We start from the raw sequence: 139,475 nt of genomic DNA, 5'->3' as shown, positions 1-139,475 counted from the left end.
CTCTTTATCTGTGGGTAGTCACATAGTAACGGAAATTTGAATAATAAATGTGTTTGTTTATTTAGTTGAAAGAGTAAATGTAGTTTGAGAATAAAACTGTGGGCAGAGAGTAGTCTGAATTGGGTTCTGGAGGTGTACTCCAACTCACACATTGCACTCATATGCCAGCCATGAGTGTTTCCAAGCCAGTGAGGTCACATCCACCAGTAGTGCTAGAGAGCTGCACTGGCTGGTTTCTCCTGTAAAGACAACTCACAATGGCTCATATTCTCTGTGCACTCACTCACCCAGATCAGGTGATACCCTGCTAGGGAAGTGATTGGCTCTTGTCTCAGACCTTCCCCAAGGTGATTGGTTGAGTGACGAGCACCCTGCATGTGACCTCTATGATGAGCTTCCACCCACAGAAACAGAGACAGGGTTGATGTTGTTATATAGTGCCACAGCAGCCTCGACCTCATCTATTACGGTTTTACAACTACTTTGAAAAGTACCCTTGAAAAAAATCATGGGCAAAGTATATATTTTACATATGATATTTTTTGTTAATGAACAATCACACCTAGGTACAGTTGTCTGTGGTTGTGAAGTGAAATTCTGGGAATATGCAAATCAGGACAGCTGATCAGTCATTATAGGGATAGTTCTGGATTTGGCAATGAGGCTCTTTATCTGTGGGTAGTCACATAGTAACGGAAATTTGAATAATAAATGTGTTTGTTTATTTAGTTGAAAGAGTAAATGTAGTTTGAGAATAAAACTGTGGGCAGAGAGTAGTCTGAATTGGGTTCTGGAGGTGTACTCCAACTCACACATTGCACTCATATGCCAGCCATGAGTGTTTCCAAGCCAGTGAGGTCACATCCACCAGTAGTGCTGGAGAGCTGCACTGGCTGGTTTCTCCTGTAAAGACAACTCACAATGGCTCATATTCTCTGTGCACTCACTCACCCAGATCAGGTGATACCCTGCTAGGGAAGTGATTGGCTCTTGTCTCAGACCTTCCCCAAGGTGATTGGTTGAGTGACGAGCACCCTGCATGTGACCTCTATGATGAGCTTCCACCCACAGAAACAGAGACAGGGTTGATGTTGTTATATAGTGCCACAGCAGCCTCGACCTCATCTATTACGGTTTTACAACTACTTTGAAAAGTACCCTTGAAAAAAATCATGGGCAAAGTATATATTTTACATATGATATTTTTTGTTAATGAACAATCACACCTAGGTACAGTTGTCTGTGGTTGTGAAGTGAAATTCTGGGAATATGCAAATCAGGACAGCTGATCAGTCATTATAGGGATAGTTCTGGATTTGGCAATGAGGCTCTTTATCTGTGGGTAGTCACATAGTAACGGAAATTTGAATAATAAATGTGTTTGTTTATTTAGTTGAAAGAGTAAATGTAGTTTGAGAATAAAACTGTGGGCAGAGAGTAGTCTGAATTGGGTTCTGGAGGTGTACTCCAACTCACACATTGCACTCATATGCCAGCCATGAGTGTTTCCAAGCCAGTGAGGTCACATCCACCAGTAGTGCTGGAGAGCTGCACTGGCTGGTTTCTCCTGTAAAGACAACTCACAATGGCTCATATTCTCTGTGCACTCACTCACCCAGATCAGGTGATACCCTGCTAGGGAAGTGATTGGCTCTTGTCTCAGACCTTCCCCAAGGTGATTGGTTGAGTGACGAGCACCCTGCATGTGACCTCTATGATGAGCTTCCACCCACAGAAACAGAGACAGGGTTGATGTTGTTATATAGTGCCACAGCAGCCTCGACCTCATCTATTACGGTTTTACAACTACTTTGAATAGTACCCTTGAAAAAAATCATGGGCAAAGTATATATTTTACATATGATATTTTTTGTTAATGAACAATCACACCTAGGTACAGTTGTCTGTGGTTGTGAAGTGAAATTCTGGGAATATGCAAATCAGGACAGCTGATCAGTCATTATAGGGATAGTTCTGGATTTGGCAATGAGGCTCTTTATCTGTGGGTAGTCACATAGTAACGGAAATTTGAATAATAAATGTGTTTGTTTATTTAGTTGAAAGAGTAAATGTAGTTTGAGAATAAAACTGTGGGCAGAGAGTAGTCTGAATTGGGTTCTGGAGGTGTACTCCAACTCACACATTGCACTCATATGCCAGCCATGAGTGTTTCCAAGCCAGTGAGGTCACATCCACCAGTAGTGCTAGAGAGCTGCACTGGCTGGTTTCTCCTGTAAAGACAACTCACAATGGCTCATATTCTCTGTGCACTCACTCACCCAGATCAGGTGATACCCTGCTAGGGAAGTGATTGGCTCTTGTCTCAGACCTTCCCCAAGGTGATTGGTTGAGTGACGAGCACCCTGCATGTGACCTCTATGATGAGCTTCCACCCACAGAAACAGAGACAGGGTTGATGTTGTTATATAGTGCCACAGCAGCCTCGACCTCATCTATTACGGTTTTACAACTACTTTGAAAAGTACCCTTGAAAAAAATCATGGGCAAAGTATATATTTTACATATGATATTTTTTGTTAATGAACAATCACACCTAGGTACAGTTGTCTGTGGTTGTGAAGTGAAATTCTGGGAATATGCAAATCAGGACAGCTGATCAGTCATTATAGGGATAGTTCTGGATTTGGCAATGAGGCTCTTTATCTGTGGGTAGTCACATAGTAACGGAAATTTGAATAATAAATGTGTTTGTTTATTTAGTTGAAAGAGTAAATGTAGTTTGAGAATAAAACTGTGGGCAGAGAGTAGTCTGAATTGGGTTCTGGAGGTGTACTCCAACTCACACATTGCACTCATATGCCAGCCATGAGTGTTTCCAAGCCAGTGAGGTCACATCCACCAGTAGTGCTAGAGAGCTGTACTGGCTGGTTTCTTCTGTAAAGACAACTCACAATGGCTCATATTCTCTGTGCACTCACTCACCCAGATCAGGTGATACCCTGCTAGGGAAGTGATTGGCTCTTGTCTCAGACCTTCCCCAAGGTGATTGGTTGAGTGACGAGCACCCTGCATGTGACCTCTATGATGAGCTTCCACCCACAGAAACAGAGACAGGGTTGATGTTGTTATATAGTGCCACAGCAGCCTCGACCTCATCTATTACGGTTTTACAACTACTTTGAAAAGTACCCTTGAAAAAAATCATGGGCAAAGTATATATTTTACATATGATATTTTTTGTTAATGAACAATCACACCTAGGTACAGTTGTCTGTGGTTGTGAAGTGAAATTCTGGGAATATGCAAATCAGGACAGCTGATCAGTCATTATAGGGATAGTTCTGGATTTGGCAATGAGGCTCTTTATCTGTGGGTAGTCACATAGTAACGGAAATTTGAATAATAAATGTGTTTGTTTATTTAGTTGAAAGAGTAAATGTAGTTTGAGAATAAAACTGTGGGCAGAGAGTAGTCTGAATTGGGTTCTGGAGGTGTACTCCAACTCACACATTGCACTCATATGCCAGCCATGAGTGTTTCCAAGCCAGTGAGGTCACATCCACCAGTAGTGCTAGAGAGCTGTACTGGCTGGTTTCTTCTGTAAAGACAACTCACAATGGCTCATATTCTCTGTGCACTCACTCACCCAGATCAGGTGATACCCTGCTAGGGAAGTGATTGGCTCTTGTCTCAGACCTTCCCCAAGGTGATTGGTTGAGTGACGAGCACCCTGCATGTGACCTCTATGATGAGCTTCCACCCACAGAAACAGAGACAGGGTTGATGTTGTTATATAGTGCCACAGCAGCCTCGACCTCATCTATTACGGTTTTACAACTACTTTGAAAAGTACCCTTGAAAAAAATCATGGGCAAAGTATATATTTTACATATGATATTTTTTGTTAATGAACAATCACACCTAGGTACAGTTGTCTGTGGTTGTGAAGTGAAATTCTGGGAATATGCAAATCAGGACAGCTGATCAGTCATTATAGGGATAGTTCTGGATTTGGCAATGAGGCTCTTTATCTGTGGGTAGTCACATAGTAACGGAAATTTGAATAATAAATGTGTTTGTTTATTTAGTTGAAAGAGTAAATGTAGTTTGAGAATAAAACTGTGGGCAGAGAGTAGTCTGAATTGGGTTCTGGAGGTGTACTCCAACTCACACATTGCACTCATATGCCAGCCATGAGTGTTTCCAAGCCAGTGAGGTCACATCCACCAGTAGTGCTAGAGAGCTGTACTGGCTGGTTTCTTCCTGTAAAGACAACTCACAATGGCTCATATTCTCTGTGCACTCACTCACCCAGATCAGGTGATACCCTGCTAGGGAAGTGATTGGCTCTTGTCTCAGACCTTCCCCAAGGTGATTGGTTGAGTGACGAGCACCCTGCATGTGACCTCTATGATGAGCTTCCACCCACAGAAACAGAGACAGGGTTGATGTTGTTATATAGTGCCACAGCAGCCTCGACCTCATCTATTACGGTTTTACAACTACTTTGAAAGTACCCTTGAAAAAAATCATGGGCAAAGTATATATTTTACATATGATATTTTTTGTTAATGAACAATCACACCTAGGTACAGTTGTCTGTGGTTGTGAAGTGAAATTCTGGGAATATGCAAATCAGGACAGCTGATCAGTCATTATAGGGATAGTTCTGGATTTGGCAATGAGGCTCTTTATCTGTGGGTAGTCACATAGTAACGGAAATTTGAATAATAAATGTGTTTGTTTATTTAGTTGAAAGAGTAAATGTAGTTTGAGAATAAAACTGTGGGCAGAGAGTAGTCTGAATTGGGTTCTGGAGGTGTACTCCAACTCACACATTGCACTCATATGCCAGCCATGAGTGTTTCCAAGCCAGTGAGGTCACATCCACCAGTAGTGCTGGAGAGCTGCACTGGCTGGTTTCTCCTGTAAAGACAACTCACAATGGCTCATATTCTCTGTGCACTCACTCACCCAGATCAGGTGATACCCTGCTAGGGAAGTGATTGGCTCTTGTCTCAGACCTTCCCCAAGGTGATTGGTTGAGTGACGAGCACCCTGCATGTGACCTCTATGATGAGCTTCCACCCACAGAAACAGAGACAGGGTTGATGTTGTTATATAGTGCCACAGCAGCCTCGACCTCATCTATTACGGTTTTACAACTACTTTGAAAAGTACCCTTGAAAAAAATCATGGGCAAAGTATATATTTTACATATGATATTTTTTGTTAATGAACAATCACACCTAGGTACAGTTGTCTGTGGTTGTGAAGTGAAATTCTGGGAATATGCAAATCAGGACAGCTGATCAGTCATTATAGGGATAGTTCTGGATTTGGCAATGAGGCTCTTTATCTGTGGGTAGTCACATAGTAACGGAAATTTGAATAATAAATGTGTTTGTTTATTTAGTTGAAAGAGTAAATGTAGTTTGAGAATAAAACTGTGGGCAGAGAGTAGTCTGAATTGGGTTCTGGAGGTGTACTCCAACTCACACATTGCACTCATATGCCAGCCATGAGTGTTTCCAAGCCAGTGAGGTCACATCCACCAGTAGTGCTAGAGAGCTGCACTGGCTGGTTTCTTCTGTAAAGACAACTCACAATGGCTCATATTCTCTGTGCACTCACTCACCCAGATCAGGTGATACCCTGCTAGGGAAGTGATTGGCTCTTGTCTCAGACCTTCCCCAAGGTGATTGGTTGAGTGACGAGCACCCTGCATGTGACCTCTATGATGAGCTTCCACCCACAGAAACAGAGACAGGGTTGATGTTGTTATATAGTGCCACAGCAGCCTCGACCTCATCTATTACGGTTTTACAACTACTTTGAAAAGTACCCTTGAAAAAAATCATGGGCAAAGTATATATTTTACATATGATATTTTTTGTTAATGAACAATCACACCTAGGTACAGTTGTCTGTGGTTGTGAAGTGAAATTCTGGGAATATGCAAATCAGGACAGCTGATCAGTCATTATAGGGATAGTTCTGGATTTGGCAATGAGGCTCTTTATCTGTGGGTAGTCACATAGTAACGGAAATTTGAATAATAAATGTGTTTGTTTATTTAGTTGAAAGAGTAAATGTAGTTTGAGAATAAAACTGTGGGCAGAGAGTAGTCTGAATTGGGTTCTGGAGGTGTACTCCAACTCACACATTGCACTCATATGCCAGCCATGAGTGTTTCCAAGCCAGTGAGGTCACATCCACCAGTAGTGCTAGAGAGCTGTACTGGCTGGTTTCTTCTGTAAAGACAACTCACAATGGCTCATATTCTCTGTGCACTCACTCACCCAGATCAGGTGATACCCTGCTAGGGAAGTGATTGGCTCTTGTCTCAGACCTTCCCCAAGGTGATTGGTTGAGTGACGAGCACCCTGCATGTGACCTCTATGATGAGCTTCCACCCACAGAAACAGAGACAGGGTTGATGTTGTTATATAGTGCCACAGCAGCCTCGACCTCATCTATTACGGTTTTACAACTACTTTGAAAAGTACCCTTGAAAAAAATCATGGGCAAAGTATATATTTTACATATGATATTTTTTGTTAATGAACAATCACACCTAGGTACAGTTGTCTGTGGTTGTGAAGTGAAATTCTGGGAATATGCAAATCAGGACAGCTGATCAGTCATTATAGGGATAGTTCTGGATTTGGCAATGAGGCTCTTTATCTGTGGGTAGTCACATAGTAACGGAAATTTGAATAATAAATGTGTTTGTTTATTTAGTTGAAAGAGTAAATGTAGTTTGAGAATAAAACTGTGGGCAGAGAGTAGTCTGAATTGGGTTCTGGAGGTGTACTCCAACTCACACATTGCACTCATATGCCAGCCATGAGTGTTTCCAAGCCAGTGAGGTCACATCCACCAGTAGTGCTGGAGAGCTGCACTGGCTGGTTTCTCCTGTAAAGACAACTCACAATGGCTCATATTCTCTGTGCACTCACTCACCCAGATCAGGTGATACCCTGCTAGGGAAGTGATTGGCTCTTGTCTCAGACCTTCCCCAAGGTGATTGGTTGAGTGACGAGCACCCTGCATGTGACCTCTATGATGAGCTTCCACCCACAGAAACAGAGACAGGGTTGATGTTGTTATATAGTGCCACAGCAGCCTCGACCTCATCTATTACGGTTTTACAACTACTTTGAAAAGTACCCTTGAAAAAAATCATGGGCAAAGTATATATTTTACATATGATATTTTTTGTTAATGAACAATCACACCTAGGTACAGTTGTCTGTGGTTGTGAAGTGAAATTCTGGGAATATGCAAATCAGGACAGCTGATCAGTCATTATAGGGATAGTTCTGGATTTGGCAATGAGGCTCTTTATCTGTGGGTAGTCACATAGTAACGGAAATTTGAATAATAAATGTGTTTGTTTATTTAGTTGAAAGAGTAAATGTAGTTTGAGAATAAAACTGTGGGCAGAGAGTAGTCTGAATTGGGTTCTGGAGGTGTACTCCAACTCACACATTGCACTCATATGCCAGCCATGAGTGTTTCCAAGCCAGTGAGGTCACATCCACCAGTAGTGCTGGAGAGCTGCACTGGCTGGTTTCTCCTGTAAAGACAACTCACAATGGCTCATATTCTCTGTGCACTCACTCACCCAGATCAGGTGATACCCTGCTAGGGAAGTGATTGGCTCTTGTCTCAGACCTTCCCCAAGGTGATTGGTTGAGTGACGAGCACCCTGCATGTGACCTCTATGATGAGCTTCCACCCACAGAAACAGAGACAGGGTTGATGTTGTTATATAGTGCCACAGCAGCCTCGACCTCATCTATTACGGTTTTACAACTACTTTGAAAAGTACCCTTGAAAAAAATCATGGGCAAAGTATATATTTTACATATGATATTTTTTGTTAATGAACAATCACACCTAGGTACAGTTGTCTGTGGTTGTGAAGTGAAATTCTGGGAATATGCAAATCAGGACAGCTGATCAGTCATTATAGGGATAGTTCTGGATTTGGCAATGAGGCTCTTTATCTGTGGGTAGTCACATAGTAACGGAAATTTGAATAATAAATGTGTTTGTTTATTTAGTTGAAAGAGTAAATGTAGTTTGAGAATAAAACTGTGGGCAGAGAGTAGTCTGAATTGGGTTCTGGAGGTGTACTCCAACTCACACATTGCACTCATATGCCAGCCATGAGTGTTTCCAAGCCAGTGAGGTCACATCCACCAGTAGTGCTAGAGAGCTGTACTGGCTGGTTTCTTCTGTAAAGACAACTCACAATGGCTCATATTCTCTGTGCACTCACTCACCCAGATCAGGTGATACCCTGCTAGGGAAGTGATTGGCTCTTGTCTCAGACCTTCCCTAAGGTGATTGGTTGAGTGACGAGCACCCTGCATGTGACCTCTATGATGAGCTTCCACCCACAGAAACAGAGACAGGGTTGATGTTGTTATATAGTGCCACAGCAGCCTCGACCTCATCTATTACGGTTTTACAACTACTTTGAAAAGTACCCTTGAAAAAAATCATGGGCAAAGTATATATTTTACATATGATATTTTTTGTTAATGAACAATCACACCTAGGTACAGTTGTCTGTGGTTGTGAAGTGAAATTCTGGGAATATGCAAATCAGGACAGCTGATCAGTCATTATAGGGATAGTTCTGGATTTGGCAATGAGGACTCTTTATCTGTGGGTAGTCACATAGTAACGGAAATTTGAATAATAAATGTGTTTGTTTATTTAGTTGAAAGAGTAAATGTAGTTTGAGAATAAAACTGTGGGCAGAGAGTAGTCTGAATTGGGTTCTGGAGGTGTACTCCAACTCACACATTGCACTCATATGCCAGCCATGAGTGTTTCCAAGCCAGTGAGGTCACATCCACCAGTAGTGCTGGAGAGCTGCACTGGCTGGTTTCTCCTGTAAAGACAACTCACAATGGCTCATATTCTCTGTGCACTCACTCACCCAGATCAGGTGATACCCTGCTAGGGAAGTGATTGGCTCTTGTCTCAGACCTTCCCCAAGGGTGATTGGTTGAGTGACGAGCACCCTGCATGTGACCTCTATGATGAGCTTCCACCCACAGAAACAGAGACAGGGTTGATGTTGTTATATAGTGCCACAGCAGCCTCGACCTCATCTATTACGGTTTTACAACTACTTTGAATAGTACCCTTGAAAAAAATCATGGGCAAAGTATATATTTTACATATGATATTTTTTGTTAATGAACAATCGCACCTAGGTACAGTTGTCTGTGGTTGTGAAGTGAAATTCTGGGAATATGCAAATCAGGACAGCTAAGATCAGTCATTAAAGGGATAGTTCTGGATTTGGCAATGAGGCTCTTTATCTGTGGGTAGTCACATAGTAACGGAAATTTGAATAATAAATGTGTTTGTTTATTTAGTTGAAAGAGTAAATGTAGTTTGAGAATAAAACTGTGGCCAGAGAGTAGTCTGAATTGGGTTCTGGAGGTGTACTCCAACTCACACATTGCACTCATATGCCAGCCATGAGTGTTTCCAAGCCAGTGAGGTCACATCCACCAGTAGTGCTAGAGAGCTGCACTGGCTGGTTTCTCCTGTAAAGATAACTCACAATGGCTCATATTCTCTGTGTACTCACTCACCCAGATCAGGTGATACCCTGCTAGGGAAGTGATTGGCTCTTGTCTCAGACCTTCCCCAAGGTGATTGGTTGAGTGACGAGCATCCTGCATGTGACCTCTATGATGAGCTTCCACCCACAGAAACAGAGACAGGGTTGATGTTGTTATATAGTGCCACAGCAGCCTCGACCTCATCTATTACGGTTTTACAACTACTTTGAAAAGTACCCTTGAAAAAAATCATGGGCAAAGTATATATTTTACATATGATATTTTTTGTTAATGAACAATCACACCTAGGTACAGTTGTCTGTGGTTGTGAAGTGACATTCTGGGAATATGCAAATCAGGACAGCTGATCAGTCATTATAGGGATAGTTCTGGATTTGGCAATGAGGATCTTTATCTGTGGGTAGTCACATAGTAACGGAAATTTGAATAATAAATGTGTTTGTTTATTTAGTTGAAAGAGTAAATGTAGTTTGAGAATAAAACTGTGGGCAGAGAGTAGTCTGAATTGGGTTCTGGAGGTGTACTCCAACTCACACATTGCACTCATATGCCAGCCATCAGTGTTTCCAAGCCAGTGAGGTCACATCCACCAGTAGTGCTGGAGAGCTGCACTGGCTGGTTTCTCCTGTAAAGACAACTCACAATGGCTCATATTCTCTGTGCACTCACTCACCCAGATCAGGTGATACCCTGCTAGGGAAGTGATTGGCTCTTGTCTCAGACCTTCCCCAAGGTGATTGGTTGAGTGACGAGCACCCTGCATGTGACCTCTATGATGAGCTTCCACCCACAGAAACAGAGACAGGGTTGATGTTGTTATATAGTGCCACAGCAGCCTCGACCTCATCTATTACGGTTTTACAACTACTTTGAAAAGTACCCTTGAAAAAAATCATGGGCAAAGTATATATTTTACATATGATATTTTTTGTTAATGAACAATCACACCTAGGTACAGTTGTCTGTGGTTGTGAAGTGAAATTCTGGGAATATGCAAATCAGGACAGCTGATCAGTCATTATAGGGATAGTTCTGGATTTGGCAATGAGGCTCTTTATCTGTGGGTAGTCACATAGTAACGGAAATTTGAATAATAAACGTGTTTGTTTATTTAGTTGAAAGAGTAAATGTAGTTTGAGAATAAAACTGTGGGCAGAGAGTAGTCTGAATTGGGTTCTGGAGGTGTACTCCAACTCACACATTGCACTCATATGCCAGCCATGAGTGTTTCCAAGCCAGTGAGGTCACATCCACCAGTAGTGCTAGAGAGCTGTACTGGCTGGTTTCTTCTGTAAAGACAACTCACAATGGCTCATATTCTCTGTGCACTCACTCACCCAGATCAGGTGATACCCTGCTAGGGAAGTGATTGGCTCTTGTCTCAGACCTTCCCTAAGGTGATTGGTTGAGTGACGAGCACCCTGCATGTGACCTCTATGATGAGCTTCCACCCACAGAAACAGAGACAGGGTTGATGTTGTTATATAATGCCACAGCAGCCTCGACCTCATCTATTACGGTTTTACAACTACTTTGAAAAGTACCCTTGAAAAAAATCATGGGCAAAGTATATATTTTACATATTATATTTTTTGTTAATGAACAATCACACCTAGGTACAGTTGTCTGTGGTTGTGAAGTGAAATTCTGGAAATATGCAAATCAGGACAGCTGATCAGTCATTATAGGGATAGTTCTGGATTTGGCAATGAGGCTCTTTATCTGTGGGTAGTCACATAGTAACGGAAATTTGAATAATAAATGTGTTTGTTTATTTAGTTGAAAGAGTAAATGTAGTTTGAGAATAAAACTGTGGGCAGAGAGTAGTCTGAATTGGGTTCTGGAGGTGTACTCCAACATTGCACTCATATGCCAGCCATGAGTGTTTCCAAGCCGGTGAGGTCACATCCACCAGTAGTGCTGGAGAGCTGCACTGGCTGGTTTCTCCTGTAAAGACAACTCACAATGGCTCATATTCTCTGTGCACTCACTCACCCAGATCAGGTGATACCCTGCTAGGGAAGTGATTGGCTCTTGTCTCAGACCTTCCCCAGGGTGATTGGTTGAGTGACGAGCACCCTGCATGTGACCTCTATGATGAGCTTCCACCCACAGAAACAGAGACAGGGTTGATGTTGTTATATAGTGCCACAGCAGCCTCGACCTCATCTATTACGGTTTTACAACTACTTTGAATAGTACCCTTGAAAAAAATCATGGGCAAAGTATATATTTTACATATGATATTTTTTGTTAATGAACAATCGCACCTAGGTACAGTTGTCTGTGGTTGTGAAGTGAAATTCTGGGAATATGCAAATCAGGACAGCTAAGATCAGTCATTAAAGGGATAGTTCTGGATTTGGCAATGAGGCTCTTTATCTGTGGGTAGTCACATAGTAACGGAAATTTGAATAATAAATGTGTTTGTTTATTTAGTTGAAAGAGTAAATGTAGTTTGAGAATAAAACTGTGGGCAGAGAGTAGTCTGAATTGGGTTCTGGAGGTGTACTCCAACTCACACATTGCACTCATATGCCAGCCATGAGTGTTTCCAAGCCAGTGAGGTCACATCCACCAGTAGTGCTGGAGAGCTGCACTGGCTGGTTTCTCCTGTAAAGACAACTCACAATGGCTCATATTCTCTGTGCACTCACTCACCCAGATCAGGTGATACCCTGCTAGGGAAGTGATTGGCTCTTGTCTCAGACCTTCCCCAGGGTGATTGGTTGAGTGACGAGCACCCTGCATGTGACCTCTATGATGAGCTTCCACCCACAGAAACAGAGACAGGGTTGATGTTGTTATATAGTGCCACAGCAGCCTCGACCTCATCTATTACGGTTTTACAACTACTTTGAATAGTACCCTTGAAAAAAATCATGGGCAAAGTATATATTTTACATATGATATTTTTTGTTAATGAACAATCGCACCTAGGTACAGTTGTCTGTGGTTGTGAAGTGAAATTCTGGGAATATGCAAATCAGGACAGCTAAGATCAGTCATTAAAGGGATAGTTCTGGATTTGGCAATGAGGCTCTTTATCTGTGGGTAGTCACATAGTAACGGAAATTTGAATAATAAATGTGTCTGTTTATTTAGTTGAAAGAGTAAATGTAGTTTGAGAATAAAACTGTGGCCAGAGAGTAGTCTGAATTGGGTTCTGGAGGTGTACTCCAACTCACACATTGCACTCATATGCCAGCCATGAGTGTTTCCAAGCCAGTGAGGTCACATCCACCAGTAGTGCTAGAGAGCTGCACTGGCTGGTTTCTCCTGTAAAGATAACTCACAATGGCTCATATTCTCTGTGTACTCACTCACCCAGATCAGGTGATACCCTGCTAGGGAAGTGATTGGCTCTTGTCTCAGACCTTCCCCAAGGTGATTGGTTGAGTGACGAGCATCCTGCATGTGACCTCTATGATGAGCTTCCACCCACAGAAACAGAGACAGGGTTGATGTTGTTATATAGTGCCACAGCAGCCTCGACCTCATCTATTACGGTTTTACAACTACTTTGAAAAGTACCCTTGAAAAAAATCATAGGCAAAGTATATATTTTACATATGATATTTTTTGTTAATGAACAATCACACCTAGGTACAGTTGTCTGTGGTTGTGAAGTGAAATTCTGGGAATATGCAAATCAGGACAGCTGATCAGTCATTATAGGGATAGTTCTGGATTTGGCAATGAGGCTCTTTATCTGTGGGTAGTCACATAGTAACGGAAATTTGAATAATAAATGTGTTTGTTTATTTAGTTGAAAGAGTAAATGTAGTTTGAGAATAAAACTGTGGGCAGAGAGTAGTCTGAATTGGGTTCTGGAGGTGTACTCCAACTCACACATTGCACTCATATGCCAGCCATGAGTGTTTCCAAGCCAGTGAGGTCACATCCACCAGTAGTGCTAGAGAGCTGCACTGGCTGGTTTCTCCTGTAAAGACAACTCACAATGGCTCATATTCTCTGTGCACTCACTCACCCAGATCAGGTGATACCCTGCTAGGGAAGTGATTGGCTCTTGTCTCAGACCTTCCCCAAGGTGATTGGTTGAGTGACGAGCACCCTGCATGTGACCTCTATGACGAGCTTCCACCCACAGAAACAGAGACAGGGTTGATGTTGTTATATAGTGCCACAGCAGCCTTGACCTCATCTATTACGGTTTTACAACTACTTTGAATAGTACCCTTGAAAAAAATCATGGGCAAAGTATATATTTTACATATGATATTTTTTGTTAATGAACAATCACACCTAGGTACAGTTGTCTGTGGTTGTGAAGTGAAATTCTGGGAATATGCAAATCAGGACAGCTGATCAGTCATTATAGGGATAGTTCTGGATTTGGCAATGAGGCTCTTTATCTGTGGGTAGTCACATAGTAACGGAAATTGGAATAATAAATGTGTTTGTTTATTTGAAAGAGTAAATGTAGTTTGAGAATAAAACTGGGGGCAGAGAGTAGTCTGAATTGGGTTCTGGAGGTGTACTCCAACTCACACATTGCACTCATATGCCAGCCATGAGTGTTGCCAAGCCAGTGAGGTCACATCCACCAGTAGTGCTGGAGAGCTGTACTGGCTGGGTTCTTCTGTAAAGACAACTCACAATGGCTCATATTCTCTGAGCACTCACTCACCCCGATCAGGTGATACCCTGCTAGGGCAGTGATTGGCTCTCGTCTCAGACCTTCCCCAAGGTGATTGGTTGAGTGATGAGCACCCTGCATGTGACCTCTATGATGAGCTTCCACCCACAGAAACAGAGACAGGGTTGATGTTGTTATATAGTGCCACAGCAGCCTCGACCTCATCTATTACGGTTTTACAAAAACTTTGAAAGGTACACATGAAAAATAATCATGGGCATAGTATATATTTTACATATGATCATTTTTGTTCATCAACAATCCCACCTAGGTACAGTTGTCTGTGGTTGTGATGTGAAATTCCGGGAATATGCAAATCAGGACAGCTAAGATCAGTCATTAAAGGGATAGTTCTGGATTTGGCAATGAGGCTCTTTATCTGTGGGTAGTCGCATAGTAATGGAAGTTTGTTTATTTAGTTGAAAGAGTAAATGTGAGAGTCTGAATTGGGTTCTGGAGGTGTACTCCAACTCACACATTGCACTCATATGCCAGCCATGAGTGTTTCCAAACCAGTGAGGTCACATCCACCAGTAGTGTTGGAGAGCTACAGTGGCTGGTTTCTCCTGTGAATAGAGCTCACAATGGCCAATATTCTCTGTGCACTCATTCACCAAGAGATGGTGATGCCCTGCTTGTGCAGTCATTGGCTCCTGTCTCAGACCTTCCCCAAGATGATTGGTTAAGTGACTAGCACTCTGCATGTGACCTCTATGATGAGCTTCCCCAAGCAATTTTATGAATTTGGCTTTCACTAGCCCAGATACAGTGAGGGTAAAAAGTATTTGATCCCCTGCTGATTTTGTACGTTTGCCCACTGACAAAGAAATGGTCAGTCTATAATGTTAATGGCAGGTTTATTTGAACAGTGAGAGACAGAATAACAACAAAAATTTCCAGAAAAACGCACGTCAAAAATGTTTTAAATTGATTCGCATTTTAATGAGGGAAATAAGTATTTGACCCCTCTGCAAAACATGACTTAGTACTTGGTGGCAAAAGCCTTGTTGGCAATCACAGAGGTCAGGCGTTTCTTCTAGTTGGCCACCAGGTTTGCACACATCTCAGGAGGGTTTTTGTCCCACTCCTCTTTGCAGATCGTCTCCAAGTCATTAAGGTTTCGAGGCTGACTTTTGGCAACTCAAACCTTCAGCTCCCTCCTCAGATTTTCTATGGGATTAAGGTCTCGAGACTGGCTAGGCCACTCCAGGACCTTAATGTGCTTCTTCTTGAGCCACTCCTTTGTTGCCTTGGCTGTGTGTTTTGGGTCATTGTCATGCTGGAATACCCATCCACAACCTATTTTCAATGCCCTGGCTAAGGGAAGGAGGTTCTCACCCAAGATTTGACGGTCCATGGCCCCGCCCATCATCCCTTTGATGCGGTGAAGTTGTGCTGTCCCCTTAGCAGAAAAACACCCCCAAAGCATAATGTTTCCACCTCCATGTTTGACAGTGGGGATGGTGTTCTTGGGGTCATAGGCAGCATTCCTCCTCCTCCAAACATGGCGAGTTGATGCCAAAGAGCTCCATTTTAGTCTCATCTGACCACAACACTTTCACCCAGTTGTCCTCTGAATCATTCAGATGTTCATTGGCAAACTTCAGATGGGCATGTACTGAATATGTGCTTTCTTGAGCAGGGGGACCTTGCGAGCGCTGCAGCATTTCAATCCTTCACGGCGTAGTGTGTTACCAATTGTTTTCTTGGTGACTATCGTCCCAGCTGCCTTGAGATCATTGACAAGATCCTACTGTGTAGTTCTGGGCTAATTCCTCACCATTCTCTCATCAGGAGAGCTCTTTGGTCTTGGCCCTGGTGGAGAGTTTGGAATCTGATTGATTGATTGCTTCTGTGGACAGGTAACAAACGGAGATTAGGAGCACTCCCTTTAAGAGTGTGCTCCTAATCTCAGCTCGTTACCTGTATAAAATACACCTGGGAGCCAGAACTCTTTCTGATTGAGAGGGGGTCAAATACTTATTTCCCTCATTAAAATGCTAATCAATTTATACACTTTTTTTTTGTACGTTTTTTTTGTGTTTTTGTTTTTGTTGTTATTCTGTCTCTCACTATTCAAATAAACCTACCATTAAAATTATAGACTGATCATTTCTTTGTCAGTGGGCAAACGTACAAAATCAGCAGGGGATCAAATACTTTTTTCCCTCACTGTAGGTTCCAAATCTTCCAACCTCATAACTAGCCACCAAGAAGCCATGTCAGGCAATCAATCAAGTTAGAGTAGCTAGCTTGTCTAATTATCTTAGCTTGCATGTCTAGTGACAAGGTTGGTAGACTTTAGAAATGTAAGCAGTTATTAAAAGTAAAAAATAAGACTCACATTTCTTTCAATCTTTTATTGATGCAGAAAAGCATACTTAGTTTGTTAAAAACAAAACTACCAGTCAGGAGGACGCAGACAGCTCAGTAGGTATGCTTAGATAAACAAAAGGAAAAATAATACAGTGTCAAAATGATGTCGCCAACAATCTGCATCCCACTGCTGGCTTGCTTCTGAAGCTAAGCATAGTTGGTCCTGGATGGGAGACCAGATGCTGATGGAAGCAGTGTTGGAGCATCAGTAGGAGACACCCTTTCATCTGGTCCAAGAAAATATCCCAATGCCCCAGGGGGTAGGGTGCTGTCTTTCAGATGGGATGTTAAATGGGTGTCCTGACTCTCTGTGGTCACTAAAGATCCCTTGGCACTAATTGTAAGAGTAGAGCTGTTAACCCCTGTGTCCTGGCTAAATTCCCAATCTGCCCCTCATACCATCATGGTCCCCATAATCATCCCCAGTTTACAATTGTCTCATTTATCCATCCTCCTCTCCCCTGTAAGGCTGTTGCTTTAAATGAGAATGTGTTCTCAGTCAACTTACCTGGTAAAAAAAGGGTTAAATATAGAGTGCCTTTGGAAAGTATTCAGACCCCTTTTCTTTAAATAAATAAAATAAAATAAATAAATAAATAAAATAAAATAAATTAACACAAAAACCCATAATGACAAAGCGAAAAAAGGTTTAAAGAAATGTTTGCAAATGTATTAAACATAAAACACATTAATACCTTATTTACATATAAGTATTCAGACATTTTGATATGAGACTCGAAATAGAGCTCAGGTGCATCCTGTTTCCATTGATCATCCTTGAGATGTTTCTACAACTTGATTGGAGTCCACCTGTGGTCAATTCAATTGATTAGACATGATTTGGAAAGGCACACACCTGTCTATATAAGGTCCCACAGTTGACAGTGCATGCCAGAGCAAAAACCAAGCCATGAGGTCGAAGGAATTGTCCGTAGAGTGCCGAGACAAGGTTATGTCAAGGCACAGATGTGAGGAAGGGTGCCAAAAATGTCTTCAGCATTGATGGTTCCCAAGAACACCAGGGCCTCCATCATTCTTAAATGAAGCAGGTATATTTCACTGGTCATCCCCAAAGCCAACACTTACTTTGGCCGCCTTTCCTTCCAGTTCTCTGCTGCCAATGACTGAAACAAATTGCAAAAATCACTGAAGCTGGAGTCTTATCTCCCTCTCTAACTTTAAGCATCAGCTGTCAGAGCATCTTACCGATCACTGTACCTGTACACAGTCAATCTGTAAATAGCACAAATACTTATCCTCATGGTCTTTTGCACCCCAGTATCTCTACTTGCACATCATCATCATCTGCACATCTATCACTCCAGTGTTAATGCTAAATTGTAATTATTTCACCTCTATGGCATATTTATTGCCTTACCTCCCAACTCTTCTACATTTACACACACTGTACATAGATTTTTCTATTGTGTTATTAACTGTACGTTTGTTTATGTGTAACTCTGTGTTGTTGGTTTCGTTGCACTGCTTTGCTTTATCTTGGCCAGGTTGCAGTTGTAAATGAGAACTTGTTCTCAACTGGTCTACCTGATTAAATAAAGGTGATATATATATATATATATATATATATATATATTTAATTAAAACATTTTAAATGGAAGATGTTTGGAACCACCAAGACTCTTCCTATAGCTGGTCACCCGGCCAAACTGAGCAATCGGGGGAGAAGAGCTTTGTTCAGGGAGGTGACCAAGAACCTGATGGTCACTCTGACAGAGCTCTAGAGTTCCTCTGTTGAGATGGGAGAACCTTCCAGAAGGACAACCATCTCTGCAGCACTCCATCAACCAGGCCTTTATGGTAGCGGCCAGACAGAAGCCACTCCTCAGTAAAAGGCACATGACAGCCTGCTCTGAGTTTGCCAAAAGGCACCTAAAGACTCTCAGACCATGAGAAACTGGTCTCCCTGGTCTGATGAAACTAAGATTGAACTTTTTGGCCTGAATGCCAAGCGTCACATCTGAAGGAAACCTGGCACCATCCCTACGGGGAAGCATGGTGGTGGCAGCATCATGCTGTGAGGATGTTTTTCAGCAGCAGGGACTGGGAGACTAGTCAGGATCGAGGCAAAGATGAACGGACCAAATACAGAGAGATCCTTCATGAAAACCTGCTCCAGAGCGCTCAGGACCTCAGACTGGGGCTAAGGTTCACCTTCCAACAAGGACACTTAACACAGCCAAGAAAACGCAGGAGTGGCTTCTGGATAAGTCTTTGAATGTCCTTGAGTGGCCAAGCCAGAGCTCGGACTTGAAACCGATTGAACATCCCTAGAGAGACCTGAAAATAGCTGTGCAGCAACGCTCCCCATCCAACCTGACAGAGTTTGAGAGGATCTTCAGAGAAGACTGGGAGAAACTCCTCAAATACAGGTGTGCCAAGCTTGTAGCATCATACCCAAGAAGACTCAAGGCTTAATCACTGCCAAAGGTGCTTCAACAAAGTAAAGGTTCTGAATATCTAATTAAATGTGCTATTTCAGTTAGTTTTGTTTAATAAATGTGCAAAAAAAAATCTAAAAACCTGTTTTTGCTTTGTCATTGTGCAGTATTGTGTGTAGATTGATGTGGGGGGAAAAAAAAATACATTTTTAAATATGGCTGTAATGTATCAAAATGTGGGAAAAGTAAAGGGGTCTGAATACTTTCCGAATGCACAGTGTCTATCATCACTTTTCATGTTTGCCATTAATATTAGATGAGTAACATTTCCTGTAAATTGTTATTTGCTAGCCTGTATCTGATCCTTCATATCAATCAGTGTGTATATTTTTATAGTCGATGCCCTGAACGTCATTTTGATGATGACTCGGGCCAATTTCAAAACTTGTATATGGGTTTCTCCGTGCAGGTTTTTCACTTACTTCAAGGGTGTTGCAGTAAGTGATACCTGCCTGGTGAACGTTTATCCCATTGGTGAAGATTACTATGCCATCACAGAAACCAATTACATCACTAAAGTCAACACTGACACACTGGAGACACTGAAGAAGGTAAAAATTGAGATTCCATCCCCCTGTATTACATTATTCCCAATATATTAGGAACCACAGTGTTTGCATATATTCTTTGTTCTAATTCAACTGACTCAAAAAACAGAAGTGTTACCGACTGGTCCACTGATTATAGACAGAAATTGCACTTCTCAATAAGTTATAACACATGAATAATGTATAACATGATTCTGAATAACACTATGACTTCACTTCCCCTCAGGGGGACTGCGTCAACATCAATGGAGTGAAAGCCCACTTGCACGGAACAGTGTTCAACAAAGGAAGCTGCATGGGAAAAGGAGCGTCACTGACCTACAATGTTATCAGAAAGGTTGGGCTTGTATCCCAAGAAAATAAAAAGTGCACAATATTTATTCAATACTTCACAATACTTCATGCACATGTTCCACCTCTTAGTCGATGTTTGAATTAAGCTACAACATGTAAGCAACTTGTCCTTGATATCTTAACATGTTCTGGATAGGAGAACCTGTAACGGGAAGGCAAGCTGAAGGCTTGTGCCCTGCTTGCATCTTGTGTCCTTTCCTCAGACCCCATTGAAAAGTCTATGGCTGTGGTGCAATTCCCCAGTGCCAAGAGGTTCACGCCCTCCTATGTGCACAGGTGGGTCATAATAACATGTCCATCATGTTTATAGTCAAACTTGAGGTCCCCGAAACAGCATAAAGTCTAACATCAACACGCCTCCTGTGTTACAGACTGCAGTGGCAGTTTGTGTAATTGGACTAAGTCATATGTCGTATGGTTTCCATATCACCCTTAGTTTTGGCATGTCGTAGAACTACATTGTCTTTGTGACCCCGGTGAAAATCAACCTTACGTTCCTGAGTGCCTGGAGCATCCGAGGCTCCAACTACATGTATTGCTTTGAGTCCAATGAGGTTTTTGGTGTCAGGAATTAAACACTCAATATACTTTGGTTTAAATGTGACACATTTATATACAGGAACATACAGTAACAGCATACTGTACCTAATCTTGGCACTGAGAACCAAATCATGCATGTGTGTCTCAAGAGACTTCAGCATACCCCACCTGCTTTTCACAGACGTTGTTCCACATCGCCAGAAAGGACATTGGAGGAGGACAAGGAGAGTATGTTGACCATAAATTCAGGGCTGCTCCTATCAACCTGTTTCATCATGTCAACACTTACGAGGAACAAGGCTTTATCGTGGCTGACGTGTGTACATGGAAAGGGTATTGGAACAATGTCTCTCATAAGCAATGGCAATGTCGGTACACTGGCAAATGTAAATGTGTATATAAAAAGTGATGACGTCATAACTGACTAGATTATTTATGGACTGAGGGATTTCAGGGGTGGCATACATTTGAAGTGAGTTGCCTTTCATGGAACCCAAACCGGCTGCACGTGTGCGCCATCGCGCATAAATGTGTTTTGTCCCCCCACACCAAACATCATCACGACACGCATGTTAAAATATCAAAACAAACTCTGAACCAATTATATTAATTTGGTGACAGGTCGAAAAGCATTAAACATTTATGGCAATTTAGCTAGCTAGCTAGCTTGCACTTGCTAGCTAATTGGTCCTATTTAGCTAGCTTTCTGTTGCTAGATAATTTGTCCTGGGATATAAACATTGAGTTGTTATTTTACCTGAAATGCACATGGTCCTCTACTCCACCAATTAATCCACACATAAAACGGTCAACCGAATCGTTTCTAGTCATCTCTCCTCCTTCTAGGGTTTTACTTTTCTTGAATTTATATTGCGATTGGCAACTTTCATAAATTAGGTGCATTACCGGCACTGACCTCGTTTGTCTTTCAGTCACCCGCATGGGTATAACCAATGAGGAGATGGCACATTTGTATTTGCTTCTATGAACGAATGAGGAGATGGGAGAGGCAGGACTTGCAGCGCAATCTGCGTCAGAAATAGAACTGACTTCTATTTTAGTCCTTGGCAACGCAGACGCTCGTTGGTGCGCACGAGCAGTGTCGGTGCAACAATTGTATAACATTTATGTTACACGCGAGCAGTGTAGTCAGCCTGATAGCAATGTCCTTTTTCAGAAGAATTGATTAATGATTCCTACCCCATGGTCTTTAAACACTGTCTGTTCAAAGGATTATAAAACTCATTCTTTATTTTGTTTCCTGGTAGGTTTGAGTTGTTTACAACTACCTTTGGCTGGCCAACCTGCGTTCCAACTGGGAGGAGGTGAAAAAGGCCATGATGACTCCTCAACCTCAGAAATCCTGAAATGGAAGCTGAAATCCGCGAAAGGTGAAACAGCGCCACTGTTCGCCCCAAGCACGTTATTGTTTTTGTTCTGGTTTTGAAACGGAGGACATGAGCATCCAGCTTCGTGAAGAAAGAAAAATCTTAGTACATACTATGTTCTATTGCGCTTGCAATGATGTCCGAGGGGGGATGCATTTGCTTGAAGTAACGTCTTTGTTGTTGTAATATCGCAAACGCCACGGATTCCAGCTTTAGAAAAAAATTAATGTTTCATTTACATATTTGTGTCAATTTTTTTTTTTACATTCAAGTGCGTATGTGCATAGCCTGTATTTTCCCTTCTTTTGGATAGCAACATATACTGATTATATGTTCCAGGAGGAGCAGGGATAGAACCTGATCTGCCTGCCGTACACCACGGCAACATCGGTGATGTGTTCTGACGGGACCATCTGGCTGGAGCCTGAAGCGCTGTTCTCTGGGCCTCGCCAAGCCTTTGAGTTCCCTCAAATCAACTATTAGAAGCACGGTGAGAAGAACTACACATATGCCTACGCCTCAACCACTTCAGGGTTGAGTCTTCTTGTTTGCCACAAATCTGTCTTCAAAATCTTTTAACTCTGAGCAGTAAATAGCAGGGGCCATAGCATGTTACCTGAGTGACCATGAGTTTCTGTCTATTTGTGGTTGTACATCATCAAACTGAATGTGAATACCAAAACATGTATGTTAGACCTTGATGAGTCTCTGTCCACTTGCGGCTGTAGATTATCAAGTTGAACGTGAAGACCAAGGAGACCTAGGTGTGGCAGGAGCCGGACTCCTATTAGGAGCCGGAGTCCATTTATGCAAACCCCCGATGGCGTGGATGAGGATTATGGTATGAACTGTACTGTTACTGTTTTATACGGTAACAGTTACAGGTATGGTGCAGGGCAAACACATACCCAGTATCTTGTTTGTGTTAGTGTTAGGAAGAGAGTTTAAGAGACTTTAGCTATTTATCCAGGGACAAGGTATTTTCAATTTAGTAGAAAAATGTTCTAAGCAAAATTTGTTCAAAAGTGGGGTTAATGTAAAATTTGGTGGGCGCTGTATTTTCAAACCTGGACTCAGGGGTAGACATAGTAAATGTAAATCTGTCTACCTCCATTTAGTATGATATGTTGTGTATTAATTTGTGGATGTCCATCATCCATCTCGTACAATATGCTATGAATTACAATTCGTATGATTTGTTAATAATTTCAATTTGTTGTGGCTAACGTTACCTAGGCTAGGGGTTAAGGTTTAGGTTAAAGGGTTAAGTAACCTTCTGTCTTATGTAACCATACCAAACATAACATATCATACTAATTTGAGATTCCCCGATATAAAATGTAATATGTTACGTCTAGTCTATGAGTCCAGGCTGTTTTTTAACAACCAGTGTGGTTTTCCAATGACTCACAGGTGTCCAGTTGACCATTGTGGTGGCCACCGGGGCCCAGAGGCCAGGGTACATGCTGATCCTCAACGCCAAGGACATGTCGGAGATCGCCAGGGCAGAGGTGAAGTGCTCTATGCCGGTCACCTTCCACGGAATGTACAAGCCATAACCTGGCAACAATACTCTGGGCACAAAGACTAGTAGTCACCACTCCAAGCTATTCAAACTAACTAAGCATCAACTGTCACTCAACAATAGAACAAACAAATAAACAATGACAAACTATAGGTTACAAATAACTCGCAAAAAAAGCCACGTACCTGATCATCTTACATCATGATTTAAAGTCATTTAACTTTGTGAAACCTATGATTTAGTATGGTTGAGCACAAAATGGAACCTGCAGGTATCAGGGCATCAGTAGGCTTCTTACAATTATTTCTCAGGGAGCCCACAGACAGCATACAAGATCAGCTTGTAGTTTTTGAGTACTTCAGGGTTGCAATATTAAAAAATAGAATCAACACACTGGCCTTTCTATTGTATGCCAGTTATTTTGTGAAAGTTGCATGGTGTAACTAATAATTGGACTATTTTATATTGTATTAAAAAAAACTCATCCCCTATATATACACATGTAGTGTAGGTACATATATCAAAGCGCTAGTCCCAAAAGGCAACGATAAAGTCGCTCAATAAAGCTCCTTCGTGAAAATAAGATTTGAATACATTCTGAGACCTTGCACCCAAAACCTTTCTAATGCTGATTGGAACTACTAGTGAAAGGGCAACAAAGACTAGCTGTTGCCATAGAAAATCTGATTAGGTGTATTGTATGCATGCAGTCGTTTTGGATAAAAGTGTCTGCTTAATGGCATATATTATCATGATTGTATTAAGTTTCAAGGAAAAGTACAAACATGTTAGCATGTTGCAACAAGAGTCATTATTTTGACAGAGCCCATGTTTTATTTAATGTTGCCTAATGTAATCTTGCCTACGTATCATGACATTAGCCCCGCTAGTCTAATCTTTCACAGGTGACTGCATTGAAACATTGCTAAATTAAACTGATCACACCGATTAACTGGGTCAAACACCTAATCTGAGGAACAAACAGGCATGTTGCCAATCCCTTTTGTAAAAGCACAGATCATGGCCATAAAAGCCTGGCTTTGTACAAAACTGTCTGGCCATGTCTCAACAGGCAGCCTAATTCAGATTTTTTCTCTTCTCATTAAATTGGTTTTCATACCAATCAGATCAGCTCTGAAAAACATCTTATGTGATTGGTCAAAAGACCAATTAGCGTAAAAAAAAATCTGAATAGGGCTGCCTATGGCAAGAGACTTTCAGAAACCATGGCCATGATAATAACAGCTAAAAAACAACAAAGGAGCAAAATATACTGTATGTACTGTGTTGATAGAGCTAGCTTTAAAGGGGAAATGTAACACTGTACTACCATCTGGTGTAACAAAAATATACTACAGTCTCAGAACACTAATAATTCAGGGATTACCCAGGTGTGTGCTTTCCCGTTTATTTTATACAGATTCAATATGGGGGCTGTTTGGCCTTCCAAAAATCAAGATTACATTTATTTTCAGATTCCTGAACAAAAAATAGAAGCAAAAGATGTAAAAAAACATGTACTTTTCCCACATTGTTACATTACAGCCTCATTCTAAAATGGATTCAATTGTTTTCCCCCCATCATCAATCTACACACAATACTCCACAATAACAAAAGCAAAAACTGTTTCTTACATTTTGGCAAATGTATTCAAAATAAAAAACGCATCACATTTACATAAGTATTCAGACCCTTTACTCAGTACTTTGTTGAAGCACCTTTGGCAGCGATTACAGCCTCCAGTCTTCTTGGGTATGATGCTGCAAGCTTGGAACGCCTGTATTTGGGGAGTTTCCCCCATTCTTCTCTACAGATCCTCTCAAGCTCTGTCAGGTTGGATGGGGAGCATCGCTCAGTCTGAGGTCCTGAGCGAGTCGGAGCAGGTTTTCATGAAGGATCACTGCACTTTGCTCCGTTCATCTTTCGCTCGATCCTGACAGGTCTCCCAGTCCCTGTAGTTTCCTGCAGCAGTGATGCTTGGCATTCAGGCCAAATAGTTAAATCTAGGTTTCATCAGACCAGAGAATATTGTTTTTCACGGTCTGAGAGTCTTTAGGTGTTTTTTGGCAAACTCCAAGCGGGCTGTCATGTGCCTTTTACTGAGAGGTGGCTTCCATCAGGCCACTCTAACCTAAAGAACTGATTGGAGGAGTGCTGCAGAGATGCATGTCCTTCTGGAAGTTTCTCCCATCTCCACAGAGAAACTCTGGAGCTTTGGCAGTGACCATCGGCTTCTTGGTCACCTCCCTGACCAAGGCCCTTCTCCCCTGATTGATCAGTTGGGCCGGGTGGCCAGCTGAAGGAAGAGTCTTGGTGGTTCCAAACTTCCTCTATTTAACACTGATGGAGGCCACTGTGTTCTTGGTACCCTTCCACACATCTGTGCCTTGACACAATCCCACAAACCTCATGGCTTGGTTTATGCTCTGACATGCACTGTCAACTGTGGGACATTATATAGTCAGGTGTGGGCCTTTCCAAATCATGTCCAATCAATTGAATTCAGCACAGGTGGACTCCAATCAAGTTGTAGAAACATCTCAAGGATGTCAATGGAAACAGGATGCACCTGAGCTCAACTTCGAGTCTCACAGCAAAGGATCTGAATACTTATTTACAGTTTAAGTTTACATACACTTAGGTTGGAGTCATTAAAACAAATTTTTCAACCACTCCACAAATTTGTTAACACACTATAGTTTTGGCAAGTCGGTTAGGACATCTACTTTGTGCATGACACAAGTCATTTTTCCAACAATTGTTCACAGACAGATTATTTCACTTGCAATTCACTGTATCACAATTCCTGTGGGTCAGAAGTTTACATACACTAAGTTGACTTGTGTTTAAATAGTTGGAAAATTCCAGAAAATGATGCCATGGCTTTAAAAGCTTCTGATAGGCTAATTGACATCATTTGAGTCAATTGGAGGTGTACCTGTGGATGTATTTCAAGGCCTACCTTCAAACTCAGTGCCTCTTTGATTGACATCATGGAAAAATAAAAATAAATCAGCCAAGACCTCCGAAAATAAATTGTAGAACTTCACTAGTCTGGTTGATCCTCGGGAGCAATTTCCAAACACCTGAAGGTACCACGTTCATCTGTACAAACAATAGTACGCAAGTATAAACACCATGGGACCACGCAGCCGTCATACCACTCAGGAAGGAGATGCATTCTGTCTCCTGGAGATGAACGTACTTTGGTGCGAAAAGTCCAAATCAATCCCAGAACAACAGCAAAGGACCTTGTGAAGATGCTGGAGGAAACAGGTACAAAAGTATCTATATCCACAGTAAAACGAGTCCTGTATCGACATAACCTGAAATGCCGCTCATTAAAAAAGCCGGACTACGGTTTGCAACTGCACGTGGGGACAAATATCGTACTGTTTGGAGAAATATCCTCTGGTCTGATAAAACAAAAATATAACTGTTTGGCCATAATGACCATTGTTATGTTTGGAGGAAAAAGGGGGAGGCTTGCAAGCCAAAGAACACCATCTCAACTGTGAAGCACAGGGGTGACAGCATCATGTTGTCGGGATGCTTTGCTGCAGGAGGGACTGGCGCACTTCACAAAATAGATGGCTTCACGAGGTAGGAAAATTATGTGGATATATTGAAGCAACATCTCAAGACATCAGTTAATGCTTGGTTGCAAATGGGTCTTCCAAATGGACAATGACCCCAAGCATACTTCCAAAGTTGTGGCAAAATGGCTTAAGGACAACAAAGTCATCACAAAGGACTGACCTCAATCCAATAGAACATTTGTGGGCAGAACTGAAAAAGCAGTTACACCAGCTCTGTCGGGAGGAATGGGCCAAAATTCACCCAACTTATTGTGGGAAGCTTGTGGAAGGCTATCCGAAACGTTTGACCCAAGTTAAACCATTTATAGGCAATGCTACCAAAAACGAATTGAGTGTATGTAAACTGCTGACCCAATGGGAATGTGATGAAAGAAATCAAAGGTGATATAAATCATTCTCTCTCCTATTATTGACATTTCACATTCTTAAAATAAAGTGGTGATCAAACTAACCTAAGACAGGGAATTTTTACTAGGATTAAATGTCAGGAATTGTGAAAAACTGAGTTTAAATGTATTTGGCTAAGGTGTATGTAAACTTCCAACTTCAACTGTAAATAAGGTTTTTGTTTATATATATATAAATATATATATACATTTGCAAAATGTCTAACTCTATAATGACAAAGAGAAAACAGGTTATTGTGTGTAGATTGATGGGCGATTTTTCAAATGTAATCCATTGTAGAATAATGTGGAAAAAGTCAAGTGGTCTGAATACTTTCCAAATGCACTGTAAATCTTCTCCCTCTTGCACTTTATATCTCTGGGACAGAGTTTTGCCGATGCATAGTCAAAACCAGTGTAAACTCTAATGGCCAAAACTTTTATCTCCTACAAACACAATGACAAACAATACATCTAAAGGTAGGAGATATACAAACATCCAGTGGTGTAAAGTACTACTTAAGTAGTTTTTTGGGGGTATCTGTACTTTAATATTTATATTAAATTTGAATACTTTTACTTTGCTACATTCCTAAAGATAATCATGTTTTTTTTACTCCATACATTTTACATGACACCCAAAAGTACTCGTTACATTTTGAATGCTTAGCAGGACTGGAAAATGGTCCAATGCGCGCACTTATCAAGAGAACATCCCTGGTCATCCCTACTGCCTCTGATCTGGCAGACTCAATAAGCACAAATGCTTTGTTTGTAAATTATGTCTGAGTGTGCCCTTGTCTATCCGTAAATTAAAAAAACTAGAAAATGGTGCCGTCTGGGTTGCTTAATATAAGGAATTTGAAATGATTTATACTTTACTTTTGATACTTAAGTATATTTTAGCAATTACATTTACTTTTGGTACTTAAGTATATTTAAAACCAAATACTTTGACTTTTACTCAAGTAGTATTTTACTAGGTTACTTTTACTTGAGTCATTTTCTATTAAGATATCTTTATTTTTACTCAAGTATGAATTTGGGTACTTTTTCCACCAGTGCAAACATAAATACAGAAAAGGGTATCATTATAATATAAACTAAACATTTAACGGAAATAATTCACCACAGCAGCAGTTACAAACATATATATATATATAAAGCGACAAACAAAAAAGGAAATCATAGTGTATGTAAAAACAGCCAGAACGTATTTTTGCACAATGATGTATTGACTGTGGGAGAAGACTGAAAATACAGATAAGTAAGCTAAGTACTTAAGGGAAGAAATTCCACTATTCTTAATGTCTCCCCTCCTCCCAGTCACTTTCACACAAAAACACACACTAGGATCAAGACAAGCAGAACAAAGCAGAGACTCACTCTACTGAATCACACAATTCATGAATATATATTCAGCTATTGAGCTTTTCTTTAATGTGATAAGTGACCAATGGTAGCATTGATACCATTATCAATATCAATCCTAACTTCTGTGCTGCAAAAATAATAAATAATATTGAAAAGTGCAAGGTTATAGATATATATTAACATAATGCTTCCGTTAATGTCCTATAAGTAAAGTGCAAATCTCGGGATCAGATTTAATGTGTGTGCAAGCATTCCTAACTTCTAGACTGATCCTCCACCACATGCACAAACGAGCCCTTTACATTGGCTGACAGCTATGTTAATCCTCTAAAAGTAAAACATATGAACCTTACACAGGGTGACTGACATACAGCTCATACACTTCTTTAGGCCATTCGGAATGGCAGTGGAGCTATTTCAAATGGTAAATCTGAATGGCAAAACAAAAGCCAATGCATGTAGTACATAGTCTAATAAAGGATGGACTTTGGGTGATTTCTGCACTGTGTATGTGCATACTATAGTTCATTTGTTGTAAGCCTAAAGAATACTATGCTCTGTAACTTATTTTACTTTGCAACTGTAACACTAAAACAGGGTAAGCTTCAGTCCATAGAGAGATACCGATTATTACACCACCATGCCAGCTTTCCAGGGGCTTTTTTACCCTTACTAAGCCATATTCAGAGTGCAGGATTTGGAGACTTTAGAAGACAGATGAGTCATGTCATGGTGTTGCCAGCTGTGGCTTTTAGAGGAATCTGATAGGATACCTCCTGGTGGCCAAATTCAGACGACAGAGAATTATCCAATCCCATTTCCAGCTACTAATCATGGTGAACAAAATGCTGGGATGGGATACCACCGAGACCTGCTCAAGTGGAACTGATGTGAGCCATCACTACGGTAACAGCCCCCTCCTCCTCACCATAACATCACCAACCCAGGCCTACTGTATTCAACAGCTGGCTCAGGAACCCAGTCCACCACAGACACACAAACATATTTTGCATTCTTGTCCTCCTATGTCCTCCATGACTCAGCCTGTTCAGTTCAGAGCCAGTTCCAGGTGATGGGCGGATGGGTCAAAGTTGTTAATCACTAGTGTTCGCATAGTCTCTCTCTCTCTATGTCATCACCGACCAAGACACCATGCTACTCGTTAGCCCAAAGTTAAAAGCGGAGGGGAGGAGGGCAGCGTGTGTATGTATTTGTTGGGGCTGGTGGAGGTGGCGCTGTAAGAAGTCTGTGATGGTTGTAGTGTGTGTGTGTGTGTAGGGGTGCGGCTTTGCGGAGCTCATCATAATGGGGTAGGGTTGTCTTAGGGGTCAGTTGGTCTCGTAGGTGGAAAGCAGGGCAGCATCCACAGGCTCCATGCAGGACGGGCAGGTGAAGGACCTCATCAGCCAGTCATCTATACAGTCCATGTGGTAAATGTGCATACAGGGCAGGAACCGGATGGGGTCCCCGTACACAAAGTCCATCATACATATCACACACCTAGAAAATGGGTTATATACAATTATGAATAGTAGTTTTGATTAGAGTCTGTCGTATATTTTTCCTGAGCACATTACCTGACCAGGAAAAACCATGGGCACTAGTTATGTTAAACACACAGTTACATGTTACAGCTAGGGCAGACGTTTTACCTAGTAAGGTCACATGATCAGTGATCTTTATCAATAACATCAAAGAATAAAAAGAGTGGTATGCAGATGCTCACTCTCTGATTTTTTTCTCGGAGCCGTCCCGGCCTCCGTCATAGACGCCCCGGGGAAGATGCTGGATGAGGCCGATACGCTGGGCGATACGGACCTGCTCCTCCTCAGTCAGCTGGGTGGCCAGGCGGGCCTGGCTGGGGGTGGGGTGGTACACCGGCATGTGAGCCTGCTCCTGGAGAAAAGACACACATACAGAGGAGAATCAATACACAGGCCAACTCAACTGGACTAATTGCACAACCCAGTGTTTTATCAATCACTGTATGCGTGAGGTGGGATGGGCCCCCCTCCTAGCTCGGTTTCACCCTGCCTATAAGAGTGGCTGGGGTTATATTGGTTTCAATTGATAAAGTTGATGCCAGATGACACCTAGTTGTAATAGTAGAATGCACAGGGTGCAATTTTGAAACTGTTAGTCATGTTAGTCATTGCATACCTTAGAGAGCTATTTCTAACTTGTCAGAAATTTCATGTCAGCTAAAGTTTTTCATGTAGGCTTTTTAAGCCCATAGATACTGTTGTACTGTTATCCACCCTGCCGTGGATAAAGCAGTTAACAAAAACTGCCCATTCTGGACATTCTTGGCAAGCCTGTTAAGAACACTTTTGTGAGATTGAAAAGCATTTGGGCAACAAAAGTGCTGCGTGTGTGTTTTTTCCTTTGTGTAACTGGGTTTGTTAAACTATTGTAATATGAAAACTCAGACCCATAATCAGTTGCAATACCTAGCTATGAAAATAATCATTTTAATGCACTATGGACTCCCGTGTGGTGCAGTAGTCTAAGGCAATGCATAGTCAAAGGCAATGCATAGTCTAAGGTGTCACCACAGTCCCTGGTTCGAATCCAGCCTGTATCACATCTGGCCGTGACTGGGAGTCCCATAGGGCTGAGCACAATTGGCCCTTGTCCAGGTTTGTCCGGGTTAGGCCGCCATTGTAAATACGAATTCGTTCTTAACTGACTTGCCTTGTTAAATAAAGGTAAAATATATATTTCTAAATATTCAAAACCTATTATTTCCCCTGGTCTTTAATTATTTTATTCGGGCTAATCTGAAGTCAAATTTGACAGCAACTTTAAACTATGACGTTACCGAGCTAGATGAATGAGTCATAAATGGTCTGGAAGAGTACAAAAGAAATGACATCAACCAGCTAGCTAAATAATCAGAAAATGTTTTGACCAGATTCCCAAGATGTTCAATGCATTTGCCCCCTACCCTGGGTTTTGCATGATTCTGTCAATTATCATAACCCTACTTCACACCAGTAACTGGCTAACGTTTGCTAGCTAAATAACGAATAAAACTGTCTAGCTAAGTTAATATCAAGTCTGACCTGGTAAGGCGGAGGTGGCTCCAAATCCGCGTCTGCGTCCCCATAACTTCCTCTGTCAGACTCGTGAAGCAAAGATATATCGTCCGACGTCGGCGATTTGAGACAATTGCCCATGTCCTCTTCTCAGCCCCTCGTTGTTTAGCTAGCTATAGAAGCTAGCTTGTAAACTTACTATTGTTAGTTTACAACCACATGTATCCTCCACTCGTTACAGAAGTAACGGTATTACACATTAACTACTGTTTAACAACCCATTAAAATATAATATGTCTGTTCATACGAATACTATATCGAGCCCCAGCAGCTTTCCAAGCTATTCAACATCATCAGACCATCACAGTCAAAACAAAGAGCTAGATAATAACAGTAGCTAACGTTAGCTACTTCGGCTAGCTAGCTAATGTTAGCGACATGTTATTCCTAAATGAATATCACTCATTCCTCGGTCTACGATTTGAAATGTAAAACGTTCACTTAAAAAGCAACTACCATAACAACATCAAGCGATAGAAAATGAATACTTTGTACAAATATCGACCAATGACTTCGCGAAAAAATTAACAAATAACTGTCTGGCTAGCAATATTATCAGAGATCCTGGACATAATGACAAGATGCTTGTGACTCCGTCCTAACAATGCGATTCGCTGTCCATAGAGCGGAACAGTGGGATGTCAAGCTCCCGCCCATTCCTCTCTGGATTGGAGGATACATCTCGTTATTTGAATATACTTTCAATATTCGATAAGGGTGTTGACGTCAACCGCCTGGAGTGAGATGCTATTCTAGCCTCATGAATATGCATAGACGCCTTGAATTTCAACAGGGACAATTCAATGAATTGTGTTTTTTCTCAATTTACCAGAATGTCACATGCATCACACTTATTATCAGTATGCTCATAACAACCTAAGCATTACTTAACCTATATTAGATCAAATAAGCCTCAGGTATCAAAAAAACAATTCATTTTTTTCTTGACTAAATTCCACACTCTCTCAAAAACTCCTCACTTGCTTAATAATTAAAGATGCACAATGCAGAAATCGCTCCGCCATTTCTTCAATGAAAAATGTCTAATAGTTCACCTAATTTCAGTTTATGTAACAAAACAATTAAGTATAGTGTAGTGTAGAGTATAGGGTAGAGAATCATTAAGTGCTGATGGTGCCGACAGAGAGGGCTGCCTCGCTTCTAGTCAATAGGAAACTTTGCAGTATTATTTCTTACATTGCTAGCCCAGAAAATCTATATTAGATTTGGGATTATATACACTCTATCGGCAGGATAGTGTTATTTCATACAGTCAGGAAGAACTATTGCTACTATTTTTTTCAGTTTTTTTTTCGCGTTGTTCGTAACTTGTTTGGTACATAATGTTGCTGCTACTGTCTCTTATGACCGAAAAGAGCTTCTGGACATCAGAACTGCAATTACTCACCTCAGAATAGGCAAAGAATTTTTCTTCAATGATTCGGCGCGGCAGGGAGATACTACAGACAACTGACCAAGCCCAGATCACCGGCATTCACTGGAGAAGGAAACTGAGATTTTGCGGAAAAAGATCAAGTACATTAGAGTGTCTAGTTTGAGAAACAGACGCCTCACAAGTCCTCAACTGGCAGCTTCATTAAATAGTACTCGCAAAGCACCAGTCTCAATGTCAACAGTGAAGAGGCAACTCTAGTATGCTGGCCTTCTAGGCAGAGTTACAAAGAAAAAGCCATATCTCAGACTGGCCAATAAAAATAAAAGATTTAGATGGGCAAAAGAACACAGACACTGGACAGAGGAACTCTACTAGAAGGCCAGCATCACGGAGTCGCCTCTTCACTGTTGACGTTGAGACGGGTGTTTTTTGGGTACTATTTCATGAAGCTGCCAGTTGAGGACTTGTGAGGCGTCTGTTTCTCAAACTAGACACTCAAATGTACTTGTCGTCTTGCTCAGTTGTGCACCGGGGCTCCTCTTTCTATTCTGGTTAGAAACAGTTTGAGCTGTTCTGTGAAGGGAGTAATACACAGTGTTGTACGAGATTTTCAGTTTCTTGGCAATTTCTCGTATGGAATAACCTTCATTTCTCAGAACAAGAATAGACTGACGAGTTTCAGAAGAAAGGTTTTTGTTTCTGGCCATTTTGAGCCTGTAATCGAACCCACAAATGCTGATGCTCCAGATTCTCAACTAGTCTAAAGGCGGCCAGTTTTATTGCTTCTTGCATATTGCATAACAGTTTTCAGCTGTGCTAACATAATTGCAAAAGGGTTTTCTAATGATCAATTAGCCTTTTAAAATTATAAACTTGGATTAGCTAATACAACATGCCATTGGAACACAGGAGTGATGGTTGCTGATAATGGGCCTCCGTACCTATGTAGATATTCCATTTTTTTTTAAATCGTCCAGTTCCAGCTACAATAGTCATTTACAACATTAACCATGTCTACACTGTATTTCTGATCAATTTGATGTTATTTTAATGGACAAAAAATGTGCTTTAATTTAAAAAACAAGGACATAAGTGATCCCAAACTTTTGAACGGTAGTGTATATTTACTGAACAAAATTATTAACACAACATGGTATATCAAGAATCTGATTAAACAGCATGATCATTACACAGGTGCAACTTGTGGTGGAGACAACAAAAGGCCATTCTAAAATGTGCGGTTTTGTCACACATCACAATGACACAGATGTCTCAGGTTGAGGGAGTGTGCAATTGGCATGCTGACTGCAGGAATGTCCATCAGAGCTGTTGCCAGAGAATTGAATGCTCATTTCTCTACCATAAGCCACCTCCAACATTGTTTTAGAGAATCTCGTGGTGCCCCAGATCCTAATGAGTTAACTGTTACATTATTAATTTAATCAGGTAACAATTTAACATAGTTAGTTAATTAGATAAATAACAGTCTTCAGATTAATGTTAAAGTCAAGATAGCAGAGCAGCACTTCATCGAGGACATACAGTATCTCTCCCCATCTTAGCAACCAATGCATCAATATGTTTGACAACTTCAGTTTCAATCTATGTTACACCAAGCAGTTTAGTCTCCTCAACTTTCTCAATTGCCTCATTATATTAATTACAAGATTTAGATGAGGTTCAGGGTTTAGCGAGTGATTTGTCCAAATTACGATGCTTTTAGTTTTTTATATATTATGGACCAGCTTATTATTAGCCACCTATTCTAAAACTGACTGCAGCTCTTTTTTAAGGGTTGCAATGATATCCCTTGCTGTGGTAGCTGACATGTGTAATGTTGAGTCATCAGCGTACATAGACACACAGGCTTTACTCAAGGCTAAAGGTAGGTCATTAGTAAAAATAGAAAACAATAAAGGACCAAGACAGCTGCCTTGATGTATACCACACTGGTTTACGTTAGAGAGGCTCCCATTAAAGAAAAACGATATGTGTTAAGTTAGATAAGGAATCTCTGAATCCACAATATGGCAGATGATGTCAAGCCTCTGACCATTGGTCTAGTCTACCTCAGATATGGAGACAAGCAGCCACATATTGCATGTGCAATTGAGGACACTTCTATTGCAATTGAGAACACTTTTATTAATATATACAGCTATTATACACATATAAACCAAACAACTATTTTGCATTCCAGGACAATTCTCCATGTTTTTTGGTTAACTGAGTTTCACAGAATCATTACCCTTTTTCAGGCAAATAAAACAAATACAAATACCTTAAATTAACATTCCAGAGATATCCTATTCCATCCTTCAAGCGTGTTGTGAGCAGAAAGGGATATTGTCTCTTACAATCCTACAGAAAATATGATAGAAATGTACTGTACATTATTAGTAAACCATTCTAAATAACGGGTGAAAACAGGTGTGGAAAACATCCTTCTACATCTGTCGTCTGTAATGGTTCTTACATTATTGACATAAAGAATAAAGAAGATATCCAGTTGCAGTGAGTTCTTTGACACATACCGATGATGTTGCAAGCTAATGTAGAAAGAGGAGAATGTGGACGGCTACATTGATGAACAACAGAACACTCAAGTTCATGATTGCTTCTGTGCCAGTTATTGATTCTGGAAGATGACAAAGAATGAATCCGTCAAATGGTAGAATATTGTAACAACTAGGTACAGTACGTTGACAAGACGAAAGTTGGTCCAAGACAGGCAAATGGTCTGCTGGTTTTCCTAGTGACTTAATAAAGGTTCATTGATGAATTGAAGCCATGTTCTGGGCGTAATTCGAGTCATTTGGTTCTCTAGAGTCCAGTTCATAGCAAAGCACTGTCTTTTCAAATCACACTGGATATTTAGGCATTCCTTTCTGAAAAACAGTTGATCACATTTCATAACATTGTTGGCTGCTTTCAATTGTCCTGCAAGTCGGTAAAAAAAATGTAAATAAATCATACAGATTCCCAACAGAAGAGTGTGCCATTCACTTTCTGTTTGTATACAGTGGATAACTGTCCTATTGATCATTGTTTTATTCCTTTGACATGTTACAACAGGAATGACATAGTTTACGTATGAATAGATAATTACTAAAGAAGTGTGTTCCCTCTGTAGACAGTAAATGGATAGGAAATCTAATGGTGGAGGGCGCAGAAGGTTAAAAAACTCTCTACTACATTTCAAAACACATTGCTTTGATCAATTATTGTTTGTGTGTATTTTTTTGTTTACAGACATGACATTTTATTAACTTAATGATAAGTCAACAGTTAACCTTCTCTATGGCCATGTAACCTACTCAGACAATCAAGTGGTATTGGTGGCATTACAATTCTATGACAAAAATCACAGGTATTTACAAAAACCATGGTTTTCAAAGATATTGTTTCTCCTTATATATTTGCACATATTCACACACCCCACATACACTGTTAAGATAAACACAAAATCAATGTCAGAGAAACACCTTCAGAAATGACAATACCTATTGACAGACAACGTAATTCTATCCTTTCAATTTATTTCATCTCTTTTCTGTACATCCAAGGCTAATTGAGGTTTATTATTAGTCACTTTCTTTTGTTAAGTCAGAATATAAATAAACCACAGTCAAATATTTTGGGGTAGATATTTATTGTACATTTTCTGTGTGACTTTAAAAGGGATCCTACTTGCAGGAAGTGAAAAAATGGATGTTCTTAATTTTTTTCCTCCCCTCACATTTGATCAAACATACTGCAATCACACAGGTATGCAGTATTAATGCAAGAGAGCGACAAATGTCCCTCTTTCTTTTATATTGTAGTACATCTTATACACTAGCACCTTCCTCACCTCTCATCCACCACCACTTCCTCCTCCTCCTAGCAGCGGCCGTCCTCCTCTGTGTCGCTGAGTGGCTCACAGCCTGCAACAGAGACGGTCTGAGCCAGGCGTTTCCGGAAGTGTCCATTGGGGATCTGCCAGCCGCTCCTGGAGCCCCGTCGGGCCGAGCTGAAGCTAGAGCTGGAGCTGGAGCTGGAGCTGACCGTGTTAGCGCGTCCCAGGCTAGTGGCCACCGCCGCCTCGAAGGTCAGTGTCTCCATGAACCTGGAGGGGTCCGGACTGTGCTCGTCCTCCTGCAGGGTGAGATAGGGCTCCGACGGGTAGCGACGCAGAGGGGAGCCCTGCTGGTGGTGGTGGCGACGACCCCTTGGCCCGGTCTGTTCCTCTCCACCTGCCTCTCTGGAGGCCTCCCCCCACCTCTGGGTCTCTGGGCTGCCCCTGTCGTCATCATCGTCCCCGGAGGGAGGGTGAGTGCGACACACCAGAGGGGAGTAGGAGATGTGGGGATGGGAGCGAGTTGGGGTCTGGGACAGGGGGCGGCGACTAGGGGTACTAGATTCAGAGGTGGGGATGGGGCTGTCGGAGCTGTTACCCTGGACACAGGAGTCAAAACACCTTTATTACAGACATCTGATTGCCTTTTTTAAAAGTGTCTATTGTGTATCCAATGTGGGTATGTGTTTGGGGTCTACTTCGTGTCAACCAGAGTTTACACCAGTGGTGTATGGCCCTTTAATGTTTGCCCTTGGTAAGGCATCCAGTGTGTGTGTGTGTGTCCTACCTGTTTGTCCAGGGTGTGTGTGCGCTCTAGGCTAGGGGAGCATGAGGGCTGTAGACTCCTCTCCTCAGAGTTACAGCGGGATGTGTCTGGGGAGAGGAGGTGGCGGCGCTCTTTGGACCTCCCGCGCTCCTTCTCTGTGTCCAACTGCCTCTTTCTTTCTGACCGGGAGACTGGAGGAGGAAGACCATGGAAATGAGCACAGAGAGGGAAAGCAAGATAAGAATATGTAGATATTTTTGTAACACTGTAGATCATTAAAAAGTATGTTGACAGGTAGATCATTGACGCACTTAGGATAAAAGAAAAGGAAAAGCGGCACTTGAAAATAGGATAAAGACATAAGAAAGGAAAGGGGAAAAACGAGGAAGAGAACTTGACATATAAACACATGCAAACAATAACCACACAGTAACATCCCTCATCATGCCAGTGGGAGAGATAAGAGGAGAGGTCACACGAGTGGACATTGGAGAGCGGAGACTGACCGGCAGCCTTGTAGCTCTTGTGGCGTGGTCTGTACAGTCTATCAGGACTCTTCTTCTCCTCCTGCCACAGGCCATTCACCCTCTGGTCAGCCACAGTGGACGAGGACCGCTTAATGGAGCCACTGGCCATCTCCGTCTGCACGCACACAGAGGGAGACACAGCTAAGTACCCGCATGGACCATAAAATAGGTTTTGTTATTTTCAAAGAAATCCATCCATCTGTCGATCCATGCAGCATCCTCTGTTTTTATCCATCTCCATGCTCAATATTCCAGGAAATGAACAGGTCAACTAGGATGCTTGAACCTTTTTCATTTTACTCTTCAACTCATTGTTTAGCGGAAGACAGAGAAAAAACATACCAGTAACCCAGGATCAATCAAACACCATTCTGAAACGCTAGCATTCCTTTGAAACATCCATGTTGATTATCCCTCTCCAGAAACCCAGCAGCAAACAGAAGATACATGAACCCATTTTTCTCTCCAAACGGAACAACCAGTGTAGTCTGGTCCTCGTCCTCTGTCAAACAAACATGCATGTCCCACTCTGGGGCCCCCTTGCTGCCCGGGGCCCTTCTGGCCCCTGGAGGAGTCAGTGTGGTCAGAGGGCAGTACCTGTGGCTCTACAGCCAGACGGGGCATAGAGGAGGCCCGTACACACAGCCCCTTGCCAAACGAGAGCTGCAGTGAGTCAGGAATCAACCCACTGAACTCCCCAAGACTCACCTATATGAGACCAGAGACAGAGAGAGGGGCGAGGGGAGAGATAGAGTACAGTACAGATCAGGCTGGTCAATTTAATACCGGTACTAACTGCCTTTTGGGGTTCCAGCCAAGGAGGGTTTCGGCCAATGTTACATCGTAATAATTTGCGAGTGCCTTTCTGCAATTGGGAGAGAACTTAAGCCATTCCATCATCACCAACCAATCAGAAGCCATTCCAGCCAAAGAGCCACAGATTAACAACCAATGACAACAAGGAGACTGACCCCAGAAGGATTGGGCAAAACATGAGTAGGAGAAAGAGTAAGAGGGCGTAAGGAGACGGCGACATAAGCACATCGCTACGACAATAAATGAGAAGAGAGAGGACAGAACAACTATCGGGCTGTTGTTACACATACACTCATGCAAGTACAGATCTGGATGCACCAAACATACTGAGCCAGACAAGTTCACCTGCTTTAAAGCCAGTCATGTTACTCCCCAGTGAAAATATACATAGAAGATGGCAAACACTAACAGATTCCTATAGGGCAAAAAGTACACTGCAGACCAGTTCAACCAAACAGCATAGAAACAGTACAGTGGGCACTGAGAATGACAACATCTCTTTTCAAACCTCCACTAACCGGACTACAACTTGGCAAGGACAGAAACATCTTGAAACATCAATGCTGTGCTCTGCAATGCACTACTAGTATCTTCATTCAACCATTACTAGGGATAGTTGTTTTTTCTAAATGTTTTTCTTTAACCGGTATTTCCAGCATTATCCACTAGGTTTGCTGCAGGTAGAAAATCCTAGGAAATCTTTTTAATTGACACAAGTTGTCTCCAATCAATCAATATCTGGTTGTGTGTGAGTGTTTGGTGTGGGGGATCGCCTAAGCCAGGGGAGGCGTAGCTCTTTGAATCTTAATTAACAGCATTTTATTTGGCAGGAAATACTATTTGAAGATCAAATATTCTACACCTCAATTTGCTCAAGCTGATCCTCTCCAACAGACTCAGAAGTGTAGCTAAAAATTGGTAAATTAGGTGCTGTTTAAGGGGCGAGTCAATTAAACCAACCATGGAAGTGTGTTGTAGCAAATTCGTGGGGTAGCCCCGACTAGGACTCGAACCCAGGTCCAGCAACTGTCAAGCCAACACCGTACCCAGAATTATGAATTTCTTGACGTTTTTACAAGGAAAAGTAATTTTATTCATGGTTATTTCTATTGTTTTTAACATGTACTTTTGAACAAATTTAAATTTAAATGTAATATGGCCAGTGTCGGAAATTACATTTGAAGTCGGAAGTTTATATACACTTAGATTGGAGTCATTAAAACTCGTTTTTCAACCACTCCACAAATTTCTTGTTAACAAACTATAGTTTTAGCAAGTCGGTTAGGACATCTACTTTGTGCATGCCACAAGTAATTTTTCCAACAATTGTTTACAGACAGATTATTTCACTTGACCCACAGTGGGTCAGAAGCTTACATATACTAAGTTGACTGAAAATTCCAGAAAATTCTGTCATGGCTTTAGAAGCCTCTGATAGGCTAATTGACATAATTTGAGTCAATCGGAGGTGTACCTGTGGATGTATTTCAAGGCCTATCTTCAAACTCAGTGCCTCTTTGTTTGACATCATGAAAAAATCAAAAGAAATCAGCCAAGACCGCAGAAAAAAATTGTAGACCTCCGCAAGTCTGGTTCATCCTTCAGAGACATTTCCAAATGCCTGAAGGTACCACACCATGGGACCATGCAGCCGTCATACCACTCAGGAAGGAGACGCGTTCTGTCTCCTAGAGATGAACGCACTTTGGTGCGAAAAGTGCAAATCAATCCCAGAACAACAGCAAAGGACCTTGTGAAGATGCTGGAGGAAACAGGTACAAAAGTATCTATATCCACAGTAAAAGCGAGTCCTATATCGACAAAAAGGGGAAGGCTTGCAAACCGAAGAACACCAACCCAATCATGAAGCACGGGGGCTGGCACCATCATGTTGTGGGGGAGCTTTGCTGCAGGAGGGACTGGTGCACGTCACAAAATAGATGGCATCACGAGGTAGGAAAATTATGTGGATATATTGAAGCAACATCTCAAGACATCAGTCAGGAAGTTAAAGCTTGGTCACAAATGAGTCTTCCAAATGGACAATGTGTAATGCCGGGAGAGTGATGGGTGTGGAGTCAGACGCAGAGAGCAGAAGGTAGACGGGAAAAAACGCTTCAATGTCCTCAAGCACAGTAACAGGTACAAACATGGGTGAAGCCCAAAACACAGGCGCAACAAACCCAAAACCACTGTTACCAAAATACCGGACAGCGAAAACCCAAAAGTACACAAACACCACTAACGTAAAATAACCACAAGCCCGCACAAACACCAGCGGGCTAAACTAACTTAAATAACACCCATCCCAAAACCCCAACAAGGAACAGGTGAAAACAATTAGACAAAAACAAACGAAAAGAAAAAAGGGATCGGTGGCAGCTAATAGACCGGCGACGACGACCGCCGAGCGCCACCCGGACAGGAAGGGGAGCCACCTTCGGTGGTATTCGTGACACAATGACCACAAGCATACTTCCAAAGTTGTGGCAAAATGGCTAAAGGACAACAAAGTCAAGGTATTGGAGTGGCCATCACAAAGCCCTGACTTCAATCCAATAGAAAATTAGTGGGCAGAACTGAAAAAGCGTGTGCGAGCAAGGAGGCCTACAAACCTGACTCAGTTACAACAGCTCTGTCAGGAGGAATGGGCCACAATTCACCCAACTTATTGTGGGAAGCATGTGGAAGGCTACCTGAAACGTTTCACCCAAGTAAACCAAATTAAAGGCAATGCTACCAAATATGAATTGAGTGTATGTAAACTTCTGACCCACTGGGAATGTGATGAAAGAAATAAAAGCTGAAATAAATAATTCTCTCTCCTATTATTCTGACATTTCACATTCTTCAAATAAAGTGGTGATCCTAACTGACCTAAGACAGGGAATTTTTACTAGGATTCAATGTCAGGAATTGTGAAAAACTGAGTTTAAATGTTTTTGGCTAAGATGTATGTAAACTTCTGACTTCAACTGTATAGCAGAAACTTTTCTAAATTACAGGTGAACATAGCAGTGAAAGTAGCAAATTAATTATAAGCTAAATTATTATTGAATTATTATGGTGGCTCGAACTACACAGGTTGACTACTTTTTGAAGTGATGCGTTTGTTTGACAATCAGATGAAAACATCTTCACACAATACGCGTAATATGCGAAACTGAGCCTGCACAGTAAACAGGATAAGATGTTTACACAGTATCCCGTTTTAGATCAGAATATCCCAGGCATCTTCTCCAGGTTTCTCATAACCAGGATATAGGCTTTTTCTAGTTATTGGATAGGATGTTTATATGAGTCAACTCAAAAACAGAATGCTTGAGTATCCCGAATAATAATGGGGTATTGGTGTGCGTGTAAATGTGGTCATTGACTCTCCCCTTAAATTGCCTCTGGGGCTGCGTTTAAGCAGCCCACTATTTGTAGAGCAGTGACTCTATACCTCACTCAAGTCGATCTCTCCAATGGACTCGGAAGTTGTAGCTAAAGATGGCTCAATTAGGCTGCATTTACACAGGTAGCCCAATTATGATATTTTTTCACTAATTGGTATTTTGACCAATCAGATCAGCTCTGAAAAAGATCTGATGTTATTGGTAAAAAAAAAAGATCAGAATTGTGCTGCCTGTATAAACATAGCCTAATTGACCAACTTTTTGCTACAACTGCCAAGTCCATTGGAGAGGATCGGCTTGAGCAAAGTGAGGTGTAGAATCACTGATCAACAAATAGCATTCCCTGCAAGATAATAGGGGGAAAAAACACAGAAACCAACTAAAACAACTGGCCCTAACCCTTTCTACTAGATGTGTCATTGATTCATTGTTGTCTATGTTTGGGTTGATAATGAGCTTCACCACAGGAGGTTAGGTTTTCGTTGTGCAGTATTTCATATTCTGCCCATAGCTACTATATCATTGTGATTTTCCTTTTTCCTTTTGGCTCCTAGCAAAGGGCCTTATAGAGCTATCATTGTACGCTTACTAAATTATATAAAGGCTCCTTTGTTGGTGTACTATGTGTTGGTGTCTGTGCTAGTTTAGTGTGATATACAGTACTCCTGTGATAGGTTTCTACAGTACGTAGTCTTTGGTACTTCTCCTTACCCTGGAGTGTTGACTGCTGGTGTCCTGGTCAGAGGTCATGGCGAACAGGTCCTGGGAGAGAGGACTCAACGCCACCAGGCCTCCTCTGGTCCTACAGATGGAGGCAAGCCCCACAGGAAATACTGTCAAATACTTACTAAAGGCACAACGCACGCACGCACGCACACACACACACACACACACACACACACACACACACACACACACACACACACACACACACACACACACACACACACACACACACACACACACACACACACACACACACACACACACACACACACACACACACACACACACACACACAGCGTGGATTGACTCACAGGGCGGAGCCGGCACTGAGGGACATGCAGGGCAGGGGATGGGCATTGTACAGAATGTCTTCAGAGAGAGTCGAGGCATCCAGCCTCTTGAACGGCATCAGGCTGGCCTTCTGTAGAGGAGACCACACCAAGCAATGTATCACTGCAGGCACTGGGTCGTGTCAACAGATCAGATGTCATGATAATCTTATACAAAAGAGAAGTGAGTTTTATACAGTATATATGATGTTAATATAGTGTGTAAATCTGACCTGTGCTTCCAGCTGTGCTCTCAGCTTCTTGGCTTTGTTCTGTTTGAAGTAGTCCATGATCATCATGGAGGCATATATCTTACCTACTGTCATGTCGGAATCTGTAAGACACAAACACAGTTAGATTGCTAGTCATTGAGTGACTGACTGCCTACCAGCTCTACCTCTCCAAATCTTTCTAACGTGGGTCTGACCTTTGTTGATGGGCACCAGTACATCCAGGGTCTTCTGAGGGAGGTACGGCCATATCACACTGATCTCCTTCTGTAGCTCAGTGTCCAGAGCTACTCGGTCCTCCCCACCTGGAGCACAATAAAATAGATATTTATTCATCCATTATACACAGGCAGTGGAAATGGTTGATTTTGCTACATTTCCTGATTCAACTACTCAACCAATCATCAAGCCATTTCTAAGTTGAATCAGGAGTGTTACCAGTAATGGGCTGGACCAAAAGCCTGCATCCCTAGGATGTGTGGATCTCCAGGCTTAAGATGGAAGTCTAAACTGGATAAACGCATGCAGATGCAGTGATGCATGGTGGTTTCAAACTCAACTCATTCCCTGACCTCGTGCGATCTTGATCTCCAGAGCGGTGCGGATGAGAGACATCAAGGTGGAGGTGAAGTGGACTGACATGTCCTCATCCACTGGCATGTTCATCAACACCAGCCTCTGTGGAGAGAGAGAGAGGGAGGGAGAGGGAGAGTAAAACAACAGTAAAACAACAAATTAAAAAGAAGAAAATAAGTGTTTCTCCCATACCTTGTAGGCCATACCTCTGGGGCATTTCTTCCCCAGACCAAGGGGTGGAGACATATGGGTCAACATCTCATACATGGCAGTGTAGTGTATACGCCCACTACGGAAGAAACAGAGAAGATGAGGAAGGAGAGAGAGTGAGTTGAGGAAAAAAGGAATTGGTAGAGTCATTCATTACGAGTTTGTGTAAATTTGAAACAGAACAAGTTGGCAAATCTTGCACAGGAATAAATGCAGTTTAGGCCTATTTAGTCTGTAGTGAATCAATACACTGCCCTCTGCTGGGCAAAGTTGAGACATGGTGGGTTTCTTATCTCTCACCATGCTGCGCGGTCGTACTCTCCCCAGACACGGACAAACTCATCCAGGTGATGAGGCCCCAGGATGGAAGAGTCTCTGGTCAGGTACTCAAAGTTATCCATGATCACAGCCACAAACAGATTCAGCATCTACACAGTCACACAAGAGGAGAGGACGTGTGAAGGACGGCATGTGTGTATGTACAAATATACAGTATGTGCTATACTGATGTGCACATGTGCATGCATGCATACAATAAAAATAACACAATCAAAATGTACTTTGTGTATCAGTAAGATGGACAGAAAGATAGAGAGAGAGAGAGAGAGAGAGAGAGAGAGAGAGAGAGAGAGAGAGAGGAGAAAAAGTGTATTTCTGGAGAGTCCTCACCAGGAAGGAGCTGAAGAAGATGAAGGAGACAAAGTAGCAGTAGGCGAAGTCAGTACCACAGCCTCCCTCGTGGTCAGGGGACATGGTCATGGGGGCCATGGAGGAGTCTGGCTCACACTCCTGCCCCCCCAGACACGATAGCATGATCTCCTGCCATGACTCCCCGGTCGCACTCCTGTCAATCAATGAGTTAATCAATGAGTCAATGAATTAATCAAGCAAGCAATTATTTGATCAACCAGTTAGTCTATTAATATATATTAATTCATCATCAGTCAGCATAATCATCTACTTATAGTTTAGAATATCTTAGTTCAGCTTCCGAGTCCTTCTCAATGCGCCCACCTGAAGAGAAGCATCAGCGCACCGGAGAAGGTCTTGAAGTTGTTGTGCTGGTTTATGTGGTTTTCGTCGTTCAGTTTGATGTTTCCAAACACCTTGTGTGGATCAGGTGAGAAAAAAACATGATACTACTTCCCTTTGAGCATGGTTCCCCAACTGGCGGCCCCCCATGTTTTCTGAGCAAGAAATAAATACATGCATTGTTTTTGGGGGGGGGACATAAAAGACTGTAAAAACACTAACAAATCAGCTCCAACTGATTTTAATTTTGTAAATCTGTTCCAAAGTATTCCCACGTATAATAGAGAGATATAAGGGATGGTATACAAATGTAAACATGGTTTGAAACGATCAGGGGCGCAACTTTCTTTTTAGAAGTGAGGGGTACTGCTCAGAGGCAGTACCCCTCATGATGAGGGGTACTTAGGACAATACTGATGTATTGTCCTAAAGCACACCGTTGCCTCGTTTTGAATCACATTCCAATGATAAAACTTGGGGGGGACAAAAATGCAATTTCAGAACGCGTGGGGGATATGTCACCAGTGAAAGTTGCGCCCCTGGAAACAATTATGTTTTAGTCAAATATTATATCTGTTTGGGCTTCTTGGTAACTATTGGTGTATGTTCCAGCTCCCTGATCATCCACTGCTGAATCTAGTTGATGATCCATGCCTTTGAGGCTGAAGTTACCATTGTAAAGCATATAAGCGTTTGGATGCTTTACCTGCATCCCAATGATGGCATAGATGAAGAACAGCATTGCGATGAGCAGACACACATAAGGAAGGGCCTAGAGAGAAGAAGAGATACAAAGAGATAAATTATTATTTGGTTTTCCCAATAGCATACACTCTGGCAGCCTACTGCAGGTCAGTGGTCACCAACCAGACTGGTCGATCTTCAAGGCATTCCTAGTCGATCACCAAACACTTCTGTAGAAAAGCCAATGATTAAGGCTTAGCGCTCCTTTTTTGTGTGTGTTGCGCTGTTGACGGCAGATGCACTTGATTTAGAAGCCCTGTGCATTGGGTAGACAAAGTATTCCCTTTTTAACCATTCCATTTGTCTGAAAATACAAACTGCGGGAGATCTGTGGCTAAATCAAGTGCGCCTACTGAGGTTTCATAACTTTTAAAACCATGACCGGAGAGAGACTGTCAAATACAGCAAAGAGCTGCTGTTTTTATGAGTGAGTTCATGTATACGTTTTATCCAGCACTGTCAACACTCTTTTATTCAACACTATTACAAAACATAAAACAGGCTTCTCTCTACTTCCACTCGGGCTGCAGCTGCAATGAATGAGTAGCCAAGTGTATCGCTAACGTTGCACTTTTATTGTTAGCAGCAGCTCATCGTGTCTATTTTAAAATCGAGGAGTATTTCACTTTCTCTGGTCATAGGAACAACATGAATTTGTGCCTGAGGCAGATGCGGTGCAACTGAACTAAATGACTACCGAGCCAATGCCTGTTCACCCTGCTATCATCCAGAAGGTATGGTCAGTACAGGTGCATCACTTCTGTCGTCATGAAATGCTTTAAGAGACTAGCCAAGGATCATATCACCTCTAGCTAACCTGTCACCCTAGACTCAGTTCAATTTGCTTACCGCCCTAATAGATCCACAGACGATGAAATCGCCATCACTGCACACTGGCGTATCCCATCTGGACAAGAGGAATACCAATGTAAGAATGCTGTTCATTGACTATAGCTCAGCATTCAACGCCATAGTACCTTCCAAGCTCATCATTAAGCTCGAGTCCCTGGGTCTGAACCCCGCCATGTGCAACTGGGTCCTAGACTTCCTGACGAGCCGCCCCCCCAGGTGGTGAAGGTAGGAAACAACACCTCCACTTCTCTGATCGTCAACACAGGGGCCCCACAAGGGTGTGTGCTCAGCCCCCTCCTGTACTCCCTGTTCACCCATGACTGCGTGGCCAAGCACGCCTCCAACTCAATCATCAAGTTTGCAAACGACACAACAGTAGTAGTCTTAATTACCAACAAGGATGAGACAGCCTACAGGGAGGAGGTGAGGGCTCTGGGAGTGTGGTGCCAGGAAAATAACATCTCACTCAATGTCAACAAAACAAAGGAGATGATCGTGGACTTCTGGAAACAGCAGAGGGAGCACCCCCATATCCACATTGAAGGGACCGCAAAAGAGAAGATGCAAAGCTTCCAGTTCCTCTGCATACAGATCACTAACAAACTGAAATGGCCCACCCACACAGACAGTGTGGTGAAGAAGGTGCAACAGCGCTTCTTCAACCTCAGGAGGCTGAAGAAATGTGGCAACTAAAACCCTCACAAACTTTTACAGATGCACAATTGAGAGCATCCTGTTGGGCTGTATCACCGCCTGGTACGGCAACTGCACCACCCGCAACCGCAGGGTTCTCCAGAGGGTGGTGCGGTCTGCCCAACACATCACCGGGGGCAAACTACCTTCCCTCCAGTACACCTACGGCACCCGATGTCACAGGAAGGCCAAAAAGATCATCAAGGACAACAACCACCCGAGCCAATGCCTGTTCACCCTGCTATCATCCAGAAGGTATGGTCAGTACAGGTGCATCAAAGCTAGGACCGAGAGACTGAAAAACAACTTCTATCTCAAGGCCATCAAACTGTTCAATAGCCATCACTAGCACATTAGAGGCTGCTACCTATATAAATAGACTTGAAATTAAATCACTGGCCACTTTAATAAATGGAACACTAGTTGTAGAAAAGGCCCATGGAGTTGGTGGAATAATCCTTTAATTCATTGCCACTTGCTCAGCTGGACCAGGGGACTTTAATTAGGTCAGGTGGAATGTACGACAGATCTCAACTCATTAAAAGGAGGAAATCGCCATCGCCCGACCTCGCTGTTTTCTCTTCCTTAACTCTGTCTAATTCAGACATTCTGTGCGTCCGTGAATCCACGTAAGTCCACCGACTCTCGACCATTCATCTGAACTATCTGTTGCGATCGGGAGAGCGGGCCATCAGTTATTATTTATAGTTATTACCGCGGAACGTGGCTTGGAGCGCACGCTTCAAACCTATTGCGTAATGTAAATAGACAACAATCACAGCCCTACAGATCATCACAGGCCAATTATGCCATCGATATCTGGTTAATATGTAATGAAATTAAATGTACATATAAAATGTCGTGGAAATTCAGTACTGAGAGAGACTTGGTCTTGGTCATTTCTTCATCTTTATTTAATATCGATTAATTATTGCAATAATCAGACCGTCAGCCCACCAGTCTTGACTGACTCTTAGGCTGAGAGTCTAGCCTTTACAGACGACGCACAGTTTTTATGTAGCTGATACCAAGATTGCTTAGTCAGTCACTTCTAACCTTCCCATAAGACACCTTGGTTATCTACACAGGATGGTCTTTTACTTAGTTTCCCAGATGCATGAAGATGAGACTATGAGGCATTGTGCTTAACTCTTCCAGGCTCTCTCCATCTCGAGTCACACACACACCACATCTTGTCTATAGAATGCTAGCTTTTAGGTTTTTATCACCAACACAAATCAATTGTCAGCTTTAAGCTATCTCTAGTAGAACCCATGTCCTCACCACCCAGACTGGCTGCAGGGTGCTAGAGTGGAGACCATAAAATACAGCATTAGCAGGACAGAAGTACCTCACTGTTCGTTAAGTAAGTAATTGTTACATAGCCAACAAATAAGGTGAATACATCATTTTTCCCTCACAGAAGTCCAACTTGAAAAGTGAAATATGAAACGTCATTATTGTGTGCTGAACTGATCAATTCTGATATCAAACTGATGGAGATTATTTATTGAATAACCAATCACTGATTTAATTATTTGTATTATTATTCTCCTGATTATGATGAATAGTTATGAGCCTAAATGACTCAATGATGATTCCTATTGACTTCCTATTGAACTGAATTGCTGAATTACATAAATACGTTAATAATGAGAAGGATTGTTAGGATTTGACCTTTGTGATAATGAATTTCATACATGTTATTCTGTTTCATTTGTTATGCAGCACAGACAGACTACCCAGTAAATATACCACTTTATGGTTAAAGGAATTCTTGCCTCAGTCTCATCCATTCCTCTGTCACCTGTTCACTTTCACTGTCAGTCATCCTACCTGTCCAGCTTCCCACACAGATTCCAATAATCTTTCACTAGTCATTTTAATAATGTTTACATATCTTACATTACTCATCTCATATGTATATACTGTATTCTATACTATTCTACTGTATCTTAGTCTACGTCACTCTGACATTGCTCGTTCATATATTTATATATTCTTAATTCCATTCCTTTACTTAGATTTGTGTGTATAGGTATATGTTGTGAAATTGTTAGATATTACTTGTTAGATAATACTGCACTGTCGGAGCTAGAAACACAAGCATTTCCCTACACCCACAATAACATCTGCTAGACATGTGTATGTGACCAATAAAATTGGATTTGAACTGGAGTTTCACCATCAGGTGGAAGACTGGCCCTCTCTCTGGTCAGTCTCACCGGAGGACAGGAAGAAGAGAGCAGAGATGGTGAGAGGCAGACCCTCTGCTGCTCTCTCCCTCCTGCTGAGACTAATGCCATGTTAAAATAAACTGGGGACTTGGAAATCTCCGACTTCCGATTTCAGTGCGTTCAAGACAACTGTGAACTCGGTGAAAAAGATCAGACTGGGGAAAATCGCTTTGAATGGTCCTCCAACTCGGAAACTGTGGCATCTTTTTAGAGCGCAGACTTTCTGACCGGAAGTTCACTGACGTCATGATTTGACCGAGTTCCCAGTTATCTTGAAAGCACCATGACCATCAGATGCAGGTACCAGTCCAGTAAAATAAAAATGTCAATTATTAGCAAATTATTTCAATTTATGCTCAGCTGTGCCTCGCAAGTGCTACACTAACTGATCTATCTTGTTATCCAAGCTTGAGTTTTCAAATATAATATGGTCTGAGAAGAACAATATTGGCAGGTCAGGAATATCTCCAATATGCTGTGATAATGTATTAGACCTACTGCACAAACCTCATTCATACAGAACTGTTTTTATTGGTTTAATGTTACATTTAATAAGTCAAGTTGAAAAAAAAAATTGTGAGCGGTAGTTCTCGGCTTGCTATTTGACTGCGAAAGTGATCTTAACTCAGAAAAGGTTGGTGGTTCATCATAGTGTACTGGGACTAGGGACATACAAAGAAAAGACTGAACACCATGTATATGAACAAAGTTGGATATTTATTAATTGGACATGAGAGATGGTAAAAGTAGGGGAGAACATGGCTGACCTTAAAGGATTGTACGAAGGTCCAGAGCAGTATCCGTATGGTGTAGCCCTGCCTCAACAGCTTGATCAGCCTGGCAGCCCGGAACAGCTTCAGGAAACTCATATTGAACGTGTTTATTGACTGAGATAGACAGACCATAGGAAATATAGAGAGGTGGAGACGACAAGGAATATACAGAAAGGAGAAGGGTCCGGGGAGAGAGAAGGTGTTAGAGAAATGACAAAGACATAGGCAGATAGAAGTCACTCAAGTGAACGAAGTGAGTATACTTTAATAGCCTAGTTTTTACTGAGAGAAAAAAAGCTTTACAGTACTACCACCTTGGGAATCAGAATTGTTATAAAGTAAAGGGTAGCCTCTTGAAACTAGGGGGCACTATTTTTATTTTTTGAAAAATAACGTTCCCAAAGTAAACCGCCTATTTCTCAGGAATTGACAGCCTAGGATAGAAAACACTCTAAAGTTTCTAAAACTGTTAAAATATTGTCTGTGAGTATAACAGAACTGATATTGCAGGCGAAATCCTGAGAAAAATCAAATCAGGAAGTGACTCTTATTTTGAAACCCCTGTCTTTCTATGCATCCCTATTGCCCATTGAAAGGGATATCAACCAGATTCCTTTTTCTGTGGCTTCCCTAAGCTGTCTACAGCCTTTAGTTTCAGGGCTTTATTTTGAAGAATGAGCATAAACGACTACATTGCGTTAGTGGCCAGCTGAGGGCTCTCAGAGTGATTCTTGCGTAAAAGACAGAGGTAGTCATTTTTCCTCTCAGTCCTACTGAAAAGCCAATTGTCCCGGTTGATATATTATCAAATAGATATTTGAAAAACACCTTGAGGATTGATTATAAAAAACGTTTGCCATGTTTCTGTCGATATTATGGACATAATTTAGATTTTTTTTTGCCGTTGTCCTGACCGCTATTTCCGGTGGATTTCTCAACATAATGTGGCAAACAAAGGGGGTATTTTGGGTATAAAAATAATCTTTATGAAACAAAAGGAACATTTGCTGTCTAACTGGGAGTCTCATCAGTGAAAACATCCGAAGATCATCAAAGGTAAACGGTTAATTTGATTGCTTTTCTGATTTTCGTGACCAAGCTTCCTGCTTGCTAGCTGGACATAATGCTATGCTAGGCTATCGATAAACTTACACAAACGCTTGTCTTGCTTTGGCTGTAAAGCATAATTTCAAAATCTGAGATGACAGGGTGGTTAACAAAAGGCTAAGCTGTGTTTCACTATATTTCACTTGTGATTTCATGAATATGAATATTTTAGAGAAATATTATTTTGACCGTTGCGCTATGCTAATTAGCGTAGTTGATGACAATTCTCCCGGATGGGTAGTTCCAAGAGGTTTAAGGAGCTAGAGTGAAATATTACCTGTAAGTCCACAATGATCTCAGTGATGCTGCCGAGCACAGTGATGAAATCAAAAATGTTCCAAGTGTCTCGAAAATAGTTCTGTCAGGGGACAAATGAACACCATTGTAAAATGGCAAGGCTTCTTTCTTGAATGGAAAGGATTATGTCTGTACATGCCACCACGTCATTGGATCAGTTAATTACATTTTGCCAACAGTTGACTAAAGTTCTACTGTCTTGCTCACCACAAAACCAAAGGCCATGATCTTGAGGATACACTCCAGGGAGAAGAGAACGGTGAAGGCTGTGTTCAGGTGCTTCAATACTGTATCATACGCTGCTGGAGCGGAGTTGTACTGCAGATTAACAGGACACAGTCAGGGTAATAGCGGGATGTATCAAACAGTGAGCAGGTTGGCATTTATTGAGATGTTTCATGTACTGGAGGCAGCTCTGCAGAATAGTTACTAGCCAAGTCATAAAATCTGAGTTTAAACATAACCCTAACCTTAACCACACTGCTAACCCTAATACCCAACTCTAACCTTAAATTAAATTTTAACCTATTTGTATAGGTTTTTACTGGAAACCTCTCAGTTCTGCCTACAGGGTACAACTCGTGACAATAAATGTCAACCTCTGCAGAGCGATGGCAAAGAAGAGGGTAACATATTTAATACAAAGAGTCTGAGATGTGTAATATTAAACTGTTATCAGACAAACAGGGGCACACTGGGCTTTCTCCTATGGATTTGAGTCTTTGAGAGTGAAACTAGTTTCAATCAAAGGCCTGCACATATGTCATGTTTATAAGCTCTGTTAAAAAGATATAGGTTCCATACCTTCATCATGAGCACCACAGTGTTGAGGGCAATCATGACCAGCACTGTGTACTCAAATGACGGTGACACCACAAAGTGCCACAGCCGGTACTGGAAAGTCTGTCTGTTCTGAGGCATATAGCAGGTCAGGGGCTTGGCACTGATGGTAAAGTCAATGCATGCCCTCTGATGGAGAGATAACAAAAAAGAAGAGGGGAACAAATCAGGAATTAATCTGTTACGAGTATTGTGATCAATATAAAGTGTATATCTGATCAAGATGCCAAGATGTTTGCAAATTTACAAGAAAAAAGAAAAAACCTGAAATATCACATTTACATAAGTATTCAGACCCTTTACTTAGTACTCTTTTTAAGCATCTTTGGCAGTGATTACAGCCTCGAGTCTTCTTGGGTATGATGCTAAAAGCTTGGAATGCCTGGTTTTGGGGAGTTTTTCCTATTCTTCTCTGCAGATCCTCTCAAGCTCTGTCAGGTTGGATGGGGAGAATCGCTGCACAGCTATTTTCAGGTCTCACCAGAGATGTCCGATCAGGTTCGGGCTCTGGCTGGGCCACTCAAGGACATTCAGAGACTTGTCCCAAAGCCACTCCTGCGTTGACTTAGCTGTGTGCTTAGGGTCAATGTCCTGTTGAAAGGTGAACCTTCACCGAGTCTAAGGTTCTGAGTGCTCTGGAGTAGGTTTTCATCAAGGACCTCTCTGTACTTTGCTCTGTTCATCTTTCCCTTGATCCTGACTAGTCTCCCAGTCTCTGCCGCTGAAAAACATCCCCACAGCTTGATGCTGCCACCACCATGCTTCACCGTAGGGATGGTACCAGGTTTCCTCCAGATGTGACGCTTGGCATTCAGGCCAAAGAGTTCAATCTTAGTTTCATCAGACCACAGAATCTTGTTTCTCATGGTCTGAGAGTCCTTTGGGTGCCTTTTGGCAACTCTAAACGGGCTGTCATCTGTCTTATACTGTGAAGTGTCTTCCGTCTGGCCACTCTACCATAAAGGCCTGATTGGTGGAGTGCTGTAGAGATAGTTGTCCTTCTGGAAGTTTCTCCCATCTCCACAGAGGAACTCTGGAGCTCTGTAAGAGTGACCATTGGGTTCTTGGCCACCTCCTTGACTAAGGCCCTTCTCCCCCGATTGCTCAGTTTGGCCGGGCGGCCAGCCCTAGGAAGAGTCATTTAAAAATTATGGAGGCCATTATGTTCTTGGGGACCTTCAATGCTGCAGAAATGTTTTGGTGCCTGTCCCCAGATCTGTGCTTCGACAAAATCCTGTCTCGTAGCTCTATGGACAATTCCTTGGTTTTTGCTTTGACATACACTGTCAACTGTGGGAACTTATATAGACAGGTGTGTGCCTTTCTAAATCATGTCCAAACAACTGAATGTACCACAGGTTGACTCCAATCAAGTTGTTGAAACATCTTAAGGATGATCAATGGAAACATTAGGCTCAAATAGCTCAATTTCGAGTCTCGTAGCAAAGAGTCTGAATACTTACTGTAGGTAAATAAGGTATGTGTTTTTTTATTTTTAAAACCGATTAAAACCTGATTTCGCTTTGTCATTATGGGGTATTGTGTGTAGACTGATGAGGATTTTGTTTTATTTAATCCATTTTAGAATAAGTAACATAATACTGTAACATAATAAAATGTGGAAAAAGTCAAGGTGTCTGAGTACTTTCCGAATGCAATTTATTTGTGTTGTAAGAATTTGTGTATGAGTGATGTATGTTTATGCTACAGTAGACTGGGAGTGCATTTGTATGGCGCTTTTCTGTCCTGTACCTCATTTTTCTCCAAGCTGCACTCCTCCATCATCTTATCCCCCTGCTCCTGGAAGGTGATGATGATGAGAGCAACAAAAATGTTGACAAAGAAGAAAGGGAAGACCACAAAGTAGACGACGTAGAAGATGGACATCTCCATCCTGTTGCCCCGACTTGGACCCCTGTCCTCCTCTGTCACATCCACAGAATGCTGCAGGACCCTGGAGGGAAGGAGAGAGAAAGATAGAGAAAGAGAGAATAGTAACAGTCTAATGTCTAAACAGTCTCTCTGAATCTCCTATCAAATGGCATTCATTTGGTGTTAGAGCGTACACTCTTAGAAAATAAGTTGCTATCTAGAACCTAAAAGGGTTCTTCAGCTGTCCCCCATAGGAGAACCGTTTGATGAGCCCTTTCCACAGAGGGTTTTACATGGAAACAAAAAGCGTTCTACCTGGAACCAAAAAGGGCTCTACCTGGAATCAAAAAGGGTTCTCCTATGGGAGACAGCCGAAGAACCCCTTTGGAATCCTTTTTTCTAAGAGTGTAGGGCTGGGAACATCAGGGACTCACTGCGGCCAGCCCTCTCCAGTGGAAACAGTGAAGAGGGTGAGCAGAGCCCAGCAGACATTGTCATAGTGGAACTCATGTCTCTTCCACTCCCTCTTCTTCACTTCCTTCTTGTCTCGAGCGTAGTCTATGTAATAACCTCTGTAGGAAACAGAATGGTGGTTAGGGGAGGGAGCCAGAGGAGGTTGGGATTCCTCCGATCACTCACAAAATGGGTGGTGTGTGGATGATCACGACTTAATGGTATTTATTTATTCATTTGATTGTGAAGAGATAAATTAGTAAGGTCAATGTGTATATCTTTGTTTGTTCCAGTGTGCGTATTGTAAGAGGGGACAGCAGGCAGTGTGTATATATGTGTGTTTGACTCACTGGCACTCCTTCTCTGTGTCCATGGAGCTGTCTGTGCAATAGAAGAACTTTCCCTTGAAGAGCTGCACGGCGATGACAGCGAAGATGAACATGAAGAGCTTGTAGACGATGAGGATGTTGAAGACGTTCTTCAGGGATGTCACCACACAGTCAAACACTGCCTGTATAGGAGAAGGAGAGATGATAACATAATGACAAGGTAGCACAAATCAAAAGTAAAACCCCACATTCCCTGGAAATTCCTTGAAAGGTTTCATTCAAGGAATTTCCAGGGAATGTGGGGTTTTACTTTTGATTTGTGCTACCTTGTCATTAGAAGCCAAGGTCAACTAAACATTGCCATGTTGGCAGATGAACATAAATTAACATATACACAGTACATTACCTTGAGTTTGGGGAGTCTCTTGATGGTCTTCAGAGGTCGTAGGACTCTCAGAACCCTGAGGGACTTGATGGTCTTGATGTCTCTGCCTTTGTTGTTCCTGTTGATGTAGACATGTGTTTTAGGGGACTGTGGGGACAGGGAAGACACACGCATGCACGCATACATGCACGAGCGAGTGCAAGTACACACACACACACACACACACACACACACACACACACACACACACACACACACACACACACACACACACATTAACAAAAAAGATCTCAATCTATCTTTTGATGACAAACAATACTATAAAGAACATTTTCAGAGTAATATGAATTCACTTGTATTCAGTACTTTAAAGTTTTGTAGCTGAGTGGGAAGTATCAGACAAAAGACATGGCGAATCATGTACAAGAAGTATGGGAAGTACATGAGAATTCTATGAGAAGTGTATGACAAATTGTACATGACAAGTATGAGAGTGAGAAGTGTTTGCTTTACCCAATCACATTCCTGGAAGCCCCAACAGTGATAAATTCCCCAGGAACAACAGAGAAATAGAAGAACAAATAGAGATACACAATGAGGATCACAGTTACAGCCATATCCACAACAGAGAAATCAACACACAGTCATATCTATATATAAGGCTAGGGAGAAGCACAAGTTCATTCATCTCGCAACCCAGAACGGAATATTTTGTGCGTTAGCTAGCTAGCTAGCTACTTGATTACGTTACTAGTCTGTTAGCCTACAAGAGACTGAAAGTTATTTAACATGTTCACCTGTCAGAGGGGAAAGAGTTAAACAAAGACATAAGAAATGTCATATTTATATCACCGCACGAGGCATCAACCAGAAGATGCATATCAGACACTTAGTTTTATACATTTGGAGATATGCTACAGTGCACTGTATAATATATGTGAGCCAGTGAGTCAGTGTGATTACTAATCCAGCACCAGAAGTATTGTGACTCACGTCAGAGCGAAGGCGAACAGAGCTCCCACCACCACGATGAAGTCCAGAATGTTCCACAGGTCACGGAAGTAGGAGCCGTCGTGCAGAAGCAGGCCCAGGTCAATCATCTGGAGGACACACGCACACACCCACATACACAGGGCAACATAGATACACACACACACACACATAAGACAACATAAGTTACTACACTGAAAAAAATGTTACAAGTGTATTTCCGTGCATAGTTTTAGGAGGTTCAAAATTGATCATTTCTCTTTGAGTATCTCACCTTTATGATAATTTCTCTTTGAGTATCTCACCTTTATGATCATTTCAAAAGTGAAGACTCCAGTAAAGACGTAATCAAAGTAACGGAGAACCTAGAAAATCAAAAAGGCATCCGACAATTACGTGAGAGGAAATACACATCTTCACGTCACTGACACAAACATTCCAGATTCGTATGGAACTTACCCTGTTTCTGTCAGAGTTGGTGCACACAGGGTCTTCAGCAGCCAGAGCGATGCTGCTAGCCACGATCACCAGCAAGATGGTCATCTCAAAGTAGCGCATGGTCACCACATAGTGACAGATCCTCCTGATCCTACAGATCAATAAAGAGGAGCGGAGTTGACAGTATCGCAAACACTTATACAGGGGTACAAACGCTTGCCACTGTAGTGGTACTCTCTAAGGCAATTGTACCCTTGTAGTTTGTACCTTAAAAGAGGCAATTGTGTACCTTAGGGGACAAGATAGAAAAAGGTACAAATGTGCCTTTTTAGGGTACCGCCACAGTGACAAAGCCGTTTGTTCCTTTTAAGTGGGAAATCTTCTCTATACCAAGACCCTCACATGTACACACCTCTCTACAATCCTACTTCTGACACCGATGTAGTGAATTCAGCCCTGACCAGGACTTGAACCAGCCAACACCTTAACCATGATACCAAGAGATCCGTACCTCTTGACATTGTCTTTCAGTTTTGGGTCAAGGACAGGCACCACACCCAAATAGGATATTTTTTTTCCGTGAATCATATCACAATCAACTTTAACCAGTTGAATGTGGACACAAATTAGGTTATATCTAATTAAGTACGCACATATATTCTAATAAAGTTTTCTGGCCACTGACGAAGTCAGCCTAAATATTTTGGCTTCATTTTGTTAAGACACTTCATGACTGGACTTTGAGATAGCAGATTGGTTAAGGGCTTGTAAGGCTACACCTGTTGTATTAGGAGCATGTGACACATACGATTGGATTTGGATTGAGATTGTGGATCAATACTTTTTACATACTAAGGAAAGGTACATATAATGAATGTGTCAAATTCTGGGGAAGAAAATGTCATCTAAAAGAAACATTTGACAACATATCAACAATTCCCTATGTATAAATCTGGAGAATACGTGTAAAGAGAACCACACAACATTTGGTGAATGCAGATGCTTCTGAGGCTGAGAAAAATTTGGTGGCGTATGGGAAGAGTCTGACTTCCGAGTAATGGTAGTTACAGACAAGTACACTGAATTTAGAGTAACAAACGCCGAATTCCTATTTAGACCCAATCACCATTTTCTCAAAGTAAGTTACTACATTTAGACTAGTTTGTAACATTCTCTGTGAAATGGGCTTTTAAATTATGTGTGATTCAACGTTGTAAGCTTTGAAATGATGGATGTACAGTTGAAGTCAGAAGTTTACATACACCTTAGCCAAATACATTTAAATACAGTTCCTGACATTTAATCCAAAAAACATTTCCCTGTCTTAAGTCAGTTAGGATCAACACTTTATTTTAAGAATGTGAAATGTCAGAATAATAGAATAATAGTAGAGAGAATGATTTATTTGAGCTTTTATTTCTTCCATCACATTCCCAGTGGGTCAGAAGTTTACATAGACTCAATTAGTATTTGGTAGCATTGCCTTTAAATTGTTTAACTTGGGTCAAACGTTTCAGGTAGCCTTCTACAAGCTTCCCACAATAAGTTGGAATTCATATAATGGACATACACAAAATAGTCCAAATTGGTGAAGTGAAATGAAAAAAATAAAAAACGGAAAAGTTGTGTTTGCATATTTAAGTATTCCCTCCCTATGCTATGAAGCCCCTAAATAAGATCTGGTGCAACCAATTACCTACAGAAGTTACATAATTAGTTAAATAAAGTACACCTGTGTGCAATCTAACTGTGACATGATCTGTCACATGATCTCAGGATATATACACATGTTCTGAAAGGCCCCAGAGTCTGCAACACCACTAAGCAAGGGGCACCATGAAGACCAAGGAGCTCTCCAAACAGGTCAGGGACAAAGTTGCGGAGAACTACAGATCAGGGTTGGGTTATTAAAAAGTATCCGAAACTTTAAACATCCCACGGAGCACCATTATATCCATTATTAAAAAATTAAAAGAATATGGCACCACAACAAACCTGCCTAGAGAGGGTCGCCCACCAAAACAGATGGACCAGGCAAGGAGGGCATTAATTAGAGAGGCAAGAAAGAGACCAAAGATAACCCTGAAGGAGCAGCAAAGCTCCACAGCAGAAATTGGAGTATACAGTGCCTTGCGAAAGTATTCGGCCCCCTTGAACTTTGCGACCTTTTGCCACATTTCAGGCTTCAAACATAAAGATATAAAACTGTATTTTTTTGTGAAGAATCAACAACAAGTGGGACACAATCATGAAGTGGAACGACATTTATTGGATATTTCAAACTTTTTTAACAAATCAAAAACTGAAAAATTGGGCGTGCAAAATTATTCAGCCCCTTTACTTTCAGTGCAGCAAACTCTCTCCAGAAGTTCAGTGAGGATCTCTGAATGATCCAATGTTGACCTAAATGACTAATGATGATAAATACAATCCACCTGTGTGTAATCAAGTCTCCGTATAAATGCACCTGCACTGTGATAGTCTGAGAGGTCCGTTAAAAGCGCAGAGAGCATCATGAAGAACAAGGAACACACCAGGCAGGTCCGAGATACTGTTGTGAAGAAGTTTAAAGCCGGATTTGGATACAAAAAGATTTCCCAAGCTTTAAACATCCCAAGGAGCACTGTGCAAGCGATAATATTGAAATGGAAGGAGTATCAGACCACTGCAAATCTACCAAGACCTGGCCGTCCCTCTAAACTTTCAGCTCATACAAGGAGAAGACTGATCAGAGATGCAGCCAAGAGGCCCATGATCACTCTGGATGAACTGCAGAGATCTACAGCTGAGGTGGGAGACTCTGTCCATAGGACAACAATCAGTTGTATATTGCACAAATCTGGCCTTTATGGAAGAGTGGCAAGAAGAAAGCCATTTCTTAAAGATATCCATAAAAAGTGTAGTTTAAAGTTTGCCACAAGCCACCTGGGAGACACACCAAACATGTGGAAGAAGGTGCTCTGGTCAGATGAAACCAAAATGGAACTTTTTGGCAACAATGCAAAACGTTATGTTTGGCGTAAAAGCAACACAGCTCATCACCCTGAACACACCATCCCCACTGTCAAACATGGTGGTGGCAGCATCATGGTTTGGGCCTGCTTTTCTTCAGCAGGGACAGGGAAGATGGTTAAAATTGATGGGAAGATGGATGGAGCCAAATACAGGACCATTCTGGAAGAAAACCTGATGGAGTCTGCAAAAGACCTGAGACTGGGACGGAGATTTGTCTTCCAACAAGACAATGATCCAAAACATAAAGCAAAATCTACAATGGAATGGTTCAAAAATAAACATATCCAGGTGTTAGAATGGCCAAGTCAAAGTCCAGACCTGAATCCAATCGAGAATCTGTGGAAAGAACTGAAAACTGCTGTTCACAAATGCTCTCCATCCAACCTCACTGAGCTCGAGCTGTTTTGCAAGGAGGAATGGGAAAAAATGTCAGTCTCTCGATGTGCAAAACTGATAGAGACATACCCCAAGCGACTTACAGCTGTAATCGCAGCAAAAGGTGGCGCTACAAAGTATTAACTTAAGGGGGCTGAATAATTTTGCACGCCCAATTTTTCAGTTTTTGATTTGTTAAAAAAGTTTGAAATATCCAATAAATGTCATTCCACTTCATGATTGTGTCCCACTTGTTGTTGATTCTTCACAATAAAATACAGTTTTATATCTTTATGTTTGAAGCCTGAAATGTGGCAAAAGGTCGCAAAGTTCAAGGGGGCCGAATACTTTCGCAAGGCACTGTATGTACACAGGACCACTTTAAGCCATACACTCCATAGAGCTGGGCTTTACGGAAGAGTGGCCAAAATAAAGCCATTGCTTAAAGAAAAAAATAAGCAAACACGTTTGGTGTTCGCCAAAAGGCATGTGGGAGACTCCCCAAATATATGGAAGAAGGTACTCTGGTCAGGTGAGACTAAAATTTAGCTTTTTGTCAATCAAGGAAAATGCTATGTCTGGATCAAACCCAATATCTCCCATCACCCCGAGAACACCATCCCTACAGTTAAGCATGGTAGTGGCAATATCATGCTGTGGGGATGTTTTTCATCAGCAGGGACTGGGAATCTGGTCAGAATTGAAGGAATGATGGATGGCGCTAAATACAGGGAGATTCTTGAGGGAAACCTGTTTCAGTCTTCCAGAGATTTGAGACTGGGATGGAGGTTTACCTTCCAGCAGGACAATGACCCTAAGCATATTGCAAAAGCAACACTCGAGTGGAAACATTTAAATGTCTTGTAATGGCCTTTTTAAAGCACAGACCTCAATCCAATTGAGAATCTGTGGTATGAAGTAAAGATTGCTGTTCACCAGCGGAACCCATCCATCTTCAAGGAGCTGGAACAGTTTTGCCTTAAAGAATGGGCAAAAATCCCAGTGGCTAGATCTGCCATGCTAATAGAGACATACCCCAAGATACTTGCAGCTGTAATTGCTGCAAAAGATGGCTCTACAAAGTATTGACTTTGGGGGGGGATTTACTTATGCACGTTCAAGTTTTCTGTTTTTATTTTTTTTAATTTCTTGTTCATTTTACAATAACAAATATTTTGCATCTTCGAAGTGGTAGGCATATTGTGTAAATCAAATGATCCCCCCAAAAGGTAATAAAATAGGAAAAATGCCACGGGGGTGAATACTTTCTCAAGCCACTATACGTGACAGGCGGTCCTCATGCGAGCCAGTTTCATCATAGCGCTTGATAGTTTTTGCGACTACGCTTGAAGAAACTTTCAAAGTTCTTGAATTGTTCCATACTGACTGACCTTCATGACTTAAAGTCATGATGGACTGTCATTTCTTTTTGCTTATTTGAGCTGTTCTTGCCATAATATGGACTTGGTATTTTACCAAATTGGGCTATCTTCTGTATACCCCCCTACCTTGTCACAGCACAACTGATTAGATCAAGAAGGAAAGAAATTACACAAATTAACTTTTAAGGAGGCACACGTAAATGTAAATGCATTCCAGGTGTCTAACTCATGAAGCTGGTTGAGAGAATGCCAAGAGTGTGAAAAGCTGTCATCAAGGCAAAGGGTCGCTATTTGAAAAATCTTAAATATAAAATACATTTTGATTTGTTTAACACTTTTTTGGTTACTACATGATTCAACATGTGTTATTTCATATTGTTGATGTTTTCACTATTATTCTACAATGTAGAAAATAGTACAAATAAAGAAAAACCCTTGAATGAGTAGGTGTTCTAAAACTTTTGACCAGGTATTTTTGTACTGCAGGGAACAATATGGTACCCTAACCAAACCTAACCAAACCTCTCTGAGAGTGAGAGTGCTGTACAGCTACAGTGCATGACAGAGTGTGTGCAGAGAGAGAAACACAATAGCCTACGTATACTAAAAGGGACCAAAGAAACATGTTTCTGAGTCCTTTTATAAAACTGAACTGAATTGTACCGCAGTAGAATGCATGCCAAGACATGGCCAGGAAGGAGAGTCTTACGGATTAGAGGCCTTGAAGAGGAACATGCTGTCAGGAGGTACAGGTTTGGGCGGGCTGTTCTCCTCCTGCGCTTCCCTCTCCTCCTTTTCCTTCTCCTTCTCCATCCTTTCAGGCTGGTACACCTCCATCTCTTTGTTGTTGTGTAAAGCTACATGTAAATTGAAGATAAAACCTGTTATTTGACCTGGCTCCTGCAGGGCATGGCAAAACAAGTCCATCGTTATTGTTACCATCCTTGTTCCAGCAGGAAACAGTACAGAAAAGTCAATGTATCAAGCTACGAATGTCGGTCAAGAGCGACTATATGGAAGCATACCTGTCAAAGGGATGATCTCCAGCAGTGGCTGTTCTCCAGACATCTCTATGATCACACTAGTCTGGCTGTCTAGGACTTGGCCTGGCCCCTCACCCTCCTCACGGTTCAGGGAGGCTGGGTTGTTCTCTGAATCTTTGACCCCGGATGCAGCTTGGAGCTCTGGGGGGTCTGTGAACTGTTCTGGGGCTGGCTCCAATGGAGGGTCCTGAGACAGGGGCTCACACTGCCCAGTTTCCCCCACCTCGCCCTCCTCCATCTGGGGTGGAGGGTCCAACAGGGGTGGGGGTAGGGACTCAGGGAAGTCATCACATAGAGGAGGCTCGGGGATGTCTGCAATACACACTCTGAAGAGGAGGTGTATGGAAGAGAATGTGTGGATGTGTTTAGACACTAATGTGACCTAATGTGGGCCTGAAGTCTTATCTCACGAATCACAATGCCTTAACCCTTAGCTTAAAAGAATGGAACATTGCACCACTGTCTTACCTCAGATGCTCTTCTTCACTCTCTAAGTTGACAATGCTGGCTCCTTCTTCCTGGCCCGACACTCCTCCCTCCACCACAGCGACCTGTCCTTTGTCCGTCTTCTCCTCTTTTTCTTCTTTCTCCTCCCTCTCTTCTAGTATCTTCCTCTCTCTGCTGCCTGATTCTCTGACCTCCTCATGTGGGGACTCTCTGCTCTTGGCCTCAGCCCGGGCCTCACGATGACGGTGCCTCCTATGCCGAGCCACCCCTCCCTCCTCCGCCCCCCCAAGGCCAGGCCTGAACTTCCGGGCCACCCTGTGCCTCCTGTCCCCACCGGCGGGTCGATGGTGCACTGCTCTCTCCTCAACCAATGTAAACAGAGGCCTAGGCTCAGAGTCTGGAGGTTCCGGCAGCCGGATGGCGATGGACATCGGGGGTTCAGGCATGGGCATGATTCCGGACATGGGCGACTCGGGCAGGTGTCCGGGACTGGTGTCTGGGGAACGGGTGGGTGCACGGTAGGCGGTGGTAGGGTTGTCAGTGTTGTCCTCGGTGGGGCTGCCTCCGAACAGCACCTCCTGGCTCTCCATCTGGCGCCGCTTGCGTAACTGGTTGGCCCTCTGCTCCCACACAGATCTTCCGCCTCTTCCTCCTCCTCCTCCTCCTCCTCCTCCCCCCCTCCTCCGTCTGTCACGGCGGTTGGAGAAGGCGTTGGCCCCATTGGGGGGCTGGTCAGCTCCGCCCGGGGCGCCGCTCTCCTCCTCCTCTTCGGGGACGGCCATACGGCCCCTGTGAATGGCCTTCTTCCTGCGGAGATAGGGCCTCCTCCTCCTCCTACAGAGCACAACACAAAGCCTGTCACTAGAGGGCAGCATCATGCCTATGTCATATGTACACTTACATATCAATGAAAGGATACATCTCAACACTAAATACAGTATAAGCATATTACATATTATATAACATTGTATGTATTCATGTATGTATGTATGTAAGTCAATAATGAAGTACGAAAATTGCATGACATATATTAACATTTTGACTCAGATATATTGCATATTGTATGGCTAAAGATTCATTGAATTCACACATTGAATTATCATCTATATAAAACAAACATCCATAAATTCAATTGAAATTCAAATGATGAAAGTACCTGGGGAGAAAGCGCACAAACTCAAAAAGCCACAAAAACAAAAAGGAATAGTGCAGGATTAAAATAGGAAAATACTGTTATATCTAGCAATTAGCTTCTTCTTCTAAGATAAAGGAAATGGAATTAGGTGTCACAGGGGTACAGACAAACAACTTTACTTACGGGTATTCAGACTCTTTGTAGTCCATGTAATCAATGAGTGATTGGTTGAAAACAAGACATTAGTGATTTTGGAACAAAGACAGAACAGAACCTTGTGACACAGTCCAAAACCAGGTCAAGGGTCAAGGCCAATGGTCAACAGTCACCTTAATGCCAGTCTAGTATATTTGGTTATATCTTATTTTTCTTATAATTATATTTTCATATTTGGCATGGGGATTTGGCTTTGAAGGCTTGATCAATGGATCCAAATCCTGTTCACTTAGAAAAATCATTATTTCCTAAGTAGTGACAGTGGATGTTTTATAAATCTTATCAGTTAACAGTGGTTATCCAAGTTACAAATTGTTTCACCTTGACCGTACAGGGGCAGTGTTCGAATTTAGACTTCTATATTTTGTCCTCTCTCTTTCGGTCAGTGCCACATAACAGGCATAGAGTAACAAGACAACATGATGGAAGCAGCATTACATAACATTACACCATAGTCCAGTATATGTATCAAAAGCAGCACCATCTTGGTAGCTCTGAAGCACAGAGGACTGACACTCAAATATGTAGTAACAGACAAAAGACAGAGTCAGCGTAACGTGCCTGGAGAAGATCAGAGGACAGTACAATCCATGCATCCTTTTCCCCCCTACCTGTACCTGTTACAGAGGGAGCAGAATGGTTGGTGGTGCTTATACACTAAGCACATACTCCGCTTATACTCTATAATTGCCCTGACATTTGGTTTAATTTACCCGTCGACTGACATGCACAATTAAACAAATTCGAAATAAATAAAAACATGCGTGTATGACTGGCCTGTTATCTTTCTTAATTTACCTGTTGAATGACATGCTCAACTAAACAAAACAAAAAGTAGAATTAAAATCATGCATTATCCTTTAGCAAGTACCCAGAACAACATCAGATTCATGAACGAAGATGCTTGTAATCACTGGGATGTGCGCCTCATCCCTAATTTCACTAATGCAATTACCGTTACACATGCTTTGTAACAGGCAGGTACACATACATTTTCCACACTCAGAACATGCCTCTCTAACCCTGAAGACTCGTCTTTCAGCTGTACGCAAGGAAAATAAACATTCTTCCTGGTAACGCCTACATCGCATTCTCAAAGAGAATAGTGGATCCTTGTTTTTCGGTGGGTTTTATGGCTGTGTAATCGACAGATATTGAGAAAGCGTCATGATCACCCCTCAGATTCAATCTCCTCCTAATCATCATCAAGACTAGGCCAAAGTAGGTGACTGACCAACTGCCATTGTGATAAAAATATAAACAGAACACTTACTCAGACATCGGGCCATCTCTGCCTCTGGCGTATCTTGCATTGAAAAACTCCTCTTCCTCCTCTTCGTCCTAACAAAGGTCAAATAAAAACACAAAGTAGTTTACATCCCACAATTAGTTTATGATATCGGGCAGATATGGCCTTAGGTCATGACCCTTACACATTTCTTTGAAAGCCCTTATTTTAATTTAAAGATACCCCATTCCGTAAAAACTCTTAAAACAGTACTACACACCTTGGTGAGTTCCTGTGCGTTGGCAAGGTTATCCACAGCGATGGCCAAGAAGACATTGAGTAGAGTATCTGTTCACAGTATGGTCAAGAGTCCTAACAGGGGTGGATGAAACTGAAATACATGAATTAGGTTACTGTCAGACAGTTCCACAAAACATCTGAAATACGTTTAAAACAAGTGGAATCGCTATAAGGGGTTATCACCTGGGTTCCCCCAATAAATCAACCCATTACCCTACTACCACTTTAGGTCTATGCTACAACTTTCAAAGAAAAAGAAAGATGCATGTAAACCTATCGACAATGTGAGCAGAATCTGTCAATTGTGGTTAGCAGGATGTTGAGCAAGGATACAGTTCCCAAACAGGGTGAGCACTATGAAGTATATGGAGGACCACATGCCGTACTGCACTCCTCCTTGGGAGCGGATGCCATTGTACATCACCTCATTCCAGTCCTCACCAGTCAGAATCTAGATTGAAAAGTACAAGATCTGTAATGACCAGCCTCTTGAAATCTGAATGAAAGTAATACGGAAACAGAAAGCATAAAGTGCATTAGGAAAGTATTCAGACCTCTTGACTTTTTCCACATTTTGTTACGTTACAGACTTATTCTAAAATTGATTAATTGTTTTTCTTTCTCATCAATCTACACACAATACCCTGTAATGACAAAGCTAAAACCAGCTGCACAGCATATTTTCAGGTCTCTCCAGAGATGTTCGATCGGGTTCAGGTCTGGGCTCTGGCTGGGCCACTCAAGGACGTTCAGAGACTTGTCCCGAAGTCACTCTTGCGTTGTCTTGGCTGTGTGCTTAGGGTCGCTGTCCTGTTGGAAGGTGAACCTTCGCCCCAGTCTGAGGTCCTGAGGGCTCTGGAGCAGGTTTTCATCAACAATCTCTCTGTACTTTGTGCCGTTCATCATTCCTTCGATCCTGACTAGTCTGCCAGTCCCAGCCGATGAAAAACATCCCCACAGCATGATGCTGCCACCACCATGCTTCACCGTCTGGATGGTGCCAGGTTTCCTCCGGACATGACGCTTGGCATTCAGGCCAAAGAGTTCAATCTTGGTTTCCGAATCTTGTTTCTCATGGTCTGAGAGTCCTTTAGCAAACTAAGCGGGCTGTCATGTGCCTTTTACTGAGAAGTGGCTTCCGTCTGGCCACTCTACCATAAAGGCCTGATTGGTAGAGTGCTGCAGAGATGGTTTTCCTTCTGGAAGGTTCTCCCATCTCCACAGAGGAACTATGGAGCTCTGTCAGAGTGGCCATCGAGTTCTTGGCCACCTCCCTTACCATGGCCCTTCTCCCCCGATTGCTTAGTTTGGCCGGGCGACCAGCTCTAGGAAGAATCTCGGTGGTTACGACCTCTTCCTTTTAAGAATTACAGACGCCATTGTGTTCTTGGGGACCTTCAATGCTGCAGAAATGTTTTGATGCCCGTCCCCAGATCTGTGCCTCGACACAATCCGGTCTCGGAGCTCTATGGACAATATCTTCAACCTCATGGCTTGGTTTTTGCTCTGACATGCACTGTCAACTGTGGGACCTTATATAGTCAGGTGTGTGCCTTTCCAAATCATGTCCAATTCATTGAGTTTACCACAGGTGGACTGCAATCAAGTTGTAGAAATGGAAGAAGTCTGAATACTTTCCGAATGCACTGTATCTTATAAAATGCTAACACACAAATACATTATGGGCCATAATTGAATCACATCGTTAACAGGGTTCTATCTCCCTGCAGAGTTAATAATGTCAGAACTAGTATTATTTGATTTGTCTCGGAATCCCAGTTTATGGTTTTGATCAAACATTCTTCCATATTTCACAGCTCTGACATGTATGTGCATATGTGTATGTATGGGATGCTAGTAGTTGGAGGGGGAGGTGAGCAGTGTTGTTCCATTCTGGCCCTGGGGGGGGGGGGGTTGTGGGAGATATACCCGGGTAGGTTATGTGTGTCACCATGGAGAAGCCAGTGAGATGGACGGTCTGGAGTGTATGAGCCAAACCTGGAACACTGTCATGATAGCAGCTGGAAACGTGTCAAAGTTGGCAGGAGTGTAATCTTCAAAGATGAACCTGAAGGGAGAGAAAGAATGGATGGGCAGATATGACCGGGGAAGAGGAGGAGGAAGAAGTGGGAAGAGGAGGAGGTGGAAATTGCTATTTTCAACTAGACGTGTAATTTCAGGTCTATCATTCCATTTCCCGACACAGCAAAACAAAACATGGCAAGCTTCCAGCTGCTTCGGAAGTTATATTTGTAAATATATACGGTGACGTGATGATGGGCAATACACATCATTAGTCAATGAACAGATCAACTGAAAATACATTTATGGTACCTGGGACTTGTGCATACCAAAACATACTGATGTCCTAATATTGGTGAAGCACTGAATCACTATCCTGAGATCAGTGACCACCGTATCTAATAAGTGAACCCAACCCTCTGGTTGTGCTCACCTGCCCCCAAAGAGCTGCATGCCCAGCAGGGCGAAGACGACGATGAAGAGGAAGATGAGGAAGAGCAGACTGATGATGGACTTCATGGAACTCATAAGAGACACAACCAGGTTCCTAAGAGATGCCCAATACCTGGTCAAGAAAAAGGAAAAAAAGGTTCACATACAAAATAGACAGACCTCAACATCTTCTGTTTGCCATTTGAATGTATTTTGGAGAGTAATACAGTGTACTTCCATCAGTATAACCAATCCTGACCCTACATTTACATTTGAGCAATTTAGCAGAAGCTCTTATCCAGAGCGACTTACAAAAGTGCATTCATCTTAAGATAGCTAGGTGAGACAACCACACATCACAGTCGTAGCAAGTACATTTTCCCTCAACAAAGTAGTTCAGTGCTAGTAGGAAAAGACAGCAGCAACACTAAAGCTGACCCTACCCTAACCTTTAACCTAGAATGGTAATACATTATACTTACAGCAGCAACACTAAAGCTGACCCTACCCTAACCTTTAACCTAGAATGGTAATACATTATACTTACAGCAGTAACACTAATGCTGACCCTACCCTAACCTTTAACCTAGAATGGTAATACATTATACTTACAGCAGCAACACTAATGCTGACCCTACCCTAACATTTAACCTAGAATGGTAATACATTATACTTACAGCAGTAACACTAAAGCTGACCCTACCCTAACCTTTAACCTAGAATGGTAATACATTATACTTACAGCAGCAACACTAATGCTGACCCTACCCTAACCTTTAACCTAGAATGGTAATACATTATACTTACAGCAGTAACACTAAAGCTGAACCTACCCTAACCTTTAACCTAGAATGGTAATACATTATACTTACAGCAGTAACACTAATGCTGACCCTACCCTAACCTTTAACCTAGAATGGTAATACATTATACTTACAGCAGCAACGCTAATGTTGACCCTACCCTAACCTTTAACCTAGAATGGTAATACATTATACTTACAGCAGCAACACTAATGTTGACCCTAACTCTCATTCTGGTTGATGTCCCACTCACTTGGTGATCTTAAAGATCCTCAGGAGTCTCAGTGCCCTCAGGACGCTGATGCCAAAGGACATGCCAGGCCGGAAGAAGCCCCACACCACCTCAAAGATGCTGCCAACTATCACCTGCACGGGACACCACGCAACATTCAAACACCACAAGGGAAGTTTAGACAAACCTTTATCATTAAGAACACACATTAGTCAGCAATATAGGACAGTATCACATAACAATAGCACTTAAGTGTCCATATTGTTAGAAATGAAATGTCTTGTTCTTTTACCTAACTCCCTAACATAACACACCTCGGTTCACCCGTACAACCATAAGAAAATCTTATGTTGCCACACGTCTAAGTCCTGGTTCACCATCAGCTAACATGGAGTAGAATGAATGAACTCACTCCACAGTCGAAGCAGTTGAAGGAGGAGTGGAAATAGAGGCGGAATCCCAGGCCATACATCTTTAAGAACATCTCTGCCAAAAAGAGCCCCAGGAAAACAAACTCCGCATAGTCTGAAGAAAGAATAAATCATTATGAATCAAAGACTGGGCAAATGTTCACAGTCTTTCCTCTGTTCAAACCAAGCTATTTAGCTTTTTTTCATGTTATAAACTCTGCACGACAGAAGAACCACATCTCCATCGTCTAGAAGTATATTTGAAAGCCGGCCAGATTAAATTGATTGTTTGCTACTGTTACTGTAAATACACTACATATCCTATACTTAGGACCTGGAGTTTCTTCTGAATGTGCAATCATTGTTGTAAAAAGGGCTATAAAGACACATTTTCATTCATTGATTGGTTGATTGACAGTCCAGCCCAGACGTACACAAGAAGGTGGAGAGCCATTCGGGCTGGTTGTGATGTACGATGGCCACACAGATGGTGTTGAGAGCCACCAGGCTGAGGACGGTCCAGTAGAAGGTGTCGGTCTTCACCATGCGCCGCAGGGAGATACGCAGCATACGCTCCTTACGGCGTATATACGCCACCGGGCCACGCCGCACTGTACGGATCCGCATACGAGGTGCTCCTGGGGCAGGAAGAATGAGAAGAGAGGAAGAGAGGATGAGTAGATAGAAAGAAAGAGAGCGAGAGAAATGACATGGAGTAAGAAAAGGGCTGGAGAGGAGAGAGAAAGGGTGTAGAAAATAATAGATATGTTAAATCGAGGTCAAATACAGTAGATATAAGGGGAAAGAAACCAGAAATGGAGGTAGAGAGAAAAACAGGAAGATGCCTAAATATGAGGATCTGGGCTGTGTGTTCCTCTCTCACCTATAGTGGAGATCTCTGCATCCCCAGGACCTCCTCTATGCTTAGCATTTTTACTGGTGGCCCGCTTCAGCACTGAATACACACACAACAGAAAATTAGGACAAACAGAGAATATCCCCAATAGCATGGATAGAACAACAGATGCTTATAAGCACAACATATTTCACTTGCCAGCCATTTCGTCCATAAGGAGCGACAAACTAGTTATAGAGATAATGATATATTAATGGATGGAAATGCTAATGTTGACGTGCTAACTTTCAGGCAAACTGACTGAAATACTTTGAACATGAGAGGAAGGAGGAAGAGCCAATTAAATGTGGCTTTAATGATGGCACCTTTTTGTTAGGTTGATAAGGTATGGTGTAAATGAAAGTGTCATATGAACCATTCTCGTTTTCCAAAAAGGAGTGAGACTAACAAAAACATGATATAAAAACAAGACGGTTGACAGACGATATATCACTACAGGCGTGCGCCAAGCCATTTTCACCTTGCTGTTCCCAAGACACCCGCGATGTTCACACAGTAACCAAAGCAAATTAACTTCTTGAGGTTTTTACGGTATATTTTTCTCTGAAAGAGGTTTAGCCTTTTCACTGCAATTTTCAATTGTCTGCTGCAGCTCTAAGCTAATGGAGGTCAAAGAGGAACAAAATGTCTGCCTTTGTTTACAACTGGAGTTAAAGTGTAGTGGATGGAGAGAGGCAGGGCAGAGGATCACTGGTTCAAGCCCAGTAAGGGGCATTTGGACAGTAGAGGAAGCAAAGCTCTTAGCAGCACACTGACCCCTGTTACATAAGGATTTACTGATGTGAACGTGGGAGGAAAGGTCTTCCACACAATTGAATTCACCATTATGGTGGTAACTCCTCTCAATGAATTGTGTTTTCTGGTGGTTCTTACCATCTAAAGCAGATCTCCCTGAATTCTTGTTCTCCTCAGCCAGCATCACCTCCTCTGAAACAATGGGGTGAACATGTCATTGTCATTCACACAAAGTGAATTCCAGGTCAGTCATAAAGTGCTCCTGAAACATAAACAGGGCTCTCTCTCTCTTTCCCTTAGCACTCTCAGGAGATTGTGAGCAAATCATGGGGCCAACCTGTTTAAATGTAATATTGAAATGATTTTTATTAGCACTACAAAGGTGAGTATTTGGGCTGAATGCATAGTGTTGATGCTCTGAGAGAGGGAAGAACTCATCATCAGGTAAGAGCTCATCCAGGGCTCGCCTGGTAGCTAACTTTTCACTTTCAGGGCCCTGATGCCGCCCTGCAGAGAGGGAACACTTATTGATTTCTATGACGAATGCATACATTCAAACACACACGGATGGACGCGTGAATGTGCATACACACACACGGACGTACACATACACACAGACATTCACACGCACACGCACACGCACACACACACACACACACAGATGAACATACACACACGGAGGAGTGAACACACACCCACATGCATGCACACCAGCTCACACACACACAGATATGCACAGACTCGCACTCACACATTTACACTTGGGTCAAGGAGTCCGCATCACCTTCCTCTCAACCTCTACTTGCGTGGGAGAAAGATGCTGTAGATTGCCATTATAGCACTGCAGCTTCACAAAGTCACCCTCCATCAACATATTCACCAGGTAGCTCCATCCACATATTCACCAGGCAGCTCCATCCACATATTCACCAGGTAGCTCCATCCACATATTCACCAGGTAGCTCCATCCACATATTCACCAGGCAGCTCCATCACGGCAGATCCACTTGGATCTTATAATACATCAATTTTTGCATTTTATGTAGTTATCTCGGGTGGTAGCGGTTGTAAGGTAACAGTACAGTACCTGCTCGGTCTATCCAGGCTCTGTATCCATTGAGTTCTCTCTCCACCTGCTGTTGACGTCTCAGCTTCATGAAGGCTCTCCTGTTCTCCACCCGCTCCCTCTCTTTGGCAAACTCCCTACACACGCAGGACATGAGGCAATCCATTGTTTCCTCTTCCAAAACACTCATAAAATCACACACAAAATTCCACATGTGCACGCACACAAACACACACACACAGCTTTTATTTACTCACCCAGAGAGGACTCCCAACACCAGGTTGAGTACGAAGAATGAGCCAATAATGATGAGAGGAATAAAGTACATCCAATTCCACATAGAGCCCAAGGCATCGTTGGTCTAAAGGAGGTACAATAGACATGTATAAGGTACATAAATACAGGTACAGACTTAACGCTTCACTGCTGAAGGGTTACTATGTAAGAACAAGGGGCTATGCATTCCCTGGAAATCAAGCACAACGCGGAAGCTGTGCCACAATGCTGTGCGCCGGGGACGCATCACACACGCATATTGGGGGTTATTTCCACCGGACTTCATAGCCCCTCTTTGATTATCCCTTACTTCAATGTCTCTACCTTATAAATAGTTCCTAAAAAATACTTTGAGTGATCCGTTCTCACATTGTAGAGTACAGCTGTCCACCCCTCCATGGTGATGCACTGGAAGACAGTGAGCACAGCGAACAGGATGTTGTCAAACTGGGTGATGCCGTTGTTGGGGCCAATCCATGACCCGATGCAGTCATACTTCTCCGGACACTTCCTCACTCCACAGGCAAACTCCACCTCGGCCGTATCCATCGTCTCATTTTCTAACACAGGACAAGGCAGGGGTTGTGGTGGTTAACGTGTAGCTAGCTTGTTACTTTCTACACAAAGCTACCAGTGTCGCAGCTTTCTCATTGTTTGATTATTTTGGCGCTGCATCTGACCTTTTCAATGTGACAAAGTTGCCTTAAATCTACAGTTGGTACATCCAATTTTGACCTTTTAAATGACTGATATGCACCCATTGATTTTTTAAAGAATATAACTTAGAAATACCCCATTAGCTTAGTTCAACTGTCGTTGCCCATCTGAACCCAAAATATAAGCTTGTGTAGCTCAGTTGGTAGAGCATGGTGCTTGCAACGCCAGGGTTGTGGGTTTGATTCCCATGGGGGACCAGTTGGAAAATGTATGCACTCACTACTGTAAGGGTGTCTGCTAAATGTAAAAAAATATATACTCCATTCTTTGTAAACAAAGTAATTGAGAACAAACACTGTACAGCCTCAAAACATTGTTAAAACAAACATGTTGATACCATGGATGGTCAGTCCTGGCATCCATAGCTCTGTCTATGAATTTGAGAGTGGTTACATTTCTCCAGCCCCATCCCTCAGCTGTTTACCTAAACAGTGGTAGGGTAAACACTTTGTTGTTCTTTGAAATGCAGATTGCTCTTCAAGAGGGCAATACGGTTTAGGAGTAGTGGATGTCTAGAGTGTCAACCTTAATTACAACAGGAGAGCTGTGAAAAACGGACAATCTGTTTCAGCTAACCACCTCAGGGACCGGTCCTCAACATCACAGGGGTCAATGCTGCTTCGTGAATTGAGGGTTGAGAAGTACACATTCTGGAGAGATCATATCTGACTGTGTTAAACCATATTTATTAAAAATACTATATCTGGCTTGTGTGATTACAGAGTAATCATGGTTGGCTAATTAAAAAGGTAGCTAGGGAGCCCAGTTGGGCGTGTTAAGGGCCGGATTCCAATTTACAGAATGGATACCTCGAGGAAAATGGGGGAGTGTCATGTTCAATTTTAGTCAAGGGGAGGGTTTGGGGTCATGTAATTTGTAATTGATGAAATGTTTTTATTTCTCTGTGTTATAGAATTAGTTGCTTATTAGGCTATATATCGATGTGTGCCTGATGCCGTCCCTCATCTCTGATTCTCTGCTGGGCGTGCAATATCAAGTGCGCCCATATGTATTTAGTGTGGTCTCAATCAAGTGATCCATAGCCTATAGGCTACGAAGTGCACGCTTGGAGAAGCACAGAGAAAAGTTATATGAGAAAAGATAACTGATGGGATGGTGTAAATTAAACTAGGCTTTATTACACACGGAAATGGATATTCCAACCCTGAGCCCCGGCCTTCTCTACTCTTTTTTTGTGTGCTGCCTAACCAATGGCTGTGCTGCATAGGCCTACGGTGGTAGTTCAGGAGGAGAGTGATAGGTTTCTACCAAAAATAGGTTTTGATTGGGCCTACTCCAAAAAATGGAGGACCGGAAGTACATTTTGACAGCTTGCTACTACTATAATTGATTTGATTAAAAACAATGTTTCTTGCCCCTTATGTTTTTATTAAACTTATTGACCTCACAATAAGCCAGATTCAAGTAACTTAATGTACATTGTGGTGCCGCGACACAATCAATCGAAAATGGACAGCTCATGGAGCTGAAAGTAGTCAAATTCTAGTAGGCATCATTTCTTTCAACCGTCTTAATTTTAATTAGACTTTAATAACAACAAGAGGGTTTTGTGTTGGAGCCTATTTCTTCCTATTTAAGAAAAAAGAGGTAGGCCTACCTGTTTGACAGACAAAATTAGGCTATAGGCTGCTATATCCATAGATTTGTTGGTTATTCTTCCACCCACAATGCACTCTTCAATTATTTAGAGTCTAAGACATTGGAGGAGGAGAGAGGGGTGCTAAACTGACATATGGAATTGTTTTAAGATGGTTATACTATGGATCATTTAGCTATTTGATTTTGAATTGTTGGACCCCTTAAGTTATAAAAAAAAACATACTTTTTCTTTGGGCCCTTACTACCAAAGTCGATAGAAACACACAATAACACATTGAACACAAAAACAACCAAAAACTAAATCATAAGAAATAAGGTTTTGAAGTGTCTGTCCTAAATCTAGGAGAAATTTAAAAAAATATATATATATATATATATTTTACACATATTTAACTTCATACTTCCATTTGTTTTTTTTTAACCGGTACCTTCAGATGAGTCCTGTTACACTTTTGGGGGTTGTAGATGAAAACGGAGAACACCATCATGTTCCCATTAGTTTGTAGCCCAAACAGTTCGGACGTTACCAAACAGAAGTTGGTATATCAACCGTACACACTTCAGACAAGTCAAAACGGAAAACACCATCGTGTTCGTGACAGTCTCCCCTATAGAGAGTGGTCATAATAATTTATAGGTCAAACCGTTCCGACGCTACAGACGTTTACGTGAGTTGCCAAAGCAAAAAAAACATATCTCTAGCTTTAAAAAACAGATATCTCTAGCTTTAAAAAACAGATATCTCTAGCTTTAAAAAACAGATATCTCTAGCTTTAAAAAACAGATATCTCTAGCTTTAAAAAACAGATATCTCTAGCTTTAAAAAACAGATATCTCTAGCTTTAAAAAACAGATATCTCTAGCTTTAAAAAACAGATATCTCTAGCTTTAAAAAACAGATATCTCTAGCTTTAAAAAACAGATATCTCTAGCTTTAAAAAACAGATATCTCTAGCTTTAAAAAACAGATATCTCTAGCTTAAAAAAACAGATATCTCTAGCTTAAAAAAACAGATATCTCTAGCTTTAAAAAACAGATATCTCTAGCTTTAAAAAACAGATATCTCTAGCTTTAAAAAACAGATATCTCTAGCTTTAAAAAACAGATATCTCTAGCTTTCAAAAACAGATATCTCTAGCTTTCAAAAACAGATATCTCTAGCTTTCAAAAACAGATATCTCTAGCTTTCAAAAACAGATATCTCTAGCTTTAAAAAACCAGATATCTCTAGCTTTAAAAAACAGATATCTCTAGCTTTAAAAAACAGATATCTCTAGCTTTAAAAAACAGATATCTCTAGCTTTAAAAAACAGATATCTCTAGCTTTAAAAAACAGATATCTCTAGCTTTAAAAAACAGATATCTCTAGCTTTAAAAAACAGATATCTCTAGCTTTAAAAAACAGATATCTCTAGCTTTAAAAAACTGATATCTCTAGCTTAAAAAACAGATATCTCTAGCTTTAAAAAACAGATATCTCTAGCTTTAAAAAAAAACATATCTCTAGCTTAAAAAAACTGATATCTCTAGCTTAAAAAAACAGATATCTCTAGCTTTAAAAAACAGATATCTCTAGCTTAAAAAAACTGATATCTCTAGCTTAAAAAAACAGATATCTCTAGCTTTAAAAAAATGATTTTGATAGGTATTTTTTGGTTATTTAATTTAGATTGACGCACTGGTGCGGCAATTGACTCTAGGGAGTTAAATAGCCGTGTCAGTGAAGGGGTGTTAAGTTAAAACCAAAACTCGAATTGTGGGGGTATGAGAGGGTATGCCATAGGCCTACCTTTTATTAAAGAAAATGGCAACAAACAAAAAAGCACAGACCTACGGCTTGTTAGTTTAAGATTTTGAGGAAAATAAAAAGGATCTGATTATATAAAGTGATCTATAAGAGCGCTTTGATCCGCAATGCTTTATGCTAGAAACAAGCTCTGAAACACCCGGAAAAGATGCATATGGGGATATCACAGTTTTGTTTTTTTGACATTCACAGGCTTACTTTGCATGGGAAATAATCTAATTATGTCACTATCAATGTCACGCCCTGACCTTAGAGAGCCTTTAAATTCTCTATTTGGTTGGTCAGGGTGTGACTAGGGTGGGAAATCTATGCTAATATTTCTTTGTTGGCCGAGTATGGTTCCCAATCAGAGGCAGCTGTCTATCATTGTCTCTGATTGGGAATCATACTGGGATCTTGGGGATCTGTTGTGGGATCTTGTCTTTTTGTGTTGCATGTGTTGCACTCCTAGCTTTACGTTTGTTGAGTTGTTTATTGTTTTTTTGGTGGAGCATTTAAAATTAAAGAAAATGTATGCCTACGTGGTCAGGAGGACTGGACCTGGGAGGAAATCCTGGAGGGAGCAGGACCCTGGACAAGGGCCAGGGAGTATCGCCGTCCGAAGGAGGAGATAGAGGCAGCGAAAGCGGAACTGCGACGATACAAGAAGATAGCTCAACGAAGCAAGCACGAGAGGCAGCCCCCCCCAAAAAATGTTGGGGGGCCACACGGGGTGATCAGGGTTGAGACCTGAGCCAACTCCCCATGCTTACCGTGGGGAACGAGTGGCCGGTCAAGCATTGTGTTATCCAGTTCTCCGTACCATGCCTTCAGAGCGCATCCACAGCCCAGTGCGCTCTGTGCAAGTTACCCGCAGTTGCCGTCCTAGAGTGGGCATTCAGCCAGGACGGATTGTGACGGCTCAGCGCTCCTGGCCTCCGGTGCGTCTTTTCGGTCCAGGATATCCTGCGCCAGCTCTACGCACGGTATTCCCAGTTCGCCAGCACAACCCAGTGCGGCCTGTTCCAGTTCCCTGCACTTGCCGTGCTACAGGGGGGATTCAGCCAGGACACGTTGTGCCAGCTCTACGCTCCAGACCTCCAGTGCGCCTCCACGGCCCAGCATATCCTGCGCCGGCTCTACGCACTATGCCTCCAGTGCGCCTTCATACCCCAGTGCTTCCCGTGCCAGTTCTCCACACTCACCGAGCTAAAGTGGGTATCTAGCCGGGACGTGTTGTGACAGCTCCCCGCAACAGGCTTCACGTACGAAGCCTCCAGTGATGATCCATGGCACGAAGCCTCCAGTGATGATCCATGGTACGGAGCCTGTAGTGAAGGTCCATGGCAAGGAGCCTGCAGCGACAGTCTGCAGTCCGGAGCCTCCAGCGAAGGTCCCCAGTCCGGAGCATCCAGCGACGGTCCCCAGTCCGGAGCCTCCATGGACGGTCCGCAGTCCGGAGCATCCAGCGACGGTCCCCAGTCCGAAGCCTCCATGGACGGACCGCAGTCCGGAGCCTCCAGCGACGGTCCGCAGTCCGGAGCCTCCAGCGAAGGTCCCCAGTCCGGAGCATCCAGCGACGGTCCCCAGTCCGGAGCCTCCAGCGACAATCCGCAGTGCGGAGCCTCCGGCAACGATCTGCAGTCCGGAGCCTCCAGCGGTGGTTCCCAGTTCAGAACCTCCAGTGATGATCCACGGTCCGGTTCCTCCAGCAACGATTCACGGTCCTGAGTCTCCTGCGATGATCCACGGTCCGGTTCCACAGAAGTGGAGGGATCAGCGTAGGGAGCGGGGGTTACATCCCGAACCGGAGCCGCCACCGAGGGTAGATGCCCACCTGGACCCTCCCCTATAGGTTCAGGTTTGCGGCTGGGAGTCCGCACCTTTGGAGGGGGATACAGTCACGCCCTGACCTTAGAGATCTTTTAAATTCTCTATTTGGTAGGTTGTGTGAGAAACTTGTGTGAGAAATCTATGTTTATATTTCTTTGTTGGCCGAGTATGGTTCCCAATCAGAGGCAGCTGTCTATCGTTGTCTCTGATTGGGGATCATACTTAGGCAGCCCTTTTCCCACCTTCTGTTGTGGGACCTTGTCTTTTTGTGTTGCATGTGTTGCACTCCTAGCTTAACGTTCGCTGAGTTGTTTATTGTTTTTTTGGTGGAACATTTGAAATGAAAGAAAATGTATGTATACCACGCTGCACCTTGGTCTTCATTTAACGACGGACGTTACAATCAATTGATTAAGCTGTTCACTTTCTGTACAATAGAAGATTTTAAACTCAGACAGCTTTTTAAGGAAACACTTGTGACCTTCTCTCGTTGGTTAAGCCATGGAAGAAAAGTAGCCAGTAGTTAAAGCTGTAATTTTTCTGCATCGGTAGGCTTACTCTGTCTGGGGTGGAAAGGTAGGCCTAACTTTTGAAAGCACCATGCACAGATTCCTAATGATGTCTCAGATTGAATTATTTTAAAACAAGGACAGTTTGGTTGCAAACAAGACACACTGATTTTATATGACGAACACATGGTTTTATCTCTCTGTCCATTCTTAGCCTGTCATTTCAATTACTTGTGTGGTATTAAAAAACGATTCCGCTAATATGTCAAATTAAGTACAATTGCGTGACATTTTTTATAAAAGGCCATTTTTTCTCTGACCTGCAAATACAACAATAGATTCATGTAATGTTTTTACTAGAAAGGAGATCTTTCCACTCCTACTATTGTCCATGGTGGTCTGCGAACCCACAACCTTCTGGCCCGCAGCCTTGTGAGCTATCAAAATTCCTGCATTGCCATATCATGCTTACAGGACGAAGAACAGTTTCTAAAACTGCATATCTAAGGCTCTGGTCTGTCTAAGAAGTCAGGGTAAATGGTAGACATGTTCTCTGCTATCCACCTTTTCATTATTATTTGCGGTATAAGGTGACCTGTTTATTTTGTAAGCGTTCAGGGAGGGTTTAAGTGAAATATATTTTGCTGAAGGGAGGACCATCCATTTTCATTTCAGTGAGGTCTAATTTTCTCCATGTAACCCCTATTATAAATAACGTTCACTCACAAACATGAATAATGTTTTCCCCATGCAATCACCTTACAAATTTGTGCACATTAAAAGCATGTAAGTACAGTACACTAGTTAGAACAAGCAGTTTGAAACATGACTGTGTAAATAAAAACAAAATCATTTTTTTTTTTTTGTCGAGTAGGGTCAGATGCATTGGTGTATCTGTACTTTACTTTATTATTTATAGTTTTGACTATTTATAGTTTTTCCTAAAGAAAATAATTAACTTTTTACTCCATACATTTTCTCTGACACCACAAAGTACTTGTTCCATTTTGAATGCTTAACAGCACAGGAAAATTATCCAATTCATGCACTTATCAAGATAACATTCCTGGTCATCCTTTTTGAAAAGACGGCGTCGAAGAACATGCCTGACGTTTTACATTCTCCCAACAAATTGTGCAATTTTTTTGTACAACTTATTTTTGTGTGAAGAAAAGACGCCGGAAAAGAGGACGCAGATCGGAGATCCTTCTTAACTGCCGAGTAAACTCCCAATGCCTTCCATTATCCTTGCTAAATTGCAATTGTTAGAAAACTAAATTGATGACCTGCTATTAAGATTATCCTACCAACGGGACATTAAAAACGGTAACGTCTTATGTTTCACCGAGACGTGGCTGAACGAAGAAACGGACAATATAGAGCTGGCGGGAATTTCCATGCACCACCATGCACCTCTGGTAAGACGAGGGGTGGGGGTGTGTGTCTTTTTGTCAGTATTGCTTGCCTGAGGTAGAGTACCTTCTGATAAGCTGTCGACCACACTATCTACCAAGGGTGTTCTCATCTGTATTATTTGTAGCCGTCTATTAACCACCACATAGCAAAGCTGGCACTAAGACCGCTCTCAACCAACTCTATAAGGCCATAAGCAAAGAAGAAAATGCTCACCCAGAAGCGGCGCTCCTAGTGGTCAGGGGACTTTAATGCAGGCAAACTTAAATCAGTTTCACCAAATTTTTACCAGCATGTCACATGTGCAACTAGGTAAAAATAAATCCTAGACCACCTTTACTCCACACACAGAGATGCATACAAAGCTCTCCCCCACCCTGCATTTGGCAAATCTGACTACAATTATATCCTCCTGATTCATGCTTACAAGCAATAACTAAAGCAGGAAGTACCAGACTCGCTCAATACGGACGTGGTCAGATGACGCGGATGCTACACTACAGGACTGTTTTGCTATCACAGACTGGAATATGTTCTGGCTTCATCCAATGGCATTGAGGAATACATCACCTTAGTCATCGGCTTCATCAATAAGTGCATCAATGACGTCATCCCCAAAGTGACTGTACGTCCATAACCCAACCAGAAACCATGGATTACAGGCACAATCTGCATCGAGTTAAAGGCTAGAGCTGCAGCTTTCAAGGCGCGGGAGACTAATCCGGACGCTTATAATAAATCCTGCTCTGCCCTCAGACGAATCATCAAATCAGCAAAGCGTACAGGATTAAGATTGAATCCTACTACACTGGCTCTGACGCTCGTCGGATATGGCAGGGCTTGGAGAGGACTACAAAGGGAAACCCAGACACGAGCTTCCCAGTGACGCGAGCCTACCAGACCAGCTAAATGCCTTTTATGCTCGCTTCGTTTTCATCCTCTCCCTGACCGAGTCTGTAATACCTACATGTTTCAAGCAGACCACCATAGTCCCTGTGCCCAAGGAAGTGAAGGTAACCTGCCTAAATGATTACCGCCTAGTGGCACTCCCGTCGGTTGTCATGAAGTGCTTTGAAAGGCTGGTCTTGGCTCACATCAACAGCATCCTCCCGGACACCCTAGACCCACTCAAATTCGCATTATGCACCAACAGATCCACAGATGACGCAATCTCAATCGGACTCCACACCGCCCTTTCTCACCTGGACAAAAGGAACATCTATGTGAGAATGCTGTTCATCAACTACAGCTCAGCGTTCAACACCATAGTGCCCATGAAGCTCATCACTAAGCTAAGGACCCTAGGACTAAACACCTTCATCTGCAACTGAATCCCGGACTTCCTGACGGGCTGCCCTCAGGTAGTAAGAGTAGGCAACAACACGTCTGCCACACTAATCCTTAACACTCGGGCCCCTCAGGGTCGTGTACAGGAAAAGGAGGGCTGAACAGGCCCCCATTAACATTGATGGGGCTGTAGTGGAGCGGATCGAGAGTTTCAAGTTCCTTGGTGTCCACATCACCAACGAACTATCATGGTCCAAACATACCAAGACAGTTGTGAAGAGGGCACGACAAAACCTTTTCCCCCTCAGGAGACTGAAAAGATTTGGCATGGGCCCCCAGATCCTCAAAAGGTTCTACAGCTGCACCATCGAGAGCATCCTGACCGGTTGCATCACCACCTGGTAGGGTAACTGCTCGGCATCTGAGCGTAAGACTCTACAGAGGGTAGTGCGAACGGCCCAGTACATCACTGGGGCCAGGCTTCCTGCCATCCAGGTCCTATATAATAGGCGGTGTCAGAGGAAAGCCCATAAAATTGTCAGAGACTCCAGTCACCGAAGTTATAGACTGTTTTCTCTGCTACCGCACGGCAAGTGGTACCGGAGCTCCACGTCTAGGACCAAAAGGCTCCTCAACAGCTTCTACCCCCAAGCCATTAGATTGCTGAAAAATTCATAAAAATCATCACCAGACAATTTACATTGACACCCCCCCTCTTGTACACTGCTGCTACTACTACTACTCGCTGTTTGTTTGTTACCTATGCATAGTCACTTTGCCCCCACCTACATGTACAGATTACCTCAACTAGCCTGTACCCCTGCACACTGAGTCGGTAACGGTGCCCCCTGTATATAGCCTTGTTATTGTTATTGTGTTACTTTTTATTTTTACTTTTTATTTTAGCCTACTTTGTAAATATTTTCTTCTTCTTGAACTGCACTGTTGGTTAAGGGCTTGTAAGTAAGCATTTCACGGTAAAGTCTACACTTGTTGTATTCGGCGCATGTGGCAAATCAAGTTTGATTTGACTTGATTAACTGCCTCTGAACTGGCAGACTCACTAAACACTTTGTTTGAAAATGATTGTCGACGTGTTGGAGTATGCCCCTGGCTATCCCTAAATATATATATACAGTATATATTTTTTGTTATTGTGCAGTCTGGTTTGCTTAATATAAGGATTGTGAAATTATTTAAATCATTACTTTTGATACTTAAGTATGTTTAAAACCAAATAATTTTACACTTTTACTCAAGTAGTATTTTACTGGGTGACTTTCATTTTTACTTGAGTAATTTTCTAATAAGGTATATTTACTTTAACTCAAGATGGGACAGTCGGGTCCTCATGAAGCTGTCAGGTAAAAGAGTAGCAGTGATGATGATGATGTTCTTAATAACAATGCAGGGGAGGGGGGTGAGCGCGAGAGAGAGAAAGAGCGAGAGATTATCAAATACAAGATAATAGAGATGAGGACCCTGTGAAAATGCAACACAGAGGGGGAAGGGAACCTCTTTAATGGATAGAGGTACAGTAGAAAAGAGGTTTTGGATAGAGAGAGAGTATGAGGGAGTGTGGGGGAGTGTATAAAATACAGAGTGTGTGAGAGAGACTGGAGTATGTAACTACCCAGGATGTCAGCTGTAGGTAGACAGGTGTGGTGGAGCTTCCCGCTGTAGAACTCCAGGCCGATGATGGCGAACATAAGAATGGCAAAGAACAAGAGCAGACCGATCTGGAGCAGGGGCACCATGGCCTTCATGATGGACTTCAGCACGATCTGCAAGCCTGATGATGGAAAAAAACAAAAACACACACACACGTGAAGAGTTAATGTCTGATTGCCTCTGAGAATTAGACATTATAGTAAGGTACATATTGAGGTATTATGACACTGTAAATTATATTGATATGCTGGTAGATATTGACTGTACTCACTGGGTATCCCAGAGACCAATTTAAGGGGCCTCAGGACTCTCACCGCCCTCAGGGTCCGCAGATCCACTGGTATGTTCATGTGGGCCCCTGCTGTTGCCAGTATTCTGCAGATAGAAATACATGATCAGATTCAGAATAAAAGATTCCGGTGGGATCAACGGTTAATAAGCAGTGTGGTTTATGGATAAGGGGTTTTGGGGCAGAAGTGGTGTACATTGAATTATAATTTACAAGGAATATAACAAACATTATCAACACCTTCCTAATATTGAGTTTGCACCCCCTTTTGCCCTCAGAACAGCCTCACTTCGTTGGGGAATGGACTCTACAAGGTTTCGAAAGCGTACCACAGGGATGCTGGCCCATGTCGACTCCAATGCTTCCCACAGTCGTGGCAGTTGGCTGGATGTCATTTGGGTGGTGGACCATTCTTGATACAAACAAGAAATTGTTGCGCGTGAAAAACCCAGAAATGTTGCAGTTCTTGACACAAACCGGCTTTGCACACCTGGATTGTACAATATTTGCATATCATTCTTATAAAAATTATTCAAGCTCTGTCAAGCTGCTAGACAGCCATTTTCGAGTCTTACCAATAAAATCTCAAGCTGATTTCAGTCAAAACTGTAACTAGGCTACTCAGGAACATTCAATGTCGTCTTGGTAAGCAACTCCAGTGTATATTTAGCCTTATGTTTTAGGTTATTGTCCTGCTGAAAGATGAATTTGTCTCCCAGTGTCTGTTGGAAAGCAGATTGAACCAGGTTTTTCTCTAAGATGTTGCCTATGCTTGACTCTATTCTGTTTCTTTTCACCCTAAAAAACTCCTCAATCTTTGCCGGTGACAAGCATACCTATAACATGATGCAGCCACCACCATGCTTGAAAATGTGAAGAGTGGTACTCAGTGATGTGTTGTGTTGGATTTGCCCCAAACATAACGCTTTCTATTCAGTACGCACATTTTTTGCAGTTTTACTTTAGTGCCTTATTGCAAACAGGATGCACGTTTTGGAAAAATGTTATTCTGTACAAGCTTCCTTCTTTTCACTCTGTCTTTTAGGTTAGTATTGTGGAGTAACTACAGTGTTGTTGATCCATCTTCAGTTTTGTCCAATCATAGCCATTAAACTCTGTAACTGTTTTAAAGTCACCATTGGCCTCATGTTGAAATACCTGAGCGGTTTCCTTCCTCTCTGGCAACAGAGTTAGGAAGGACACCTGTATCTTTGTAGTAACTGGGTGTATTGATACACCGTCCGAAGTGTAATTAATAACTTCACCAGGCTCAAAAGGATATTCAATGCCTACTATTTTTATTTTTACCGATCTACCAATAGGTGCCCTTCTTTGCGAGGCATTGAAACACCTCCCTGGTATTTGTTGTTGAACATGTGTTTGAATTTCAAATACTCAAGCAAGGGGTCCTAACAGATAAGTCCATGCAACTAATGTGACTTGTTAAGCAAATGTTAATAACTGCTGAAGTTATTTAGGCTTGCCATAACAAAGGGATTGAATACTTATTGATTTAAGACATTTCAGCCTTTCACTTCCAGCTTTTCATTTTTTATTAATTTGTCTTGACCAAAAAAGAATAACATGTTGCCGCCGTAGCATTTGATTGATTGATGCCTGCAAGCATTTGGCCCCCCTTGATTAAAAAAATATAAAATAATTAGCCAATCAGCATTGAGCTGAGCTCAACTGTGGGTTGTCCTGGTGCAGCAAAGCACTGTCCAAGGGAGGCCAGTTTGGATTAGGCTTCAGACCAATCAAATCACTTCCTTTGCAAAACGTCATTGTCAGAAAAATGTGTCTGTTTCTGGTCTGCTGGTATTGATGTTCTGCAGTAGCTAGCTTGCTAAATTGTCCCTTTCCTAAGCCATGGATGGAGATGGGGATTTGAACTTCTGGTTTTTACTTAATTCTCTGTACAGGCCAATGATTATGACGGAGATTCTGAATCTAGCAAGTATTTTAGCCTATCACAACAAGAACTAAAAGCGTGTATGACAGAGCCATAGACTGTTTTGCCAACATGAAAGAGTGGAGGATGGCATTGGCGTTCAACTAGTCTACAAGTAGGGTCAGTCAGCAGTTTTTGTATTACTTATTTACACACACCACACACACACACACACACACACACACACACACACACACACACACACACACACACACACACACACACACACACACACACACACACACACACACAAATCAGCACCATGGACAGCCACATGATATTTAGCAACATTGATTGGACTAAATCATTTTTGGTGTCTTTAAGTTAGTTTTGAGTGTATTAAACTAAGCATATATAATCGTGTTAATCTGATGATGTTTCAATGTTTACGTTGAAATGGTGCCGGAATAGCAGAGGCAGTGCTCCTGTTGTCTTAGCGCTGACTTGTGGTAACTCTGTGGTTCTAAATCAGTAGTTGTTTAGTAAACTGTAAATATGAACTTTCTTGACCATGCTGTTGGTATGCACTATTTGCTTTGTGGACTTCACCGGACATATGTTAATTTATGGTTTTGGGATGAAACAAATGTATGTGTCAAGCCCTGATCTGTTTCCCCTGTCCTTGTTCTTGTCTCCACACCCCTCCAGGTGTCGCCCATCTTCCCTATTATCCCCTGTGTATTTATACCTGTCTTCTCTGTCTGTTTGTTGCCAGTTTGTCTTGTTCGTTCAAACTTACCAGCATTTTTCCTGTCAGGTCCACTCGTTTCCCAGCCTCTCTTTGCTAGTCCTCCCGGTTTTGACCTTTGCCTGTCCAGACCCTGTACCCACCCGCCTGACCTCTCTGCCTGAGCCTGCCTGCCGTCCTGTACCTTTGCTCCACCCCTGGATTACTGAACTCTGCCTGACCCTGAGTCCGCCTGCCGTCATGTACCTCAGCCTTACCCTGGAAATTCGACCCCTGCCTGCCTTGACCTGTCTTTGTCTGTCCCTGTTTGCTATAATAAACAGTGTTACATCGACAGTCTGCATCTGGATCTTACCTTGATTCCTGATAGTATGTGTAGTTGAATTTATTCCGACACTGTGTGACTGTTGTCTTTTTGTTGTCACGGCCTTATTGTCTATCATGGTGGTGTATGAACAAATGGGTTATAGAGCAAACAATGCAATTATCACAACATAGGTTGTAATATGGCTTTTTTACTGATTTGGCTTGAGTTCCCCAGTGATTTTATCCACGCACCGCTACTGGTCAGGAATTCTTTATTTTTTATTTCACCTTTATTTAACCAGGTAAATACAATATAGCAAGTAAAACACTGGAATGGTAGATTTGTAGTGGAAGAATGTGCAAAGTAGAAATAAAAATAATGGGGTGCAAAATAAATAAATACAGTAGGGGAAGAGGTAGTTGTTTGGGCTAAATTATAGATGGGCTATGTACAGGTGCAGTAATCTGTGAGCTGCTCTGACAGCTGGTGCTTAAAGCTAGCGAGAGAGATAAGTGTTTCCAGTTTCAGAGATTTTTGTAGTTCGTTCCAGTCTTTGGCAGCAGAGAACTAGAAGGAAGGGCGGCCAAAGGAAGAATTGGTTTTGGGGGGTGACCAGAGAGATATACCCGCTGGAGCACATGCTACAGGTGGGTGCTGCTATGGTGACCAGCGAGCTGAGATAAGGGGGGACTTTACCTAGCAGGGTTTTGTAGAGGACCTGGAGCCAGTGGGTTTAGTGACTAATATGAAGCGAGGGCCAGCCAACGAGAACGTACAGGTCGCAGTGGTGGGTAGTATATGGGGCTTTGGTGACAAAACGGATGGCACTGTGATAGACTGCATCCAATTTATTGAGTAGGGTATTGGAGGCTATTTTGTAAATGACATCCCCGAAGTTGAGGATCGGTAGGATGGTCAGTTTTACGAGGGTATGTTTGGCAGCATGAGTGAAGGATGCTTTGTTGCTTTGGATTTGGATTGGATTGGAGATGTTTGATGTGAGTCTGGAAGGAGAGTTTACAGTCTAACCAGACACCTAGGTATTTGTAGTTGTCCACATATTCTAAGTCAGAACCGTCCAGAGTAGTGATGGTGGACGGCGGGCAGGTGCGGGCAGCGATCGGTTGAAGAGCATGCATTTAGTTTTACTTGTATTTAAGAGCAGTTGGAGGCCACGGAAGGAGAGTTGTATGGCATTGAAGCTCATCTGGAGGGTTGTTAACACAGTGTCCAAAGAAGGGACAGAAGTATACAGAATTGTGCCGTCTGCGTAGAGGTGGATCAGAGACTCACCAGCAGCAAGAGCGACATCATTGATGTATACAGAGAATAGAGTCGGCACAAGAATTGAACCCTGTGGCACATAGAGACTGCCATAGGTCCGGACAACAGGCCCTCCGATTTGACACACTGAACTCTATCTGAGAAGTAGTTGGTGAACCAGGCGAGGCAATAATTTGAGAAACCAAGGCTATCGAGTCTGCCGATGAGGATGTGGTGATTGACAGAGTCGAAAGCTTTGTCCAGGTCAATGAATACGGCTGTACAGTATTGTTTCTTAGCGATTAGGATTCGAAATGGTCGGTAATCTGTTTGTTGACTTGGCTTTCGAAGACCATAGAAAGGCAGGGTAGGATAGATATAGGTCTGTAGCAGTTTGGGTCAAGAGTGTACCCCCCTTTGAAGAGGGGGGTGACCGCAGCTGCTTTCCAATCTTTGGGAATCTCAGACGACATGAAAGAGAGGTTGAACAGGCTAGTCATAGGGGTTGCAACAATTTCGGCAGATCATTTTAGAAAGAAAGGGTCCAGATTGTCTAGCCTGGCTGATTTGTAGGGGTCCAGATTTTGCAGCTCTTTCAGAACATCAGCTGACTGGATTTGGGAGAAGGAGAAATGGGGAAGGCTTGGGTGATTTGCTGTGGGGGGTACAGTGCAGTTGACCAGGGTAGGGGTAGCCAGGTGGAAAGCATGGCCAGCCATAGAAAAATGCTTATTGAAATTCTCAATTATAGTGGATTTATTGGTGGTGACAGAGTTTCCTATCCTCAGTGCAGTGGGCAGCTGGGAGGAGGTGTTCTTATTCTCCATGGACTTTACAGTGTCCCAGAACTTTTGAATGCAGCGTACAGTACAAGATATACAGTGAATACAGTACATAGAGACTGTGAATTTGCCTTTCTTTGCCTCCTGTTGGTTGCTGTAAATGGTGTTTCAATGTTTGTGTGTGTGGGTGGAAGGCTGTCAATACGTGCGTCGGTTGTTGAGGGATGTGAGATTTGGTTTGTACTCTCTCCCTCCAGAGAGAGCCACACTGAATGATGTCTGTGTTCTTACCTACTGATAATGTCTCTCTGAATATAATGTGGTCAGATGATAATAAATAATAATGAGTGGTGTAATCAATGATTTATACACTGAGTATACCAAACATTAGGAACACCTTAATAATATTGAGTTGCACCCCCTTTTGCCCTCAAAACAGCCTTAATTCATCAGGGCAATGGATTCTACAAGGTGTTGAAAGCATTCCACAGGGATGCTGGGCCATGTTTACTCCAATGTTTCCCACAGTTGTGTTAAGTTGGTTGGATGTCCTTTGTGGTGGACCATTCATGATACACACTGGGAACTGTTGAGCATGAAAAACCCAGCAGCTTTGCAGTTCTTGACACAAACAGGTGCACCAGGCACCTACTACCATATCCCTTAAAAAATGTGGTCTTGCCCATTCACCCTCTGAATGGCACACATAGACAATCCATGTCTCAAGGCTTAAAAATATTTCTTTTTACCTGGCTCCTCCAATTCATCTACCATGATTGAAATGGAAATAACAGTTGACATCAATAAGGGATCATAGCTTTCACCCGCTCTTTCTATGTCATGGAAAGAGCGGGTGTTTTGTATACTCAGTGCAATTTGGTGTTTTGTTGTACATTCTTTTTTTTACAAATGTTAGAATTTCTTTCCACTTTTACAGTACAAAGTATTTTGTGTAGATCATTGACAAAAAAAAACTATTAAATTCCTTTTAATCACACTTTGTAACGCAACAAAATGTGAAAAAAGTCAAAGGGTGGGAATAGTTTCTGAAGGCACTGTAGATTAATCCACTCACTCACACACGTCAGTGCTGTGGATTGTGTGTGTGTGTGTGTGTGTGTGTGTGTGTGTGTGTGTGTGTGTGTGTGTGTGTGTGTGTGTGTGTGTGTGCAGAAAGCACATGGCAGAAACTCAAATGTGGGCCCACGCAATATTCACTGAAAGCGGAGAGAGAGAGGGACAGAGAGAGAGATAAAGAGGGAGAGAGATTGACGAAAAGAAAGAGCGAGAGAGAGCGTGGACAGAATGAAAGAGAGGGGGGTTGTCCTGAGACTGGGGAGAGAGCGCGAGAGCGAGAGAGCGAGAGAGCGAGAGAGAGAAAGAACACATGGAAACCATATGTTTTCTGTATTTGATACCAGTCCACCTATTCCGCTTCACGAGCCCATTCTCCCCAATTAAGGTGCCACCAACCTCCTGTGGTGGAGAGGTGTAGGAGTCTACAGCCAGCAAACACGTTTAACAAAAGCTGCAGCACTACTGCTTTTTCAAGGCTGATCTGGTGGGGGGGGAGACTGGTTTTGAGACTGGTTTGGTTTGCTCTCAGAACCACACGACCAATAGCCTCGTCCCAGATCTGTTTGGGCTTTTGCCAACAGCACTGCTGTCACTGTCAAGCCAAACATGACATTGAGTGACAGTTGATATGATAGCACAAACAGACTGGCACTCAGGCTACATAAACCAACTGTCACATAAACACAGTCTAAATCAACCAGTTCCTGCATTGGAGAAATACACTAGCTAATAGAAATTAGTATTTTTAGTAGTTATTCATGTAAGGGATTGATAGGAGTAGCATCGGCAGATTTCTGGAATTAATTTATGTGGTTTACGTGTTTGTTTGTCGTCGTTCATTCACGCTATACTGAGTGGTTGCTCCACTTTCACGGTCACCTCATAGTGTATCACTGTATTGTACTGAAACAGACTTTTAAGTGATTGAATTCATTACATGAACAGAATGCGGCCTGCCGGCCTCTCCCACACACCTCCACCTACACGGTGAACCAGCACTGAACACTGGGAGGGAAAAAGAAAGAGAGAATAACTCTATTCTGAACATCACATTGCTGCCATTATAAGACAACTCTGCTTACAGCTAACAACAACATAAACAGAGGAGTCCTGTTTGTAGGGGAGAGTGGGGTAAGTTACACCAAAGGGGTAAGTTGAACCAGCCTTGTTTCTAGGAAACCATACACAAAATTAATAATTTCTGTGAAGGAAGAAACCACATTGAAAAAGTGGTAAGCAAGTTAGGATCCAAAAAACAGATTTTCACCAAGTCCAATTAATTTATTGTGTTAGAGGTTTCATGACGCTTCTATCTAAACCAACGTAGATCATTTTACGATTGTTCTGTACATTAGTTGGGGTCTATCAGCTTCAATATGAGGTCCTAAACCTAAACCTGTAGTATGAAAGTGCATCCTTATACCTGTATTTCACCTTTGTGGGCTAATATAGTCAAAATGTTTGCCTTGGGGTAAATTGAGCCAATGGCCATGGGGTATGTTGAGCCAATGATGGAGCCAATGGCAATTAGAGCAAATTGAAATGTTTTCTTCCCAGGCATAAAGCAAGGCATTATCGCTGGGATATGAGGTAACAACAGGGTCTGGCCTATGTTAAAAGTACAAAGTATTTTTTTTAAAATGTTAAGCCTCTGTTAAAAGATGCTTAAAATTATTAAAATATTTTGTTGAATGTGTTTGTGTTTGTTTGATTGTATTGTCATTGGGGGAAAAAGATAGTTATGGTAGTGGTAATATTTAATTCAGTACAGAAATTTGTAGGCGGCTTAACTTACCCTGTCTCGCGGCTCAAATTACCCCATATCCGGGCAAAGTTGTGTCAACAGACCACATTTGTTAGACAAGCTAGCTTTTCAAAACTGTAATGTTTACATGATTCTGATCATTTCCAGGGATACACAACATTGTGAAATACATGTAGATATATTTTCCTTGATGGATTGCTGCTGAATCTAAAAAATGTCTCTCCTTACCCCACGCCCATAGACGACTGTACTAGACTTAAGTGCATTATCTTACATTTAACTTCACAAACGTAATGTTTTATAAAACGTTTAGCGTGCTTCCATTTGGGATTAGGAAAGCATGCGGCATTAAACCATTATTAGTCACAGAATAAATAGCTGGGCCTGTGTTTTCCCAACCACTACCCACATGGGACTAGAAACCATTGTTTATACAGTTCAATTAGCACAGCAAGATTGGAAATGAGCACCCCCCCCCCCTCCCAATCCCCCCCATCACATCCCCTCCCCCCTATTTTATAAGTGCTGTATAATAAGTGCTGTATAATATTGCCAATGCTGTGTACAGACTGAAAATGTAGCGAAAAGGAATCAAGAGGTAGACTGAATATATGTTGAGGAGCTGGGAGTGTCCACTGTAGCTGTGTGTGAGGCGATGCCGAGTACAGGTAATCCACACATACACACACACAGCATGGAGGAGCTGTCTCTGTGCCAGATGACCAATAAATCATTCAGGACACCCTCCCAGATCTATTATGAATCAGAGCTAAGTGTCACACACACACACACACTCGATCAGGAACAGCAGAGGGACAGCATGAGGAGAGGCAAGTGATGGCTGGGGGGTGAGCGGAGTATGGAGGATGAGCTGGTCTGGCACATACAGTAGAGAGAGGGGTGAGGGGGCGAGAGGTGAGAGGCGAGGAGTGGGGAGGGTGAGTTGGTCTGTGGTCTGAATGTGTCATTCAGGTTGACACATACATTTTTAGAGGGGTCAGTAGTACAGTACGATGAAACAGAGTTTGGCATCGAGGGTATCCAGCAAACCAGGAGCATTCCCAGAACATTAGCTAAGATTCCCATTAAGTTCCTGGTTAGGGTTGTATCTAACATTAGGATGATATAACCAAAACATTCAAAAACCAAATGTTTTTTTTCATGTGTAAAATTAAATATCCTTGGTATGTTCACCTAGCATTCACTAAAAGGTTCCCAGAAAGTCCAAATTGGTTCTCTAAACATTAGTTATGTTGTGGCTAATGTTCTCATAACACAAGAACTGTCCAGTCGTGCTGACCCCACAATGTTCAGTCGTGATGTCCCCACAATGTTCTGGGAACATTGTGGGAACAGTCAGGTGGGAACATTGTGAGGACATCACAAAAGATGAACAGTTGTGCGGATGATTATACAATGTTAATTTTAGGGTGCAAAAAACATTCACCTGATGTTACAAGAACATTCCTAGAACACATTTTTTAAATGTTATTTCAAAGCTCCCAGAACATTTAATTTGGTTGTGAGAACAGTGTGGGTACATTAAAAGAGATAGGTTCCCAATGCACAAAATATGCTCAGTTGTGATGACATTCATAAAATATTGAAGTTAGGTTACACAGCACATTCCCTTAATGTTCTTTAAAGGTTCCCAGAATATGTCATTAAGTTATGTGAGTTGTCTGTGATGTTGCAAGAATATTCTTGTGACATTTACATATTATACTTAAGACATAGCACACAACACTCCCGCAATGTTCCACAATGTTGCACAATTGTTGTACAATGTTGCACAATGTTCCACAATTTCCAAATAAGTAATTTGTTCATAGGATATTTGTTTTAGCTTTAATAGCTAAAACACCCCCACCCCCACCTCCTCTCTTGGAGGTCCTCAGAATATTTCAATAACATTTAGAAAATGTTATATTTAACAGTTTTAACAGTTTTAATTCTAGCTTCTTAAACTAACTTGGACATTTTGATAATAATTACTGAGACTTGTTTAAAAAAAAGTCTGTGCCAGACTCCAATGTGTCTAAATGGATCGAATGTTTATAGATCTGACAGGAGGTGGGGGTGTCACCATATTCATAAAGAACAACTTGAATGTTACTGTGTGTATTATCACCTCTTTCCTAAGCAATTTGAATGTCTTGTCCCAAATGTGGGCCTTGGTAATAATTCCCAACTAACGTTAGTGGACGTTTCTTGCCCTCCCACGACTGAGCTAAATTTAACTCAACTGACAACTAAATCAACCCACCCCAATTTAAAACAGCCTGAAAAATCTACATTTTTCATTCTGACAAACACCCCTCATAAGTTTACTGCCAATGGAATCTTTGCTAACGAGCTCAGAGACCATTGTCCCATTGCCTGCATTAAAGATTCTAAGCTATCCTAAATCATGTCCACGCATTATTACAAAGATACATTTTAGAACGTTCAATGAACAACATTTCCAGTGTGACCTGGGATTGTATGCTTGGGAGGATGTGTCCTCTATCGCTGATTTGTATCAGGCCCTTAAATGTTTTACCTCTCTGTTTAACTCTGTTGTAGATAAACATGCCTCATATAAGAGATTAAGGGTAAAGGACAGATCTAACCCATAGTTCATGCATGAATTGTCTGAAAGATTTCATGAAAGAAACTTGCTTGGTGTCACACCCTGACCATAGTTTGCTTTGTATGTTTCTATGTTTTGTTTGGTCAGGGTGTGATCTGAGTGGGCATTCTATGTTGTGTGTCTAGTTTGTCTGTTTCTGTGTTTGGCCTGATATGGTTCTCAATCAGAGGCAGGTGTTAGTCATTGTCTCTGATTGGGAACCATATTTAGGTAGCCTGTTTGGTGTTGGGTTTTGTGGGTGATTGTCTCCTGTGTCAGTGTTTGTGCCACACGGGACTGTTTCGGGTTTACACGTTTGTTGTTTTGTAGTTTATTCATGTATAGTTTTCTTATTAAAAACAAACATGAATTTCAACCACGCTCGACGGAAGAATCCCGTTACACTTGGAGTAAGGCTAGATTGACTGATTCTTCCCGTGACTGGCACGGGAAATGCATGTCTTAATCTGTTTCGAAAAGCCAAGTCAGCATACTTGTGTATCGGAGAGTGGTGGAAATCCACTCAATCCCTTAAGCTCCACTACATGACCAAAAGTATCTGGACACCTGCTTGTCGAACATCTCATTCCAAAATCCTTTAATATGGAGTTGGTCCCCCCATTTGCTGCTATAACATCCTCCACTCTTCCAGCACTAGATGTTGGAACATGTCTGTGGGGACTTGCTTCCATTCAGCCACAACAGCATTAGTGAGGTCGGACAGTGTTGTTGGGCGATTTCAATTCATCCCAAAGGTGTTCGATAAGGTTGAGGTTAGGGCTCTGTGCACAGGACGTTGTCCCGCTGAAACAGTAAAGGGCCTTCCACAAACTGTTGCCACAAAGTTGGAAGCACAGAATCATCTAGAATGTAATTCTATGCTGTAGCATTAAGATTTCCCTTCACTGGAACTAAGCGGCCAAGCCCGAACCATGAAAAACTTCCACAGACCATTATTCCTCCTCCCCCAAATGTAACAGTTGGCACTATTAACGGTCGCACCAGCGTGAGTTTCTTTATGGCCGTGATGTCAGAATGCACTCACACACAAAAATGTGATTGTTACACAACAGGACAGTTAACACGAGCTACCTGCTAATACTCTATAGGCTATGTTTCAACTTGTCAATTTCCAATTATTTTCTAACAACAGTTTGAATTGAGGTGTGTTCGACCTCATTCATTCACATGGAAGTAGCCCATTACAGTGTAGAATACAATTTATTTTTGAGGCTTTACTGAGCCGGACAAACTTTCCACTTCGAGGAGAGCTCTTCACAATTTTTTTCGCACTTCACTTCCTGGCTGGCACCTCGCATTGTTGCATTGTTGTTTTCCTTACAAATAATAACTTTGGACGTGTGAGCTCCTATCTAATTAAGTGCCTTTTTTTCTGTATGTTGACATTTCTACTGAAGCATAGTGTGCATGTATGTATGGCGCATAATGTATTTAGCTTTATTTTTAAAATTTCATGTACGGGTTACAAATAATGCATTCCGATTATTGCATAGAGTGTAATGGACACCTATGATATGTAAAATACTTTTTTGTATTTTGTTGTACTGATTATAATGAGCTAATTATAAGCTATTTGCCAGCTGTGTGTGTGGCGTCAAGTTTGTTGACATTACACAATGCATTCTGGGTGTCACGTAAACGTCTGTCAGACCAAAGATGTTATAATGAAGTGAAGGAATTGTTCACTTATCCTTCAAGTAAACTTCCGGAAGTGAATGAAGGGAAGTGAAAGATCGTAGATGACACACCCCTTCAACATTCATACTGCAAACAGACCAAACTCATCTTGTCTCCTCTTATCTTTGGTTGACCCCAAAACAAACATAGCGGTGCGCACAAACTACCCATTGTCTGATTATTTTTGATTTCTAGAAAGTGTTTTGCTCAATTATTTAGATCAATGTTGAGCTCACCCGTGATGTGATGAATTATAAATATAAATTGCTATTAGCTAATTAATTTTGTGGTTTCTGTCAGCCGAGAGTTCTCTAAATATGACTGCTTGTGTTATGTCAATCTTTCCTCAGTTCGTGCTAGGACCTATGTAGCCTACAATTTCCAGTTTGGATGATTGTGTTATGCTGTCGCTATATCTGTTAATGTCTGAACATTGCATCCAAAAATAAACTGGTCACATTCTGGACATAACTTTGTAAGGACTGTGTTTGTGCAACATGTTTCTGTGAAAAAAACAGTGTGGCCAGCTCAAGTGCTGACTGTTGCATCAATCGAAACTGGATGTTCTAAATAAACGCTCTAATCACACCGTTTTGAGTGTATGCTACAGGGACTGTAGAATGACCACACCCATTTATTGGTACGTGTGAAAAGGTTAATACACTTGCAAAAATGTCAACAAAAAAAACGGTATATGCTTTGTCAAAATGAGGTATTGTGTGTAGATTGATGATACATTTTTTTAAATCAATTTTAGAACATAACATAACAAAATGTGGAAAAGGTCAAGGAGTCTGAATACTTTCTGAATGCAGGCTGTTTTTTATACATGCAGTTACACTGCAGTTTTTTACAACTGCAGTGTATGTTAAAACCTGTTATGGCTAGACGTGCCGCTAGCGGGACACCTCGACAACATCCTGTGAAATTGCAGAGCGCGAAATTCAAATTACAGAAATATAAATATTTCACATTCATGAAAATACAAGGGTAATACATCAAAATAAAGCTTAACTTCTTGTTAATCCAGCCGCTGTGTCAGATTTCAAAAAGGCTTTACGGCGAAAGCACACCATGCGATTATCTGAGGACAGCGCCCCGCATACAAATGCATGAAAAACATTCAATAATCCACCGGTTTCCCTCCTTCAAAATGCATACAAAATGAATTCCAAACGTTACCAATAAACTTCTCCAAACAAGTCAAACAAGGTTTATAATCAAACCTCAGGTACCCTAATACGTAAATAAACTATCAAATTTAAGACGGAGAATAGTATGTTCATTACCGGAGATAAATAACAAAGAACGCGCTTTCATCCACGCGCATGGAAACACTACAGCCAAAATGGGTACCACTTAGAAAAACTACAACTTCTAGCTCATTTTTCCAAAATCCAGCATGAAATTCTTTCTAAAGACTGTTGACATCTAGTGGAAGCCCTAGGAACTGCAATCTGGGGGGACTTTGCCTCATAATAAACATGAAAGCATTTGGAAACAGTGGTTTGCTGAAATTATCATTTTTGGGGGTGGTTTGTCCTCTGGGTTTCGACTGCCATATCAGTTCTGTTATACTCACAGACATTATTTTAACAGTTTTAGAGTGTTTTCTATCCAAATCTACCAATTATATGCATATCCTAGCTTCTGGCCTGAATAACAGGCAGTTTACTTTGGGCACGCTTTTCATCCGGATGTGAAAATACTGCCCCCTAGCCCAAAGAGGATATATACCATTTGCGTACAAAAAAGGATGTGATGAGTCTTGGAATATTGAACACTGTAAATGTGAACTGGAGAGACCATGCACAACATCCCAAGAAAGCTGAGCGGACGAAACTGAAACGATAGGGGACATTTTACTAACTTACTGTAATTCTCCTGTTTTATACAGTGTCCTGTGTGAATTTAAGTATGCACCCTCTAATTCTCTCTCTCCCCTCCCAGAGGACCTGAGCCCTGGGTCCATGCCTCAGGACTACCTGGCCTGATGACTCCTTGATGTCCCCAGTCCACCTGGTCGTGCTGTTGCTCCAGTTTCAACTGTTCTGCCTGCGGCTATGGAACCCTGGCCTGTTCACCGGACCTGCTACCTTGTCCCGGACCTGCTGTTTTCGACTCTCTCTCTCCACCGAACCTGCTGTCTCAAACTCTGAATGCTCGGCTATGAAAAGCCAACTGACATGTATTCCTGAGGTGCTGACGTGTTGCACCCTCTACAACCACTGTGATTATTATTATTTGACCCTGCTGGTCATCTATGAACGTTTGAACATCTTGGCGATGTACTGTTATAATCTCCACCCGGCACAGCCAGAAGAGGACTGGCCACCCCTCAGAGCCTGGTTCCTCTCTAGGTTTCTTCCTAGGTTGCTGCCTTTCTAGGGAGTTTTTCCTAGCCACCGTGCTTCTACATCTGCATTGTAGCACTTCGTGACATCGGCTGATTTAAAAAGGGCTTTATGTATAAGTTTGATTGATTGATTTAATAGAGACACATCCATTGAGCTAGATGTGTCTGGGGGGTGGTTTGATTTTATTTGATATATAGTGTGTTTACTAGAGACATTGTGAAGAACAACATGCTAGGATATAGGCCAAGGGATATAGGCCAAGGGCTAGATAGAGTATTTTTTACCTGGAGAGTTTCTTTATTGTTGGCTACTACTTGAAAATCTTTCAAGGGGATTTTCTGGTGCTTGTTTACAAGGTGGAATCATTTATCACATTTCAAATAAGCTTAACTTTCCCATGTTTCCCCCACCTGCAGTTGTATGATATACCATTATGAAGCTCTGAGTCTGTACTTTTATCAAATGTACAAAAAGCCAATCTTGGAAAGGGTACATAAGACTCAATTGGGAAATGTAATCACATGTAAAATGAACATGATTATTTATCAGTGTTGGGAAAAGTACCCAATTATTATACCTGAGTAAAGTAAAGATACCTTAATAGAAAATGACTCAAGTAAAAGTGAAAGTCGCCCAGTACAATCCTACTTGAGTAAAAGTCTAAAAGTATTTGGTTTTAAATATACTTAAGTATCAAAAGTAAATGTAATTGATCAAATATACTTAACCCTTGTGTAGCCTTAACATTCTGTATACTCCCCTTGTCCTAAGGGTAAAAAATAACCTGCCTTCACTAAACCCCTAAAATAAAGCAGCTTAATTGAATTTTAAACCTCAAATCTATTTTGCATGAAGAAACACATGTAGGACAGTATGCACATGTAGGACAGTATGCAAGTGTGTGTGTATGGACTTTGAAAATGTATTTCTCATATGTGCAGCACATAATATTTGTTTTTCAGTCCTTCTTTGGGGGCAGAATTGGCATCTCCTCTTGCCTTCCCCAGCTGCAGCCTCAGGTGGATCAGGACAAGATTCAGCCCCCTGAAGAAAAAAAATCACAAGCACTGCAGAGGCTGCTGTGCGGGGGAGACGCTCCCTTCTTTGAATGTGTGGGGTTATAAGTGCCTTGCCCAGCTGCTCCAGGAGCACCCTCTCTCTTGTTCAGCTTATCAGGCATCCAGGTATGGTTGATCTTGTTCAATATCACGAAGGCATTGTATGAGGACACATCAATGATGTTATGGAAGATGACCAGGGGCCAGCAGGCAGTCATCCTCCTGCAGCTGTAAGTTCCAATCACCTTGTCCAGGTTGTCCACGCCTCCTTTGTTGTGGTTGTAGTCCAGGATGAGGGCTGGCTTCCTGTCCTCACGATCACTGATCTCAGCCGTTTTGTGCAGTGTGCTCAGGAAGACCACATTCTTGTTCCTCTTTGGGAGGTAAGAAACTAGAGTGGTGGTGGGGGTGAAGGCAAACGTTGATGAGAAGGACTCCCTCCCCCTTGTTTGCAAGGAGTGCAGGGGGAGATCAGGCTTGTTCCTCTTTGGGAGGTAACAAACTAGAGCGGTGGTGGGGGTGAAGGCAAACGTTGATGAGAAGTCCTCTCTCCCCCTTGTTGCAAGGAGTGCAGGGGGGAGCTCAGGCTTGTTCTTTCTAACTGTGACAACTATGGTGATCTTCCTCTTCAGTAGCTGCTGGCTGAGTTCAATCAGTAGCACACATAATCGCAATTTCTCTTTGTGCGTGGTTTTTGTGGTGTCTAAAATGATTTTGTACCGTCCGGGTAAAAAAATGACCCTAAGACAATCTTTGTACCCTGGTGGTGAACAGCTTTCATGGACATCTGAACAAAGGCGATGTTTCACTTTTCTGATGTTGGGGTCACTCTAGGACAAGTCATCAAATTTCAGGTTGAAAAATATAATTTAGGGAGTTTTCTCTGCTGTTAAACATAGTGGCGGGTAATTTTTGACCTTAAGACAACACAAGGGTTAAGTATCAAAAGTAAAAGTATAAATCGTTTCACATTCCTTGTATTACGCAAACCAGATGGCACCATTTTCTTGTTTTTTACACTTACGTATAGCCAGGGGCACACTCCAACACTCAGATATAATTTACAAACGAAGCACGTGTTTAGTGAGTCCGCCAGATCAGAGGCAGTAGGGATGACCAGGGATGTTCTCTTGATAAGCGTGTGAATTAGACAATTTTTCTGTCCTGCTAACCATTCAAAATATACTTTTGGGTGTCAGAGAAAATGTATGGAGTGAAAAGTACATACTTTTCTTTAGGAATCTAGTCAAGTAAAAGTAAAAGTTAGCCACTTGCTTGTCATTCCCACTCGCCAACACTAACCGTTGTCATCAAATGGACTCATGCTAGCCACAAGTTCTGACTGAGCTCAATTGTCATGAAACGCAAAGACAGCGATACGTTTCTCTCTCTTTCATACATACTTATAACGAGGAGCGCCCACAATGTGTTTTGTGCGGGGAAGTGCTTAGTAGTGCTACGACAGTGGAAAAGGAAGTCAGCTAGCAAGGTATTGTTGTCATTTAATAACAGGTGATGACAAGCAGAAATAAGGGAGTGCTAACTAACTCTCATAGTAGTAGATGTGAATTTGTCTTTCAAACAATCCCCTGTTCTTGTACACAGCTAATAGCTAACGTTAGCCAAAGCAAGCTAGCTACTGTAACAGTGCAGATGAAGATGAAAAAAAGATCCGGCTTTACTGTACATTTTACTGTTGAAATGATTGTTGATAACTAGTCTAGGTTGAAACGGTTGCTGTTAAAATACAAGTAATAATTGTTATTGTTAACTGGAATAAACTGATTGAAGCTAGATGCTTTTTGAGGCAGTTCTGGGTTGCTCATCTACAGTACCGCAGGAAGCGGTCTCCTGCCTGACTGAGAAAGCAGTAGATTTTCTGATCCAGTTTGGCACCACATACCTATGCGAGCCAAGGTTCTCAACTCTGACATACTTAGAAAACAAGTACAGAAACTGTTTCAAGGCTGAGGATGACCTCAGAGTTGCACTGTCAAAAACAGAGCCCAGAATAGACATGCTTGTTGAAAACTTCAACCAGCCACACACCTCTCATTAGGACTGTGTGTATGCGTGTGTTTTCTGGTCTACATCTGTGTGATTTGATCAGTCAGTTTATTCCAGTTCAGAATAAAAAAATATGTATTTTACCAGCAACCGTTTCAAACTAGACTTTCAACAATAATTTATACAGTAAGATGTACAGTAGGCCTGATAAATGTTTTTCTGTACTGTTACTTAGGGTTGCACAATCAAAAAGGCCGTGTGTGTGTTCTGTTATTCATCTGTGTGATGTGATCAATCAGTTTATTCCAGTTCAGAATGAAAATGCTTTATTGTATTTTAACAGCAACAGTTCCAACCAAGACAGGAATGTAAGTGTTTTTAATGGGGGGAAATAAAAATGAATAGATATTTATATGGATATTGAATTTCATTGTAATTTGTTTTTGTCTATATTGCATTTGTTTTAGGCATAAGGGCAATAAAATGTACCAATATTTATGTATAGTTGCATATTTTCCTAAACTTGGGTCCCAGGAAAACACAGAATTTCTCATTTGGGTCCCAGGCTGATAAAGTTTAAGAACCCCTGCTTTAAAGTATTTTTACTTAAGTGCTTTACACCACTGTTACTTATATATTGTAACAAGTGGTAACTATCCCAACACTGGGATATGCATAGGCTCTTGAAGAACTCATACACTTGTGTAAGCCACATTAACGCGTTCAACCTTAACATGTGATAACAATACAACAGATTAACCCGAATGACATTTACTCTTACGGGTGACCCAAAAAATCTGCCTGAAAGCCACACCCTACTAAGCCACGCCTCCAGTCTTCTGATCTGACCCGCTGGGTCACATCTCAACAATCTAGCATCAACAACCCAACAATCTAGCATCAACAACCCAACCGTGCTCTTTTTAAAGAAAACAACCCAACTAAGTGACCCAATGCCTGCAACCCAGCAATTGGGTCATGGAAACAACCTGGCATTTTTTTGAGTATAGAGAAATTGAGTAGTGATAAGAGGGTTGCAATTTCAAATCCTTGGAGCTGGAAACCCCACCTCTGTATAGGTGCATATATTATATTGTAGCTATCCAGATGTCCAACTAATTCAGAATGCAGCAGCATGTCTCCTAACGAAGACCAGAAGGAGAGCACACGTAACATTTATTTTAAAGTCCCTGTATTGGTTTCCTGTTAGTTTTAGAATTGATCTTAAAAATGGCTTTATTGCTTTTTAAAGCACTTCGTGGCCTTGCACTCAAATACATGTCTGATATGCTTTTAAGATATGTGCCTGGTCGGTCCCTCAGATCCTCTGGCAAAGGCCAGAATAAAAGTGTTTGGTGAGGTTGCCTTAAGCCAGTATAGTCCTGGCCCCTGGAACAGCCTGATGGAGCACCTTAAGGCCTCAGAAACTGTAGAAATGTTGAAGAGAGATCTTAAGACCCACCTTTTTAGTCAAGATTTTACTTAGGGTGCTTTCATTTCATGTCCACTGCTATTTTATTGTTGTTTTACTATTTAAACGTCTCACCTTTTATTATTCTCTTTTGTTAAGCACTTTGAAATGCAAACCCATGTAAGAAATGTGCTCTATAAATATGGTTTTATGTGATACAGTCGTAAAGCATAATTGGAATACCAACATATGCAATCAAATTCACCTGGGATATGCTAATCAAAAATGACCTACCAAACTTGTTGTCAGGGGAGCTACTGTAATTGACCACATTCAACACCCCAGCAAATCAAATCGTTTTTTGGGGGTACGATGGACTAGTGCTGGATTTTTCTACACACTCTCCCCATCAAAATTAGGAATTCTTAATTGAGATCTGAGTCCCTGTAGATTAGGTTCCAGCGATTTCATTATTTTCAGACGAAATGAAAGCTGCCAGCTACTGGCCCACTGGCCTTGTTTCAATTCCCATCCGGTCGCCGCCGTGACACGTGTTTCTTTTAAGTCTGACTTACTTCCTAGCTGGCGGAGGGGAGGGAAAGGGTAGAGAGGAGGGGAGAGGCGGAATATGCTTCCAAACAGAAAGTGTGTCAGATAAGTGCAGTAGAAAACAGGTCATCAGTATTACAGGTTCCAGATGTGTCTGTGTGTGAATCCATGCTGGACAAAAGGATGTGGAAAACATTATAAGTGACAGATTTTGTACATTTTGTTCAAATTGATTGAATTGTAATAGCAGAAGGACAGTTTGATTTTCAAACCACCCAGCTGCAGTGACCTTTTAGAATATTTTCTGGGTCACGAGATCAGTCCTACTTCCTCAACTGATTAATTCTTCAATATTGCTAACACACCTGATTTAATATTTTTCTAGTGAATTATTCTGTTAAATAATTATTTGAATGATTGACTAACCAGTTGATTACTACTACCCAAGAATATACAGTACGTAGCATCCAATATACTGACCATGAGTAGCAGGAAATGGCATGACACATCTTCCATTTGAAATAGTGACTCTTGTCAGGGGATGAAACATTGAAATTAAACAGCTCTGATTCACCCAGGTCCTGACCTGACATCCACAGGCATATTGCATTTACAACTCTCTCTGGCACGCGCACACACACACACACACACACACACACACACACACACACACACACACAGTACACACACACACACACACACACACACACACACAGTACACACACACACACACACAGTACACACACACACACACACACACAGTACACACACACACACACACACACACACAGAAAACACACACACATACACAGTACACATACACCGCACACACACATACACACACACAGTACACACAGTACACACACACACACGCACACAGTACATACACACACACGCACACACACATACAGTACACACACACTTTTTTGACCAGCCAGCAGGTGAGCTACTGTACAATAAAGGGCCGGCTCTGTGGTACAGATCGATCATCAACCTTTTTCTTTCCAACAAGAACAGCATGGATGTTCTGTCTTCTAATCATTATCGCCTCTGAAAAAAAAGGATTTACTCTGTAAATGCCTCTACGGTCTCAATAACCGCGCCAGACAGTGACCATACTGTGTCTGTCCTCGTAACACTTGAATCCAGAGACTGTACGGACATGTGGTCTGTCTGTCCTGCCGTGCCCCCCCCCCCCCCCCCACTGATGACTCTGATAAAAGGGGGGGGGGGACTTCAACCTGAGTTAAGCATGACTAAATGGAACATAAAATTCCCTTTTTATGCACTTTTCTCTCTAAGCATATTATGACCTTGAACTTAAGCATGAGAATAGCATGCTAGTCACCCACTATTCCTTTGGGGTAGAGATCATAGAAATAAAGATGTGGCGGAGGTGTGTCTACATACATGCCGTATTCTGACCTCTGACCTCTACTTTCTTTTCAACGATAGAAATAACACCATTCTCCATGCACTGTAATTTAGAAATGTATAAGTGCTATTGATAAAAGCTAGGTAAATGAGTAAGCTGTTTGGATAAATGTATTGTAAATATAAATCACAATTGTTTTCAATCTATTTTAACTTATGATCGCCGCAGACAAATGTGAAACCAGTCATATGGCAGAAAACTGAAGCATATCAACATATCACCTTTTCCACAGTGAAGTTAATGAAATGCCGGCCTTATAGCCATAAGTAAGTGACAGTATAGCGCCAAACCTACCGAGTTGATTTTTGATTTCTAGCGTGTTTTAATTATATGCCCTTTTCACAGTATTGTTTATCATTTGCATCGTGTTAAATATTAGACACAGTCGGTAGCCACCATCACTTATACCCACATTCATTCGGTTCACGCGACTGGACCATTGTCATTACAGTTCCATGATTAGTGAGGATTACTTGGGTAGATATATAGGACTACTGTTCAACCCCTATACTTTTCTCACCTTCCAATATTTCATGGATTGAACAATTGAATATGGCATTTTTTTTATTATTTAGAAATACTTACCTAACCCTAAATAATATGCAAGATCAGAGTATTTTTAAAACTTTGTCAGGATCGGTGGTCCCCTGCGGGACAGTTGAGCTAACATAGGCTAATACGATTAGCATGAGGTTGTAAGTAACAAGAAAGCTTAAATTCTTGTTAATCTGTTAAATTTATAGTAGCTATTACAATGAAAGAATACCATGCTATTGTTTGAGGAGAGTTTTGAACATGAAAAGCTATTAATAAACAAATTAGGCACATTTGGGCAGTCTTGATACAACATTTTGAACAGAAATGCAAGGGTTCATTGTATCAGTCTAAAAACGTTGCACATACACTGCTGCGTGGCCAAAATCTAAATTGCACCCGGACTGGAATGATGAAATTCTCTTGCATTTCAAAGATGATGGTACAAAAAAAAAAAAAGTTAGTTTTTTTCTTTGTATTATCTTTTACCAGAGCTAATGTGTTATATTCTCCTACATTCCTTTCACATTTCCACAATCTTCAAAGTGTTTCCTTTCAAATGGAACCAAGAAAATGCATATCCTTGCTTCAGGGCCTGAGCTACAGGCAGTTAGATATGGGTCATGTCATTTTAGATCGAAAATAGAAAAAAAGGGTCTGATCCTTAAGAGGTTTTTAAATCTAGCATTTGGTGCTGAAAAGGAGGTGAATATGTGTGTATACATGGCTTTCTTCCATTGATCCCTGATATTCTGAACAGTTCTCTCATATATTCTAGTCCAGTGGTCACCATCCGGTCAATCGCATTTCTGTAAAAAAAATTAAAATAAAACCTTGCGTTCCAATTTTTTTTATTAGCTTCGCACTTTTGGTGGTACTGTAGAGGCACTTGATTCAGCAGCCCTCGCACCGGGAAGGCAAAATCTTCCCATTTTGAACCATTTCATGTGTATGTAGGTAGAACTCTGCCTCCCCGGCAGGCCTAGACAGCAAATTAGGTGCACCTATAGGCCGACCGCTGCCCAAATAGATAACTCAGATCACCTTGTCTGCACAGTTTCCTCGAGCCATACACTAAAAAGAAGCCTCGAACGCACAGAAAAGTTTATACTGTGAGATTTCTAAACTTTAAAAACCATGACTAGAAATGGACACAACGAATACAGCAGAGAGCTGCTGGTTTTATGGGTAAGTTATTCAAGTTGTTATTCAGCACTGTCAACACTATGTTCAACATTTTTATAAGCCATAAAATGTGCATTCTGTTCTCCCTACGTCCACTCGTGCTACAACCAGCACTGCAGCTGCAATTAATGAGTACAGCAAAGTGTTTCAATAAGCTTGTGTTGTTATTATTAGCAGCTTGTGTATTTTTTTATATTGAGGAATACTTCACTTTCTCTGGTAATAAGAATAACAACATGAATTGGTGCATGAGGCAGAAATGATGCAGTGCAACTTGAGTTTTGCTGTCAGCTGGAGGACTGTCCCCTTTTCTCAGTGAAGGGAGGGAGAGCGGAGGGACGCTGAACGGCAGCCTCACAGCTGCTCCATCCCTCCCCTCAGAATGACCATGAGATGCAGGCCATCAGTCCACTAAAAAATAGTATGCTCACTCAGCTGTGCCTCACAAGTAATACAACAAATTATCTATTACTAGTGTGAACATATACTGTATCTAAAAAAATTCAATCGAATTTTCAAAAATTGTCTGAGAAGAACAACATAGGAACAACGTAGGGCAATTCAAGCGTAGCCAGTATGCAGTGATAATGTTTTGGGCCTATAGCCTACGGCACAAACTTATTGCTAAAAGGTAACTGCTATAGAACTGTTAATTGGTTAATGTTGAATTGGCTTTCATTTTTAATTGAGCGGTAGATCTCAGCATGCATTTTGACTCAGAAAGTAATCTGGACTCGTTTGGTGACCACTGTTCTTGTGAGTCTGTAGAGAAAATTCGGATTAAAGTTGCACCAATCTTAAAGGTAGGGCTTTAGATAAATGTACTGAAATTCCAATGAATGAAAACTCCATGAGAAATTGTGTTGGCCAGGAAGTGGGAGGGTTATCAGCAGTTGTATTACCTTTATTCAGTGCGCACAAGGGACCCACGCCCATTATGCAACTGCATAAGGTAAGTCCGAACATCAACTACTGAGAAGTGTGTAGGAAATGCGTACATTTTCTAAGCCTGAATCGGGGCCCAAAATGAATAAGATATATTTTGAATCTAAGTAGAGCCTCTGTTTTAGATTCTTCCAGTGATGGACATCTATTCTTCCAACACTAAATGGTGAAAGAACAGATGTTGAGATTGACCTGTTGGTTGCCATGTTCTCGCAATGTTAGATACTAATGTTCTAAACACATTTCATGAGAACATTGCAAGAACAGTCCTGTGTCCAGTTCTCTTAGGGTTATGCGAATATTCCATCAAAGTCACATCAAACATACACAGGACATGGTTGCCATCTTCTCAGAATGTGTAAGGGACGTCTTCGGGAGAAAGAGAGGAGGACCAAAGCGCAGCGTGGTAAGTGTTCATGATGATGTTTAATTAAACCGCAGAACAATAAATGACCAAGTGAATTTACAAAACCGAAACAGTACTGTGTGGCCCAAACACTCACATGGAAACAAACACCCACAAACCAAAAGTGAAACCCAGGCTACCTAAGTATGATTCCCAATCAGAGACAACTAACGACACCTGGTCTCTGATTGAGAACCATACTAGGCCGAACACAAAAACCAATATAGAAAAACAAACGTAGACTGCCCACCCCAACTCACGCCCTGACCATACTAAAACAAAGAATAAAATAACAGAACTATGGTCAGCACGTGACAGAATGTAAAAAGATATTCATGTTCTAGACAAATTTCATGGGGACGTTGCAAGAATGTTTCCAAAGAAACGTTCTCACAACAACAACAAAAATCCATTACACATTACGCCTTGTTACTGTTGCCAAGCCCATTAGGGCCCTGATTGGTGAACCACTGATTCAGTCAAAGCTCTTGTTGTCTGTTGGCACGGTCAGTGATACACACACATACAGTAGGGCTGTTATGGTAACCGTATTACCGCCTCACAGGCGGTCACGAGTCCTGATTGGCAGTCATATTCCACGTGACTGTTTAGTTACAGTAATTAGGCTTCTCCAAGCTCTGATGCTGCTGGTGGTCATTAGTAGCCTACCAAACTTGCTAACTGCCTGGTACTCAGCACTCTATTGTCCCTCTAATCATTCTGACATCAATGCAAATGGTATCATAAAATCTAATCAAACACTTCATGAGAGCCCATGAGCTCATGTTGCTCAACATTTCTATAGGCTATGCAATTGCGTTATAAAACAGAGTGATGGCCTCTATTAAAAAGAGGAGAATTCCATCAGCTTTGTATAGGCTAGGCCTACTATATTTATTTCTCAACTTCCCTAATATTAAACACATTGCTTCTCTTTACAACAGGAGTATAGCCTACCTGGCTGGCATGAAAATGAACCACGGGGAAAAGCGTCCTCCACTTACTATTTAAGTGCATAGATGACATTTTTTTCCCTTGCTCTGAGGTGAATGAAAATGTTCCATTCTAAATCAAAACTAATTTCACACATATATTATTTAGCATATGTAAAGACAAGATTAAATCAAGAATAGTCTGATGGGTGGCAACATTAGCCTCTCACTTGTGAATGATATATTCTCACTTGTGAGGCTATATTAAATACATTTATTAGATGTTTTAAAATGTAGATGTTCCAAAGGTCCGCATCAGTGGATGGTAACCTAGGCGTGGAAGCCAGGAGATTCTAAATGTGTTTATGTTATTTAAAAGTCAATTACCGTGAGACCGGCAGTTATTTGCTTGACAATCACTGGCTGACTAAAATTAATGAACACTACAGCCCTACTCACACACACTGCTTTTACTATACAGTGTTTTTAACTTACATATTTTACACACACTATTGCATTGTGCATGTTCATTTATACAGTAATTATTATTCAGCATTTCTTCACCTGGAATTTCAAATCACAACCTCCTGGTTCATGGCATTTGTATTGTATTTATTATGGATGCCAAGACAGCAGCTACTCTTCCTGGGGTCAGGCAAAATTAAGGCAGTTATACATTTAATAAAATATTACAAAACATTTACAACAGATTTCACTACATATTAAGTGTGTCCCCTCAGGCCCCTACTCTACTACCACATGTCTACAACACAAAATCCATGTGTACGTGTGTGTATAGTGCGAATGTTATCATGTGCCTGTGCCTATGTTTGTGTTGCTTCATAAGGTGTATTTGTATCTGTTTGTTTAAATCTAATTTTACTGCTTGCATGAGTTACTTGATGTGGAGTAGAGTTCCATGTAGTCATGGCTATATGTGGTACTGTGCGCCTCCCATTGTCTGTTCTGGATTTGGGGACTGTGAAGAGACCTCTTGTGGCATGTCTTGTGGGGTATGCATGGGTGTCCGAGCTGTGTTCCAGTAGTTTAGTCAGACAACTGAGTGCATTCAACATTCCAATACCTCTCATTAATAAAAGTAGTGATGAGGTCAATCTTGGGGCTAGGAGAGATTGACATGTATATTATTAACATTAGCTCTCTGTGTACATCCAAGGGCCAGCCGTGCTGCCCTGTTCTGAGCCAATTGCAATTTTCCTAAGTCCCTTTTGGTGGCACCAGACCACACAACAGAACAGTAGTCCAGGTGCAACAAAACTAAGCCCTGTAGGACCTGCCTTGTTGATAGTGCTGTTAAGAATGCATAGCAGCACTTTATTATGGACAGACTTCTCCCAATCCTAGCTACTGTTTTAACAATAAGGTTAAACCATGATGGTTTACGATCTAGAGTTACTCCAAGCAGTTTAGTCTCCTCAACTTGCTCAATTACCACATTATTCATTGCAAGATGTAGTTGAGGTTTAGGGTTTGTAAATGATCTTCCTGCTACTCCACCATGTCTATGTCAGTTATCAGTTAAATTGACTATTCTCTCATCATTGATTTTTAATTACTTGAACAATTTAAGGGATTTCTGTATAGATGTCTAATGTTGGTTGGGGCATATTAACCTTAAACTACACAAACCCAATAAGCACATGCCCTAGAGATCTCTCTTGTTGGGACAGTGCTTAGGGTGTTCATCATTGGTGCTGACGGCCTGGGTTCCAGACCTGCTGGGGGAATCACTCTACCCTCACATTCTTGTCATTATTGCCGTTCTAGATTGTATTCATCAGACTTGTTTATATGGACATAATGTGTATACAGTTCTTCTCTTTCACACATTTGTGGAACTTTGGCTGCCTCTTTCACACATTTCTTGAATTTTGGCCAAAGTTCCAAAAATGTGTGAAATCCAAAAGATTTTTAAGCCTTGAGACAATTGAGACATGGATTGTGTATGTGTGCCATTCAGAGGGTGAATGAGCAAGCAAAAATATTTAAGTGCTTTTGAATGGGGTATAGTAGTAGGTGCCAGGCGCACTGGTTTCAGTGTGTCAAGAACTGCAACGCTGTTGGGTTTTTCATGCTCAACAGTTTCCCGTGTGTGTCAAGAATGGTCCACTAACCAAAGGACATCCAGCCAACTTGACACAACTGTGGGAATCATTGGAGTCAACATGGACCAGCATCCCTGTGGAACGCTTTCAACACCTTGTAGAGTTCATATCCCAACAAATGGAGGCTTTTTTGAGGGTTAAAGAGGGTGCAACTCAATATTAGGAGGTGTTCCTAATGTTTTGCATAATCAATGTATGTTAAAAACAATGTTTGTGTTAAAAACACTGTCTGTTTTCTAACCATTTTCTGTGTATGTTTGATGGATTATTCTCCTAACCCACAGAAAACTGGACACATTAACATTTTTGCCACGTTCTCATGAAACGTGTCTAGAACATTATTATCTTATGTTTTGAAAACATAGCAACGATGTTCTATGTATGTTGGTGGGATGTTGATGGAATATTCTCCTAACATACAGAAAATTGGACGCATTAAACCTCTTAAGGATCCGCCCCTTTTTTTCAATTTCCGCCTAAAATGACATACCCAAATCTAACTGCCTGTAGCTCAGGATCTGAAGCGAGGATATGCATATTATTGATACCATTTGAATGGAAACACTTTGAAGTTTGTGGAAATGTGAAATGAATGTTGGAGAATATAACATATTAGATCTGGTAAAAGATTTTTTGTATTTTTTTGTACCATCATTTTTTAAATGCACGAGAAAGGCCATAATGTATTATTCCAGCCCAGGTGTGATTTAGATTTTGGCCACTAGATCGCAGCAGTGTATGTGCAACGTTTTAGACTGATCCAATGAACAATTACATTTCTGTTCAATATTTTGTATCAAGACTGCCCAATGTGCCTAATTGGTTTATTAATAACTTTCAATGTTCATAACTGTAAACTCTCCTCAAATGGTATTGGCATTATATTAGTTCAATGTAATAGCTACTGTAAATTGGACAGTGCAGTTAGATTAACAAGAATGTAAGCTTTCAGACATTATCAGATATGTCTATGTCCTGGGAAATATTCTTGTTACTTACAACCTCATGCCAATCGCATTAGCCTACGTTAGCTCAATCATCCCGCGGGGGGACCCACCGATCCTGTAGAGGTTAATGTTATTGCAAGGCTCTCATTTAACTTTTCTAGAACAGTTATATCTTAAGTTCTGAGAACACGGTAACCACGTTCTTGATCAATTCTATTTGATATTAAGGGAACACTCTCTTGAAAACATTCCTTGCAAATCACGGGAACACTCCTATGACACCATTAGTTAATGACTTAATGAAACTCTTAAGGGAACGTTCTGTTAAGTTGTGGGAACGTTTGTTGTTAGCTGGGCTTTTATGTAAGTACATTCAGTAAGAGAAAGTGGAGAGAGAAAGAGATAGATGTGGGCGATGGGGTGAGCTTTGATGTCAATATGCCAACAGCTATATTCCCTGAATACTGTATGCTGTATGCTGCTTCTCCCTCCATACAACAGAACTGAAAGAATACGGATGCCAATAATATTGACTTAAACCATTATGAATAAGTAAACATAAAGCATAAATTAACCCATTCCTGGGGGAAACAAAAGAACGGTCCTCTGTGTCTCTCTTGCTCTGTCTGCCTCTCTTTCTCTCTCTCTATCCCACCTCTCTCTACTTTTCTAGCATAAAATCTTCTTCAGGAATACATTTACAGGTCCTGGGGGCGAAACAGGTTTTCGACACGACCGCCAATCCACTTATCCACCCACCTATCTGCTGGCCGCACTGTGCAAGGGGAGCACACACTTCCCCTAGTTATGCATAAACACACATGTTAGTCGTTGCACATTTTCATTTCGTAATGATGAACAGCTATCTATCTAACCAACACAAGTCATGACATGAGCAGGTATCCATAGCTACACTGTATCAAGGCAATTGAATAAGGTTTCTTCACCAATTTGTAACTTACGGTACCATTGTCAGACTACGTCTCATATGTCCAAGGTTTGGAAATATGGATCCATCCTCATATACAGTGTGTCTAAGTACAAACACTGACTGAAGCCCAACGCACACAATGTATAGTCATTACTGTAATAGTCACGGCCTAACTGCCATAGACTAGATCCATATGGATATGTTGGCAATACAGTCCACAACAACAAACCACTGTGGACACCCACACAGCCATAGCTTTGGAGGTCACGGAAAAGAGAGAAAAGCGGCCCATGCAGCCACCTACCCATTGAACTCACAAGTAAATTTAGGCCTTAAACCCAAAACCTTGGCACAAGATAAACAAGTCATATTCGTGCAGGAGCTTCTTTTCTTTAATCCTCCAGCAACAGGACATTTAAATCGTCCAAATTTCACACACATACGCAAAGCAATCCATATTTCACTAGTTGTAAACTCACCCGCTGACCACCACGATGAAGTCCATGATGTTCCATCCATTCCTCAGGTAGGAGCCTTTATGGAACACAAAGCCCAGGGCCACCAGCTTGATGCCAAACTCAAAGCAGAAGATCCCGATGAAGTAAGGCTCAGTACACTCCTGTAGAGGAAGAGGCAACATGGATACGTTAGGATATCAGAGGGACGGGAGCCAAGATGGAACCCTATTTACCTTACAAGTGTAGGATCTTAATTTGAGCCGTCGGGAAAATAATCCTCCCAGCAACAGGACATTTAAATCGTTTTTGGGGTTGATACATTTTTCGTTAGGGCAAATCATGTCTGAAATGTCAAAATGGAAATTAAAAACATTAGAAGCCTTTTTATAAACACACTACCACTTTCATTTCCTCTGGAAAATTCTCAGCGACTAAATATGTATATAGTGCCATATGGACCATGATCAAAAGTAGTGCACTATTATACACCGAGTGTACAAAACATTATGAACACCTGCTCTTTCCATGACATAGCTGACCAGGTGAAAGCTATGATCTCTTATTGATGTCACTTGTTAAATCCACTTCAACCAGTGTAGATGAAGGGGAGGTGACAGGTTAAAGAAGGCTTTTCAAGCCTTGAGACAATTGAGACATGGATGGTGTATGTGTGCCATTCAAAGGGTGAATGTGCAAAACTAAATATTCAAGTGCCTTTGAACTGGGTATGGTAGCAGGTGTCAGGTGCACCGGTTTGTGTCAATAACTGCACACCACTGTGTCTTTCATGCTCAACAGTTTCCCCTGTGTATCAAGTATGGTCCACCACCCAAAGGACATCCAGCCAACTTGACACAACTATGGAAAGGATTTCGCCAGCATCCCTGTGGAACACTTTCGACACCTTGTAGAGCCCACTAATTGAGGCTGTTCTGAGGGCGAGGGGTTTGCTGGCCACTTTAGACTGTACAAAAAAGTAAAAGAAAGGTAGGTAAACTTACAGTATTTTAACCAATAGGCCAACAAAATAAAAAAAATTGTAGTAGTTCTCAGTCACATGAATTGCAATGTAATACAATGACTCTCTTGTAAATAACATCTGTAGATAATTCTTAATGAAATGAACTGTGGTCGCATTTAACTCTGTAACCCATTTACTGTAAGTTAAAACACTACAGTGAATAGTGGGCCATTTGAGATGCAGACTAAAAGTCTAATAGAAACCAATCAGGGCCTGTGGTCTCACCAGTCTTTTGGCCATGGGAGTCTTGTCCTCCCCAGGAAGATGTTGCTCCAGGGCCAGAACGATGCAGTTGGCCGTGATGGTTGCCAGGATCACCCACTCAAACGGTGTAAGGGCCATAAGGTTAAGGAAAGTTTTTTTTTTACACTATCATATACAGTACACAACAATCAATTTACAAACAGATGATAGTGATAGTGCTTATTATATTGGTGTTGTGGGGAGGGGGCTTATCATTACAATGGAATCTGTTACACTTCTATGGCTGTGGGTGTTGGTAGTTCCAGTAAAATGAAAACTGGACGGATGGACGATGGAATGGTTGATATAGAGAATGGCATCGAAACAAAGCAGTCAGAGATAATACGGTATCCATGGCAACATTACAGTAACGGTTATCTGAGTGTGCTCAAAAGTCACTTTGGCCCTGACAGCCTCTTCCCACAGGACAACTCTTTGAGGGACCTGTTGGATGTGAAATGTGATACCCACAGACTTGCTGCTGCATCGCTGTGTGTATGTGCCCTTGTGTGTGTGTGTGCCCGTGTGTGTGTGCCCATGTGTGTGTGCCCGTGTGTGTGTGTGTGTGCCCGTGTGTGTGTGTGTGCCCGTGTGTGTGTGTGTGTGTGTGTGTGTGCCCGTGTGTGTGTGTGTGTGTGTGTGTGTGTGTGTGTGTATGAGAGACTGTGTTTGTCTTGGCTGTGGTAAGAGGTGCCACATGGAACACTCGCTCCGTCATAATTCATTTCTAGCCTTGAGTGAAAATGGTGTCACTAACTCACTGAGGTAGGATGTGGCGGGGAGCCTCTGGGAGCTACTGTGAATGAGTCCACATCATGTCAGCACGACTCAAACTATTTAAAAATAGCCAATCCAGAGAACAAAATAATACTCCTCAACAAAAGAATACTCTGCAGATTCATGACTCCCATTAGTCATTCTCACAGTCACTTGAATGAATACTCACCACCATCTACCAGACCTGGGCTCACAAAGTGTTGTTTTCTTTCAAATATTCTAAGCGTTTGATTGAACCTGCCTGGAAGTGCCATGTGTAGACCATGTGCACTTTGGAGACGATTCTATTAGGTCCATTGCCTCACAAAAGCTCAATCAAGTGCAGAAAATAAAATACTATCTGGTCCGGAACACTCACAGTCTCGCCCTTACACCTCCAACCCTTTGCATTCAACTTGCCTTGACCACTCAGGTCCCACACCCACACAACAACTAGGATGGCGGTTTGATCACAGCAAGCAGGAGAGTGACACAATGTATGAGTGTGATGATACTCAAAAGAGCAGTGTATTGCATTATGGAATCAATGCAATATCTGTATGGCTAGAATGTAAAGCACAAGAACGTGTTAGTACAGACGTAGGATCTTAATTTGAGCCAGTTTCATACAGCAAAAGTATCTGCAATGACCGACAGGGACAGATATTTGTGTCGCAAAACACAAAAGTGAAAAGAATAACGCATTTGTCCCGACTCTTACTCTTGTTTATGTTCCATCATGCACCAAGGCAGCAGAGATATGCTTACAACCTAGGCCTGTTAACTTCAGTGAGCACAACCAGCTCACATTCACACAGCATTTTATTGCACAATAGGTACAACTATGGGTTTGAGGGAGATGGATAAAGGTACAGATGGTAGACCAGCTATTTAAAGTAGTCATGAAAAATGGAAAATGATAGATTGACAGACAGACAGTAACATTGGACTTATAGACAAATGTGCCGTGCCTCATCAAATAAAATATTGCAGGTAACAGTCCAATCAAATCTAAATAACTATAGTGATGACTGAGGACAGCCATTACATAAAATAGCCTGCAACTAAATTCACTAAATTCCAATAGTGAAACATGTAGAATAGCGCACTTGATAAGAATGGCGCTTTCCATGGTGCTGAACTGCACTAAAGTCAATGTAGCGCCAAACTTTTAGACAACGGAAAACTACTCTAAAGTGCTGTGCTATTCACGAGGTAAGATTTATAGTGAGTCTTTAAAGTATAAGGAAGGATATGGCCATTCTATGATCCTCTTGGCAGTTTTCCGAATGAAATTGTCCTCGGCGAATATAAAGAGTGACCTGTTGACAGTGAGGCAGTTCTGCCGGTGGGGTATAGGGTTGTAAAGAGCCATGGTGCGCGCCCTCGCTGCTTTGGTTTGTTTCAGCGTCCCTGACCCTGTCCCTGACCCTGTACCTGAAGCCGTGTCCCCGCCGTCCTCCCCGTGCTCCGGGTCCCCGGAGTCTCGAGAATCCATCGCCATCTGAACCTCTTCTCCAAACCGAGCCATTCTATGGAAGAAAAAACGATGATAAGCCTTGTAGAAATGTTGTTTTCTTGTATATCAAAGCATGAAAAATCGAATGGATTGAAATAGTAAAAGATCCACTTTCAATCCATTGACAGCCTGAGACGACCTTTTGGAGCACCAAAAGTATCCCTGAAAAAGTTACATGTAATGTAATTCCATGTTGAAGTAAACTACAAAAGGTAAAATTCGTGAGGCGTCTTAATACAAATTCCACAATGTATAACGATTCGGTTACACGGATTGTAAAATAACTCAATCTATATCATATCAATCATCCCATCTGTCCAGGCGAGTGAAAAGTGATAGTTAGCCTCGCTCCAGGCAAGTTTCAACATAAGCAAATCATTGGATCCACCGACTTTTAAAAAACTATTAACGTGAGTTACGTACACTATAGAATGCATGTTTAGCCTAAACCCAGATGATCTTCGTTAGATAATGGAATACTCGTCTCCAACAACTTTAAGCATCTCCTCTCGTCCAGCCAAATTCGATATTGGTAACTTTCCGGAACGATTGGTGTACTAACACATTTTTGCATTCCTTTATCCGCTTATCAATCAGAAATGTAATTGTTTCTGGAGAGAGAAACATTGGATGCGATAATACTGTTTTGATAGGCGCACGCTTATCTTTCAAAATGATCACCTGCCTCTAAATGCGCTGCGAGCGCAAGCTCCCGCACGCTTGCGCAACGCAACCCCCTCCCACGTCTTTCAGTATGGCAATTTTCAACATCCATCCCAATGAGAATTATCATAAGATAGAAAAATCATATTTCCGTTTCCATGGCAATACATCTTTCAGCGTTCAATGATATACGCTGACATGTTCTCAAAATTGTCACTTTCCAAAAATACGCATGAACTATGCATTACATAAATCCATAATCCAGACCATTTGCAGGTCCTTGTAAGTTTTAAATGTATAGCAAGAAGCATAATTCATAAAGTGGTGGGTAGAAGGGTGGGCTGAAATCGCCTTTGAAATTGAAGGAACACATTAGGAATCCTATCTGTGAGCATTATGTTATAGTAAAATACAGGTAGATACACATACTCTAGGCCTCTTTCTCTGAAATGCATTTCAAAAGGTTTTCTGCGTAACATGAGGTGTGTCATTGGTACCACTAGGTGACAGTCATTGCATCAGAGAACACACCATCAACATCAACTGTAAGGGTTTCTATAGAACCACTAACGCGACACTAGCCTCCCACTGGGCACCAACTGGTTAAATCAACGTTGTTAATGTATTGTGATGTGGAATCTACATGGACAATACATTGGATTTGAAAAAGTAGTCAACTGTTGTTTCGAGTGTAACATTTCCTCCATAGGATTATGTCATCATGGAAACCAATTTTCAACATAGACAAACCTTAAAACGAGGTAATATCTTCTAAGTAATATTCACAATAAGAAAAAAAAACTATAGGCCTGGAAGGACCTTCTACTTAACAGAGCAAATTAAATGTAACCATCAATCCTACTGTATATCATCAATTAAGCTTTTTAAACCTTTATAGCATTTGGAAAGTCATCAACAGCTATTGTTCAAATTCAGCCCAGGATTCAACAAAAAACGTTGGTTGATTTCAAATGGAATCTACAAGTTCATAATAAATATGTTGGATTCATCTCTCCATCTCAACCAAAAATCTATGTTAAAGAATAGGACAGTGGCGACCAGTCATTCAGGGCAAGAGAGGTGGCAACCCGTCATTAATGTATTTTTATTATACCTTTATTTAACCAGGTAGGTCAGTTGAGAACAAGTTCTCATTTACAACTGCAACCTGGCCAAGATGAAGCTAAGCAGTGTGACACAAACAGCCAATAACACAATTGAAAAATCTATATACAGTGTGTGCAAATGAGGTAAGATTAGGGAGGTAAGGCAATAAATAGGCCGTAGTGGCGAAATAATTACAATTTAGCAATTAAACACTGGAGTGATGGATGTACAGAAGATGAATGTGCAAGTAGAGATACTGGGGTGCAAAGGAGCAAAAAAATAAAAAATAACAATATGGGGATGAGGTAGTTGGATGGGCTATTTACAGATGGGCTATGTACAGGTGGGCTATGTACAGGTGCAATGATCTGTAAGCTACTCTGACAGCTGATGCTTAAAGTTAGTGAGGGAGATATGTGTCTCCAGCTTCAGTGATTTTTGCAATTTGTTCAAGTCATTGGCAGCAGAGAACTGGAAGGAAAGTCGGCCAAAGTAGGAAATGGCTTTGGGGTGACCAGTGAAATATACCTGCTGGAGCGCGCGCTACGGGGAGAGGCTGCTATGGTGACCAGTGAGCTGAGATAAGGCGGGGCTTTACCTAGCAAAGACTTATAGATGACCTGGAGCCAGTGGGTTTGACAAGGAATATGAAGCGAGGGTAGAATATGGGGCTTTGGTGACAAAACGGATGGCACTGTGATAGACTGCATCCGGTTTGCTGAGTAGAATGTTGGAGGCTATTTTGTAAATGACATTGCTGAAGTCAAGGATCGGTAGGATAGTCAGTTTTACGAGGGTATGTTTGGCAGCATGAGTGAAGGATGCTTTGTTGCGAAATAGGAAGCAGATTGTAGATTTATTTTGGATTGGAGATGCTTAATGTGAGTCTGGAAGGAGAGTTTACAGTCTAGCCAGACACGTAGGTATGTGTAGTTGTCCACATATTCTAAGTCAGAACCGTCCAGAGTAGTGATGCTGGATGGGTGGGCAGGTGAGAGCAGCGATACGTTGAAGAGCATGCGTTTAGTTTAACTTGGATTTAAGAGCAGTTGGAGGTCATGGAAGGAGAGTTGTATGGCATTGAAACTCATCTGGGGGTTAGTTAACACAGTGTCAAAAGAAGGGCCAGATGTATACAGAATGGTGTCTGGGTAGAGGTGGATCAGAGAATCACCAGCAGCAAGAGCGACATCATTGATATATACAGAGAAAAGAGTCGACCCGAGAATTGAACCCTGTGGCACCCCCATAGAGACTGCCAGAGGTCCGGACAACAGGCCCTCCGATTTGACACACTGAACTCTGTCTGAGAAGTAGTTGGTGAACCAGGCATGGCAGTCATTTGAGAAACCAAGGCTGTTGAGCCTGGCGATAAGAACGCGGTGATTGACAGGGTCGAAAGCCTTGGCCAGGTCGATGAATACGGCTGCACAGTATTGTCTTTTATCGATGGTGGTTACGATATCGTTTAGGACCTTGAGCGTGGCTTGACCAGTTCGGAAACCAGATTGTTTAGTGTAGTACTGTGTATTGGCTTTGCAAAAAAAAAAAAAAAAGTTTGCCCCACCAAGATTTACATGCTAAAATTGACACTGGAATAGGATTAAATCAAATCAAACTGTATTTTAAGTGCATTTAAAGTTTGATTTGACCCTATTCTTTAACTTGGTTGAAATGGAGACGTGAATCTAACGTGTAAATTATTAATTTGTAGACAAACTGGAATTAAAGTCAGACTCAGTGGCATGGATGGAGCTATCCAAGCAGAAGAAACATCTCAAGTCAAATCAAACTTTATTTGTCACATGCGCAGAATAACACAAGTGTTGACCTTACCGTGAAATGCTTACTTACAAGCCCTTAACCATCAGTGCAGTTCAAGAAGAGTTAAGAAAATATTTACCAAATAAACTAAAGTAAAAAATTCTAAAAAGTAACACAATAAAATAACAATAACAGGGCTATATACAGGGGGTACCGGTACCGAGTTAGTGTGCAGGGGTACAGGTTAGTTGAGGTCATTTGTACAAGTAGGTAGGGGTGAAGTGACTATGCATAGATAATAAACAGCCAGCAGCAGCAGTGTACAAAACAAATGGGGGGGGGTGTCAGTGTAAATTGTGGTGTAAATCCAGTGGCCATTTGATTAATTGTTCAGCAGTCTAATGGCTTGGGGGTAGAAGCTGATAAGGATCCTTTTGGTCCTAGACTTGGTCCAAGACTTGGTCCTAGACTACCGGCGCTCCGGTATCGCTTGCCCGTACGGTAGCAGAGAAAACAATCTATGACTTGGGTGACTGGAGTCTCTGACAATTCTATGGGCTTTCCTCTGACACTGCCTATTATATAGGTCCTGGGTGGCAGGAAGCTTGGCCCCAGTGATGTATTGGGCCATACGCACTACCCTCTGTAGCGCCTTACGGTCAGATGCCGAACAATTTCCATACCAGGTGATGATGCAACCGGTCAGGGCGCTCTCGATGGTGCAGCTGTAGAACGTCTTGAGGATCTGGGGACCCAAGCGAAATCCTTTCAGTCTCCTGAGGGGGAAAGGTTATGTCATGCCCTCTTCTCGACTGTCTTGGTGTGTTTGGACCATGATAGTTTGTTGGTGATGCGGACAGCAAGGAACTTGAAACTCTCGACCCGCTCCACTACAACCCCGTCGATGTCAATGGGGGCCCGTCTTTTCCTGTAGTCCACGATCAGCTCATTTGTCTTGCTTACAACAAGAGATTGTTGTACTGGCACCACACTACCAGTTCTCTGACCTCCTCCCTATAGGCTGTCTCATTGTTGTCGGTGTTGTATCGTCAGAAAACTTAATGATGGTGTTGGAGTTATGTTTGGCCACGCAGTCATGGGTGAACAGCAAGTACAGGAGGGGACTAAGTACACACCCCGGAGGGGCCCCAGTATTGAGGATCAGTGTGGCAGACAAGTTGTTGCCTACCCATACCACCTGGGGGCTGCCCGTCAGGAAGTCCAGGATCCAGTTGCAGAGAGAGGTGTTTAGTCCCAGGGTCCTTAGCTTAGTGATGAGTTCATCTCCTTTAAATGTTGATATTTGTTTGCATTGACAGCCAAACACAATTCAGTAACACTTTTGCAATATGGTAAATAGCCTGTTAACTTATGATATGTTGGATTCAAATCTGCACCTCAACCAAACAATACAAGTTAAAGAAATCAAATAATAGGATTAAGCCAGTGGCTCAGATCTAACTATCCAAGCAGTAGATAGTTGATATATGGTTGCGTTGTCAACCAAGCATAATTCAATATGTTAGGTAGGAGTTTGTCTTGGGGTCATTGTCTTGCTGGATGATCCACTGCCAGGGCGGCAGGGTAGCCTAGTGGTTAGAGCGATGGACTAGCAAGCTCAAACCAAGCTCAAACCCCCAAGCTGACAAGGTACAAATCTGTCAGTCTGCCCATGAACAGGCAGTTAACCCACTGGTCCTAGGCCATGATTGAAAATAAGAATTTGTTCTTAACTGACTTGCCTAGTTAAATAAAGATAAATAAAAACTTGTGGTCTGGTTTCAGCCTCCTAGCAGAGGCAACCAGGTTTTTGGCTATAATGTCCTGGTACTTGGTAGAGTTCATGATGATGTAGACCTTAACAAGGGCCCTAGGACCAGTGAAAGCATAACACCAAAGATCCACCACCATATTTTTCATTAGGTATGAGGTTCTTTTCTGCATATGCATCCTTCTTTCTTAGCCAAACCCACCACTGGTGTGCGTGGCCAAGGAGCTTTATTTTCATCTCATCTGATCATAAGCACCAGGTTCCAACCCAAATGCCAATGCATTTGCATCTGTTGGTTGCTCTCAATAAAGTTTTTTTTATGGCAACCCTTCCACATAGCCTATTGGCATGCAGGTGGTGTGCAATTGTAGATTTGGAGTCCTGAAGATAAAACCAAGTTCTATAATTCTCCAACTGTGGCCCTTGGACTTTTCTTTGGCTTTTCTTTTGTGCATCTAACTTTATGTGGACTGATATGTGGGAAAATCATTTAATCCATTTTAGAGTAAGGCTGTAAGGTAACAACATTTGAAAAAGGTCTGAACACTTTCAGAATGCACTGTATGTACAAAAAGTGCTGTAATTTCTAAATGGTTCACCTGATATGGATTAAAATACCCTACATTTGACTACAACAAATTTGTTGGATGGCATTTTCTGTTTGTTTTGCTTGTGTTTCAGATTATTTTGTGCCCAATAGAAATTAATGGTAAATAATGTATTGTGTCATTTTGGAGTCCCTTTTATTGTAAATAAGAATAGAATATGTTTCTAAACACTTCTACATTAATGTGGATGATACCATGATTACAGATACTCCTGAATGGATCGTGAATAATGATGAGTGAGAAAGTTACAATCGCACTAATATCATAACCCCACCCTAAAACGCTAACCTTCACTGGTATTGTAATGGTGAGAGGATAGCATGTCTTAGCGGTTCACCCGCTATGGGTGAGAATACTATCAAATTAAAGCTGACAGTCTGCACTTTAACCTCATATTCATTGTATAATTTCTAATCGAAAGTGCTGGAGTACAGAGCCAAAAACAACCAAAAATGTGTTGCTGTATGAAATAATCCGTTATCAAGAGCGCCAACACTTTTGGAGGTGACTGTATTCGCTTTAGGCTACACACCGAAAGCATTGAGATATTTGTATTCGTGAAGACAAACTTGTAGGCTACTGTTAAAAACATTTAACCAATCCAGGTCATTGTGCTAATATCGGAATATCATGTCTGAAATAAAAATAGATAATGAAATAGATCTTGAAGGGCCGCCCCCCCTTTATGAGGGAGAGAGAGGAGAAAGCAGGGGCTTTAACACTAGTTCAGAGTGTGATGGAGATCTCATTTGGCAACCAGGCTCTCTCATTCCATCTGCGGCTGTCCTTCCCTTCCCAATGCGGGCCGAGGGAGATGTGGAGATGGGTCTTACAAATGACTACCACGTCGTCCAAACACTCCCTCCCCCCATCCCTATGGGTATACTGTATGCGATGTATACTGTATGTGCAGATAAGAGGGAGAGATAAAGAGAGAAAGAAAGAGAGGGGGAGCGAGAAAGAAGGAGGGAGAAAAAAGAATTTAAAAAAAACATATTAAATCCAGCTATCTGTTTTACATAAACCTCCATTACATAAAGCACAAAAAAAGACCCTCAGAGGTAGGCCTAAAATATTTGTAAATTTCTGTAAACATTGCTTTTTCTCTATCTTAACAGTTGTTTCCATAGCGACACAGCTCTCTTGAATTTCTGCTCTGTTCTTTTCATTTTGCCAACAAAAGCCACATTGTACAATAGAGCAACCTCTTCCTACAGAAATCGTTTTTCCCCCCAGGGCAACTACGCTTCAAGCACATCATGTCAAGGTTTCAGTCCCTCTAGATAAACGGAGAGGCCAATACCACCTTCAAACAATATTTATATCTGGTAAAATAAGTGAACTGAACGTGTATGAACACCGCTCAGCTTACTATGTTGGATGTACAACCGATCATGATCCAATGTCTAATCATCAAAGTTGCACAGAGAAACACGTTTGAGTTTGTTTCCAGATTGAATCCACATCATGCATAATAATCATGCCTTCAGATGTCACTTCATAATTCATGGCATCAGAAGGTTTACCATGGTCGTTCCTATGACAGCACCAGGAACAATCGAGTAACCTTCTGCCTGTTCTGGTGGGGGTAACCGGATGTAGTAGGTGGAGGCCACATCTGCACTACACCTCCACTAAGATGACCTCAGTAAGGGGGTCATGGCGGAAATGGTGTGCTGTTATTATGTGTTTCAGTAGGAAGTTTTGTATTGGATATACAAAGAGGAGAAGAGCATTTCCGGTGCCATCTCTTGTTTCTCCAGACATTGCAGGAAAACAAATGATGTATTTATCTCTTCACAACATTTAGGAGGAGGAAATTATAATAAGCACAGCCCTTTTTAAAGATATTCCCAGATGCACCACGTTAAAACGTTAATGGGTGTACTTATCGCCAGAACTCGGAAGAGCATTTATGTAACTGTCGACAGAGACTTTCACCAAAAAACAGTGACTGGAGTGGCTTTATCCTTTTTATTTTTCTCCGTTACCTAGCAACAGACACGCTATATTCCTCAGTTATGTTGGTTTGGACATACCAATAACTGAAGCTTATATAAATAGACATAGTCTTCGTAACAAACTGTACACAACACCCCAAATCAAAGTTGCATTTTGATAACGGTAAAATGCTGTTTATGTCTCCTACGGCAATCACTATCCTGTACAATATTGCTCAAAGATGACAACTGTCAGTCAAAAGTGGTTGGTCCATCCCATCCTGTGACACTTGTCACAAAGATTTCCATCTTCAGACACACACTCATATGTCAATTAAAAGTTATTTGTTACCTTTCGTAAGATCCTTAGAAATACTTTATTGAAACCAGTCATCCACTACTTGTGTAGCCTCACCATCTCTACTGCTCTAGTTTAGCAAATACCCAAACTATTTTGTGTACCGCTAGGAAGAACAAGACGTTCTCTTTCAATTGTCATCTCCACTATCTATCTGATTTTCCACGGTCTGCTTTGTTTTATTCTGTGGCATCCTCTAATGGTCAGGTATGCACACTACACTCAGATAAACTATGATGCCTGGCCTTTCTGCTGGACATGCTATTAGGCCTCCAAAAACACTTGAGGTGGGATTCGGGAGGAACGCGTGGGAATAAATGTGTGAGTTCCCAAATTGAGTCTCATTTTGACATGCTGAAACTGTTGTTAAGCGTGAATTCCCAGTGATTCCCAAACCTGATAGACACCATAGTGCAAGACTGAGAGAGTAACCGTTGCATTCAATGTTGCACATTGGAACACTGGGTTGCAACCCAAAATAAACAGCTCTCCCAATTATGTTTGGCTGTATATGATGAATGAGTGAGGGGGCGGTGGGGGGGGTGAAGCAAGAGAGTGTGTGCTTGTGTAATAGGGATACAAAAGAGTAATTACGTACGTGTGTATGACAGAGTGAGAGAGAGCACGGAGAAGACAGAATGAGAGTGAATTCATCAGAGAGAAAAAGAGAGAGAGGACGCATGAGAGAAAGAAAGCATGAGAGAGACAGAGACAAAGAGAGAGTGACACAAGGACCCAGTATATAACAGTATGTGCTGTATGTACGGTATGATGAAGAGCATGTGTTGGGGCCGGTGGGGGGCGAGAGGGGGATAGAGAAAGGAGGGGGGTCGACAGTGATAGTGTGACACAGTCAAGTGAGTTCCTAAGGAGTTCCTTCCTGATGCTAAGGAGTTAATCAGAGCTCCAGGCTTCAGAGCTCAATGTTCCACAAGCAAGCTACGCATACTGTAGCTTGGGTTCAACATCATTTTGCTCTGCCCCATGGCGAAAATATAATAATTAATAGTAAGAATAATTATAATAATATATTTTGGGGGGGTTGGGGAGGCATGCTCGAACCTTGCGTGGGCCCTGCAAAACTGCACTACGCCACTGACCTCAATGTTGGCTGATTATACTGTGCATTCCTATAAATGACTGTATACATTTTATTCCTGTATACATTTTGTACATTTCTTTCCCCGTGCTTCTTTTCATCTTGACACATGCCAGAGATGTGAAGAGAGAACCCCTCCCCCTCTATCTTGTGTACTTACTCCCACTCTTTCCTGCGGGCTTGTGGTGTACTCTGCATCTTGTGCGACTCGTGGGCTCTGATCACATCCTTCTGATCCACGATGCCCCCGCGTCTCCTCTGCATACTACAGGGGCTCACAGACCCCGAGCCTGTGTCCGACCTGGCCTTTTCCACCCTGTAAGGGACGTCGAAGCTGGCTGCCCGCGGGGGTAGAGCGAGGGTCTCCAGGCCGGAGCGGGGAACCTGCAGGGAGCAGGAACGGGACCCCTGGACTAGGCCCCCCTGACGGGTGGTGCCCGGGCTGGGCATCGGGGTCCGACGCCATGCCTCGGGCTCAGGGAGAGAGAGGGAGGAGCGGGTGCCGTGCATCCCCCTACTGGTGGTGCAGACTTTGGGACCGGAAGCCAAACCCACTGGGGCACAGTGGTCTGGCATCAGAGAGAGAGATTTATCTGAGCTGGTGAGCATCTCTGGATAGAAGAGCTGCTGGGATCAACATAATGCTAGGGAGAGGGAGAAAGAGAAAGAGAAAGAGAGAGAGAGAGAGAGAGAGAGAGAGAGAGAGAGAGAGAGAGAGAGAGAGAGAGAGAGAGAGAGAGAGAGAGAGAAAGAGAAAGAATATATGAACAATGTTCTGGTAATAGTTTTCTGTACAGTCTTAGAATAAAAAAAAATCTGTAACTCAATCTGATAACCAGAAGCTAATAACAAGCTAAAAAAATCTCTGTTCGGTCTTATGCAGAGCAGACAGATTTGTTTTTTCCTATCTCCCAGACAGTGAGTCCACCTGCCTCGAGGATCGCTATTTTAATCCTTTAACATCTTGTCCAATGTAGGAGCACCCAATGGTCACCTTTATTTGACAGTTGGTCCGTTCCTTTTAGTGATGATGACGATGTTGTCAAATAAAAGGGGTTGAAAGTCTGTTCCTTGCGGAGGCGTAAGTCTGTATTGATATTTGACTGAAGAATAATTGGGTGTATCTTGCCATTTCGCACAGCTGGATGAAAAGAAAAGTACAGTGATCTCCCTGGATGCAGTCCTATGTTCTTTCGGCGTTAATAGCTGTTTATGTGAAGCTAACTACTAATACATAACCAATATTTACTAACGAACCAAGCACTTAGAGAGGATAATAGGGTAAGGAGAATTATAGATGGAAAACCGAGCTTTCACTCTAGACTTTTGTTTCTAGCGAACAAAATACAATCTCCTAAACGAAGATGCTGACAACAGAATACGGCAATTACAATTCACCGATAGGAGAACATTCATTTCAATGGAGTAAAAGAATGACCTGATCCTCTCTAACCTCACCTTTCCTAAATGCAATCTGATTACAAAATCTACCCAATCATACACTATATTAAAATGACCTGAATAAGAACACATCATTGGATGATAATGTAAATGCCAGGGGTTCATCACACCGTTATTAACATCCTTGCTCCAACGGATCTCACAGGATTACCCTGGCTGATCTTAATTTGATTACCCTGTTGCAGTATAACTTTCCTGCAATGCAGGAAATGTAAAACGTGTAGTGTATTTGAGGTTTAAAAAGACTTCTGATGTTTGTCATTTCCACTTTGAAATGTCAGACTTGATTTTACCTTATGAAAAATGCAAAAAACACTACAAAATTGTCCATTAATTATAATCCATATAAAAAATGTATATTTCCTGTTACTGCAGGATCATTTTCCTGCTGTAGTAAACTGGCTCAAATTAAGATCCTACACCTGTATCAGGCACCTCAATCGGCTATTTAAGTATGTTGGCATTGGCAAGAGAACAGAACAGCGGATAGCTGTGACTGTCTGAGACAGAGGAGAGACAAGGCCGTTTCCATTGAGCAGGATCTGAAAGGAGCTTTATGGAGTGTGGGAGAGCTGAGGCACAGGGAGAGGAGGGAGAGTGAGTCACTTATCAGCAGCTAGGCTCATTAGACCTGTACAGCCACAGGAGACATGACTGCAGAGCTGCCTCTGCCCTCACCTAGGCTACAGTAGAGGGACAGCCTGTGACAGCCAGCATACCGTGAAAGGGTGAGAGTATTCTATTGTGCTTTGTGTCCTGGACCTTGGCCTCATATTATCATTAAAGCAACATTGAAGCTGTGGGAAAAAGGTTAGACACACCTAAACCAACACGATGTGAATCATATCAGTCTGGACTTCAGTTAATGCATAAGGTATATTTGAGCGGATCATTAGTAGTACTATTTATTCTGCCATATGACAGGTGTCATAGTAGCTGAAGCCATGAGTGTCTTCCCTCACAAACATAAAGCCATGGGGTAGCTAGAATATAATAGACTAGATAATCAAGATGTCCACATGCCTTTTTCAATCTTCATCATAAAGTTAACCACTCCATTGAGATTCTCTGTCATTTTTAATTTGGAAACATTTCCTTGGCTGTTATCTTGCACAACACTTAATTAGTGCGCCCACGTACCCGGAATTGTTTGAAACAAGAGTTGGCAAGTTATACCTGCCTTTCTCCTAACTGGTGTGTGTCAAACATGGGTCGGCTGTGAAATTAATATCCTAGATCCTAATGCGATAATAAAAACCGGGCTACCAACAGGTATATTTGGAATTATAGGATGTTTTTATGGACATTTCAAATGAACGAAAACCACCAATTAAGAACATTACAATATAATCAGAGAACATAATAAACGACTAGAAACAACTTACAATGGTTCCGCAGGGAATACAGTAATGGAAGGTCGGAAAAAACACCAATTAACTGATCTGTAAAAACATAATTTACCTTGAAGTGACGTCCCTTTCTCCATTCTACATGTTATGCGACTCGCGGCAGGGCACCTGCTATCAAAATGACACGAAATGTGTCTTATTCTCTTCTTATTCCTCAAGTTGTCGTTGACTATGGTTAGAAACGATTTTGTGCGGAATCCTTGAGGGATGATGATTAGTGCTGTGCGGCTAAATCCAGGAGAGTGGGAGCCAAGGAGTCTAGCTGAGATCAACGTAGGCTACACAGGCTGCATAGGGAAGGAAGGGAAAGGGGCTATGCATGGAATTCATCCCAACAATCATATACTCTCTGCAGGGATATGAGTCAGTGTTAGATCAAGTACAGCATGTTATATTATATAGTCACTAGTATATTGCTAACATCTGTTAATTGATCATCTTAATGTTTACTGTGAATAACGTAACCCACTCAAGCCTATTTGAAAAGCCTAATAACAACAATTTATTCAACTTCTGTAGCGCTTCTCATTACAAAAAAATAACCTCAAAGCACTTGAAAAAGGCAGAAAAAGACGATCAAGAATCCAATAAAACAGCTACAGTGTATGATAAGAGTCGGTCTGTACCACGATTTGAGTGTTTCTAGCCTCCAACAGATGGAGCAGATAGTCAATAGGGAATCACATGGCTTGAGCAGAGGGAGGTCAACAGTCCCACCTAATGTCACACCTGGTTTTATTCATTTGGGAAAACATTTTTGGAATTCCTTTTTCTTTCAGTTGAAGCACCATGCAATGGCTTGGACGTCCATCTGCTTAATCGATCAAGAAAGAACAAGGGTCAAAACTACTGTATGCCTGAGGAAGTGAATAAGAACATTATTTACACAATACACATCAATGCAATATTGTTGAAATGGTCACAGGCTATTTGATACTATGGTGCTAAAGTAAAACTACAGTATGCCACACATTTTCCACTAGATGGTGGCCTAGTCTTACAAGTATTACATTTACATTTGAGTCATTTAGCAAACGCTCTTATCCATTACAACAGTAGAACCAATCACTCAATGACAGTCAGCGATAGACTCCTCAACTTGTTAAATATTCAGCTTTGTCAACTTCTATTTTGAAATAAAATTGTCAAGCATCGCAAGGAATGGAACTCTGAATATTAGATTTTTGAGTGATAGTGATATGGAAAGTGAAATGTGACAAATACGTTTAATTAAAGCCAGACTCAGTAAGTCCCAAATAAAATGTCACTACTTCACCAGAAGTATGTGGACACCTGCTTGTCGAACATCTCATTCCAAAATCATGGACATTAATAAGGAATTGGTCCCACCTTTGTGCTATAATAGCCTCCACTCTTTTGGGAAGGCTTTCCACTAGATGTTGGAACATTGCTGTAGGGAACTTGCTTCTATTCAGCCACAAGAGCATTATTGAAGTTGAGTAGTTATGTTGGGCGGTTAGGCCTGGCTCGCTGCCTTCCAATTCATCCCAAAGGTGTTCGATGGGGTTGAGGTCAGGGCTCTGTGCAGGCCAGTCAAGTTCTTCCACACCAATCTCAACAAACCATCTTTGTATGGACCTCGCTTTGTGCACGGGGGCATTGTCATGCTGAAACAGGAAAGGGACTTAGCCAAACTGTTGCCACAAAGTTAGAAGGACAGAATCATCTAAAATCTAATTTTATGCTGTGGCGTTATGATGTCCCTTCACTGGAACTAAGGGGCCTAGCCCAAACCATGAAAAACAGCCCCAGACAATTATTCCTCCTCTACCAAACATTACAGTTGGCACTATGTATTCGAGCAGGTAGCGTTTTCCTGGCCTCCGCCAAACCAAGATTCGTCCAGCGGACTGCCAGATGGCAAAGCGTGATTCGTCACTCCAGAGAATATGTTTCCACTGCTACGTGTTTCAGCACTCGGTTGTCCCGTTCTGTTCGTGGCTGAGCCTTTGTTGCTCCTAGACAATTCTGATTCACAATAACAGCACTTACAGTTGATCTGGGCAGATATAGCAGGTCAGAAATTTGACAAACTGACATTTTGGAAAGGTGGCATCCTATGAAGGTGGAGATTGCATGGCTGCTCGATTTTATACACCAATCAGCAATGGGTGTGGCTGAAATAGACAAATCTACTAATTTGAAGGGGTGTCCACATACTTTTGTATATATAGTGTATCTCGAAATGTATAGATGAAAGATTCATTTGCCATTTGGATCACTTCAAAGCGATACAAATAAAGGTTTTACGAATTATAAGTACATTAGCTTTGTTTACAAATTGCAGGTCAGATTTCTCCAGGTAATTATGACATGTTGCATGCATAGGCTTATTGATCATTTCTCTCGAACACGTTCTATCTGTCCTTCTGATCCATCCACGACTACAGCAACACTTACATCAACAATACATATCTAGCTATATCGCTTTCAATACAAACGAGACTCTTAAATGAGAGTTGAGTGATACATAATAAATGTGTAATTTAGCTGACAAATTTATGACGTAAAGGTTAATAATATTGACTCCTGGCTGTCAGTCCGTCTATGCATCTGCCTGTCTGTGCGACAGCTGACGATATATGCAGGAGCACAGATTTGAAAACACTGGTGGTGGTTCTGCCGTTACAAAATTGCTTTGATGTTGAGCGTCTGAATGAAAACTGGAATTGTGGGCGATTTTCATTCAGCAAGGGATTGGGAATATTTTCAGAGTGCAACACTTGCTAGTTGGACCATATTTTAGACTTCTCAGCACGACCAGTGTTGCCAGTAGCATGCTGGACATTATGGCCAATAATGACTAAAGTGAGCTCTATCTATCTATTGAAGAAACTAACTTGCTAATTTAGCTGGCTAGCAAACAGATAGATCCACACACACACATTGCTCGCAAATGTGCATAGCCTACCATTGAGTGATTAGCCGACACAGTGGTGACTCATCATGTTTTGAGCCCGACATGTCATTTTTGTCCTGTTTTGCATGTTATTTTGGCATTAATATGTGTCACATATCAATTTGCAAACAATGTAAAAACAAATTTATGGAGTACAAATACGGGGTCTCTTTCTTACTTCCTTCAGTAAGGCAGCTCCAAAATGCAGGTGCTTCAGCCTAGCTCAGTGCTTTCTGTGGTGGTGGTGGTGGGGCAGCCAGCGGAAAATACAGAGCGCAGGGGCAGGTAATGTTCTCTAGTTGCGCCGTGATTGGCTCACAGCATATTCTACAGGGAGAACTAGGCAGTTACAGCCGCCTTTGGGTGCTGCCAAAGAAGTGCCCCATTCAAGAAGGCTTAAGGTCATTGGCCACATATACAATTATATCAAATCACGTTATATCTACCATAGCTTTGATTGGACTGATTATGTCAACATCGTACTTTCGAAATCTTAGCTAGCAAGCTAAACAAACAGTCATCAGCATGAATCACATTGACATTCTACTGGCAAATCATGTTCAATCCTTGTCATATGAAGAGAAATTATATATAAAACGTGTCGGTGCTCATCGGCCATTGGATATAAACATTACACAACAAGTTGGAAATCGCATATTCAACAATGAGTGGTTTGAAAGGAATCAGTAGCTAACTGCAAGTGTTGCAAAGCAATCACTATTTTGCTTCCTCTGCCTGCTATTTATGGACAGGGTGTGTGGTCCAAGTCTGTGTTTAAGGATTTGAAACATCTGTCTGAAAGGGTCTCTTTTCCAAGCTTAAAAATATAAACATTCTTAACCGACATTCCAAAACTATAGTTTGTTAACAAGACATTTGTTGAGTGGTTGTGACTCCAACCTAAGTGTATGTTAACTTCTAACTTCAACTGTATCCTAAGAATTGGCAATAGAAACTAAGGTAAAACAAATGGAAATGCACATGGAGCAGCCAGTCTGCATGGAGCAGCCAGAGCTGCCAGTCTGCATGGAGCAGCCAGAGCTGCCAGTCTGCATGGAGCAGCCAGAGCTGCCAGTCTGCATGGAGAAGCCAGAGCTGCCAGTCTGCATGGAGCCGCCAGTCTGCATGGAGCAGCCAGCGCTGCCAGTCTGCATGGAGCAGCCAGAGCTGCCAGTCTGCATGGAGCAGCCAGAGCTGCCAGTCTGCATGGAGCAGCCAGAGCCGCCAGTCTGCATGGAGCAGCCAGTCTGCATGGAGCTGCCAGTCTGCATGGAGCAGCCAGAACTGCCAGTCTGCATGGAGCAGCCAGAGCTGCCAGTCTGCATGGAGCTGCCAGTCTGCATGGAGCAGCCAGAGCCGCCAGTCTGCATGGAGCAGCCAGAGCTGCCAGTCTGCATGGAGCAGCCAGAGCTGCCAGTCTGCATGGAGCAGCCAGAGCCGCCAGTCTGCATGGAGCAGCCAGAGCTGCCAGTCTGCATGGAGCAGCCAGAGCTGCCAGTCTGCATGGAGCAGCCAGTCTGCATGGAGCAGCCAGAGCTGCCAGTCTGCATGGAGCAGCCAGTCTGCATGGAGCAGCCAGAGCTGCCAGTCTGCATGGAGCAGCCAGAGCCGCCAGTCTGCATGGAGCAGCCAGAGCCGCCAGTCTGCATGGAGCAGCCAGAGCCGCCAGTCTGCATGGAGCAGCCAGAGCTGCCAGTCTGCATGGAGCTGCCAGTCTGCATGGAGCAGCCAGAGCCACCAGTCTGCATGGAGCAGCCAGAGCTGCCAGTCTGCATGGAGCTGCCAGTCTGCATGGAGCAGCCAAAGCCGCCAGTCTGCATGGAGCAGCCAGAGCTTCCAGTCTGCATGGAGCTGCCAGTCTGCATGGAGCAGCCAGAGCCGCCAGTCTGCATGGAGCTGCCAGTCTGCATGGAGCAGCCAGAGCTGCCAGTCTGCATGGAGCAGCCAGAGCTGCCAGTCAGCCATGATCTTCCAGATCCGCCAGTCAGCCAGGATCTGCCAGTTAGCCAGGATCATCCAGATCCGCCAGTCAGCCAGGATCCGCCAGTCAGCCAGGATCTGCCAGAACCACCAGCTATCCAGGATCTGCCAGAGCCTACTACCTGCCTACCAGTACCTCTCAGTACTGAGCTTCCTCTCAGTACTGGGCTTCCCCTCAGGGCCGAGCTTCCCCTCAGGGCCGAGCTTCCCCTCAGTCCCGAGCTACCCCTCAGTCCCGAGCTACCCCTCAGTCCCGAGCTTCCCCTCAGTCCCGAGCTTCCCCTCAGTCCCGAGCTGCCCCTCAGTCCAGTTGGGTCCTTGGTGAGGGTTAATAGGCCAAGGTCGGCGGCGAGGGTCGCCAATCAAAGGACGTGTTACAGGGGGACTAAGACTTGGTTGGAGTGGGGTCCACGTCCCGAGCCAGAGCCGCCACCGTGGACAGACGCCCACCCGGACCCTCCCCTATGGGTTTAGGTGTGCGGCCGGGAGTCCGCACCTTGGGGGGGGGGGGGTTCTGTCACGCCTTGGTCTTAGTATTTTGTGTTTTCTTTCTTTATTTGGTCAGGCCAGGGTGTGACATGGGTTTATGTTGTGGTTTTGTTTATGTATTGGGGTATTTTGTAGGTTATTGTAATTGTGGCTGAGTAGGGTTGTCTAGGAAAGTCTATGGCTGCCTGAGGCGGTTCTCAATCAGAGTCAGGTGATTATCGTTGTCTCTGATTGGGAACCATATTTAGGTAGCCCGGGTTTCACTGTGTGTTTGTGGGTGATTGTTCCTATCTCTGTGTTATTGCACCAGTTTAGGCTGTTTCGGTTTTCACGTACATTTATTGTTTTTTTGTATTTTATCGTGTTTATTCTTCTATGAAACATGTATTGATTTAACCACGCTGCATTTTGGTCCGACTCTCTTTCACCCGAAGAAAGCCGTTACAGTCACCTGTTTTGAGCCCAACTTGTTGTTTTGTCTACTTTGTGCGTAATGCACATGTGGACAAGTACTTTTTCCAACAAGTGTTTACAGACAGATTATTTCACTTCTAATTCACTGTATCACAATTCCCATGGGTCAGAAGTTTACATACACTAAGTTGACTTTAAACAGCTTGGAAAATTCCAGAAAATTATTTTATGGCTTTAGAAGCTTCTGACAAGGCTAATTGACATCATTTGAGTCAATTGGAGGTGTACCTGTGGATGTATTTCAAGGCCTACCTTCAAACTCAGTTACTTTTTGCTTGACATCATGGGAAAATTCAAAGAAATCAGCCAAGACATCAGAAAAAATTGTAGACCTCCACAAGTCTGGTTCATCCTTGGGAGCAATTTCCAAACGCCTGATGGTGCCACGTTCATCTGTACAAACAATAGTATGCAAGTATAAACACCATGGGACCACACAGCTGTCATACCGCTCACGAAGGAGATGCATTCTGTCTCCTAGAGATTAACATACTTTGGTGCGAAAAGTGCAAATCAATCCCAGAACAACAGCAAAGGACCTTGTGAAGATGCTGTAGGAAACAGGTACAAAAGTTACAATATCCACAGTAAAACAAATCCTATATCGACATAACCTGAAAGGTCGCTCAGCAAGGAAGAAGCCACTGCTCCAGAACCACCATAAAAAAGCCAGACTACGGTTTGCAACTGCACATGGGGACAAAGATTGTACTTTTTGGAGAAATGTCCTCTGGTCTGATGAAACAGAAATGGAACTGTCTGGCCATAACGACCATCGTTATGTTTGGAGGAAAAAGGGGGAGGCTTGCAAGCCGAAGAACACCATCCCATCCCTGAAACACGGGGGTGGCAGCATCATGTTGTGGGGGTGCTTTGCTGCAGGAGGAACTAGTGCACTTCGCAAAATAAATGACATCACGAGGAAGGAAAATTATGTGGATGTATTGAAGCAACATTTCAAGACATCAGTCAGGAAGTTAAAGCTTGGTCACAAATGGGTCTTCCAAATGGACAATGACCCCAAGCATACTTTCAAAGTTGTGGAAAAATGGCTTAAGGTCAACAAAGCCATGGTATTGGAGGGGCCATCACAAAGCCCTGACCTCAATCCCATAGAAAATGTGTGGGCAGAACTGAAAAAGTGTGTGCAAGCAAGAGGCCTACAAACCTGATTGAGTTACGCCAGCTCTGTCAGGAGGAATGGGCCAAAATTCACCCAATTTATTGTGGGAAGCATGTGGAAGGCTACACAAAATGCTTGACCCAAGTTAAACAATTTAAAGATAATGCTACCAAATACTAATTGAGTTTATATAAACTTCTGACCCACTGGGAATGTGATGAAAGAAATAAATCATTCTCTCTACTATTATTCTGACATTTCACATTCTTAAAATAAAGTGGTGATCCTAACTGTCCTAAAACAGGGATTTTTTTACTGGGATTAAATGTAAGGAATTGTGAAACACTGAGTTTAAATGTACTTGGCTAAGGTGTATATAAACCTTAAACTGTACATCCATTATATTAATGTATCCTTAATAAATGAACTTGCCTGGGTCAGAGAAGTTGTCAGTCTCATCACATTCATATGCATGGCACAGTGGAGATGACAAACAAAACTGCAACATGTTTCATATGTCGGACACGCTAGGATTGTTACATGGGGACGAAATATTGTCGAGACACTTTTTTCCGGGGAGATTAAGTTTATAAATTTACTGGCTGGGCTGTGGGACAGTGGATGCGCATTGATAAATCTTACTGAACTGTTAACAGACATTCCCCATGGAATATGGGAATTGTGGTGCTATAAATCCCTGCTATCAACCAATCCGCATCCAGGACTCAAACAACCCGTTTTATAACTGACCGACAGGCTCGATTCGTTCTTAAGTAGCAACATTTTTAATTGTGTTTTTTACATTGGATAAAAGTAAACACTCAGAGCTAGAAAATGGTATATCATACACTAGGAACAATGTGAAAGTAATTCTGCTTTGAAAATTGGTCAACTTTTTTTTCAAAAAAATTCCCTTTAATGTTTTTGTACACCTACTGGCAGGGGCCGGCCATGGACATTCTGCTGCCCTAGGCGAGACAAAAAACAGCCGCCCCCCTCCTATCCCGCTAAACTATGTACAGCAGGCATCGGCAATAGGTTTGGCCTTGGGACAAAAATACATTCTCAGCTAAAAGTTGGAGGAACAGAACATAATAGCAGCCCAATTCATATGCTACAGATTAAACACAATTTTTTAACACATCTGGTTAGTAGGCTATATAATCAGTTCAATGTCAATAACAGCCTAATATTTTCAATCTGATTACATTGATAAAATCACCAATGTCTCTATTAAATTTGATTTCTATATTTATTTGTGCATTGATTGGGGAAAAACAGCTTGCAATCAAGAGAAAATGTTGCGCTGAAAAAGTCCCAAAAGAAAGGTGGATAAGGTTCCACGGATTGGGATAAAACATTTACAGAAGTCTAATGGGTGGTTTAGCTCTACCAGATTTTCAGACATGGGCTGCAAATTTCAGAGCCCCCTTTGTACTGGCTACAGACTGATCCTACTCACCCAAGACCTCTCTGGTTCCAGATTGAGTCTGAATCATGTAAACCTGCTGCACTTTCCTCTCTGTTGTGCTCGTCTCTCCCAATGTCCCTAGGCAAAATGTGTGTCAACCCAATTGTAAAGCAGTCTCTTAAAATGTGGAATCAGTTCCAATTAGCATTTAGCCTTCGAGGCTTTTCTCTCTATCAGGCCCAATCAATTATGGGGCTTTTGGCATCTGGCACCTACTGGGCCTCTCCTCACCAGCCCAATTTCTCTTTGATGATACATTTGTCTCTTTTGCTCAGCTACAGGAAAAGTTATAACATCCCCAATCCCACTATCTCCAGCCCAGGAATGTTGTTAGAGCTAACACACCTGAATTTCCCAATAGGCCTGTGAGTACAGCTATAGAGAGCATCTTTGAGCTAAACAAGCTTCCTAAGGGTGCAATTTCAGATGTATAGTACCAGTCAAAAGTTTGGACACACCTACTCATTCAAGAGATTTTCTTAATTTTTTTACTATTTTCTACATTATAGAATAATAGTGAGGACATCGAAACTATTAAATAACACAAATGGAATCATGTAGTAACCAAAAACATGTTAAACAAATCAAAACATGTTTTATTTATTTATACTCTGATGGCATTCTTATTAAAACAAAAATGAATATGTATTTGACACCCCTGTGCTTTACTGGTAGGAGGAGCATTTCTTTGTGTTTTTTTCGGAGGACATTGAGGTTGGTGATTGATTTGATGGTGCCTAATGATTTTTATTGAATGTGGCTTGTGGATCCCTTATTCCTCTTGCCCTGTCAGAGAGTAAAATGTGAGCTTGTTGTGCCCTGTTTTTTAAAAATTTGGTTTACACTTACATTGTTTACAGAAAAATCATTGTAATCTTTAATTTTGGTCTGTGGACATGACTGTCTGTGAGTGTGAGTGGTACATTTCTTCACCCCTATCCCTCGTCTGTTTACAGGAACAATGGCAAAGGTGACCA

At 42.0% G+C, this 139,475-nt stretch overlaps 3 protein-coding genes and 1 pseudogene across 5 annotated transcripts; 1 reads left to right on the top strand and 3 right to left on the bottom strand.

Moving 5' to 3' along the window:
* The first annotated feature begins 16,781 nt into the window (after positions 1 to 16,781).
* On the top strand, positions 16,782 to 23,462 carry LOC109871526 (retinoid isomerohydrolase-like; annotated as a pseudogene).
* A 5,363-nt stretch (positions 23,463 to 28,825) lies between these two features.
* On the bottom strand, positions 28,826 to 32,503 carry LOC109872229 (RING finger protein 11). The gene is made up of 3 exons (XM_020463391.2): positions 31,854 to 32,503; positions 30,515 to 30,684; positions 28,826 to 30,288 (listed from the first exon to the last, which is right to left on the bottom strand). Exons 1-3 carry the CDS (start codon positions 31,965 to 31,967, stop codon positions 30,117 to 30,119), a joined length of 456 nt encoding a protein of 151 aa, XP_020318980.1. The 5' UTR covers positions 31,968 to 32,503; the 3' UTR covers positions 28,826 to 30,116.
* Positions 32,504 to 36,321: 3,818 nt separating this feature from the next.
* Positions 36,322 to 115,700, bottom strand: LOC109871525 (voltage-dependent R-type calcium channel subunit alpha-1E). 2 transcript variants are annotated; one of them, XM_031807134.1, is made up of 45 exons: positions 115,569 to 115,700; positions 114,344 to 114,483; positions 84,882 to 84,985; positions 84,573 to 84,731; positions 74,143 to 74,333; positions 73,755 to 73,858; positions 73,519 to 73,634; positions 72,570 to 72,623; positions 71,664 to 71,735; positions 71,215 to 71,418; positions 70,783 to 70,895; positions 70,392 to 70,504; positions 69,337 to 69,468; positions 68,880 to 68,949; positions 67,215 to 67,332; positions 66,862 to 66,929; positions 66,627 to 66,694; positions 64,024 to 64,836; positions 63,538 to 63,881; positions 63,222 to 63,369; positions 57,762 to 57,891; positions 57,608 to 57,667; positions 57,306 to 57,412; positions 56,826 to 56,837; positions 56,334 to 56,430; positions 55,949 to 56,109; positions 55,580 to 55,717; positions 55,026 to 55,227; positions 53,238 to 53,402; positions 52,641 to 52,751; positions 52,414 to 52,494; positions 51,024 to 51,143; positions 46,437 to 46,502; positions 45,713 to 45,804; positions 45,368 to 45,542; positions 44,999 to 45,126; positions 44,681 to 44,777; positions 44,473 to 44,590; positions 44,110 to 44,217; positions 43,916 to 44,016; positions 43,665 to 43,774; positions 43,339 to 43,429; positions 38,393 to 38,528; positions 37,908 to 38,077; positions 36,322 to 37,719 (listed from the first exon to the last, which is right to left on the bottom strand). In XM_031807134.1, the coding sequence occupies exons 1-45, from the start codon at positions 115,683 to 115,685 to the stop codon at positions 37,165 to 37,167; spliced, it is 6,579 nt and encodes a 2,192-aa protein (XP_031662994.1). In that variant the 5' UTR covers positions 115,686 to 115,700; the 3' UTR covers positions 36,322 to 37,164. The 2 variants fall into 2 exon arrangements, with proteins under 2 accessions (XP_031662994.1, XP_031662995.1); XM_031807135.1 differs by having other exon boundaries at positions 44,485 to 44,590.
* A 548-nt stretch (positions 115,701 to 116,248) lies between these two features.
* LOC116352941 (uncharacterized) lies at positions 116,249 to 133,189 on the bottom strand. 2 transcript variants are annotated; one of them, XM_031807136.1, is made up of 3 exons: positions 133,140 to 133,189; positions 127,332 to 127,815; positions 116,249 to 117,874 (listed from the first exon to the last, which is right to left on the bottom strand). In XM_031807136.1, the coding sequence occupies exons 2-3, from the start codon at positions 127,778 to 127,780 to the stop codon at positions 117,565 to 117,567; spliced, it is 759 nt and encodes a 252-aa protein (XP_031662996.1). In that variant the 5' UTR covers positions 127,781 to 127,815; positions 133,140 to 133,189; the 3' UTR covers positions 116,249 to 117,564. The 2 variants fall into 2 exon arrangements, with proteins under 2 accessions (XP_031662996.1, XP_031662997.1); XM_031807137.1 differs by lacking the exon at positions 116,249 to 117,874 and adding an exon at positions 123,937 to 124,675.
* Positions 133,190 to 139,475: the final 6,286 nt, after the last annotated feature.

Source organism: Oncorhynchus kisutch, linkage group LG27 (genome assembly GCF_002021735.2).
Source record: "Oncorhynchus kisutch isolate 150728-3 linkage group LG27, Okis_V2, whole genome shotgun sequence".
In the NCBI taxonomy this organism is placed as follows: Eukaryota; Metazoa; Chordata; class Actinopteri; order Salmoniformes; family Salmonidae; genus Oncorhynchus; species Oncorhynchus kisutch.
The sequence above is the reverse complement of the archived record's forward strand: the minus strand, read 5'-3'. Positions and strand labels throughout refer to the sequence as shown.

Coding starts and splice junctions, on each gene's coding strand:
- LOC109872229 (XM_020463391.2), bottom strand. CDS start 31,967: ATGGGCAATTGTCTCAAATCGCCGACGTCGGACGATATATCTTTGCTT. Junction 30,685..31,853: donor AGCCACCTCCGCCTTACCAG/GTCAGACTTGAT, acceptor TCTTTTCTCCAG/GAGCAGGCTCACATGCCGGT. Junction 30,289..30,514: donor TCCGAGAAAAAAATCAGAGA/GTGAGCATCTGC, acceptor CCCATTTTCTAG/GTGTGTGATATGTATGATGG.
- LOC109871525 (XM_031807134.1), bottom strand. CDS start 115,685: ATGGCCCTTACACCGTTTGAGTGGGTGATCCTGGCAACCATCACGGCC. Junction 68,950..69,336: donor ATGCAGCTCTTTGGGGGCAG/GTGAGCACAACC, acceptor CTCTCCCTTCAG/GTTCATCTTTGAAGATTACA. Junction 46,503..51,023: donor CCTTCGTACAATCCTTTAAG/GTCAGCCATGTT, acceptor TCTTCTCTCTAG/GCCCTTCCTTATGTGTGTCT.
- LOC116352941 (XM_031807136.1), bottom strand. CDS start 127,780: ATGCTCACCAGCTCAGATAAATCTCTCTCTCTGATGCCAGACCACTGT. Junction 117,875..127,331: donor GCCCGCAGGAAAGAGTGGGA/GTAAGTACACAA, acceptor TTTCTTCCATAG/AATGGCTCGGTTTGGAGAAG.